At 32.9% G+C, this 112,572-nt stretch overlaps 16 protein-coding genes and 4 pseudogenes across 29 annotated transcripts in view; 6 read left to right on the forward strand and 14 right to left on the reverse strand.

The window, feature by feature from the left end:
• The window catches only part of UGLYAH (ureidoglycine aminohydrolase), a 4,376-nt gene extending 3,024 nt beyond the window's left edge, over positions 1-1,352 (reverse strand). The window contains exons 1-7 of the mRNA XM_022916747.2: positions 1,141-1,352; positions 914-1,045; positions 742-829; positions 570-646; positions 453-492; positions 254-320; positions 1-19 (exon numbers count right to left, since the gene is read on the reverse strand). The exon at positions 1-19 is cut by the window's left edge and continues 67 nt beyond it. Coding sequence (XP_022772482.1) covers positions 1-19; positions 254-320; positions 453-492; positions 570-646; positions 742-829; positions 914-1,045; positions 1,141-1,192 — 475 coding nt within the window. The 5' untranslated portion in view covers positions 1,193-1,352. The remainder of the gene's footprint in view (positions 20-253; positions 321-452; positions 493-569; positions 647-741; positions 830-913; positions 1,046-1,140) is intronic.
• A 7,395-nt stretch (positions 1,353-8,747) lies between these two features.
• On the reverse strand, positions 8,748-12,972 carry LOC111305132 (uncharacterized; annotated as a pseudogene). Its single transcript, XR_016344865.1, has 6 exons — positions 12,290-12,972; positions 11,178-11,881; positions 11,096-11,110; positions 9,860-10,736; positions 9,633-9,716; positions 8,748-9,539 (listed from the first exon to the last, which is right to left on the reverse strand). The product of XR_016344865.1 is annotated as an uncharacterized LOC111305132 (transcript).
• Positions 12,973-13,208: 236 nt separating this feature from the next.
• Positions 13,209-17,346, forward strand: LOC111305141 (ATP-dependent Clp protease proteolytic subunit-related protein 4, chloroplastic). Of its 2 annotated transcripts, none has more exons than XM_022902377.2 (8): positions 13,209-13,586; positions 13,851-14,054; positions 14,371-14,426; positions 14,865-14,991; positions 15,112-15,189; positions 15,430-15,543; positions 15,626-15,738; positions 16,952-17,346. In XM_022902377.2, the coding sequence occupies exons 1-7, from the start codon at positions 13,299-13,301 to the stop codon at positions 15,695-15,697; spliced, it is 939 nt and encodes a 312-aa protein (XP_022758112.1). In that variant the 5' UTR covers positions 13,209-13,298; the 3' UTR covers positions 15,698-15,738; positions 16,952-17,346. The 2 variants fall into 2 exon arrangements, with proteins under 2 accessions (XP_022758112.1, XP_022758121.1); XM_022902386.2 differs by having other exon boundaries at positions 16,957-17,346.
• Positions 17,347-19,085: 1,739 nt separating this feature from the next.
• Positions 19,086-21,124, forward strand: EXLB1 (expansin-like B1). Its single transcript, XM_022902397.2, has 4 exons — positions 19,086-19,521; positions 19,711-19,817; positions 20,263-20,574; positions 20,668-21,124. The coding sequence occupies exons 1-4, from the start codon at positions 19,386-19,388 to the stop codon at positions 20,863-20,865; spliced, it is 753 nt and encodes a 250-aa protein (XP_022758132.1). The 5' UTR covers positions 19,086-19,385; the 3' UTR covers positions 20,866-21,124.
• Positions 21,125-21,302: 178 nt separating this feature from the next.
• Positions 21,303-24,090, reverse strand: LOC111305160 (COP9 signalosome complex subunit 8-like). The gene is made up of 5 exons (XM_022902408.2): positions 23,810-24,090; positions 23,570-23,649; positions 23,215-23,396; positions 22,804-22,911; positions 21,303-21,591 (listed from the first exon to the last, which is right to left on the reverse strand). Exons 1-5 carry the CDS (start codon positions 23,891-23,893, stop codon positions 21,452-21,454), a joined length of 594 nt encoding a protein of 197 aa, XP_022758143.1. The 5' UTR covers positions 23,894-24,090; the 3' UTR covers positions 21,303-21,451.
• A 259-nt stretch (positions 24,091-24,349) lies between these two features.
• Positions 24,350-29,120, reverse strand: LOC111305110 (histone-lysine N-methyltransferase, H3 lysine-9 specific SUVH6-like). Of its 5 annotated transcripts, XM_022902357.2 has the most exons (5): positions 28,872-29,120; positions 27,825-28,075; positions 25,092-27,698; positions 24,688-24,776; positions 24,350-24,595 (listed from the first exon to the last, which is right to left on the reverse strand). In XM_022902357.2, exons 2-3 carry the CDS (start codon positions 28,041-28,043, stop codon positions 25,146-25,148), a joined length of 2,772 nt encoding a protein of 923 aa, XP_022758092.1. In that variant the 5' UTR covers positions 28,044-28,075; positions 28,872-29,120; the 3' UTR covers positions 24,350-24,595; positions 24,688-24,776; positions 25,092-25,145. The 5 variants fall into 5 exon arrangements, with proteins under 5 accessions (XP_022758092.1, XP_022758048.1, XP_022758057.1 ...); XM_022902313.2 differs by having other exon boundaries at positions 25,092-28,075; XM_022902322.2 differs by having other exon boundaries at positions 25,065-28,075.
• Positions 29,121-35,336: 6,216 nt separating this feature from the next.
• LOC111305164 (GATA transcription factor 26-like) lies at positions 35,337-41,108 on the reverse strand. Of its 2 annotated transcripts, XM_089765367.1 has the most exons (9): positions 40,547-41,029; positions 39,143-39,437; positions 38,652-39,014; positions 37,710-38,139; positions 37,249-37,321; positions 36,875-36,978; positions 36,435-36,621; positions 36,214-36,328; positions 35,407-35,952 (listed from the first exon to the last, which is right to left on the reverse strand). In XM_089765367.1, the coding sequence occupies exons 3-9, from the start codon at positions 38,860-38,862 to the stop codon at positions 35,648-35,650; spliced, it is 1,425 nt and encodes a 474-aa protein (XP_089621493.1). In that variant the 5' UTR covers positions 38,863-39,014; positions 39,143-39,437; positions 40,547-41,029; the 3' UTR covers positions 35,407-35,647. The 2 variants fall into 2 exon arrangements, with proteins under 2 accessions (XP_022758156.2, XP_089621493.1); XM_022902421.2 differs by lacking the exon at positions 39,143-39,437 and having other exon boundaries at positions 35,337-35,952; positions 40,547-41,108.
• A 6,305-nt stretch (positions 41,109-47,413) lies between these two features.
• On the reverse strand, positions 47,414-49,942 carry LOC111315174 (protein BUD31 homolog 2-like). The gene is made up of 4 exons (XM_022916757.2): positions 49,010-49,942; positions 48,588-48,689; positions 48,298-48,485; positions 47,414-47,842 (listed from the first exon to the last, which is right to left on the reverse strand). Exons 2-4 carry the CDS (start codon positions 48,679-48,681, stop codon positions 47,687-47,689), a joined length of 438 nt encoding a protein of 145 aa, XP_022772492.1. The 5' UTR covers positions 48,682-48,689; positions 49,010-49,942; the 3' UTR covers positions 47,414-47,686.
• A 142-nt stretch (positions 49,943-50,084) lies between these two features.
• Positions 50,085-52,210, reverse strand: LOC111305191 (bax inhibitor 1-like). The gene is made up of 6 exons (XM_022902484.2): positions 52,026-52,210; positions 51,426-51,569; positions 51,248-51,339; positions 50,705-50,891; positions 50,452-50,607; positions 50,085-50,350 (listed from the first exon to the last, which is right to left on the reverse strand). The coding sequence occupies exons 1-6, from the start codon at positions 52,134-52,136 to the stop codon at positions 50,297-50,299; spliced, it is 744 nt and encodes a 247-aa protein (XP_022758219.1). The 5' UTR covers positions 52,137-52,210; the 3' UTR covers positions 50,085-50,296.
• A 2,942-nt stretch (positions 52,211-55,152) lies between these two features.
• LOC111305202 (vesicle-associated protein 2-1-like) lies at positions 55,153-58,922 on the reverse strand. Of its 2 annotated transcripts, none has more exons than XM_089766172.1 (8): positions 58,445-58,922; positions 58,146-58,247; positions 57,367-57,437; positions 57,166-57,247; positions 56,836-56,951; positions 56,601-56,732; positions 55,804-55,872; positions 55,153-55,557 (listed from the first exon to the last, which is right to left on the reverse strand). In XM_089766172.1, exons 2-8 carry the CDS (start codon positions 58,204-58,206, stop codon positions 55,420-55,422), a joined length of 669 nt encoding a protein of 222 aa, XP_089622298.1. In that variant the 5' UTR covers positions 58,207-58,247; positions 58,445-58,922; the 3' UTR covers positions 55,153-55,419. The 2 variants fall into 2 exon arrangements, with proteins under 2 accessions (XP_089622298.1, XP_022758253.1); XM_022902518.2 differs by having other exon boundaries at positions 58,146-58,240; positions 58,445-58,921.
• A 275-nt stretch (positions 58,923-59,197) lies between these two features.
• Positions 59,198-61,266, reverse strand: LOC111305218 (large ribosomal subunit protein bL19cz-like; annotated as a pseudogene). Its single transcript, XR_016344945.1, has 4 exons — positions 60,922-61,266; positions 60,630-60,693; positions 60,378-60,510; positions 59,198-59,604 (listed from the first exon to the last, which is right to left on the reverse strand). The product of XR_016344945.1 is annotated as a large ribosomal subunit protein bL19cz-like (transcript).
• Positions 61,267-61,561: 295 nt separating this feature from the next.
• On the forward strand, positions 61,562-64,805 carry LOC111305198 (putative glycerol-3-phosphate transporter 4). Of its 2 annotated transcripts, none has more exons than XM_089765368.1 (3): positions 61,562-62,908; positions 63,586-64,131; positions 64,537-64,805. In XM_089765368.1, the coding sequence occupies exons 1-3, from the start codon at positions 61,876-61,878 to the stop codon at positions 64,566-64,568; spliced, it is 1,611 nt and encodes a 536-aa protein (XP_089621494.1). In that variant the 5' UTR covers positions 61,562-61,875; the 3' UTR covers positions 64,569-64,805. The 2 variants fall into 2 exon arrangements, with proteins under 2 accessions (XP_089621494.1, XP_022758232.1); XM_022902497.2 differs by having other exon boundaries at positions 61,713-62,908; positions 64,531-64,805.
• A 1,370-nt stretch (positions 64,806-66,175) lies between these two features.
• On the reverse strand, positions 66,176-71,385 carry LOC111302261 (vesicle-associated protein 2-1-like). Of its 2 annotated transcripts, XM_089765369.1 has the most exons (7): positions 69,671-71,385; positions 69,095-69,165; positions 68,901-68,982; positions 68,617-68,732; positions 68,399-68,530; positions 67,646-67,798; positions 66,210-66,942 (listed from the first exon to the last, which is right to left on the reverse strand). In XM_089765369.1, exons 1-7 carry the CDS (start codon positions 69,735-69,737, stop codon positions 66,859-66,861), a joined length of 705 nt encoding a protein of 234 aa, XP_089621495.1. In that variant the 5' UTR covers positions 69,738-71,385; the 3' UTR covers positions 66,210-66,858. The 2 variants fall into 2 exon arrangements, with proteins under 2 accessions (XP_022753928.2, XP_089621495.1); XM_022898193.2 differs by lacking the exon at positions 69,671-71,385 and having other exon boundaries at positions 66,176-66,942; positions 69,095-69,484.
• Positions 71,386-73,382: 1,997 nt separating this feature from the next.
• On the forward strand, positions 73,383-75,831 carry LOC111305224 (GTP-binding protein YPTM2-like). Its single transcript, XM_022902553.2, has 8 exons — positions 73,383-73,602; positions 74,146-74,218; positions 74,341-74,388; positions 74,475-74,522; positions 74,838-74,909; positions 75,002-75,157; positions 75,250-75,353; positions 75,508-75,831. Exons 1-8 carry the CDS (start codon positions 73,589-73,591, stop codon positions 75,602-75,604), a joined length of 612 nt encoding a protein of 203 aa, XP_022758288.1. The 5' UTR covers positions 73,383-73,588; the 3' UTR covers positions 75,605-75,831.
• A 1,344-nt stretch (positions 75,832-77,175) lies between these two features.
• On the reverse strand, positions 77,176-80,969 carry LOC111305228 (RGG repeats nuclear RNA binding protein A-like). The gene is made up of 7 exons (XM_022902565.2): positions 80,619-80,969; positions 79,708-80,005; positions 79,555-79,620; positions 79,288-79,420; positions 78,586-78,741; positions 78,446-78,499; positions 77,176-77,713 (listed from the first exon to the last, which is right to left on the reverse strand). The coding sequence occupies exons 1-7, from the start codon at positions 80,791-80,793 to the stop codon at positions 77,537-77,539; spliced, it is 1,059 nt and encodes a 352-aa protein (XP_022758300.1). The 5' UTR covers positions 80,794-80,969; the 3' UTR covers positions 77,176-77,536.
• Positions 80,970-82,218: 1,249 nt separating this feature from the next.
• On the reverse strand, positions 82,219-84,151 carry LOC111302268 (phospholipase A1-Ibeta2, chloroplastic pseudogene; annotated as a pseudogene).
• Positions 84,152-90,133: 5,982 nt separating this feature from the next.
• On the forward strand, positions 90,134-93,572 carry LOC111305246 (ubiquitin carboxyl-terminal hydrolase 3-like). Of its 2 annotated transcripts, XM_022902597.2 has the most exons (9): positions 90,134-90,331; positions 90,618-90,749; positions 90,878-90,916; positions 91,431-91,536; positions 91,928-91,986; positions 92,092-92,166; positions 92,405-92,453; positions 92,622-92,698; positions 93,247-93,572. In XM_022902597.2, exons 1-9 carry the CDS (start codon positions 90,257-90,259, stop codon positions 93,343-93,345), a joined length of 711 nt encoding a protein of 236 aa, XP_022758332.1. In that variant the 5' UTR covers positions 90,134-90,256; the 3' UTR covers positions 93,346-93,572. The 2 variants fall into 2 exon arrangements, with proteins under 2 accessions (XP_022758332.1, XP_022758341.1); XM_022902606.2 differs by lacking the exon at positions 90,878-90,916 and having other exon boundaries at positions 90,135-90,331.
• An 839-nt stretch (positions 93,573-94,411) lies between these two features.
• Positions 94,412-96,949, reverse strand: LOC111305235 (G-type lectin S-receptor-like serine/threonine-protein kinase LECRK3). The gene has a single exon (XM_022902575.2). The coding sequence runs from the start codon at positions 96,800-96,802 to the stop codon at positions 94,430-94,432; it is 2,373 nt and encodes a 790-aa protein (XP_022758310.1). The 5' UTR covers positions 96,803-96,949; the 3' UTR covers positions 94,412-94,429.
• A 1,378-nt stretch (positions 96,950-98,327) lies between these two features.
• LOC111305240 (ethylene-responsive transcription factor 2-like) lies at positions 98,328-99,494 on the reverse strand. The gene has a single exon (XM_022902587.2). The coding sequence runs from the start codon at positions 99,350-99,352 to the stop codon at positions 98,564-98,566; it is 789 nt and encodes a 262-aa protein (XP_022758322.1). The 5' UTR covers positions 99,353-99,494; the 3' UTR covers positions 98,328-98,563.
• A 9,018-nt stretch (positions 99,495-108,512) lies between these two features.
• Positions 108,513-112,015, forward strand: LOC111315195 (nudix hydrolase 8-like; annotated as a pseudogene). Its single transcript, XR_016344946.1, has 9 exons — positions 108,513-108,816; positions 109,288-109,564; positions 109,924-109,989; positions 110,178-110,315; positions 110,649-110,726; positions 110,851-110,901; positions 111,036-111,069; positions 111,200-111,308; positions 111,461-112,015. The product of XR_016344946.1 is annotated as a nudix hydrolase 8-like (transcript).
• Positions 112,016-112,572: the final 557 nt, after the last annotated feature.

Here is a 112,572-nt window from a genome sequence, read left to right on the forward strand (position 1 = left end):
GATAAGCATATGAATCCACCTGCATGACAAAAAGAATGATATGTGTTCCCTTCTTTTAAAAAAAAAAAAAATTGTTTGGTACTAAGGAAAACTAAAATGGACATGCTATTACCAAATGGATTTTTAATATTGTGAGAGAAAGCTAAGGCCACTATCATGTGGACAAAGTTTATGCCTCTACTGGTGCTGTTTTTATTAGTCCTATTACATATAGAACATGTTGGTTAGTAAATGTAAATGGAGCATCCTTTACCATCAATTTGTCGCTGATGCCAGATGAATTGGTGAGAGTGACAATGCCCTGAATCACAAATACAAACCTAAGAAAAAACATATAACAGGCATTAAAACTCAAAGCAAAACATTAATGGACATAGCGAAAGTTTATCTGAGTCATTTCAACTTCTGAAAAATTAACTAAAAAAACACATGGACAAATAAAAATTCCACACCTCTCCACATCATCAGGGGGAAGCCCTGACCTTGAGTTTTCTGCAAAGGATAAACAACAGAACATTCAATCATGCACTTTTGTTCCAATATAGTTGACTACACAAATAGGATCAGACCTTGCATTTTTGCTAGATACATCACAAAATGCGAACCCATAGCAGGTGAGATTAAATATGCTCCCAATGTATTTGTCCTGTCAAATAACTCAAACCAATATGCCAGATAACAAAATCAAACATTCTTACAAAACAAAAAAAAAAAAAAAGGAAACGTAATAATTTTAAGTACCAATCAGGCAAAGGACTGAAAACATGACTTTCTGGTGATATCAAGGCATGGTCCCTTTTGTAAACACTACGAGTGAAACCGGGCAAGTCTGCAAAAACTCAAATTTAACTTCAAAGTAAGCATTTTTCCCAGATCATATTATCAATAGAAACTAAAAACAAGATAAACCGACCTTGGAGATGAGAAGGAGAGAGAGTTGGGTTAGTAGCTTTCCAATACAAAGGTTTGGAGGAAGCATCAGTTTGGTCCAATATGGAAGGAGCAGAACAGAATCCTCCATCACCCAAAACTGGAATAAACAAACCTGGGAAAGCAAAGAACAAAGAAAACAAAAAGAACCCGTTAAAGATCTGGATGATTGAAGATAATTGTAGAGAAGAAAGGAAAGAAAGAGAGTACCTATTAGAGTGAAGGAAGAAAGGAGGAGTTCAGAGACACAGGGATTCTGCATATCTTGGGGATGATTTTGATATTGTTTAGAGTCTCGAAAGGGTGGAGACCAGAGACCGGAGACCGGAGACTGAACTGACGGTGCGGTGTAACTGAAATTTTTTGAACTGAAATTCGGAAACCGACATATATATACAAGCTGAACCGGTGGGTTTCCCACTACCACTAGGATTTTGCCTTTTTTTTTTCCTTTTTATTCCGAAAATTTTCTACCGTATTTTCTTTTGCCCGTTGAAAAGGAAAAATCCATTAGGTTTTGGGCCCCTTCACCAAATATATTTTGTTGATTTATGAAAAAATTGAAAATAGAAAAGCCCATTTGATTTTAGGCCTCTTTATCCATAAAAACCTATCCAAACCCATATATAGAACACGTCTATGAAAATCTAAATCTAACGCAAGATTTAAAAAAGTAAAACTACAGAGTTTTGTTAACGACTATTTTAAGGATATAGATGTAATTTTATTTTTTCAAAGGTTTTTAATTTTTTAGATTTTGAGAGTTTTTTTAAAAGAGTAAAATGAATAAAGAAAACTGAAAGTGGAGAAAGAAATTGTACTTTATTAAAAAAATATTTATGCAATTATTTATATAAATATTTAATTTTATATGAATTAAGAGTGTAAATGATATATTAATATTCATAAGCTACTCAAGTTTGACTTAAATAAAACTTGAATTTAGTTTTATTATTATCGAGTCAAACTCAAGTTTGAGTAGCTCAATTTATCGATTAAATCAAGTTTGAATATTTTTATACTCGACTCGAGTAGCTTATGAATTTAATCAAGCTTATATATTTTAATATATTTTTATTATTTTAATTAATAAAATATATTGAACTTAAACTCAAGTATAAATAATCGAGCTTTTATCGAATATAAGAATCGAGCTTATTTTTACATATTAATCAAGTTTAATTGAACAAACTTGAGTAACTTGATTTTTTATTTCAAATTAAGCTTGAGTTAAAAAAATAAAATTCGATCAAATTTTTTGATCGAATTCGAATCAAGTTTCGAGTTTCAAATTTCGAATCGAGCTCAAACTTAAACTTACTACTATATCACTTTGAATTTGATCAATTACACCCTAATCCGATTCAATTGATAAATATAAAAAATACACTTATATATTGAAAATTCGATTGTTTTATATATTTGTATTTTATTTTTATTTCTTTACATATTTTTTTATATTAATAATATTATTAAAAAAGTAAAAAAAAAAAAAAATCAACTTGAGCAGCTGAAATCAAGTTATTTTAATACATAAACTTTGACAAGTTTTACAACAAATGGCTTTGAAAAATATTCTTCAATCCCATATTTTTTGGGATCTAAATTCATATTCTAACATTATAAATCTAGCATTTTAAGAGGTCAATTTGGAAAGGAGATGAGAGCAACAAGAAGATTTTATCAAAAAAAAAAAAACTTCCACTGCCTCTAACCACCATACAATGACGCCCCATATCATTCGCCTCAAACCACCAGAGCAACAAGCAAAAACCACACCCAAAGAACCATTCAACATTGAAACTATTTCAAGTCCCAAGTTTCTCTAATCCACTTAAGATCCTTAAACTTGCTCAAAACCTCAACTTCTGGATAAGTAATCACCCCATTGGGCCCAACAATGATGTCAAAAATTGATGTTTGAGATGTAACAGAGTCACTGCAAATAAAAAAACTCACAAACGAGAAATTCACAAGAATTTGAATAATAACATAATATAATTATTAGATTAAAAGGGACAAAATTTAACCATCAAGACTAAAAACTAAGAGATACAAAAACACTACCCTAAAAATTTTAATCAATGATACAAATAATAAAAGTTCATCACTCTAAGAAATTCACCTAAGAAATACAAAACTTAAAGAACAATATGAAAAATTACTTAAAGATAAAAAAAACTCTATTCTGTCTTCTATCAAAGAATAATAGAAAATATATAGGTTAGGAACATTCTTCTAACATAGAAACTTTCAGATTACATTGATTGAATTACTAGAATTGTGCTTAAAATCAAGGGATTTGCATGTGAAGCCATTTACTCATGCATATTACATAATAATGAATTTGACCATAATCATATCCATATTCATTCTCTTTTTTTTTAGTTAATGTTAACACAATCTTTCTATTCTAATCAATCTTATTTTTACATTTATTTAGTAAATTTGGACCAAGAATAGGCTCATCTTATTTTTGGATAAGTCTTTTTTAGTCTCAGTCTAAGTCTAAGTTGTAAGATATCTTGACACTCCGATGTCAATATTCTCTGATTGAAAAAAACTTGTTTTCAAGTTTAAATTAGTTTTTTTGCCATAGTAAGGTAACAAATTAGTAACATTGAAAATGAAAGATATTTTATAAGATCAGAAAGCTCTATCTTATAGGCATTCTCCTCAATACATTAGTGAATTCTAAATGGACTATCTGTCTTAGGTTGTAATTTGTCAAACTTTCCTAAAAAAAATTTCTCTTTTCGTAAGTTAATCTACACCAAATCATGTTCTTTAAACTTCACATGTCTTCGATGCATGATTATTACCCTTTTATATTTCTTATTTTTTTACAAAATTTTATTTTGAACCTGTTCATAAAATATTTTGATACTCTTAGCTCTTTCTTCTATATCTTCATCAAAATGCTAATTAGTATAAAGTTGAATTAAAATCAAATGATAGATTACATTTTTATCAAGAACAATTTCAAAAGGGCTGCAACCAATGATTTAACTTGGTGAATGGTTAGAAGTAAACTTCACTTATAGTAAAACAAGTTTTCATTGTTTTAGTTTCTATCATGTATAACTCCTCAAGAAAATGTTTGCCTTGTTGGGTAGAATAGCTTATGGGATAAGGTTTATGCAGTATTGAATGTCTCTCATTAGTGGTAAACCAGCTGATAACTTCTCTTGAATAACATCTTAAAATTCTGTCAATAATAATTGTATCACTGTAAGGGACTCCTCACTATCTTTATTCTCCTCAATCAACACCAGTGTATACATAATATCGTTTATCTTAATTTTTTTTTATAATTGACATTGGTAAACAAGCTACTTCTTTCCCTTTTGGTTGGTTTTGACATCACCATGAACTTGGTAGGGGCTAGGATGATTTTGCATTTATCTTTCACAAATGTGTAAGTATTGCGATAACCATCATAAATAACCCTCATATCATAATGTTAAGGTCTTTCGAGCAGTAAATGACAAGCATCTATTAGAGCTACATCATACCACACATCGTCTTTGTACTACTTTCATATGAAAAAAAGAATCAAACACCTTTTGTTAACCTTGATTTTATTCTCTTTCTGTAACCAAGATAACTTATATGGTTAGGGGTGATTTATTGTCTTGAGGCCTAATTTTTGCATTATAAAGGTAGAAATAATATTTTCAAAACTTTCACTATCAATTATAACATCATATACCTTCATATGGGTAGTACACCGAATGTGAAACATGTTTTTACGTAGCCAATCTTTTTCCTTAGTAGGTGCGATACTAAAGTTACATTGTATGACTAAGGATGCTCCATAATCACCATAAGTTACATTTTCCTCATTTTCAACCAACTCTTTTTCATTTTTCTCCAAGTCTTCCTCTTTTAGAGCCATAATTTTCCTATTTGGGCATTCTGAGGTAATGTGTCTAAGCCTTTGACATTTAAAACACCTTATGGGTTGTGCACTAGACTAAGGTTTGCTTGTTAAGGTTTTATCTTTCTTTTGAGGCTGCTTTAGAATAGGCTTACAAGGAACAATAGTATTGGATGAGCCACTTTTATTGATATAGTCGTCTCGAGACCCAAATATCAAGTTATTACCACGAGCCTCTTTTTGTTATCTCTTTACCTTAATGGGTAAGTTTACATACATCATTGAAAGTCTAATAAGGTTGTATATGTACTATATTAGCTATCTCAATCTTTAATCCTCTAAAATATCGAGCATTAGTCTGCTCTTCTTGTTTCACCAATTCATATTTTAATATGAGGTGATCAAACTCAATCATATACTCTTTCACTGAGAGATCTCTTTACTTCAAGTTATGAAGCCTAATAAAGATATCTTGTCGAAAGTTATTTAAGAGATACTTTTTCTTCAACTCTTTTTTTATCTTTTCCTAAGTTGTAATTTTTTCTGCCTTTTTTTTTCTTTTTTTTTTAGATTTTTTCAGTAAAACAATGTATGCTTTCTGAGTTTGATGGCCACTAGCTTCACATTACTATATTCAGAGGCATCATGATATTCAAATATACGTTTTATCACATGTAGCTACCTTCAGGTTGCATCTTCCCTTCGAACTCAAGAATCTCTATCTTCGAATTGAATATGCTAGATTGAAATTGGTTTCTGTGTAGATAGTCTCTAACTTACCGTTGGCGAGATAAGGTGATATCATCATAATCACTTTTGTTTTTATAATATGGATTGATTTCTCTTTCATCTTATTCGTTCTTCATTATCTCTTCTTTTTCTTTTTGTATATGCAGCTGATATTGTAGTTGAAGGATCTGTTACTACATCTTCTCTATGAAGGCATCATTTGGGTCAACATTGGTCATTGCTACAACGTCAGTGTTAGCTTCAACTTCTTCTGATGGTGCTTGATAACGATGATCTACCATAACTCTAATACCAATTTGATGCCAGAAATTAATGTTTAAGATGTGGCAGAGTCATTACAAACAGAAAAACTCACAAAAAAAGATAATTTACAAGAATTTGAATAATAATAAAATATAATTATTTGATTAAAAGGGATAAAAGTTTACTACCAAGACTAAAAATTAAGGAATACAGAAACACCACCTTAAGAATTTTAATTAAGGATATAAAATAATAAACATTCACTACTCTAAAAAATTCACCTAAGAGATACAAAACTTGAAGAATAATTTGAAAGATTACTTAAAGATAAAAAAAAACTCTATTTTATTTTCTACCAAAGAATAAAAAATATATATATAAACTAGGAACATCCCTTTAAGCATTGAAACTTTCATATTACATTAACTGCATTGCTAGAATTATGCTTAAAATCAAAGAATTTGCATTTGAACCCATTTACTCATACAGATTACATAATAATGAATCTGACCATAATTCTATCCATATTTATGCTTTTCTTTTTTAGCTAGTATGAACATAATCTTTCTATTCTAGCCTATCTTATTTCTACATTTATTTAATGGATTTAGACTAAAAATAGGCCCATCTTATTTTTGGATAAGTTTTTCTTAATCTCAGCCCAAATTATAAGATATCTTGACACTCCGATGTCAAGCAGACCCCTCAACAACCTTTTCAATAATAAGGTATTTTTGCTTGGGTTTTAGGTCTTCAACAGCAGCAATTGAAGCTGAAACTCGAGCTTCATTTTCTAATAAAAACTTGGGTGTGGAAAGTGAAAGAAAAGGTATCTTGAGAAAGAGAAAATTAAATGATTTGTGGGTGAAACAAGGTTTGACAAAGAAGGATGTAGGAGGAGAAAACGATGACATGGATATGGACATTGATTTGTTTGTTCATTTTTGTTTTATCTTTTTGAAGGTTTCAGTTCATGGCTGAGTTTAGCTTGTTTGGAAATAGGGTGGGGTGTTTGAAGTTGTTAGTCAGCTATCTTACATTTTGACTTAAAAAATTAAATGAAGTTGCATAGCTTGGGTTCTTCTAAAAAAGATGACAACCCAACATTTTATTCCAAACACTTACTATATATATTCATAATTTTTTTTGTATGAAAAATACGAAATAAATAAGTTATTCAATTTCCCAAATCAAGATAAAATATGTCATATATGATAGTTTAAGATAAATAATTACAAATCATATATTCGAAATAATTTCAACAAATGATCATTAACAACATTCAAACTCAAAATTTTTTCATCAAAAAAAATTTTAATTAATTAAGCTAACTACTTATTGGATTATAGGTACCTTACTCTTTTTCTTTCTTAGGTAAAAATATGTACCTATTGCCCTTGCTATTTTAATTTTCACTAATACAATAAAGGAACAAAATCAAAACAAAAAATAAGTGGAAAAGGCTACTTTCTTGGTATGCTCTTTCAACCCTATCTTGGGCTCCTTCCTGGTAGTTAGTATATGTGCTTGCTTCTTATTTCCAGCCCAAAACTTTTTCTCTTTAGTCATATTTAGGGTTTGTAATTGTTGGGTTTTCTATTTTAATATATTTACTTATTAATATTTTGTAATACTTATGTTTATAATACTTCAATTGGATTTTTAATAGGTAAGATATACAAATGGTCATTTAATTTTTGTTTTTTTTTTTTAATTTTGGTCATAATTTTTTTTTCACTTAACCCTTTCTCTTTAACATAATGTTGGTGAAATACACCATATATGAAACCAATATCATATGGGATGATTTTAAATACATCCTTATTTTCTCACTTTTACACTCGTTTTTTTAAATTTTTTAGGTGAAATTATTTATTTATCTTTCTCAACTCAATTTTAAAGCTTTCTAATATGTATTTTCGATAAATTATATAACTATTTTTTCATATCCATATCCAATAAGTTAAAAAAATTATATTTAAGAAAAAATTAATTAAAATAAATCTTACATAAACTTTTAAATTTTTGGATATACAAATTTGTAAACTTTTAAAAATTTTTGGACATATAAATCCGAAAGCTTATAAGAACTTTCAAATTTACAAATCCGAAAACTTTTAAAAATTTTTGGATTTACAAATTCAAAAACTTAAAAGTGAAATGGGTGAGAAAAAAATTAAATAATTAAATAATTTTATTTAAAAATAATTTTAAAAAAGGTACAAAAAGAAAAGAATATGTTTAAAATCTTCCTATCATATATGATGCTCACATTATAAAAATACAATATTACTCATACGTGAGACACATATGATCATATTTAATACATAAAATTATAATAGGATAAGGAAAGATAATAGTATGAACAGGATTAGATAAAATAATATCATCTTATCTTATTTTTAATGTGTATAAAAATTAAGATAAAATAATTTATTAATTAGTCAAAATTATTCTTCCTTAAAGTTTATACAATTTAAATTATTAATATAAATTTTAAAGGTATAATAAGACATATAAATTTTATCCTATAAATTAAAAATAATCTTTTATTTTTTCAAAAGATAGAGTTATACTATTAGCGTAAGATATCTAATCTTTTCAATAATTTAATTTTTTTTATTTAAGTACATAACAAATATGTGATAAGATTATTAATATTTTATCTTTCAATTAATTTTATCCTATCTACGAAAAGTAACGATAATCTACTACAAAGTGTTGGATAATAATATGTACGAAAATTGGATGCTAATTTTCACCATCACAAATAATATTGGCAACGCCAACCATTGGCAAGATATAATTATATGAATTCCTGCCATAAATTCCTAATCAGCAAACAATCGAATTACTCAAGCACAAATTTACCATATGAATTGACATTTCAACAGGCAAAAGAACCGGAAAACGAGACTGTTATTTATAATTAAATGACATGATATCTGATGATCTGATGATGTTCAAACTTAATACTAATTCCCACGTTGTAGTAATGCATTGTAGGCTGGAAGAATCAGAAGAAAACAATAATTTTGAATGCCCCTCAAGCCAGATTCTCTTTAAAGTATCCAATATCATGCTAATGTAATATCTTGAGCACTTCGCTCATTACTTGTAATATACTAGCATCGTTCTTCTGAACTTCATCTGCCGAAGCTTCTTTAGGGCACTTGTTTGCGTTGTAGCAAAGTTGCTCAATCTTTTTCTTTCCTCTCGAATAAAGGATGAGAACGACATACAGAAACATGATGAACAAGAACAACAATAGCATATCAACCTTTGCAATAACCTTATTTGGTGATGTGACATCTATCGACACTGCAAAGAACCATATAAAGTAGGCTACCACCAATAAAAAGAAGAATAACAAGAACACATTCCCCCCGAGCAATCCGTCTGCGAGGAGTAGACTGATAATACCGATTACAGTACAAAAGAGTATGATGTAGCAAGTTGAGAAGGCGACGAATTTATCCGCATCCATGACACTCTTCCCTGCATCATTTGACGGTGATCCTCCACCTGTAGTGGTGTTTGTAATAGTGTAAGTTCCATTGATCACAGTAGTTCGATTGCCATTTTCCTGTCGAACACTTCCGGGGGGACTAAATATAGCCTTAAAGGTGGCTGCTACGACAACCCCAGCAATAACCAGCAACGCATTGCGCAGATCCTTTGTAATTTTCATTATCTGACGTGTGATGCATACAGCTACTTTTTCATCAAATATTGTCTTTGACCTTTAGTAGTTTGCAAGAGTTGTTTTACTACTTTCAGGCGATGAAGCTTTTGAAACTCTAGTGTTGCGTAGCAGTTGTCGCACTACTCTTCTGCTCATTTTGGTTTCGCGTTGTAGGATATCTAAAGCTATTAGCCCTTCCGAATTCTTGGCATTTATTTCAGCTAACAACTGGATTGCCCGCATAGATCATGGCCAAAACCATCAACTCATCTTAGTAGAAGTTGTTACAAACGATAAAAGCAAACCCACTCTTACCATAATTTGATCAGGGAGCTAAATTAACTTAATTATTCATCCATGGCTTTTAAGACAGTTGTATGTCTTCTCTTTATTAATTGACGTTTGAGGGTTTTACAATACGTTAAATTGCAAATGTTTATAAAAGCATAAAAACTTGCCTCAATTTGCAGATTGGATACTGCCGTGTCCAACACAGTGTTTCCTTGCTTATCCCTCCAATTCAGAATGTTTCTCTTCCAATTAAAGACATTCTCATGGCGGACTCTGTTAAACCATCCCACCAAAACTTCAAGAGCCTCTAACATGTTTTTAACAGCAATATGCAATACAGACTCGCTTTCAACAGTCATATCTTCAATAGACTTTGGACAAGCTGCGAGAAAAACAGCCAAGAGATCGATGTTTCCATTTTGAGCTGCATAATGCAAAGGGGTCATGCCTCCTCTTCCTTTGACACGAACAAGTTCGCGATCAGCACGTAAGAGTAAGAGCAAGAACACAGAATGCCCCTTCAACAAAGCAAGATGCAGAGGGCTAAGCCCATCTTTGTTTAGTTTCCACGCAAATGACGGCATCAAATTCATCACCTCAATTGCGAAACAGGTTTGCCCAGCTGAAGCTGCAATGTGCAACGTTGTATCTTCAAACATGATTTCGTCAATGCGCTTTAAGACAGCTGCATCTTTGCTGATTAACTCATACAAGGTGTTAATGGCTCCTGCTTGAGAGGTCTGGAGGACATCATCCATTGTATTGATACTTGTTCTTTTAATAGACACAGTTTCAGTATTGACATAATTGCAACCTCTAGTAGGCTTATAATTATGCCCTTGCATCTTAATAATCCAAGTCTCTTGGACACACTTTTCTTTTCCAATTTTGCTTTTGGCAGAACTAGCTACCTTCCTTTGTGCTTGGTTAATGTAAAAGTTCCAAGACAACCTTGTTCTTCACACACACACAAAAAAAAAAAATTTAACTTTATTCCTTGTTGCAATTGCCTTCAGGTATGGTTAATCATTTGCAGAAACCCCTTGGCATCTGGCTGCAGTAGCAGGAACTGTCCATGTGGATATTAATTATAGAGGAAAAAAACAAAATTTCCACAACATTAATTTTGTAATGATAATTTATGCAAAGGCAAAAATCAAAGAGGTGGGAAAGAAAGAAAGAAAAAAAAAAACTTGAAACCAAAATAACTCATATGTAAAAAATTCAAAAATTTGCAAGGGCATTTTGTTGATTAACTTTTAAAAAGTTAAATATAAAATCTCTCAAATTTTCCTAATTACGTTTTCTTGTCTTACAGCATTCGCATCAAACTGATGTAATTGGTTCTGAACTTGAATCATCATCTCCAATGGCTTCACTTCCTCGTAGCAGCAGTACTAGTCTGCAGTGTAGCAAAGTCGCCGCAGTTTTTGCTTTCCTTCCCGCTGAATCGTCAGGATAAAAACTACAGCCAAATGCATGGTGATAAAAAATAAGCAATGAACCTTTCGGACTATCACTTCATCTGGTGAGATGATTTGTACTGACATATTGTGGCAGGATAACAAGAAAAACAGCAGGGGCACCAAAGTTGCCCCAAAGAAGCCGTCTGGGAGGAGAAGACCAGTTAAACAGATTGCAGCATGAACGATTCCACTGTTATAAATTGAAAAATAAAGGAACGTGCTTGAATCCATGACAACCGTCCCTGCAAGCGGTGATGGTTCCCCTGTTACAGTAGTTGTGTTATTGTTGTTGTTGTCACCCTGCTGAACACTACAAGGGGGACTGAATATGGCCGGAAAGGTCGATGCTGGAAGCAGCCCAACAACCACTAGCAATGCATCACGAGCATCATCTGAGATCTTCATCTTGTGACGAGTTACAAAACCAGCAAATCTTTCATCAAATGATGTCTTTGATCTTAAGTAGTTTGTGAGAGTTATGCGAGATTGATCAGGTGATGAAGCCTTTAAATTGCCCCATTGCATTTTCTTAACTAACTTCGAAAATAATTTGACTTGATTTTGCAATCTGCTTGAAGTTGTCAGACGATTCCCCTTAGAATTCTTGGCATTTATTTTAGCTATCAACTTGATGAACTGCACCATGAGGATAATAGCGCCAATTCATCATACAGAGAATAATTTTTACGTTGGAAATATCAAATCTTTCAATTCTTCACAAGGGCAATAAAATAAATCATAAATTTCCGTAACTGAAGCCGTAGTCTGAAGATTGAGGAAGAGATTGTGGGTACTAATAATTGAATCACAAACCTATTAATGCCATCTCTTAAGATTAAATTCAAGGTTTTTTTGTATTGTTTTAATTCCCAAAAGGGGAAAGTCAAGTAAAAAATGTGAAAGTCAATTAAACCATCTTTAAAAGGTGGGTATAGATATGAAATCAGAAAAATTCATGTGAATCCAAATTGGACCAACCCATTTAACAAGTTTAAATATTAATAAACAAAGTAATATAACTTTTACTAGCATAGGAGAATTTACCTCAAGTTGATTATTGGATGCTGCAATGTCCAGTACCGTTTTGCCTTGCAAATCCTTCCTGTTTGGGATCTTCACTATCCATTTCAAGGCATCTTCATGACAAACTCTTTGAAACCATCCCACCAAAACTTCAAAGGCTTCCAACTTATTGTTTTTAAGAGCAATACGCAAAGCAGTTTTACCATTGACATTCACATCTTCAATAGACTTTGGGCAAACCACTAAAAAATTAGCCAAGAGATCGATGTTTTCGTACTTGATTGCAAAATGCAAAGGAGTCGAGCCTCCTCTTCCTTTGACACGAACCAGATCACAATCAGCCTCTAGAAATACGAGTACCAGCTGCAACTTGCCGTTTATCATAGCCAGGTGCATGGGGCTAAGGCCAGACTTGTTCAGCTTCCGGGCAAATGAGGGCATTAAGTTCATCATCTCCATGGCAAAACAAGTATGCCCAGCAGAAGCTGCAATATGCAGAGGCGTATCTACAAACATAATCTCATCGATGCGCCTTAAAACGTCGGCACTTCCCGGATTAATTCATACATGACATCTATATCACCCTTTTGAGAGGCATCAATCAAGCGATCATCCATTCTGAAAATCAAGATGAAATAGACTTTTCCCTGTTAGAATGAAGACTTTGATGCAAATTCTTCATATACAACTTTAAATATGCCTAGTTTCACTTTCATTAGTATATATTAAATGCTGTGACAGAGGAAACGTAGGGGAAGAAATGTTAGCGGTTGACATGCTTGAAAGACTTCTTTCAAAACGACTTTGAAAACGACATCGTTTTTTATGTGGAAAAAACGAACAAAAATGGAAACATCTCGGGGCTAACCCGAACAGTTCCCAAATTCCCAATCGGATTTTGATTCGGATATCATTTCTCTCTTATCCTCTAATTTTTTTTGTTACAATTCTCTCTCATCTCCTTTGTTACTATTTCTCACTCCCTCCCTCTCTCTCAAAACGCTGCTTCCTCAAAGCACCATAGCCATCAATGGAGGTCGCAACTGCAACCGCAACCGCAACCGCACCCGCATCGAGATTCGTGCTCCACGCGCACATGTTATCACCATCAACCTTTGCAAGAACGGTAAACCCTAACGGAACCCTAACAACTCCTCCGTCAGCTGCTCTCCGAACTTCTCTCTCCACCAACTTCCTCTCTCCCTTTCCCGCCATCGGCAGCGTTTCCGGAGATTTCTCGGGATTCAAGCTACGACCTGATTCTCTCAACCCAGCTTCTCTCTCCCGGTCCAAGCCCAAACGAGGTGTTGTCCCCATGGTACACTTTTAAATCATTGTAATTTAATCTAAATTTCTTTACTTTACTTGTCTAGGGTTTTCAAATGTTTATTAATAGCGATAATAGTTGCTAAGTAGGCAATTTTATTGTATAAGAATGTTAATATTAATGCTAACCTTAGCTCTTGATTTAAATTGGAGTATGATATCACAGTTGATTGCCCTCTAAGGTCAAGTTTAATTTAGACAAGGGTGCAATTGAATGAATTCATATTTCAGTGTTTGCCTCGAATTTTGTGTATAGGTTATTCCCTTTACAGAGGGAAGTGTATGGGAGCAACCTCCACCGGACTTAGCATCGTATTTGTACAAGAATCGGATAGTTTACTTGGGAATGTCTCTTGTTCCTTCTGTCACAGAGTTGCTATTGGCAGAGTTTCTCTACCTTCAGTATGAAGATGCAGAGAAGCCTATTTTCATGTACATAAACTCCACTGGAGTAACCAAGGTACGATTTTCTTATCAAATGTTGGAAATCATGTTCTAGAGGCATAAATGTAGCTTTTTCTATGATTTGTGGCATCATAATTTGCATTGGATGCTAAATGAATGATAAGAAATGTAAGCTTTATATATAAAGTAATTTGAACATGTCTTATTTTTGTTTCTCTAAGAATTAAAATGTATTGAATATGAACTTAGTAAGTAAATGTATTGCCTTTTACCTTTCTTTTGCATTATTAAGGTACCTAAAAGATGAAACAAAATGTTGCATTAGTTTGCTCCCTTTTTAACTCTATTAATAGGATTTTTCACTCTTTCAGAGTGGCCGGAAGTTGGGTTATGAGAATCAGGCTTTTGCAGTCTATGATACTATGAGGTCATTTCTCTTTTCGCTTTTTTAACTCTTGCTTTATTTCACAATTGACTTGTTTTATGAGCTGCACAAAATATGCGATTGTTAAGTGTTGGAATGATCTGAGTTCTCTTCCTGGATTCACGGTGGTAGTTTCAGCCCCTAGATTTCAAAATCCAGCAGTATCAGCCACTCTTAAATAGTGAATGCATCATTCTGTTGTTGATGATGCTGGGTCACTTGTACCTTCCACATTTCTATAGGCAGTATGTTCTTTTAGTCATGATGAGGCCTATTTACTTGCAGATTATCTTCTTCCTAGACACTACTTATATACCACCTGCCTTAAGCTTGGAAACATTTCTGAATGTATAACATTCTACAAACCCCTGTACGTCCTTATCCCTCCAGAACAGCTTCCTAGCTTTATTTTGTATTTCTGAATATCTTCTTTCACTGCAGTTATATCGAGCCTCCTGTTTTTACTCTCTGTGTTGGTAATGCTTGGGGAGAAGCTGCATTACTTTTAGCTGCTGGTGCAGCAGGAAATCGTTCTGCTCTTCCTTCATCTTCAATAATGATAAGGCAGGTTGGTTGTTGGACAGTGGATCTCCGATGATCTAAACTATCAATTTCTTCTAATATGTTACTAGAGTTTGGACACTTTAACCTGAATGTTTAATTTTTTTTTTCTTCTATCACTCTGCAGCCAATGGCTAGATTTCAAGGTCAAGCAACGGATGTTGAAATTGCAAGAAAGGAAATAAAATTATTGAAAACAGAGTTGGTAAGAAAATGATCTACTTAGTTAAGGATTCTGATTATACACGAAACTTAAATTTGAAAACACCATGTTCCTGCTTAAACAGCTTTATATTTGCTTGGACTTCTATGACTGAACTGTAGACTGTATATATTTGTTTATAAATTTACTCATTAAAGCTGACTTAACAAACTTTGTTGTTGGATTTTTGTCCAAATTTGGGCTAATACAACTGCATGTTTTTTTATATGAATTGTACTCAAGGTTAATCTCTATGCAAAACACACTGGACAATCAACTGAGCAGATTGAAGCGGATATCAGGCGCCCAAAATATTTTAGCCCCAGTGAAGCAGTTGAATATGGCATCATAGATAAGGTTCTTGTACTTGAAGGAGTTATTTGTTCTGTACCAATTTTCATGTATTGCTATAGTATGTTTTTACAATAATATTCTGCAGGTTTTATACAATGAAAGGAGTCCTGAAGACCGTGGTGTTGTTTCTGACCTAAAAAAGGGAAAACTTATCTGAACATAGGAGAACTTGTGCTTGTGGCTGTTAAAACTGCTCAGGTAAAACAGTTTGTTTTCTCTTGAATTGTACAATTGATTACATTGCATGTTATACCTTCTAGATATCGTTTCATACAATAGTTCTTCAGTAACAATAAATGCTTATTTTTTAGAAGGCAGTACGTCTAAAAGATAGCTGTATTTTATCCTGCATTCCTTTATATATCTCATAATTATTTGGCCTATAGGTTTTTTGCATTAGACTATTTTAATGGAACTTAGACTGTAGTAAATTGAGGACACTTCTTACCACAGGATCCGGTTAATGTGATGTCTATTTAAGCATTGATTATTTTTAGAAAGAATTGATAGTCGGATGCATTTTGACTCCCCCTGTGGCTTCTAGTGTTTTTAGATATGTCACCAAACAATATGATGTAGCTGGGTGTTCGTAATTATGTGTGAAATCTCTACCTCTGAAACAAAATGATTTATTATCCATTTTCTTCATATATAAAGGTTTTGATTGGTAATTGTGGAGGGCGAAAGAGGAATAACTTTATAGACGTGTTATGCCTTTATTGAACATTAGCTGTTCAATCTCTATCATGTGCCTCCCTTTCCACTTCTACACACCCACAATGGTTCTAGGTTCTGCCCGTAACTAGTACATTTCTCTACAAGTGTGTTCTGGAATAGAAAAGTATTTGCTTGATTGTTTTATGGTCTCACCACATTTGCTATCATTGTTCTTTATGTCCACCCTAAAATCTGCAACAAAGTGCATCAGCTATTGTTGCCTGTTTGACCATTTGTTCATATGCTTTACACCGTGCATTTGCTTTTTTATTCTTCTGTTAAGTTTGTTGGGGTTGTATTGAGAATGAATGAAGAGGAAATTTTGCGTTGTGGTGTGCTTCGTTGCACAAACATCACAAGTGTCATAAGGATATTCCAAGTGGAAGATGGTATTTCGTATATAGATCATGAATGTATCTTGGTCCCAATTCCATCAGTGTCCATTCCATTATTTGGCAAAGACTTATTAATGGTGAGTGATCTCATTATTTAAGCCAATAAAAGTGTCGGCACTTTCTCGAAACTCTTTTCTCTCTCTCAATCTTTGTTGCCTATCTTTCTGAAATGTGAAATTATCAGTTTAATTGAAACAAAGTAGATAATACATGTTTAGAGAGATCAGATTGTTTTTCAAAATTTATCTCTAACTTTTGAATATTTTTAAGCTTCTCTAATATGCTGTTTATTGCAACAGTATAGATTGAGTTGAAGGATGACTAGAGAAGCTGAGAACAGTCTGTACTTTTGTTTGGGGAGCAAAGCCATGGGAATGGGAATCATAGTCATGAATATGCTGTCTGAGTAGGTGTATCAGTCATTTGTAGCCCAATTTGGTCTGTGTATCTTAGGTTCAATAAAGTCTATTTTAGTTGTTTAAACAGCAATTAACTGCAATTACTTTTTTTGTCGTTTCTTCTCCCCCTTTCTCCAGGTGTGCTTCGTGTTCTTTTTTTTATCTTATACTCAAAGTTTATTTACATTGTAAGTCTTTGCTGAGATAACCTCGTTAGATAATTTAACGAAAAGAAACTACCATGTATATTAACATTTAAGAACTCGCGAATCTAAAATTCAATTCAGTTTGATTCATGCATCTTTCTTATATATATATATATATATATATATATATATATATTCAGTAGATTTGAAATTTAAATTTTAATGTTGATCATCTCTTTTAAAAAAAATATATTTAGGTAAAATGCAAAATTAGTCATCCAATTGTATTGATGTTTTTAAAATAATCATCTAACTATTATTTTTTTTTAATTTAGTCATTTGAGTAAAATTTTCTTTTCATTCAACCATTTGTACTAACGTGACAGTGTTACGTAAGTGATCATGTGTCATGTGATATTACCACCTCATTTGACATGTCATGTAATATATTAATAGCTAACATGAAAAATTATGTGATAGTGCTTGATAGATGATGTCTCTCGTTAGCACATCATTAAAGATAATTAGCCGAGTGATAAAAAGTATTTATTTAAATTTAAGTAATTAAATGAAAAATTAATAGTTAAGTAATATTTTAGAAATAAAACCATAGTTGAATGATTAATAGTGTATTTTACTCAAAGAACCCAAAGTCGGATTAACCAGTTTCTCGCGGTTTCCCAATCTTCATGTATGGTGTGGACAAATGGCGGTTTCATCAATTACGAGAAAATTTGTTAATAATTGCTCTTTTGTGAAGGATAGCATGGCAAGCTTGGACCCTGAACTTTTGGGGAGACACCTATATAAAGTGGTCTTGACGTAATTTGAAGCAAAAACGTAAATGAAACTAGAAAAAAAGCAAAGAAGAGAAATCAGATATTAAATGGTGAACTGATGACCAGATGTTAATCAATCACTAGAGTCATTAAACCATGATTTTGCAGCTACTGCTATTTGCTACGTTTCTTCCCCTCTTTTCTTTCCTCTGGTATTTACAAACCAATGTGCTGTACCATCGCCAAATGGAAGTCCCGGAAGAAGAGCCACCTACCCACTTCACAAAAAATATAGTACAACTTGTATTTATGGTCACTTATCCTATAGAAAATTCACACTTTGTGATCTTCTTTCCTACACATGCCTACATCAATTCAAACGTGCCAATACTTGAACCTTTTCAAGATCAATTTGTTATGCCAAACAGAAAATTAAAGAGTGCTCTCACCCCTAATTTTTGAAGTCTTTAACTTAAAATTTTCAACCAAGAGTGACAGTCTATGAGTTCAGCTTCGTGGTAGTGCGTTGCCACCCACCAGATAGTGGCTTTTGGTGGGTTATTGTAATTGTTAGTTTTTACAGTACTTGGCTCATGGTTTTTTTTGTCTGAGTCAACAAAACCTATCAGCTTCCTAAAGATAATTACATTTGGTTTCAATTTGATAAAATTACAGACTTGATGTTGGTGGGATTTTCCAATTGGCTTTTAGTTTTTGACTAAAAACAATCAACGTTTGAGAGTTATTGTTACATGAACTTATTGCAATGTAATCAGCCTAAGAGGAAGTTTCAAGTTTGTATCTCTATCCCAAAGTTATGAATAACTTTGAAGAACATGGGAAAATGAGAACCTTTATTACACAGAAATGGCAAAATGTTTTCAATAATTAATGAGGAAAGGAGAAGGATTTCCAAAGCATTGCAACTGCAGTCTTATTCTTTAACACTTGAAATCCAATACCATAAACAAATAATTTAGTTCCAAAAGTAGGGTAATAATTCACGCGTGAACTTTCAGAATGAACCTGCAGATATAAACACGAAGCTGCCTAGAAGCGGAAGGGAAAGTTGACAAAAGTTAGGCAGATCACATTTGTCAATAGAATACTTATCCAAATTCAAACAAGGGTCCAAAGCGGGTCAATAACGAGGTCTACACATATGAATACACATCATTCATCTTAATCCTGCCGCCTTAAACCCTTTTGGACTGCGCCTAGCTACCCCCAATTAGTGGAAGAAAAAAAGGTGTAGTAATTTGCTTAACACCAGCTTCGTGCCTTCTGCTATAAATATGGGATTCTAAGTTCTTAGCTTCCCATCTCAATAGCTCATTCAGCTTCTTCTTCTCTCTTTTACTATTAGTTCTTTTGATTTTTTTTCTCGGTTGCATTATTTGTAGCAGAAACATGGGGTTCTCCCTAACATTTCATTATTGCCTTTTTTCTGTCATGGTGCTTTTGCCTGCACTGTGTTACTCTCAGGACTATTTCGTAGGGTCCAGAGCAACTTACTATGGCAGTCCTGACTGCTTGGGGACTCCAAGTATGTACATTTCATAATACATGTATGTTTATGTATTACTAGTTGCATATAAATTGAAGTGTCAATCTTCTAAGTTTGACAAGTGGATATACTCTTCAAATTATTGACTTGATTTCAAACCCTTAAATTTACATATGCTTATGCAATGTTCATCATGTCATGTATGAGCTAACAATTATGAGAATCTAGGTGGAGCCTGTGGGTTTGGAGAATATGGAAGGACCGTCAATGATGCCAATGTGGCTGGGGTTTCCAGGCTCTACAAGAATGGAACTGGCTGTGGTGCTTGCTATCAGGTAAAACTTCAAGAGCCTTAAATTATTTCAGCTTCAAAAGCAACAGATAAAGTAAGCAAGATCCCGGAGCTTAGAGTTAGTTCATACAGCCACCCTTTAGATGTGGCATTCAGTGAGTCTAGAATTTAAATCTTAGCACTTGCAACCCCTTTCTCTATCTCAGCCCCCAGAACGTGGCCTTTTTTACCAAAAAAGTAAGCAAGTGGCCAAAGGGGTTCGGCGGAAACTTCCTCAAATCAAGCTAAATTTCCACTCAACTTTTAGAGTATATATCTTCACTTCTAAAAGCATTTCTATTGTTAGAACATGTGCCCAACAGCTACAAAGTAAATAAAATGTCACTATCATTAACTATTTTGGCACTAATAAATAAACAAGTGGCTTCTTATTTTATGTTCGATAATTGATGACACTACCTGATATTGTTTAACTAAGCAACCCTCAGGTTAGGTGCACAAACCCTCAACTCTGTACTGATAATGGGGTGAACATAGTGGTGACTGACTATGGCGAAGGAGACAACACCGATTTCATTCTCAGCCCCCGTGCGTACTCAAGGATGGCACGATCAGACACCGCAGCACAGCTGTTTGCCTATGGCGTAGTTGATGTCCAATACCAGAGAATCCCCTGTCGCTACGGTGGTAAAAAGCTCCAGTTTAAGGTTCATGAACATAGCAGATACCCAAGTTACTTGGCCATTGTAATCTTGTACCCAGCTGGCAAAAATGAAATCCTAGCCGTTGATATTTGGCAGGTAATAATAAAATCGCTAGAACCTGAATTCAGTAACTTCAAAACAGCAAAAGGAGTTAAAGAATAGTGTTTAATTTCTGCTGGTAATGTGCAGGAGGATTGTAAAGAATGGATAGGAATGAGGAGAGCGTACGGGGCTGTTTTCGACATGGCTAATCCGCCATTGGGAGATGTCAGTTTGAGGTTCCAAGTGCGTGGCGACGCCGGTTTGACATGGGTGCAGGCACCAAATATCATTCCTAGTGATTGGAAAGTTGGAGTTGCTTATGAATCAGATATTCAGCTTGAGTAAAGGGCATCCGAATTGCACTTATGAAAAAGAAAGAATTTTTAAAAGGAAAATCAGACTACTTGCTGATTAATTTCTCAATTATAGTTGCTTTGTTTTGTCATTAAGTACTTGTTTGTAAGACGGCGAAGCGCGGTCAGGCTTTGCCTCGTGATCAATTAAAAAAAAAATAATTTGGGTACATGTACTTTTGCTTGATGTTTGTGTATCAACCAATAAAGTTTGACCTTGAAAGATATTTTCAGTATCATTTCGAAACCCACTTTGTGCGTCAATTTATTATTTTTATGTAACTCATTCCACCACTTCCACACTCACCTTTTATCATTTGAGCTGAGCCCAGATGGACAGGAAATGCTCTTTGCTTTGTTTCGGGGGGAAAAAAATTTCCTCCATAATTTTCTCTCTTCTCATCTGCTGCTGATAGGAAGGATGATACATGCTTTAAAATTACACATAGATTAGATATTCAACTGAAACTGTTCCAAACATAAAAGCAAAGGTGAATGAAGTTTGAAGAAGCTCCCAAAATTTTGACAAATATTAGAAGCATTAACTTGCTTAAAGAAGCTCAAAAGTTACAAATCATTTAATGTTCAAGGTGGAAGACATATTCCGTCAGGCACTGCAATTTGCCAGGATCTAGTTTCTGCTCTCTCACAATAGCCTGCTTTGTCACAGTAAGCATTTGAGAATCAGAATCGACCGTCCAGCCTTGCCGGAGTACATCTGCATGTTGCAACCAAAAACAACTTGACATTAATACATATTATCAATACTGTTGTATCAACAACCCAAATAATAATCTGCATAGTAGCACATACTAAATTTAAGTAAAGAATTCTATTTAAGAAAACAGAACGTGGAACATTCAGCTGAAAACAGGGTTGACAGTAAGAGCCAGTTACCAAACATACCTCCTCAACCACTAAATAGAACGCAGCCCATGCAAGAACAAACCCCTAAAGCTAGCTCAACAAGCCATGAGTAGGTAACAAACAAACCCCAAAACAGTTATTATGAGCAAATATTACTCTTTACCTAAAGGAAGCTAAAACAACCCCTCAAAAGGAGTACATGGGAGGATTGAAGAAATCATTCAGAGTCAATGATCCTCTTTTGTCAGACTAAATCAATGATCCACTAAGAACATAAGCTATAACACTTTAATTTCTGACCTAGAACACAACAAAGAGGAAAAGCATATCATCTTGAGCATGGAAAGTGAAGCGTAATCAAACTCTTAGTATAACTGGACTTGCATGTTAATCCATATGATTACTGTTACCCTAGCGTAGGGTAAGCCTATAAACAGCAAAGGTTCATGGTTTTTCAAAGGGCATTTAGTTTTTTATGGCCATTGATCTTGTTTTATAAAAACAAGAATTAAAGACAATACATTAGTAGTAATAGGGGATTGAAAATGTAGCTTTCATTTGCCACCATTGTTTAGAGTCTCAAGTTTTACACATTTTGCATTTACAGGGAGCACAAATATTCTGATGTTGGGTAAGGCACAGGTTTCAACGTCTAGAGATGTTGACTTCTAATCAAACCATAGGCAGCAGATAATTTTGACATTGTTTTCACTAATTATTAATATAAACCAGTCATATCCCCAGCCAGCACTAAGGCAGTTGAACTTATGCAAAAAAGATATAATTATCTAATATCCTTTCAACTATCTTTTTTTCCTTTTTTTTTTTTTTTAATAATTTGGATTTAGTGCGGCTGCTAGGATTCAAGCCCAGGTTTCTCCGGCCACAACATGGAATTCTTCCTAGTAAACTAAAGCCACAAGTTATCCTTCCTAATATCATATGTTCATATTAATACTATAGACTCATAGCTACTAAAAGAAGCTTATGTAGAACATCTAACAATAAATAGTAAAATAATAGAAACTTCACAGCCTAAACATAATAAATGATGTGTACTTACAATTTGTGACATCTTCCTCACTCATTCCAAGAAATTGAGCTGCATCATGGATGCTTATTGTTGAATAAGCAGATAGCAGCAGTTCAAACATCCTCTTAGTGTTAAGCTCTACAAAACATACAGCAAATAATGACCTCAACTGCTAAATTGCCTAAATCTTTAATAGACAATTAGACATTCTATGATATCAAGAGTTACATAATTTTTACATGATTTCAATCCTATTTCATGCATCTAACTCAAAACAAGCAGTTCAAATAGGAAGCACACTTCATTGCTTCTGTACTGAACCATAACATTTGAATTAAATATTACTTTTTACAATTAGCTCTCTTAAACCAAATATATTTTTGCTTTCATCTTTTACATATTACTTAAACTACTGTGAAAGCTATGACAAAGAAAGCTTGCCTGAGAAAGCAGCAATAAGAACTTCAGTTTCTTGAATCCAATCAAAGCCGCGAATAGCTTCATAGACACCAGCATAGTCCCTCGTCCACAGCTTCTGACCGATTTTCCAGGCTGCAACCAACTCTGGTTGGCTCTCCTTGATTGCCGGAGGTATCGATTTCCAAAGAAACCTTGCACTATTACTGCAAAACCATCCCCATCCAAGTATCAAATCCTAGATTAAATCTATGCCTGTATTTTGGAAAACCGACATTAACTCCAAAATAACATGTTTGAATAAACTAGAATCACATAGATATAAATCCCAAATATAACTTTATAATTAAACAAGTAAATAAAGAATACATGGGCTTACATATCATCAACGTAGATGTGGCCGAGAAGATGAATTGTGAAAGGCCATTCGTCTTGAAAAGGAACGCCCTCCGCTGCTACCTGGTTTTTTTTTTTTTTTAATATAGATCAAAGTTTTTATTTAAACAGTCGAATTAGGGTTTTGATAGGGTTTAGGGAATTCTAAATGAGAAAAACTTGACCTAACTAAAATAAGATGAAACAATCACAAAAGGGGGGAAAAATGAAGAAGAGAAAGTACCTGAAGTATGAGATTGTCGCATATATCAGCGATCTTATCGAAGGATTTGGAGGCCAATGCTTCATTGAGAACACTAAAATCCATCTTCGCTTCTTGCCTGCTTTCCCTCTTCTGATTTTCTTGTTTGTACAATTTTTATTTTGGATTGTTTTCTTCGGGGTTTTGTTTTTCTTCTTTTTTTTCTCATTTTTCTTGAAAACCCTATTTAATGGGCCGAAAAGAAAGGCCTTCTACACTTTTAATTCAAACATAAAGATCAATTCGCAATTAAGGGCCCAATCATTGTCCAATCGAAGCATGGGATCGAGCGGTCTTGCTTAATGCTAAAGGCTTAGGATTGGGCCCACGCTTGGAATTTTCTATTCTTGGTTGTTTTCATTTGTTTTGATGATTAAAAAAATATACATAAAAAGAAGATTTAGCATCTACTGAGTTTTGCTTGATTTAACTTAAACGGTTATCAGCCCTCCAACAAAGGTAAAAGTCCAACTTTCAACTCTCCCCGAAAATATACCCAAAAAAGGAACACTTTAAGGGGTAGAGAAATTTCTTATATTTGACTATTTAGCGTATAAAAGCCTACATCATCGAGACTGCAATTAGCTTCCTCGCATGCATCCTAGATGCATTTTGCCAAAAGGTTGAATTCTAGGAATGCCTGTGAAGAATCATCAAACCATTTCCTGAAACTTGATCTAAGCAAGGAGGGCATGGGTCTAGTATCTCAACCACGAAATTTGAACAGCAACATGAAGCATATAGTGCGGCTTCCAGATATTGCAATGCCTGCAAAAATAAGCATTGACGGCCACATTATTAGCTTTTTGTCACAAACCTATACAGGTAGGTAGAAAATGTGCATTTAAATAGTCACAAACCAAATCCACATGGTCGCCCCAAATAAAGCAGGCAAAAATAGTCCATGCATATTAAAGTTTTGAATCCATTCGAGTCATGAGTGTAATTTCTGCAAACAACAAGAATTTGCCATGGATTAGAACATCTGTGAATTAGCATTAAATGAGAAAGAAAAGGAAATGATTGTGTTACGAATGATTATGGTGTAAATGTGTGTGCAAGAATGCTCTCACATGTGATCTGGGTGTTGATCAGTTTGTACACATGCACAGGGGAGCATCCATAAAAAGTATTACTAAAAAAGATCGTGAGCAACAAATCAAAACCAAAAACAACATTAAATTCAAGAACACATATATGCATATACATATTTAACTATGTCTATATAAATAAATACCTAATAAATTTTGACAAATACACGTACAATGAAAAAGGTCAGTGCATTTTCAGGAATCCAAACAGTTCTTAGTGGCATGCCTTAATACATCCTGCCAGTGCACTCTGAAGAACCACAGTAGCAAATTTTCTTCTTTATGCCACCATTCTCATCACGAACCTGATCTATCATATAATTGTAATGGTAAGTCAGCTCTTGCAAGGGAGGAATATTCTCAGCGGCAAAGAGCATTATGTGTGGGATTCTCTTGTCCTCATGATCATAAAGGACATTTTGTGCATACAAATTAGGTGAACAGCTATGGTTTATGAATCTCCCTATATTACCACACCGTGCTGCATCAATGGTGAAACCGCTGTCCTGCACAACTTCATGAAAACTTGAATGTGCATCAGGCATTAGGGTTGAAAGATCATCCCAGAGAGAACTGTCACTGCAGTTATTTCCAATATCAAACAAATACTCATCATTCCCTTTTCTTTCTTCAGCTTCCCTATCTTCAAGGAGCTCTCCAGCATACTCACAGATAAAACTTCCTGAAGGGATAGAATTTAGGGATCTAACACCCCAGCCCCTTGATTCTGTTTTAAAGATTTCAAGCTGAAATTTTAGGCCATGTTGGCTGACTCTATTATAGCAAGAAGCAGGACACTTGCAAGTAGGACCACATTCATAGACAAGGGGCTTTGCTTCAACAATGGCACCATTATGGTTATATGGGATCTCTCCTCCATTCTTCATCACACAGGAACATTTCCCAGACTCTGAGCATCCATTGATACAATCACAACCTTTGGAAGGAATAGGGCGGCACCAGTCAGGGTATATCATCTGAGGTACATACACAAATGGTGGAGGTTTTTCACTATCTATGGTGTTTATAGCACAAATGGGGATTATCTCCTTCCCTTGTGAGATATCATGTGCACAGAGCCCTTCCCGCACTTTAGATTTCTTTACAACTTTCCAAGCAAGCTCTGGTTGACCTGGAATTCTGACCAGCTTAAATTTGTAGACCAGCTTACCATGTGGTCCTGGTTCTTGCTTAAACTCCTCCACCAAATAGAGTCCATCATAAACATATGTCTTACCTCTACCTTCCGACAAATCAGAGGACCTTGTCTCACCACGAATCACCCTCACTGGATTCTTCACAAATCTGCTATTTGCCAAAGCAAGGTTTCCTCTTTCAAGCTTCTGGTCTTCAGGTTGCTTACCTTTCTGCATCACATTTCCTCCCTGACCCATGTAACTCAAGACATCTGAATTATCCAAGTCATCCTCATAACCTCCCGATGCTATAATACTAGTAGCAACGATCCTGTCACCTTGCTTTACATAATCTATACCACCTTGACTTGGGCGATGAAGGCCAACAATATTGAGCTCAATAAAATACTGAAACTCATCACCAACTTCAACACCCGGAACAGGTCCAATGATCTGTTTGCCAGTGTTGACGTATTTCCCTTTCTCTTTGAGAATCTTTGCAGCTTGGCAATCTACCCTCTTATGAGTCTTTCCTTCTCCCTTCAACTTTGATTCTTCTTCCTGTAAGAGCTTCCGACAGATCACTTGGAATAGACGTAATGTCTCTCTCACTTTGTTCCGACTAGTCATCGCATCATTGTCATGACCCATACTAATTGGATGAGGCGGAAGACTCACATCATAACCATATGATCTCCGAGCAAAATTATCATTTGTGTATTGCCCATCCTCCAGGAATGAGTCTTCCTTGTTTGAAATAACCACTTGGCCGAGACCTTCATGAACCCTTTTTGTGGGAGAAGAATTCTTCTTGGTATTCTTCTTTCTTTTTCTTCTAAATGAACCACCATCCAGGTCAGGATTGCAGGAGATTTTCCCTTGTTGCCAAGGACAAGTTGATGAAGCCATGAGGCCTAGCACAATCGACCTGTCTGATGAAACTTCTTGACACCCACGCTCCTCCTCCAGCAATTGATCCGCAAAGGCAGATAAATCAGAAAGCTTTTTCTCAAAACCCTTGTCCTCTGCATAGACAACAATATCACGTATTGGATTTTCCTCCATACCCCTAATATATCTATCCCTCATCTCAGCTACTTTCTTGAACTTGCTATCAAATTCATTTGGAAAAGTTTCACAAGAAGATTTGATGCTGTTTTCACTCATATCTTCCACATCCTCTTTCATATCATTCCTGGAAGAAGCTTCGTAGGCACCTTGCTTCCTCATTGTTTCAGAAGCTGGCTCTTCAGGTTTAGATCGAACTTCTACTGCAGTGAGTCTAGGAGCACTACCTTCTATTTTACCTTCTAGTGCATTTACATCCTGAACATCCTCTATCACTTGTTCCACATTAGTGCATATGAGATTTTCCAAGGGTTTATCTTCATTTACAAACTTCTCTAGATTGAAACCCTTGTTCTTTAAAGAGTTAAGCCATTTCATGCGCTCCTCCTCACTAAGAAGTGGAGCATTTCTTCCACAAAATGGAGGGAAGTCTCTCACAACAGTGACTCCTCTCCGAGGACGATAACTTCTTCCTAAAGTCTTCTCCAAACTGCTCTTATGAGGATGGTATTTCACAACACTTTGTGGAACCAGCTCCTCCTTGGAAGCAGCAACATTCTCCTTGGGCAAATTCTTCTGAAAACCAGAAATTCCATTTACCAAACACGGTGCAATTTCAAAGTCTCCTGAAAACCTCCTTTCACACTCAACCTTATCTACCCAATCAGACAATAATAATCGGTTTTGCGACTCAGAACCTACCTGACCTTGTGCTTGCTCACATGGTCTAGTGATTGGAGCAGCCAACCTTCCACACCCTGATGGAAAATCCCGAACAGCCGAAACTTTACGCTGTTTATACTTGGATGCGGGATCAAAGTTACCATTTTCATTTGGCACTCTTCCCAATCTTCCCTCAGAATGACTACCACTCGCCACCTTTGATGTCTCTTTATGCAGCATGTTATCGGAAACTCCCATTTCAACTCATATATTACAAATTGCACAAAAAGCTACGTAGAAAAACAACATTAACATCATTCAACTGCAACTAACTCAAAGATTAAACGACAATTAACCTCATTCTCTATTTCTAACCATGAATAAAGGTAAAAACAGAAAATAACGAAAAATAAACTCATGGCCAGGAGACTTTAGTTCTAAAATTAGCAAAAGGCTATATCAACAATCAAATCAAGCCACGAAAAAACCTAAAGTTATGCCCAGTATTGAAGAACATTTCAATCGAAAAAGAGGAAAAATCAAACTCCGTATTCAACCAAATAGTAAAAAGAAAAAGAAAACGCAAGGAATTAAAATAAGGATGCGATTCATAAATCTATTTTCTCATAACCTCTCAAACACCTAATGACAATAATCAAGCATTTTTCTATATGTAAATGTTTTCCTGCATTTTTCTTAGAAACCAAACAGGACTCAGAAACTCAACCTCGATATTCATCGAAACGGCAAAAGTGAATTAAAATAAGGATGCTATTCATAAATCTATTTTCTCATAACCTCTCAAACACTTAATGACAATAATCAAGTATTTTTTTTCTATATGTAAATGTTTTCCTGCACTTTCTTCGAAACCAAACAGGACTCAGAAACTCAACCTCGGTATTCATCGAAACGGCAAAAGTGAATTAAAATTAAGTGGAAAAAAGGGTAGGTTACCATCCAACAGAAATTCTACATAATATTAAGACTAAAAAATCGATAATAGATTCTTAGGTTAGGATTTGAAGCGATTAAAATCTCGAGAAAGTAAGCAAACAAGATTTATAGAGGAAATAAGAAGGTTACCCGAAATCTTCGAGAAAAAAAGAAAAACTACGAGAATGCGAAAGAGAGAAGAATGCGGAAAGAAATGGACGGTTACTGATGAAGAATGAATTGGCATTAGAATGAAATCAACGGTAAAGATCGAGTGAAGTTTCGATAGGAAGCTGAATCCTGAAATGGAGAATTTTTTTCGACCATAAAAAGAGAAATGGAGAAAATCAGAAATGTGTGCTCTTGCCTTTTTGGGTTTTGCCTCTTCAAAGGGTGGTTGCCAAAAAGAAGAAAGTTGCCGTTTCATATTCTTTAAGAGAAACGGCGTCGTGTTTGTCAAATGACCGACGGTCTTCCCGTGTTTTATACAATTTATTTTTTATGGCGTGAATATAAAAATACAAATATAAATAAAAACAATAACAACAATAATAATAAAAATTCTTTGTAAAAACCCTTATATACTTAATTAAATTTACTATGTGAGGCTTTATCATTTCACAATGGTCGATTGAATCCTTCTATTTCTATCTACAATCAATTAAATTTTTACTTTGGATGAAAATTACCACATAAATAACACCTTTAGTTTTAACGTAAAAATTATAACGTGGCACGCTAGATGGCATTTGTAAAATAGAAAACTTTTAAACAATAGAATTTTAGATGATAAATTTAATTCAAAATAAAAGTTTAAGACAAAAAGCGATATTTTTTAATTTAAAATTATAAGTTTTTGAAAAAATTTAAATTGAATTTACAAATCATTTATAAAAAAAATTATTAACAATAAAATTCAAATCTAAACGTTATTTTTAGATACATATAAATAAAATAATTTTTTTAAAAAAATACATGTACCTTTTATTTAAATAATTCAAATTAATAAAAAAATAATTTTAATAACTATTTTTTGAATAAATAATAAAAAATAATTCATTATAATATTGTTTTCAATTATAACTTTTTTTTATAAAATAACATATAATATACAAATATATTTTTATACTATTTAATTTATATAAACAAATTTTTTTAAATAAAATTGAACATATTTAATACAGTAAAATATATTAATTAATTATTAATTTACACTTAATTTTGTGTTTAATTTTATTTTTTAATTTATTCTGATAATAGTTTAGCTTATTTTATTGTCAAGACTTAAAAAATCATAAATATTTATAAACTATAATATTATATAAAATATTCATAAATAAAAATTATTTTTGTAAGAAGTATCAATTATATAATCAAATTTAAATATCATCATAAAAAAACAAATATAATAATTTTTTTATAAAAATAAAATTCTTTTAATTTTTTTTTTTAGCTTTTTTTTTATTCAGATATTAAAAAATAAAAATTACAAAGAAAATCAAAATTTTTTATTTTTTTTCTTTAAATTAAAAATTTATTCAAACAGAAGAAATATTTTTCTATTTTCATTACTTTATTATATTTTCCTTTCATTTCCTTTCCCTTTCCTTAACCTAAACATAATGAAAATATTGCGTCACCCATAGCTTTGTAATCCAAATAATCTTCCAATGCATTATTGGAGCCTGGGGTTCCAGTCTATCGTGATTTATTCATTTATTTTATTTGTTTATTTTTTTTCTCTTTTAACCCACGCTTTGTTAATCAGTTAACTTTTTTATTTAAAAATTACCGAGTAATTTTTGTTAATTTAACATAAAAATAAATTTTATTATTACACAATAAAATAATAGATAAATATTATTATTATATAATAAAAATAATAAATAAAATTTAATTAGTTATTAATAAAATTATTATTTGATATAAAAATAATTTATTTATTTTATAAATCTTAAATAATTTAAAAATAATATTACATGTAATTATTAGTCTAATGTCCTTAATAATTATTTTTTATTACAATTTATCTCATAATCACCATTACTTTTGTATCCAAACATATAATCCACCATTTATTTTAATATTTACACTACAATAATTAATTTCACTTCCACCACTATTTTTAACCTCATTAAAATCATTTTTACCATAAAATCCAATGAATCATTAATTAAATATAATGTTTTGTTTTCAAATCTAGTTTTTCATTAAAAAAAAACTAAATTTTTAATTGAGTTTTTTTTTTAATATTATGATTAGGGATAACTTATTAATAATTTTTAAGATAACTTACTAAAGATAAAATAATGATATTAAACTAAAAATACATTTAATATGTAGTTTATTGAGAAAATGCTTAATTATTGAAATAATTCAAATTTAATTAAAGTTATTAAAGTATAAATATATTTTTATCAAATGAGCATCCCCTTATGTCATTCAACTATCAATATCAACATAAAAAATGCAGGAAATCTCTTCAAAAAGTTAATTTTAGAAATATATTATGGCTCAGGTTGAAATAAAAATACTCATTGAACTTTAAGATAAGACACTTAATTATTTTATAATTTATTTTATTATTTTTTTACTAAAATCGTTATTTTTTTCGTTACTTTTTATTTTTAATTTTTTTTTCATTTAAATTTATACTATTTTTTTTCTAAAAATTTATACTCTATTTTTAAAATTATATTTTTTCTCTCTAAAATCAAAACAATTCACAAATAACAACTTCAAATCACCAAAATTTTCGTACCGCCGCTACTGTTAAGTCAATCTAATATATAAACATTCTCTATATCCTCACATCTCCGTCTCCTCTGTGTCTTAAAATGCTTAAACTCCAAATTTCCCTTTTGAGATTTGACAATTTGAATTGCTTTCTATTTAGATCATTTGCTTTGTAGAGTTTGTAGATGGTATTGCATAGACAACTAAAACTAATTTCATCACTAACATCGTTACCAGTGCTTTTTTTATTAACAATCAGCGAACCTAAAATCATAATTAATCAAACCTAAAAAAGACCCATTCGGTAATGTAAAATTAACAATAACCGAACAACAAACAATTATAGACACATATATTAACAGTAAAACACTTATAAAAAAATCAAAATAAAATAATTTTTTTATTATAATAATTTTTAATACTTTTTTCGATTATAAGGCTTTGGAAATAGAATAAAAATAGTATTTTAGGATTTTAAGTGGCAAATAGTGATAATTTGAAAGGTTTTAGGCTTCGGCCTATGTTTTGGAGTATTTAAATAAATATAAAAATAACGATAGCTTTTATCAAATATTGAATTTTTGTTAGATATTAGGCAAATAAGGAAATAGAGGAACAATGCCATAAGAAAAAAAGTTAAGGTCGACGATCGATGGTAGAGCAAATAGTGATTTTTTATCTGATTTTTAGGTTTTGTTCTTGAATTTAAAACTAGTAGAGAGAAGTTGAAGAATGCTAAGGGGATTTCGGTTTGATTAGAGAAAAATTAGTTTGATTTTAAAAAAAAAAACTTTTAAATAGAGAAAATATGCATTCAGACAGAAAAAAAAAAATTATAAAATAATTAAATATCACGTTTTAAACTTAAAAAATACTTCGGTTCGAATTTAACCATAAGATATATTTCTTAACCCATAAAAATATTATAGAGAGTGTATTAAAAAAAAAAGATAAAGAATTTAACAAGGTTATTGTTAAGTTATTTATATATAGTTGGGTTCTTGAAAGCAGGTGAGAGTTGCAAAATCGTAGATGGAACCAGACCATCCTCTTATTTTGTCTAGTCAGATTCTGACGACTCCAACTTGTCGGGCTGCTGAAATCCGCCCGATATCCCAGTCACTTCCACAGGTATCGCAATGGTGTGTCCTCCGGAATCAGTGCAAGACAAACTGCCAAATGACGAAAATACACTTCCCGAAGACCAGGAAATCTTATACACCCGTCCTGAGTCCAGGTCAACCTCCACCTCCACCTCCACCTCCACCTCCTTCGATACCTGCAACGATGAACGAAAGATCGGCGATGAGCTTCCGCGACGGAGAAATCGTGGCTGTTGATGCTGATAGTACGGACAGCAGGAGGGCCGTTGATGTGGGGAGGGATACGTACCTAGGGTTTTCGGAAGTGGAAGTGAAAATGGATAGGATGAAGAGGATTGAAGTTAATTGGAATCCAGACGGCACGTTTCGAAGGGAATCAGAAGAAATTAGGGTTTCGAATAGAGGATTTTCACCAAAAGGTAAATTATCAACTGAATCTCCCTCTAAAAGATTGCAAAGTTTGGATTTTGAATCTCGAAGTGCGGTTTTGGGAACTCCTAAAGAGAAATACCGACGAATTATTGAAATATTTGAGAATGTTAGTCCATCTCCCGGAGCTAGTTCAGAGTTAGAGCTTGAAAATCAGCAAAATCATGAATTTAGTTTTGAAGTTGATGAAGGAATTATTAGGAAAAGAGGGCTTGACTTTTTGACTGAGGTTATTGATTCTGAGAGGGAAGAAAGAAACATGGATAGTGAAAAACAACAATGATGAAGGTAGTAGTAGGGGAAAAAGTCTTGATGTTTTGACTAAGGATATCCAATGTGATACTGAAGTAAGAAACATAGAGAGTGAAACTGACAATGATGAAGGATTTCCTGGCAGAAATAAGAGCACTGTAGAGGATATTGATCAGGGTAGATACACAGGTGGGAATGGTTCAAATTTGCGTGGAATGGAGGAGAAAACGGAGAGTAAACGGGCATTGCCTTCATGGGTTAATGGGAGAGTGGGGGATGACGAGAGAGCTGATGAGGACTTGGAGGTTAATGAAGAAGAGTTGCTTTTATGGGCTAATGGGAGAGTGGGGATGATGAGACAGCTGACGAGGAACTAGATGTAAATGAAAGGGGGACAGTCCATTCTGGTCCAATTCAGATAGTTTGAATGAGGATTTTGGCAGAATTACACTTTTGGATGTGTTGATGGAGCTGAAAGTAGATTGTTAGAGGATAGGAGTCTAGAATGCCTTAATCTTTTGGAGGTTGCGGAACTCTGCCGAGTGAAAGGTAGTAGGAGGGATCTAAAGAGCTAACTGAAAGAGTAATTGGGTCTTTTTGGGGTGCATTAATGGTTAACTTTTTGAGTTCATGAAGTATTCTACTAGGAAATAAATGGAAGGAAAAGTAAAAAAATCCAAAAAGAGATTATAATGAAGGTGTTTTTTTTTTTTTTTTTAACATATGCAGGTAAATGGAATACATGATCTTGTTAAACTTTAAGCTAGATATTTTGTAGTTCTAAGTCCATGCTTTTATATGGAGAGTTTTGCTTGTATATAAATGCAAATTTTGGAATGTTAAAGCATGGAAATACTTGGTTATGCTTTCAGTGTATAAAAGCTTTTGGGTTTCTAACTTTGATTGCAAAATTTCTTTTATGATTGTTTTGCTTGTGTAGCTCGTGTGTATGTCTGTGCACGTGTTAATCTCCGTCTCTCCACGGGTGTGCTTGTGCACTCATGTCTTGATGCTTGGTTGGTTTATGGAAATGGACCATTCAAGCAATATTTAGAAATAATTGTTGTTTGAAGTCTAGCCTTAATTCGTGGATCAAAATTCAGGACCTGAGATGAAAAGTGATTTGTGATCATATTTGTCAAAACAAGGAAACAGGTGAAAGGTACTTCTTTTTCTACTTTTCTCCATCAATTGAGGGAAGTGTATTACTAAATTACTTGCATTTTCGTCAAAGGGCACTCATTGTTCATTTTCATTAGATCATAAGTCATACCAAAGGAATAGGCACCCACTTTAGTAGGTCATTCCGGATATGCAAAGCAAAATGTTGCCTGCCTTCGCCAACAAAATAGCCCTATGGTCAGCCACCACATGGCACATGCAGTAGTATAGTTTCTGGTGTGAACAGTATAGGTAATTTACCCTGTCTGGATTTTTTGCCTTCTATATTCTTCTTTTATTGATTTCACATCTACACTCATTTAGCCATTCAGTTTCATCATTCATGTCATGTATTTTCATTTGGTTCATGGGTGCCTTTCATCCCCTTGGCTAAGCCTATGAGCCACGGTTGCTGCTTTCTCCAAATTTAGCTTTCAGTTATTAGTGGGCAATTCACACAACTAGGAACACGATTTAGAAGTTGTAGGCATCCATAAACAACAACTTTCAAACACCCTTCATGTTTGAAAGCCAATGGGCATTTCTAACTTACCTAGTATCTTCCACTTTGTTCCTGTGGTCCACGAATGAACCTCCATTAGTTTGACAAGCTACCTAGCTCCAACGGTAGGGGTTGCCTTTTCCATCGATTTTCTAGAATGACCAGCTGGTCATGCACACTACTCTTCAAATGGAATAGCGTTGTGCAAAACTAGTCAGATTTTCCTCTTAAATTCTGGTTTCCATCACATATTCATATTCTAAAGCGACTGCTTCAAAGACACTCCTTTATACCTTCTCCCCCCTATTCTTATCATAGGGTGATTGCTTGAATGACATTCTTATCAAGTATCCAGTATCCTCCAAAAGGAACCAAAAAAGGCTAGACGGTGATTCCTTTGCATGCATGATGCATCCCATAAAGGGGATGAAGTACTTTAAATGGACCCATGGGTATATAAACTTATGTTTCTATGCAAGAATTACATTTCCATACAAAACTCTTCAAATAACCACCTCTTCTGCATATTTGGAGCTATATATTACAATCTGTTGTCAACCTATACAAAAAAACCCCACCCCCAAATTCATCACTTAGCATTCCAAGTTTGAACAGGTCAAGTGGAAAAAAGAGCAACCATCAAAACTCATTCAGATTCGGTGTTTGGCATGCAAATATGTTGACCCCACTCAGGGGATCTTGCAGAAGGAGACCTTTATAGTTCTAGTAACGACCAATCATTGCTAGGGATCGACAAGATGTGGGTGTGCTGAGCTAATACTAGTGCTGGCATGTTGCCTAAAACTTAAAGTCGAATGAAGCAGTTCTGCCTGTGGGAATGAGCCGTTGGGTGGCACATCCAGCAGCAAATCTTGGTCAGAACTTTCATCGACAAAATGGAGAGAATCCAGCATGAGAGAGCCACCATCAGGAGGCAAGGCGAATAGGCTTCTCGGACTAAAGCAAGAACCATCATTGTCTATGAGTTCTTTGTTTTCATAAGTAGCCTTCATGATCACCCTTTTGGGGCTCTTTAATGTTCTTGCTTCTGAAAAATGAAAAACATGTTTTTCTTGAGCAAAATGCCTTGCAACAGCTCACAAGATTAACTCTCAAAGGTGAAATTTATTCAGTTACAGAGAAATTTTCTTCATATGGTTTCATGTTATTAACCTTATTTCTTTTCCTTGCCATTAAACCTTAGTTGAGTTATTTTCACTTTAAAATTCAATGTCACCATCTAATTTTTAACATACTTTATAAAGATTTATTTCATACGGAGCAATAACAGCAGAGAAAATTTTCGAACCTGGAAAATTTTGACTTTGGCTGTCACGTGATCTCTTCATAATTACCAAATTATTCGATGCAATGGCAATTGGTCCTCTAGCAATCACAGACCCTCCAACACTACTTTTGCATTTCTGCAGCCAAAGAAATGCTAAAATACTGAAGCATCCAATGAGCAAATTAAGTTCATTGTCAACAAGTTTATATCAAGATATCCCTATTTAAGAAACCAATTCAAACCTTAAGCACGTGACGGCATTCCACCCAGTGAGATTTCGTCAAATTGAATAATGCAAGTCTTTTCAAAGTCTTACAGTCTTCAGCTTTCACCCCTGGGACAGAGATATTAAAGACCCCTTCCTCAAGCAGTTGTTGAAAGTAATATAAGTTCTCCTTGAATTGAGGGCTTGCAAACAAGCTTTTGAGGCTGCAGGTGCAAGGACAACTATGAGTGATTACACATCTTGTTTCAACTATTGGCTGTCTCTTTAGGTAAACGATAACAATTACTGGTTTTTTCACATTTTCTTTTCGTTAATTATCTAATTTCCACTATACGTGCATCAGAAACTATCGAAATAAAAACAGGATTATTATCAGTGAATGCATTCCATTATACACAAAACATGAACTAGAAAGATGTTATTTTCCCTCTCTTGATAAAAAAGTAAAAAAGATACCTATCAGGGAGTTTGACAATGTCAAGTGGAGGTAGATACTGCAGCAACTGCTGCTGCTCCTCATTTGTTAAATGTTTCACATACTCCTCAAAGTTGAGAATATCCTGCACCACACAAAAATATCACCACATAATGGAGAATGAACATATGTGCTGTGATGTGATTTGTTCATGGTAACTCAACATTTTGCTTAAGATGGAGGAATCATGTAAAAGATTTGTGAAACATCCAGAGTCATTAAATGCATACAAAATTACAGGTTCCTCCTAGTGCTCAATTGAGATTTTTTACAATATAGCAGCCATAGAATTGAGTTCTAATGACTTTTCCCAAAGAAAAACAAAATAAAGAAAAAAGAAACAAGGGAAACTTACATTCAAATCTATTTTACACAGTGGTGAATTATGACTTTCCAGCATTAGTGATTTTTCATGTTGAACCTTGTCCCTGACAAATGTCAAAAAGAATAAAGAAATATTAATCAACATGAAAGCATCATTCTCCAATTTCTCCTCCCATTCCACAGCAGCTATAAGTTTATCCTATGGCCCATGACTCATGAGTCAATGACACTAGATACCAAAGAGTCTTCCTGAAAAACTGCATGGTCGAAGACATTATACTTGGAGCTTTTGAGATAAATTCCATGCCTTGCATTTTTGTAGGAAATGTACCTTCTCTACTCCCACATATATATTTATCTTAACCTTTCTGAGTGGCCATGGTAAAATTTCACAATATCCAAGTTAAAAAACCACATGATACACACCACTGCTAGTTTCATAACAGGCAGATTCTGTTGCAACTTGTAAAATATTACAGTGAAAAGATTTACCTCTTAAGTTGCTCGTGCTGCATCCCTTGTCCAGCAGTCTTAGCTTTTTCAATTCCATGTCCTGAAATTTTGATGCCCTTGCTATCATTATAGGCAGGGAAGTTTGAAGAATGTGAATAAGACTCGTTCATTGAATATTGTTTGTTTTCAACTGAAAGGGAGCTGGCTTCTGATTCCTCTTCTCGAGCTATTGAGCTTGGATGTCTAATTAGAACACTTCCATGTCCAATCTCAACAGAAACCATGGGTGTTTCACTCTCAAGAAGCAAATCCTCCTCAGAAGATCCAGAGAAATATGAAGACTGTTGTTCATGTAAAATAGTATATAAATCTTTTGTAAGTTTCTCAACTGGAGATGGCTTGGGACGATTTACGAAGGTTCTTTTCTTAGAAGGTACCATTGAGTCCCACACATTAGATTGAGCAGGGCCTGGAGCAAAGATAAAAGAGAAGACAACTTAAATCAGTATTCAGACCATTCTTAAACTACGAACATTCAAGTAGAATGAAGCTACTGGCATCAGCCAAGATCAAGCTGGTAATGAAGATAAAATCTGAGGATGCAGAAGATGAATCACCAAAGGAGAATTTAATATAATAACAACAGGTATAATCTGAATCACGTTGTCAAACACATTGATTCCACTTACAACTACAGTTTAATTTAGTTATCTCAAAGATGCTTCAGTTGTTCATTGGGAAAAAGCATGTGCATCATGCAGTACTAAACCATAATGATTATATTTTTAGGAAGATATACAACCATTTTTTTATGCCAAGGATGGCACTCATGAATCTCCAATGAGTTTGCAAGATGGACTGCGACATTCCATTGAATTTAGTATATGTTCCACTAGGTCTCTTTCCTATTTTTTAAAAAACGCAATTTAGTCTCATACGGTCAAAACAGCAATGAGAAACACTGATGACATTGTGTCCAACCTGTCAAGTCACTAGCATCTGCACTGCCAAATTGGGCACAGCTTTCAGAATTAGATATGGCTGATCCAGAACTTGATCTATTACTTGTATCTTCATCCACAAACTTACAGAAACCCTGGTTGTAATCAGGGGAAACTACTGCTGTATCATGATTTGGCTTTCTCTTCAGCAGTTTTACTTCTTTGTTCTTATTTATAGATATGCTCTTCATTCTGGAAGCCCTATGATCCTCATAATCATCAGGTTCAAACCGTGCATGAAGTGGGATATAGTTGTCAAGTGTCCCTTTAGTCCTCCACCGCGACCCACAAGCATTGCACAATACCGGCTTCTCAAGAGGTCCATTGCGCCAAAGAGGAGTGCCTATCACAATGCTTTGTTGTTAGTAAGTATAGACTGATTTAGGAAAAAGATATTATAATTTGTAATTTATATATGCTTATGATAAGAGCCCTTAACCAAATTTTATAAATATTTTAAAGGGTCAAAACCTTCTTCAAAGTATTACTGGCCAAGTTCTAAGAGTAAAACACCATAAGATAAATCTTATTCAAAATATGGCCGATAGACATCTTTAGCCTATCAAGGGCAGACTTGAGTCAGAACCAAAGTCAAAAGGAACTTGCATTTGTCCTCAAAAGCTGACATTTAACAACACCATTTTTAAGTGCTTAATGTTGGAAGCAATTCCTAAAACAATTCTGGATTGATGCTCTTCCCTCCAGCGGGCAAACAAGGACAATCGGAGCTTCCTTTAACACTTGCACTTGACACAAATTTACACTCCTATCAATGACCAGCAAAATTAGAATACAGCTGAAATAAGTTGAATTGCATTAATGGGTGCAAACACACCAAGTTCTAAGACTATTAAACACTTCAAAATTTTGAAGAATGGTGCAATGAATTTGACATTCAGAAGTCATTCAGAGTGTTTAAATGCAAGTGATACTTATGAGGTTGAACCTTTTCAAAAGCTTAAGAGGCAAAACAATGAACTTCAAAATGGAATTGAACATTATCCAGAACAGAAAGAGAATAAAACAATGGTTTAAAATAAATAGGAGTGCAGTTCTTGAAAAGTGGTTTACATTGGAATGAGTCCAATAGAGATCGACAATTATCATCAACAATGACCAAAAAAATGTTTAGAGCAAACATGAGAGTACTTGCTCATTAGCATTGAATTTTAAACAAGAGCTTATTGAAAAAGAGAGAATGTGCAAGAAATTCATCAAGAACTCAATGGAAAGTGCATTGATAAAGGAGTCAAAACAATGATGTTGCAAGAAAATAGATTTCAATTGCATCGATGAGAACTGAGGTTTGACTTGATATTCAGGCTTATAAATATATATGGGGCAATGGGAAAGCAATACCAATTTAATGTTGAATCTGAAACTGCCAGAATTCAACAACATAGGCTCTGCAATTCCCCAGTATCCATTAGAATTCAATCTCACTTTGCCCTGTGAGATATACTGTAACTTTGAACAAGAGTCAAAGAAGATCAACCCCAAGGATAATAAGGCTGAGAAATGAGTGAGAATGAAAGAAACAACTGAATTCAATACACACTCAAGTTCAAAGCTTTACATGAATTCACAAAAGGACACCTGTTGTTCTAAATCCATATACAAACAGAATAACACAAAGAACAGTATATATTCTAAAATTTATTATAGTTGTCCATTTAATCTGCTCCTTTTCTGCATACAGCTATTCCCCCTTCAAATTCCAATAATAGAATTATTCATCCAAGCATATAAAATCATGCACCAAAAATACTGATTTATAGAAAAATGTTGAACATTTACATACATCCTAGAACTCAAAATTCTTTTTCTTTTTTAAACTTTATATCCAAAAAGTTAACTGGAGAAACAAGAACTCACTTGTAACTCCACAGTGATAGCAAGGCCCTTGCTTGCCCATGTCTTTCTCTTTTGTTCAAGGGAAGAAAAAGAAAATTAAAAAAGAAATAAAAAATTTTGACAGCAACAAATTAGAGAAAATAAGAAAACTTTACTATTTACAAAAACTTTGACTGAAAATTGAGAACTTTTTCTATAAATTTGATTGGCTTCTTCAACCTTTATATAACATATTCAATTGGGTATTCAAGGTTTTCTGCAACAACCCAAAAGCCAGCTTAACTTGCAGAACAAAACAAAAGCTAAAAATGAACCCAGAAGAGTTTTATATCTTTTTTTTATCAGTCTAAGAAACATAAATCAAAATAGCAACAAAAACATGCCATAAAATCTAGAAGAAATGAAAAATCTAAGAGATGGGTATTTGAGCTGGGAATCCGTACAACCCAATGGAAAGAAAATAAAAGGAAAAGACTATTTGAGAGGAATCTAATAAACGGCTGTGAAAAGAGGAAGGTGAAATGTGAGGAAAGAGAAAGAGAAAGAGAAAGATAGAGTGTTGTGTTTTGTGTTTGTGCGTTTTACATGGCCTCTTCACTTTATTTATTATGTATATTCTCAAGTAAAAATGTTCAGCTTTCTTTTGCATTTATTTATTTATATTTACAGTTTTTAATTGATAAAAAAATTTCCACTAGTTAAAAGATTAAAAAATAGTATACTAATAGCTAAAAATGAAAAATATTCAAACAAGGATAAAGGAATATTATTGCATATTTGCTTTTGACTATAGACTTTTCAGGTTTGTTGATTTCTATAAAAAAAAAAAACATAAAAATAAAATTTTGCAAATAAATTATGGTTTAAAAATTTTTTATTTTGAAATTTGAATAAAAATTTTAATATCTATAATTTTTTTATTTATTTTCTAATTACAATTTATTTTGTTAAAAAATACAAAAAAAAAAAGAGAAAAAAATTTGCATGACTTTTTTTTTCTTTTTTTTTACGTGTATATTTTGATAATTTAAGTATGTTATTTATTTATTTATTTCTATTCTTGTGTATGTGAATGTGATGACATGTTAATGAATTTTTTAGTGGGATTTTTTCTTTAATAAAAAAATGAACCTAATTTCCACCGTCCCGCGTGATGATCACTGTCAGAATTCATTGTACACCGTTCGATTAAATTAAAATCATTGTTAACTGGGTCCCACTTAATGAATTTTTTTTAATTAGCTTTGTGTTTTAGTTAGATGATTAGATCTAAAGGGGATTGATTAACGGAGGCAGTGACTCTTTGTTAAAAGCAAAAGTTCAAATACAAAGTCTGGAAAAAAAAAAAAGGTTAATATGCACTTTGGTCCCTGAACTAATTTACTTTGTATGATATGATATTTGAAGATAAAAAATTTACGATTTAATAATTAAATTTATATTCCGTCAAATATTTTGCACTAAATCCTAATTCCGTTAATGATAAAAGATGATATGTTCTTTCGCCTAATAAATTAGTGCCAAGTGTCATGTGATCTAAATAAGTAGGTATAATTTTATATATTTTATATTGTAGTAGAGGCATTATCATTTTATGTTGGGTTTTGAGTCTCATTTGTAATTTTAATATTTTGATATTGGATTATAAAAGTAAGAGATTGTAATATTATATTTTATTTTTGTATTATTATTACGTTATAAGAAAATGACATGGTTAAAGCAATTTTTATTTATGCACCTAGGTGATAATTTTATCGAAAATCTTATGTTCTAACACATTGGTGGGTATGTCAATGAATGGACCGTCGATCTTGATTTTTTATCTTATACAATGTTGATCAAACTGATATTTATTATTTATCTATGAATTTGTCATTACAATATGTATTCTTTGATTATGAATTAACAATGCACCCATTCAATTGATTTCATCACGTAAAATTTCATTCATTCAATGGAGAAACAAACATAACCCATTCATTCATTGGTTTGAATGAATTACATCTATAGAAAATAATAATAATAATAATAATAAACCAAAAAAATTAACTACGAAACCACTAATCCAACCTTATACACAAATTTTACACATTGACAACATTTCCTTACACATTTTCATTTTTTCTTTCTAAATTTTTAGGTTATTCATAAGCCTATAAACTTCATCATTGTTGACAGTTGTCTTTGCTAAGATGACATGTGGGCTCAATATGACGTAACTTGCTTATTAGACTTGTAATCAAGACACGTCATTTTTTTTTATTAACAGATTTAAGATTCAATGAAAAGTATTTGATGAAATATAAATTTAGGTATTAAATCGTAAATTTTTTTCTTTAAGTACTATATTATAAAAAGTCGTATAATTTAAAAATCAAAATACATATTAACCCAAAAAAGAAATTAAAAATTTTCTTCTAAAAAATTTTTGGTTTTTACTTTTTTTTTTAACAAAATTTTGTTTTCAAAAAATAAAATAAAAATAAAAGATTATTATAGGTATATATAATACAAGTAATGCGATTTGTGGGCCCAAATGCTTGATATATGATGAAATGCCACGTGTAAAAAGTAGCACTACGGTACATGATTGCAGCCACGTGCTGACACACAGGAAGCCTATCAATCCTTAATTTAATCGAGTTTTTATTAACAGAAGCCACCTTTAAGAGGGCAGAGGAACCTGATCTAAACTACGGTGTAATCAATGAACTAATTTCAATTTTTTTTTCCTAAATGGAAAAGCTATGTTAAATTTCCAGATTTATCCCTTATTGGATTTTTTTTTTACTGAAATTCCCATATCATCCCTTCACCAACTTCTCCGTTGTTTTCATTGCTAAAATATTTAGGTTGGTACGTCAAAAAAGTGTTAAAATGTGATGGTGTTTACAGTGTTGTCATTAGCACTACAAACAAAAGTGAGGTTAATTCAATCCGAGTTTAGTTCAGTTGTTTTATGATTAATTTATGTATTTAATTTGTATAAAAATAATAATAATTAAGATAATAATTAGGCACAGATCAGGCATAATTAAAATCATATTATGCATTTTCTACCATAAATTATTTGTTATTATCATGTTGGAGTTGAGTTTTTGTTAAAAATGAGCAAAAATTGGTTTGTACTGATTAGATTAATAAAAATAAAGTAAATTTAATTAATTTGGTTCGGTTTATTTAATTTTAATTATAATCATTTTATTGGATCGATTAAATTGATTAATTTGATCAATTTTTTATTTTTAAAATTGATAATTGAATCGATCGAATTAATTAATTTTTTAATAAGTAAAAGTAAAAAAATTGATATCAGTATTTTTATTTTTTTCTTGTAAAATATTGTTGAAATAATTAAATTTTTTAATAATTTGATTTGAATGATACTTGAGTTTGAATTTTATTAAATTTAATTTATAATTAAATAATTATTTATAATAAATTAAAAAAATGATGAAAATTTTAATTATTTAACCAAACCAATAAATTTTGATTAATTCGATTATGATCGATTATTTAAAATTTTTTTATCTGTTTAGTTATTTATTAAATAAAAATCAATTAATTTGATTATTAATTTTTTTAAACGAAACCTACTGAATCAACACATTGCTTACCCCTAGTTTTTGTAATTAAAATAATCTTTCATCAATTAAATCTTAGTTTAATTTTTATATTATACGAACAACCATTTTGAATTGAATTGATCACTCAAAATACATGCAATTATTAGAGAAGTCATTGGTAAAAAAAAAAATAAAACACTATTTGCATAATATATGTAAGACCGAAAACGAGACATGGTAAGAGGCCAGTTGGTGGGATCTCTAATGTGCTGTTTTGAGCTAAATTATTTAAGAAAGAAGTCTATACATTAGGTGGTTTGATGTCTCTAGCAATATACTATATAGTTTTGGCCTTACATCCCCTCAATTTCCTCTTCTTGCTTTTATGTTTTTTTCAATAAGATCTCAGTTTCTGCATAATAAGATCTTGAATTTTGTGTAATGGAACATGGGGATTGTCTCCTATTTTTTGTACTATTATTATTTTAATGAGATTAAGATATTCATTGATGGGGGGAGGAATTCTGTAAGATGGTAAGTGATGATTCAGTTGAGTTTAGTGGCTGTGAGCTCAATGTTGAAAAAGTAATTAACAATTTCCAACCATCGGCAATCAGTGTTGAAAGAAACCACCCAGTCCCAATGTTGAGCATTGTGAGTGGTGAGCATTGGGCCAGCATAAGGCAATGGCACCCCACCTCTCAGGTTAATTAGAAGGAGCCACCACCCCCATTTGACAGGTTCCTTTGTTGTTGCAACATGGTTCATGCCATCAAACAATGCTCACCAAAAGCTTTCATTAGAAAATTCTGTTTTAGAGTCATGGAATGAAAGAGAGATAAAAGTTAAGAAATTCTATAGTATTGTATTAAGGATATGTTTGGATTGACGGTACGATGCAGTTGAAGGTTCATTTGGTGACGGTCTATCCAAACCAAACTTTTTTTTTCCTATCTTTTTACTTAAAAAACCATTGAAATGTGTAATAGAAAGAGCCATTGATACGTAAATTATGAATCCAAATGGAAAAGATAAGTGAAAAACAACCAACCATAGATGTGGGCTCTGATCAGGATTTGCAATTGATAAGACAAATGAAAATGGATCCAAAGAACAAGTTAGGACTCAAATTTTATTTATATTTTTCATGAAGATATCCATCTGCTCATCTTTAAGATCATGCATTGATCAAGTGATTAGGCATGTTTGTGGGGTTTACCCAATTGTGATCAAACATTTTTTGTAAAGAACGAAAAGGAAATCATTTTCCCACAAAATTTTTTTCTTCATATTGCTACAAAACAAAGGCATTAAAGGTCAGATTGCCGAAGTAAAATTGAGAAAGGGAATCCATCTTCCATGGAAAGATGAGTAGATTCCTTTTGGATATGACATTTTCTTGCTTTTGAAGCATAACAATACTAATAATAATCCCATGGCAAGGACAGCCTGGTCCATCCTGGAATGCCCACATGAAGAATGGGCCTGTCTTTTCAACCTACGCTAGGCTGCTGCCATGAATTTTACATTTGAGGAGTCCATTTCTATTGCTATGTAGAAAATTAAATGGTTTCAAAAGTGATGGTATATTTTTGAAGCAAACGATGCCATTTATCAGAACTTTCGTTCTCAAACTACATTCTTAGGGCGAGATTTGTCATGCTATTGATTGGGACATGGAGACCAATTCATGCACTTTGGCGGTGGTGGCTTTGGATAATTGCCAAATCGTAGGAGTCAAAGGTACTAATCCATTCCAATCTACAAAAACAAGATCTAACCGAAAATTCGAAGAAGTTATGCAAAAGTTTTTTTGAATCTATTCATTTAATATCCAATTATATAGTATCTAAATTCAAAAATTTTATATTTTATGACACCAGTGTCAATGTGTTTTTCCGATTCAATTAGTATCATAATTCCTGATGCAATTTTTTACGAAAATTAAAATTGAGAAAAAAAATTTTCAATCATTAACTCAAACTCATTGTCGAAGTCCACCCAGCGGGACAATGGGTCTCATTTTAAGACCATCAATCAACTTCATATCCTCTCACTCTTGCCCAACATTTTCTTTGTTTCAAATGAAGGCTTTCAATACGTTAGTTGGAATATGATGGCTTAAAGTTACAAACAAACGCACAAGATAACTCAAGAAAAAGAAAAGAAAATGATTTGATGTTGGACGGCGGGAGAATATATGGTTCGTACGTATGTGAAGAGAGGCTTTTTAAATATTAAAAGGATGAGGTAAAAGAGAGAATGATTCAAACTTTTAGTAATAGCTATTGGATTATATGTTATAACTCGTTTAAATTTAAACGATCGATGAAAAAAGATTTTCATTTCATCATATCATTTTATCAATGATTTTTATATTAATCATGTATGTGATAATCGCATTGAACATTTGAAAATCATTTGAACTTGATTTAAACACAAAAATTTTGATCAAGTTTAAAATTAGAAACTAGATGTATATAGATTAAAATTTTGCCATTTTGTTTTAGGGTCTTCATTTCTCTGCCTGATGGAGTACTTAGGGGTTGCTAAGTCAATTGATTATTGAGATGGAATATAGAGGAAATTGTATCGGAATATGCCCCTATCCCATCATTTTAATTTGTTTTCTTTTATAACTTTTTTTTCCCAACATTCTAATTCTTTTCCTTGTTGAGATATCCTATGATATTTGAACTCAACCCAAACACAAAAATCATGATTAAGTGTAAAACGAGAATATATTTATAACTTTTGCCATTTTGTTTTAGGTACATCATTTCTCTGCCTAATTTTACGGTTTCCAAACATCCTTCTTAAAGGTTTATGGAAATCTTACAAAACTTCCTAAGCCTTTCTGAACATCTGATTTAAAAAACTTTTAGGAATTTTTGAATATTTATTTTAAAATTTTTTTATAGATTTTCGAAAATAAATTTCCAAAATAGAGTGTGAAAGATAAAAAATAATTGATTAATAAGTATTTAAGTAATTTTATTAAAGATTAAATTTTTTAGTTGTATTAAGAAAAAGTTCGAGAGTAAATGCTGTTATACCTCCTATTAACCTAAGAAGGAAAGAAATTTCAATTTAGTAGCTATGAAAATAGGAGTCAACTAGCAAAATGATTTGCCGAAGTCAGAGAGTGGGTTGTACAGCCATGAACAAACAATACCTGGTTTCTTGTCTCCTATGTGAGGGGCACTAACGCAGAAAGCATCCCACGAAGGACTTGTCTTTTTTCATTGCAAGCGACATGCATGTATGTGCTAGCCACATGTCCCCGTTGCATAGACATACGGGTACCTGTTACACACTCAAGTTCCAAACATAACCGCAGGTCACCAAACTGCTACAATAAGTCTCAAATCACTTCAGATTGTTCTTTCAGAAAAGTTGCCGAGCACATTATTTTGCCTCATAACGGCAGAAAGTACAAGTCAAATTCACTATGTCATCTATAGTTAGTTGCCACGGCCAATATATCTCAATCCAGGACACGGCATTAGTCATAGCAAAGATTCAGGTACAGAACTACAATAGCACAAGGAAAATTCACAGGAATCGATGAGCAGTGCAGCAGCTACACTGCAGTCTAATCTCCGCTTGCACAGCCTTTACATCCACAATGGACACATTCAATAACTTTTTCTTCCCTCAAGTGTTTGGGCACACGGCAGACACAGGCTGTAGCAAAGTTGTGATCCCGCGGCTGCATGCACCTCAAGCAACACAAACGTTCGTAACCCGGCTGCAATAAACAAAACAAGAAACCATACAGATGTACTAGTACAAGATTAAATCAAAGATTCAGAAAGATTGACAGCAAGAGAGAGAAGGAAAAAAGAGAATATGTAAGTGTGAGTAAAATATGAATGTATACACGTGTATGTCTATCCATACACACACAATCACACTATATATGACCTTTGAAATCTCGAACAAAACAACCAACCCTTAGTACAAAATAATTGAGTAAATAATCAAATATTATGAGCCTCTATGACTTCACCAATTTGCCAAATTATCTGTGACCTCATCAGTTCCAGAAAGACAAAAAGATACTACATTTTCTGACATTTGTCTATAAATCCAAGACTTCCTTCTGATTACTCAACAAACAAATATGTTAATCATATAAGTCAAAAATCAGATTGGAGGACAGTGATGCTAGGGAAACAGGATGCAGAAGGAGCAGAGGCAAACCTTCTTCCATTTTGCAATAAGATTACGGTCAGCATAGCCTTGGTCCAAGCAGAACTCATACAATTCCTTAGAAATTTCCTTCCGCCGGTGGTAAAGGTAAAAAATATAGCGGCTTTTCTGATGCACAATTTTGAAAATAGGCCACAATGTCTCACATTTTCTCTTACCTTCATGAGGATCATTCTCAGCTGTCCAAAGAGTTGATAATTAGTTCCCCACATTAAGACGATAATAGAAGATTCAATAATCAAGTACAATCAAGTACAGTATACTTGATGCAGAAAAACCACCTTCTCTCATCTTTGCTTGAAGTTCACGAAGCGTTGACTCAATCAATTCCCATCCTTCAGGATATTTTACACGGTTTGTCTTCACCTTTGGCATTGTTTGACCTGTCATCAATTCCCATTACAAATTGCTACCAAAGACTTTTCATAGTAATTTCACATCATGCCACAAAACCCAAACTCAATTTTGTCATAAGAGGTGTTTTCCATATTCCTTTTTTTTTCTGGGTTACCAAGAAAGAATTCGATTGAATGAAGACGAAAGATACAGATGAGAGCAAACACTAAATCCACAAAGAACCAGCACATCAGATTTGTCAATAAAAAGTGTTTTCCTATCAATTTACTTTAAGTTCAAACAGAAATCTTTTTTTTTTTTTTTACATTAAACAAAGGCAAAAGAGGAGAGAAAGAACTCACTGCACCTGTCAAGGTCGGCACTTGGAATGAGAGAAAAGAGTAATTAGGCGAATAGTCGACCAATCTGCGATAAAAGTCAATCTGGGTTGGTTGCGTTGGGATTTCAAACAGACTTATGTTGGTTTACGCGGCGGGCAGTTGATGCCAGTTTCAAACTTTTGATTTTGTGGTGTTAGGATCTACAACTTGCGAGCGTCAAGTAAAAATGCTTTTCGTCCGAAGTTGCTCCAGCCTCCACGCGCATAGAACAATGCTTTTCTTCCAAATTCTCTCAATTTATACTAATTTAGCTAGTGGGTTTTTTTTTTTTTTTCTTTTTCTTCTTTTTTTGAGCAAATATATTAATTTTTGATTAACTAAAACTAAACATTTAAAATAAAAATAGATAAAACTAAAAAAATATTAACGGTAACTGGTAAGGACAAAAAACCGTAGATGGAATTTTTTTATATTGGGCTTATGTCACTTAGTCATTTTTGGGCTACGAGAACATCAGATTTGTTCACTTTTGCATTGGGTTGGGGACATGTATCAGTATTTGTTCTTCTCTCTCAAATTATTTTGGGTCTAAACTTAGAAAAACATAATATATTGCTCGGATTACAAATTTTTTTTAATGTTATGCATATTGCATGTATAGATTAATAATTTTGTTAGTTTACTTTAGACAGTTAATAGTCCCAAAAAGTTAAAAAAAGAAAGTAGAAATCTGTTTCAGGTAACTTGTAAGTTCCAGCAGAAAAAAGTATCATCGCATGCTATGCTCCAGCCAAAATAGACTCTGCAACGAGGAGGTGTCAGCAGAAATTGTCGCCATAGAAAAAAAACCGTTTTGAGTCACTATAGATGCTCTGCGCAACGAGGCCTGTAAAGAAATTGGGGTGAAAATGAACCACATGGAACTGAAAATTGGTCTATGCCTCTGGATGCAAAACCCATCATTCACCTAAGAGGAAAGAAGTGTTTCGTGGGTATAGAATTTCAATAACTCCTCAATCATTCACCCACTTAGCCTCGTATCATTTCCAGAGGATAAAATTTGGAAACAGGGATGGCTCTCATTAAGTCACTGGAACTCAATTGGATAATAGGCTTAAACCAGATTAACTTGAAACAAATGTTGTCAAGTAAAAGATTATTCAAATAAAATAAACAGCAGGACCTATCTTATCCGTATATATTCGTGATGCTTTAGTACACATAGTAAGAAAACAACTTGTATTCACGACTGACTTCATCTTTTCAAGATAGGCTAGATGAGTAAGAAAACTTCCCAGGTACTGCTTCAAGATTTAGTCACTCCTCTTCTTCCTCTTCTTCTCACCCTTCTGAGCTGAATTTTTCAACTGAAACACAAGTACAGTTATATTAGAATGACAGTTAATACCAAGTCAGTTATTATAAAAATTAGAATGAAGCTTTTATCAGGTATACAAGGTTCACTTACCATGATTACCAGAATGCGAATAAATACAGCAACAAAATCAGTGAAAAGGGTAAGGGCATGCTTCACATAGTCCAGGTCACCCAAGTGTGCCTTTTCAATTATGTCTTGTGTGTCCACTACCATGTAGCCCACAAACACCAAAAGCCCAAGGTAGATCTATGAGAACAATCAAAGACAATGAGGCATATCAATCACAGCTAATAGCAGCTTTTCAAGTACTACGAGAACAGAGATCGTTTTAACATTCACTCACCTCAGTCATAAAAAGGGCTGTGGAAACGCCAAAGATAGAGGAAGCAAAATGCAACCAGAGAAGCATGGACACACCAGATGAAAGAAAACCACCAAGGTAAAGGTATTCTCTGCGCCTTGCTAACATAGCAGCTCCTGAAAAACATACAAAGGCCAACGCTGTTCCCACAAATGCAGCTACCAAAACACTGGTATAATAGAGAAAAACACCATAAGTACAAGTCATTCATTTTCTTTTTCTTTTTTTTTTTTTTTATTGATCAAGTGGAAAGGAAGAACACACTTAGTCACCCACCCAAATCAGATTTGCAGATCCAGATAATGATAAAAGTAAAATAGCAATTAAGCAAAATCATCCACCACAGACCCGTAACCTTTAAAACAGTTGAGGGATTTGAATACCAATCTTTGCATTTCAGTTAGGTAAATATGATATTCTCCACAGGTAACACAAAATGAATATAATTCTTAACTTGATTCAAAATCTAAGTATTTATTATTAATAATAAAAAAGTTAATCATTTAATAGTTATAGGAGAAATACCTTGGGTCAATATGAATGGCCAAGCCAATTAGAGGACCAACTGAAGCCCCTTCAAACACTGCAGATGTCAACAGAAGAGAAACCCTTGTTTGCTGCGTAATATACAATACCAAAACAAAAGATGAGTTCTAAACAAGGGAAAAGAAGTATCATTAATTACGAGAAATCAAATCATTACCTCTTGATAAGGAGGAGTGGAGAGGAGCCAAATCATGGTTCCAAAGCATGCAAATGTTGTGAGGCAACCCCCAATGTTCCACAATATATGAAGATAAGCCCCAAAAGCAGAGGCAATCAGTGCACAACATAGAGTCAAATAAACCTGCAAATTAAAAACACTATTTTCAGATAATCAAGAAAACATAACTCGGAAATAATGAATAATTAAATAAATTAATGTCTTAAAGTCAAAGATAGAATCATAATAAGCATTAAAATCACATAAAGATGAGAATTGTAGTCTTTTCAGTCTCAGAACCCCAAGAAAGATTCAAGCCAAGAGATCATCCAAAAAATTCAATACGCAAAACCCTAGGTAACAAATTAGGAGCATATTTAATAGAGATCAAATAAACCTGCAAATTAAAAACGTAGTAATCGTTAGAATCACATAAAGATGACAACTGTATTCTTTTTTATTCTCAGAACAAAAGAAAGATTCAATCCAAGAGATCAACCCAAAAATACTGTACAAAACCCTAGGTAACAGATTAGGGGCAAATTCAAAAGAAATTCACACTTGTTACCTTCACAAACTCCTAATTTTAGAGAAGGTTACCTTTTTGAGATGAGTTTGAACGATCGGAGAGATCTGGTGGAAATTCTTCAGATTATCGTAACTCCATCGGCCTCTCGATTGAGAATCAAAGAACGAAGAGAACGCGTCCATTGTTTGTTGAGAAAGAAAATAACAGAAATCGCAAGAAAATTTCGCAGAGAAGATGACAGAAACGGGTTCGAACTGGACATGCGTACAATGTGGATAGCCTTATTTATAGGCCCCGATTCGGATAATTTCTTTGGAAATTTCTATATGGTTAAGTTGCCCTTCATTTTCATATTATTATCCCTTTAATAATCTACGAATTTCTCCCTACCCGTAAGGTAAATTTTTTTTTTTTATTAAATTAAGCATTTTTTAGAATTTAAATTTATTATAAATTAGTTTGCTATTTGTACGATACATAAATTATTTTTATTTTATTTAAATTTAAATAAAAATATAATTAATATTATTGAATTATTTTTATGTTCAGAACATATGTAAAATATAAATAATCCATCAATTTATGACTATTTTTTTTTTTAACTCTGCTGAAAGTTATAGGAAATCATTTGGTCTTATCATAAAATTTATATATTATTTTTTAAAAACCTAGGTGAAATCTTTTATAGTTCTAAGATTTTTTTTAAGTTAAGATATTGATGAACTTAAAATCAATATTATTGATAAGACTATTTTTAAAGTATTTTTTTAATTTTATTTTTTATAAAAAATAATTTTTTGATTTAAAATTATATTACATGTTTTACAATGAAGATATGACTTGAGAAATTATGCACTATTTGATTGTACAATTGGTATATAAATTTTTGTTTAAAGCACATAACTCTATTATATCGATTAATCAAAACAATATTTTTATTTTATATAAATAGAGAATATTGAATAAATAATCAATTAGAAAATAAAATATATTACCTGATTGAATAAAGAATCCGTAAAAAAATAAAATATTTGCAGACAATATCGATAAAAATATAAGAATATATGTGTTTTTGTAGTTTTGTATACATTGATGCATTATATTTATATTGATTTTTCATTTAAATCTTGACAAACTTTAATCCATAAATATATTTAAATAATAATTTTATCTATAAATAATATTTAAACAAATAGCAATATTTAAATTTTGGTGCTTTATACTTTTATTTTTCAAATACATATATCTAATCAGATAATTACTTGATAATTGTAGACTCTAAAAATTTCATAAAAGTAACTAACATGACTGACTAGATTTTAAAAATAATTAAAAATTTTTTTTTTGTTATTTAGTTGTACATTGTGATTTCATTTGCATAAATAAATGCAACAAATTTATTGAGTTTATTTTCTTATTTGTTTTTAAATCATAATAAAAAATTATGTTAACTTAAGTGGGTTCTAATTAAATTTATTATAAATTAAAAAATAAAAAAAAAAGAAATATTATAGTTGATTTGAAAAACAAATCCTACTTGATGGAATGAATAATATATTTAGTAAAATACTACCTATTATAAGAAAAAACATGTTAGTTTCTATAGTCAGAATAGACTAATAAAAAGAGATATTAAATTAATAATAAAAAAAATACGTTTAGCTCATATATTTTACGGAACATTGGCAAAACTATGTAACTAATAATTACCAACAATAAGGGCTTTTCTGAAGTTATTATGGTATTTATATTTTTTTTCATATTTTTTTGTGAAATATATTTAAAAGCTAGAGATAATGTAAGAATTATTTATTAAAAATATTAAAGATATTAAATAATATTTGTAAAAGTTATGATAAATTTAAATACTTATATTAACTACAGATAAATTAAAAAAATAAATTGCTTTAAAATTGATTTAAAAAAATATTATAGCTGATTTAAAAAAAAATACATAATGGAGTGAAAAGTATGTTTAATGAAATTGTACCTATCATAAAAAAATAATTTAGTTCATATAGTAAGAATAAACTAATAAAAAAATAAATTAATAATAATAAAAAATACATTTAGCTCAGTGATACATTGAGAAAATTATACAACTAAAAACTTCCAACAATGAAGATTTTTCTTAAGTATTGATATATATATATATTTTACATTTTATTTATGAAATATATTTAAAAGTTGAAGATTTATTTATAAAAAAATTAAAGATATTCAATAATATTTTAAAAAATTATAATAAATTTAAATACTCATATTACTTATAGATAGATTAAAAAAAATAAATTAATTTTAAATTAAGATGAAGTGATGTATAGAAAAAAAATTTTCATTATAATTTAAATTGATTTTTGATTAAAATTTTAAATTTTAGATAATTTAATAAATTTTTAAATATATTTTTTATAAATAATTTAAAATTAATAAATATCTTATCTATTATCATAATAAAAAATTTTAAAAATTATTTTATATCAATAATTATTATTTGATAATTATATATATATATATATATATATATATATATATATACGATTTAGAACTAATTACAAGTAGAAAATTTCTCATCTTAAAAAGATAGAATAAAAATAAAGGTAATTATAATAATTTTATTAATTGTACCATTATTCTAGACGCGAGGGGCAAGTCAAAAATGAAGAAAAAGCAAACGGTTTGGAAAATTCGCGGTTTCTTAGCTTGACTAATGCTTTTGGCTCGATCTGATTCTGTTGCTTCTTTGTATTTATGGCACAACTTTCGCCGCCGTCACTCTCAAGCTCTGATTTTTTTTTTTATTATTTTAATGGCCAGAAATTATTGTTCATCATTGGTAATTTTTTCTCCGAATCGATTTAAACACGTTTATATATATCCATTTTAATTATTTATAAAATATTATTTTTTCATAATTTTTCAATGTAAAAAAAAAAAAAAAAAAACATAGTTTAATTTAGGTTGAATAATGAGTACAATTACACAATTAAAGCACATACAAGATTTTGAAGAATGTAAGTGAACATATATTTTAATCCTTCATCCCTTCCTTGTAAAAGCTTTGCTCTCTTATGAACCAAAAAAAAAAAAAGAAAAAACATGCACGAAGAAATTTGATGCATTTGCAGCATAAAAACTGAGGAATCTCTCTCTATCCAAATCTTCATATTCAGCTAAAATACTAGATAAGTCCCTGAATTATTTCAAATTTTCAAAAAAGCCCCCATCTTTTATATATCTTAATAAACCTTCATGTTAATGAAAAAATGTCATGTGAGAATACGTGACAATACAATCAGAAAATCTTATGAATTGAACGAAAATACATTCAGAAAAACAAGCTGATCAAAGACATAATATGGCGAAGATCAAATATACAGGAAGGAAAGGAAGTGGGCTGACTCTCCATCCAACAGGACATCCGGCAAAGTTGCTTGTTTCCACACTTGTAAAGGACATGTCTATTCACTCTGTCGAAGGTGAAGACAAGGATAGATTCAACAGAAAGCCAACCATTATTCCTATCAGTCCCACAAAGGATGCGAATGTGAAGGAGAAGCCCCCGGAGTCACTCCGACGCTGTCTTCGCCTCTTCAGAAAATCCTGTTTGATGAAAACAAAAGCTTGTTTACATATGGCTCATGGATTGTAAGGCTGTACCTCAGAACATAAACATGTGTATGCATACACAAAAAAATTATTATATAATTGGGGAGTAAATCAGCCCTTCTTTATTTTTGTTGTATGTGTATATATGTGAGTGCGCATGCATGTTATTGAGTTTATTACTGGAGCAGTTGTCAACTTGTGATGAAAACTAGGATCGAGCGATCTGAAATAAGAACATACCAGTTCCTGTTGCAGCTGCAGTGTTTGCCGGACTGCTGCATCTCTTTCATCCTTCAGTTGCTGCACGGCCTGATTCATGGATACAGAAAGAAAAATGAATGGCATAGAAATCAGATTCTGGGTTTGCATTTTCAAGTTAGTTCCACCAGAAAATATAATTAAATAGAAGGCAAATTGGCAGGCATATAAAAATGAAATACAGCAAATACAAGTTGAAATGATGAATTGCAATAGCTAACTGAACTTTTTTAGAAAACAAAACAAAAACAAGGTCCTTAATCCGATAATAAGCCCGTCGTAGACAACACAGCTTACAAGGAAAGGAACTGAAATCATGTTCTCATATAAATCATTCAAGAAGATTGGAATCATTGGCTCACAGAAATCAGACAAGATCAATGGAAATGAGTATGTGCAAAGCACACATTGACGTGCCTACTTCACTCAAACTGCAAAATCGATTTGCAAATTCCAGATAATCAATCAAAAGGTTAATGCATGCACATTTTTCCCTTTGGTCACAAGGCAGACGAGTGATATTGTTATACAAGAAAACAAGAATAACGTTATACGGCATCAGAAAACTAGAAATAATTATATTATACAAACAAAACCAGCAATATTTTGGCCTTGAACTTAATTGATATAACAAAAGCATTAAAAACAAAGAGATTAGGAGAGCTTTCAGTTGCCTACATCGGTACTGATTTCAACACCTATTCCAATTGTATGACCAAAGGTATCAAGTGAACCTTTACTCAAAACCAGCAAAAAAGCAGGTCACCAACTAAACTCACAGAGTTTGAATCAGGGCTTTGTTCTGTGGAGCTCTTTAATCCTTCATCTTCTGAATTTCCTTGAGCGGAAGGAGATATATAGAAAACTTTAAGCTTGCACTCCTCTATCTCCTTAGCACTTTCCTTATTGAACTAGATGCAAAGACAAAGATCACATTCCAAAAATCAAATTTGTTTTTAATATGATAAAGGAAGTCAAATATGAAAAGATTATTCTCCATGGTAGCATTCTTACGGTATCTGCTGGTAGATCATCCACGTCAGTATTTGGAGGCACAATAGTACTCTGTAGCAGAAACTTGTCTTTGCATTGCATAACTGGAGGATATTCCCGTTGGGCTTGGAGAGTGACTGGTATTCAAGCAGGTCAATTATATCAGTATCATAAATATGAGAATCTCAATGAACTAACAGAGCAATGTAATGGAGGAAAGCAGGATAGGCAAACCGACTTTGCGATCAGAAAAAGCAAGCTAGATCAGTTCTTAGACCCAAATGTGATCATGAATTTCCTACCGTACGAGAAATGAAATTCTTTTTGAAAAGATCAGATTAAAAGTAATACCTCTGATGACACATGAGTCCCAAGGCTGTATAACACCGGTGTTTGGTCGCACAAAGTACTTCTTAGGTGAAGTTGTTTTAACCTAACATGATAACAAGTTGGGAACATCAAAATTAAACAATCATAGAATATCCCAGAATGGATGAAGAACACACAAAACAAGATATTCATAAATATTTGCAACACCAAAAGAAACAGTACCTTAAACGCAACATGGTGTTCTGTGTTGTTGACCATCTTGAGATCACAAAAACTTTGCTTTTCAAGCTCAACTGAAAACATGAATCTCATAACCAAAAGTCAACTAAAAACTTGTTTAACAAAATTTTCAAGAATATACATATACTGAAGAAAATGAGCATAGAGACGTCTAAGAAGGATCTTAAGATTACAAAGAAAGCAGCTGCCAAAAGCAGAAATTAAGGCAGCTAAACATTGACAACATGTTACAAAGACTAAGAAACTAAAAAGGAAAATTCCTAAACTGCTTTCCTTCTCCCTGCATCTTCTAAAGAACAATATGTAAACCTTCACAAATTAAATTCCCATTGCACATTATTTATGCAAATTCTGGCTGGAAGATGGTGAATTGGTCTGTGATAGCATCCGAAAAACACCAGCAATGACTGCCAGTTCCAGATCAAGGGACACAAATGAAGAATTCAAAACAGAAGAAGCAAAAAATAAAATAAAACAAATCAACATACAAATCAATATATTCTCCTCAAATCTAATTCCATAAACTGGTCATATATAATCATCTCCAATGCATCCCTCCCAATCACCACCTGAAATTCAACACCACCAATTCTTTGCACCCATATTTTTCCTCTTTCCATTCATGACATAACCATAGAATTGAATCATGAATTTTCACATACATCCAGTGGGACTCTACATATACAGTTTCATGCATGCATACATACATCAGAATTCACGTGCATGCATGCAAGTATAAAACTACAAAAGGTAGAACTTACAAATGAACTTGAGGTCATTGGGATGAACAGAGATCAACTGATTAGCCTCACCAGCAGTCATGACTGGGCCCCCACTTCCACTGCCACCACGAGATCTTTACTCTCTTAAAAAAAAAAAAATTCAATAAAAAACAACCCACAACAATCTTTCACAAACCTAAAAAAAATCAAAGAAATAAAAGAGTAATAAATCAATAGTCTTCAAAACCCAATTCTCCAACAGAGTTTCTACTTTTGTTTTTTCAAGAGAGAAATTTAGTTAATATTAATCACCGAACTAACATGAATCAGGAACTAACATGTGGTGCAAACCGCAACTCGCTCGGTCTAAATCCGAGGTTTCTTTTTTCTTTTTTTTTTTTCTTTGCTGTGGGACAATGAGTCACCGAAATAGTCGCCACCAAAGTCGGAGTTTCTGGTCCGAATAAAATTTTATCTTATTTCACTCGAAAGAGCAAAAAAAGATATATGGTAGGAAGGTGGTTTTGAGCTTCTAGTAAACGTCCGTTACTGGGAATGGCGAAGGCAGAGGCGGTTCTATCACACAGAGAGAGAGGAAGATCGGATGTTGACACTTGTCAATTTAACAGATGCGAAGCCCGATTCTAAAGTAACAACCTGGAGTGGGACCCATTGACGTGGCACTCAAGGAATTGTTTCTCTTTCTGCTGTGCCATTTTCTTTGTGAATTTTCTTTTTGTTTATATTTTCAAATGAAAAATAAAAGAAAATAATGGTATTTTAAATTTCATTTTCGTGAATTTTGAGAGGCTTTTGGGTTACATGAACTGAATTTGAGGATCAAAGGGTAGGACCTCTCAATAATTGAAAGTGTCCATTCATTTTAAATTCGTTAAACATCACTTTTAAAATAATTAAATAATTCATAATATTTTTAATTATACTAAAATTATTAGGTCATTACCATGGATGAAATCATGCTGGGTTGGTAAGAGATTCGCATGAATTGATGAAAGCAAAAGTAGAAGTGAAATGGGATAACAGCTATTTGCTTTTGCTTAGAACAAAAATCCAATTTTTTCAAGACATAATTATGATAATATAAAATGGGACATGGGGTGCATGATTACAACATCCTACATATTATACATTAAAAAAAAAACATATCAGAGGTTTAAATTTTGAATTAATAATAAAAAAAGTCCTGCATTTGAGTTAGGCTCCAATAGTGTTTTGCTATCAGTTTCATACATCCAAGTTTAATACTAACAAGAAAAAATTGTATTCTGCCATTACTTCTGCTAGAAATAGTTAATATCAAAGCTTAAAAGCAGCATTTTTCCACTTTGTTGAAGAAATTTGCCTTGTATCTTGGATTTTCAGTGTGTTTCACTTGAAAGTTCACAGCCTGGGAAGATTTTCTCGTAGATAATGTGGCCTCGCCCTCCTGACCATTCTGTGTTTGACTACTTTAATTTCCTTGATGTTCGGTGAGTAACTGAAATAACAATGGAGGAAACATAGATCAGTAAACCTATTCAACAGACTTCAGAAAAGATTCTGTAGTGCATCAGTATGATCGTCATCATCATCAAAATCCAGGAGACTTGTTTTATTTTAATTCCATGCAGCATCAAGCTAGGGTAATAAGCTATCCAAGATTCTTGTTCCAATTTATTACAGATTCGAATATCATGTCGTAGATTTTAACACATGGAAAGTTTGAGCAAAACATAAATTCAAGAAATTCAACTTCTGTTGTTTTCCAATGATGAGAAACTTCGCCTAAGACCATAAAACCACAGAAATCGCAAGAAGTCTAATGATTACGAATAACTGCATGATTTCATGGATTATGGGCTTAAAACAGTTTGCAAAAATTCTTTGACAAGAATTTGATGACTTGCTTGATGAAAACAAGAAGGTAAAATCATCATAGTAATATGTATAGCAAATTAGCAACAAATGTTAGTTTCACATATACTATAGAAGGTAAATCATCTTAGTATCACAAAGAAATCTAGGAAGGATTACAATGAATCAAACCAAACAATAACATAAGTCACTGTAATAGATATTAGTAAGCATGAATGGCATTAAGATTTCAATTTTGCAAATCATTCCATGTTCTTAGTTATCTGGCTTCCCCATTATCTTTCTCATAATCAAGATGATACATTGGTTACTTAATTAGGTAGAATAATTCAACCACCACTAATGAAGGAAATGGTCATCAAAACAATTAGGCATGGTAATAGAAGAAACACTTACGCAGGGAATACAAACTCATCTCCAATGCCAGCAATAGTTCTTCGAATTCTAATGGTTGTGTGGATACCAGCGTTCAGTTTTGACATGACTAACCTTTGCACACAGACAGCCGACGTCAACTTTCAGGAACTTCCTGTGAGTCAACCGCATGAAGGAAATGTAAGAAAAACAACTAAATTGCATGAAACAAAGATCCAGTAGGAAGAATGGGAAGAGAAATGTGAATTATCAATTTAATCTCAACAATATCACCAGTGCTAAAATCTGGAACTGGTCTCTCCTTCTCTGATGCTTCAATTGCTCTTTTATTCAATATCTAGTCACAGAACAGCAATTGTTTCATCAAATTAAATAGAAAACAAATCAGTCACACATTTTCAACAAAGATTATCAAATCAGCTGAGCAAAGTTAAGCTCTTTTATCAAACAACTCAACCCAACTACTCAAAATTGGGTGAAAGGTTCTATCTTTAGTAAGCAATTCAACATCCTCAACTCCCAAACCAACTCAAAAAAAAAAAAAAAAAAGGTTTAACCAAATTACCCCCATAATATCGCCAAGCTTAAGCCCGGGTTTTCTTGGCTCCGTGGATTTCTCTTCAACCTCGTCTTCTCCTGCTTCAACTTCCTCTTCAGCTTCTGCTTTCGTTTCGGCTTCTTCAACTTCATTTTCATTTGCTTTAGCTTCACCTTCAGGATTAGATTCTGCTCTCACAACAAATTCCCTTCTAGCAAAACAACTTAAACTCGACACAACAGGGATTTTCAAACGAAACCCAGAAACTGAAACCTTGGAAGTCGTTAATGAAGAAGGACCACGAGACAGAAATGCAGAGGACCCGAGATTATTTACTGGATTAAATTACTGTACTTGGTTTCTTTGGATCATATGTCGTGCATATAAAAAATCAAATTAAATGTAAATACTTTCTTGTAAATAAATTAAAAAAAAATGCAAGCAGAAAAGAAGAAGATGGGACAATGCGCCTTTATCTGTTTTAGAGAACGGTTGGGGTGACACCTGAGATGTAAAAGGTTGGGTCGGCTTGGTTATTTAGTTTTTACACCCGCTTTGATCGCCTACGTGGCGCTTAGATACATGTGTTTCCAGTTGAGGTCCAGAAAAGCAGCACGTGTCTGCGGTTTTAATACAAGCTCTTGTCTCGTCCCGGCAACCTCGCTTTGCCCTCACTGTCCTCTCTATCTTTCCCTAAAAAAACCAAAAGTTTTCTCCTTCTCTCCTGCAATAAGTTTTGTTTGTATGAATCGAGGTTAACAGTTGCATTAGATTATTAAAGGGTTTGTTTTTGTGAGGTGAAGTTATTGTTTTTTATATGTCCATCAAGTTAATTCACATTGTGTTTATGTAATAGGCTTTTCGCTTTTTACTGATGTTTGAACATGGGTTCTTTACGATTATGATGATTATGAAAGATTGGTGAGAAAAAGCTGGCTTTTTTGTCGGTTTTCAGTGGTTAAATTTGTGTGTTTGTGAAAGATGTCTAGGACTTCAAAAACAATGAGGAAAACCCCACCTGCAATTTTGCTTATCAGAAGTATTAGAGGTAAAGATTGGAGCCTAAAATCATATAGATACATGGTTTTATTGATTACCTTCATAGCATATGCTAGTTATCATGCCTCTAGGAAACCTAGTAGCATAGTTAAGAGCGTTTTGTATCCTGACCCCATGAAAACTTCTGAGGTAAACCCTTGGCCTGTTGGAAATGTCTTCATCAAGGAAGAATTTGGGAGTTTTGATAGAAATAGGGCGAAAAACAAGGGATGGTATCCTTTTAATGGAACTGATGGTACATCAAAATTGGGTGAAATTGATGTTGCTTTTCTGGCTTGCTACTCTTTGGGAATGTATGTTGCTGGGCATTTAGGTGATACTTTGGACCTTAGGTTGTTCTTGGCAGCTGGGATGATTGGGAGTGGCATTTTTGTGGGCCTGTTTGGGATGGGATACTTTTGGAACGTTCATGTCTTTTGGTTTTACCTTGTGATGCAAATGGCTGCTGGGTTATTTCAAGCTACCGGTTGGCCATCAGTTGTGGCTGTGATTGGAAATTGGTTTGGAAAAAGGAAAAGGGGTTTGATAATGGGTGTTTGGAATGCGCATACTTCAGTTGGGAATATTAGTGGATCTCTTCTTGCTGCTGCTGTTTTGGACTATGGTTGGGGATGGTCTTTTATTGTCCCTGGAGCATTAATTGCTTCATCAGGGATACTAGTTTATTTGTTCCTGCCTGCTTATCCAGAGGATATTGGTTTTGGTGGTGCAAATGCTTCACCTGCGAAGCTAGATTTGGTGCCTCATGATGAGGAGGCTCAGATTCAAAGGGGAACTGCAGTGGCTGTAGAAAAAAATTCTGGTCTCAAACAAGGGTCAGGAAGCAGGAAAGGTGTTGGACTTTTTGAAGCTTTTTTGATACCAGGGGTGATTCCATTTGCATTATGCCTCTTCTTTTCAAAGCTCGTGGCCTACACATTTTTATACTGGTTACCATTTTATTTGAGTCAGACAGGTATTTTTCTTGTTTTCAAGCTTTGTGCATTGCTTGATTGACAAGATGGGAGTTAAAGCAACCCAGAGCCTGATTGGCATCTATTTTCTCAAATATCTTCTGATCTTAGTAGATGAATTTGCTGTGTTGTAGACATTGAGTGACAAAAATTAGAAGAGACTGCAACTTTAGAAATGATTTATTATATACTAGATTTAGAAGTGAATGAAAATCAATCTAGAACCAGATGTTAATTTGGTCCAAAGCGCTGTATTGGGATTTGAAAGTCCATAATGAACTCGAATAGGTTTTCCTTATTTGAGACCTCAGCACAAAGGATTGATTTGGTATCAAAGTTTGTCTAGTTGACTTTAAATTAATTCTGGTCAATATACATATTTAAAATTGATAAATAGGGGAAGTATCTAGGTTCTCTGTTATTCTGCCCTTTGATGTAGCATCAAGGATCTAAGTTTATCTTTTGACTTTTGTGGGACAAACACAGTCTATGGGGACAGTTTACTTGGTATTCATCCTTAAGTATAACTCCTGCGATTCTGAAATAGGTTTGCTGTTCTTTCTTTTCTTACATATTTTATAATTGTTTGTTTTCATTTTGGTTTCTTTTTTCAAAAAAGAAATAAATAGTAAAAGATACAAAATGCAGAAATTGTTTGATTGATTCCATTGTTTTGCAGAAATTGGTGGAGAGTATGTATCTGTGAAGTCTGCTGGAAATCTCTCTACCTTGTTTGATGTAGGAGGTATTTTTGGGGGGATCCTTACTGGCTACATATCTGATAAACTTAATGCCCGGGCTACTACAGCAGCTAGCTTCATGTTTGCTGCGATACCTTCCATGCTCTTATACCGCACATATGGAAATATTTCACGTACCATCAACATTTTACTTATGATGATTGCTGGCTTGTTTATAAATGGGCCATACGCTCTTATCACAACTGCAGTTTCTGCAGACCTTGGTACGCACAGTTCTCTCAGAGGGGATTCTCGGGCATTGGCAACAGTGACTGCCATAATTGATGGCACTGGATCAGTTGGCGCTGCTCTTGGCCCTCTACTCACTGGGTTTATCTCAACAAAGGGATGGGATGCAGTTTTCATAATGCTAATGGTTGGTGCTGTTATTGCAGCACTTCTTTTATCACGTTTGGTCATAGTTGAAATTACTGAGAAAACTCACAAACCAATTCCATCATCCAATGGACAGCAAACCCTTGAAGGTAATGTGGTAGCAATTTTATTGCACTGACCATGTATGCAAGATGCATACTGAGTGATACAATTTTTAAATTTTTCTAAAATTAAATCTAGCCACCTGCTCCTTTGTAGTATTTGAGGGTGAAATGCTATCCACTAAATTGGAACTGTCATAGTAATTGAAGCCATAGGAATTAAGTAAAGTTTATTTTGTGATTTCCAAGACTACCAGGTAGATGGTAAAGAAACTCAAGCACTTTCCAACAGGTAATTCTTGTGTGTTATACATGGAATTTCTGTTTCCGAAGATAATATGTGGGAAGAATTTTCTTTAATTGGTTTAAAGTCTGTTGCATGTCTGAGAAGTCTTTTCCAACATGGTATCATTTTGGACTTGTCTGATCTCTACCTTTTCCTTGCAGCTACAGGATCCCAACCCCTTCTAAGCAATCAAAGGTGATAATCAGGTATTGTGTCTAGGAGCTATAAAAATTAAGGGGGTTTGGACCACATACTAGAGATAGAAGTGCTAAAAATAATATTCTGAGTTGACAGACATGAAGCGTATGTATTTGCTAAATTTTGATGGCAATGATTGCAACTTATCATCAGCTAGTCTGGTTTTGTAATATATTCACACTGATAGCAATATGTAACATTAGTTTGATTTATCAGTCTCTCATTTCAGTTTATTCTCCTTGGAATAATGTCCTTTCTTTCTCCCTCTTTTTAATTGATTGAATAAAAGTAAATGACTGTTACCATGGGTGTATCTCAGTCTTCTCATTCTCATCTAAACATTTTGACAATTCAAAACTATCCATCTTGGTAGCATTAATTTTGCTATCACCCACCAGTTAATTTCTTGTAGTAAATATTTGTATTGGTTAACAATATGTGAATTTTTATTTGGTTTATTAGCCTCTCATGTCAGTTGATTCTCCAAGGAACTAGGTTCTTCCACTCTCCCCTTCTCCAAGATTGTAGAGCAGCGTGATAATTGTTAAGAATCAATTCATTATTTCATGGAATAAACAATTTTGGCCTTAGTTTAGAATAAACAGGGAATTAACAATGTCTGTTAAATTCACCTTATCTTGTTAAAATAACAAGGAAAGAGAAAATATCCTCTTCATCCTGTCCTTTGCATGCCTGGCCTCACCAGGAGTGGTTGACAACATAAGAACATACATTCCTTTGGGACACGGGTTAATCCTTGTGTCCAGTAGCAAGAAATGTCCGACCACGTCCAGCCCTCCTTCCATGACTCCAACAAGCCCAACCACTCCAAGCCCATTAATAACCCCAATGGCTCCTAGCCCTTCATCAACTCCAGTGGCCCCAAGTCCATCAATGAGCTCACCACCTTCACCATCTATAGCTTCTCCCCCTGGACCTGCGGTAGCAGGCGGACCAGGATCCTCTGTGGAGGCGCCAGCTACGCCTCCCGTTATGTCTTCACCAAGTTTTGCCGCTTCTACACGCGAATACAGCATACTCTTGTTAGCATTGCTTGGAGGAGAGGCAGTACTCTTTGTTTAAGACAGTCTAGATATTTTTAGTCTTTTTTTTTTTACTTTATGTAGATTAACCTATTTATTTGTATATTCTTTTTTCCTGTTCCATTTTCTCTATCTTCTGGTTGATTCTTGGAGCTGCATTTGTGATCTGTGAGTGGTCTGTTTTTGGAGATTTACGTTGAATGTTACAGCTCTTTCGTAACAATCTGACTTTAGCCGAATAAAGAGAGACTTTATGATTCTTGCTCCTTGAGGACTAAGGAGAGAGTCTATATAACAATCCATCTTAATTTCTGCTAAACAAAATGGAGAAAGAGAGGTTTAAAAAAGTGAAAAAGGCTAATTAATTTTATGGCTATTTTTCACTGGAATTCAATCAAGTTACTTATTTTTATCATTTAAGAACATTAGACAAGTAGATTTTTACTATATATGCCGTTGCTCTGATAATAACATACACAAAAATGAGACAGTTTAGACTTGGAGGATGAGATTTGGACTTGGCTCATGCACACACACACAAAAGTACATAAATGTACTTTCCTGTATATGCATTTAAAGCCCATTTATCTTCACTCTTTGCAAAAAGTTAGATGAGTATGGGTTGGTTGAGGGGTAGATAGAAAAGACAAATAGGTGCCATTGGTGGTGGTGAGTGGGTGATGCCGATGACTATTGGGAGGAAGAAAAGGTTAGGTTCTAGCAGTTAAGTTAGACTTGTATGGAGTAGAAGATGGAGTAATTAAGTTTTGGTAAGGGGAATAGAATTGCCTTTGGGATCTTGGATTGTGGGAGAAATTGGTTAAGAGTACTACAGGAGAATGGGCTTGTTTTTCAATGGTGCAAAAGTCTAATGGGAGAGAGTCTTAATGGATGTCTGATAGTTTGTGGTTCCATGGTGGCCCTAAAACTCAAAGACAAATCGAAATTGAGTATGAAAGTGACGTGCACATGGGGTTCGTGCCCTGTTACCCCACCATATCTCCAACCATAGGAATTTTCGAAAAGATAATACGAGATTAATGATAAAAGCATTGGGTACCTGTTAAAGGAGTTAACAGTAATAGGTAAGAAGCAGCATGCACTAAAAACATCTTCTTTTCTTCATGAAGAGTGAAGAAATGACAACTTGACCTAGTCTTGACCTAGTCTAGTTATTATAGCTACGTACTCAGACTCGGTCAGGCTTCTTTCACTGACCCTACTTATTTTCCAGAACCATCATCCCTCTCAGTCTACGTTTTCACTTAATAAGAATGTGAAGAAACAGCCGCATCCATTCCTCCGATATCTTCTTCGCCTCTTCAGACAATCCTGTTTGAGGAAAACAAGACTGTTTTCATATATATGGTCATGGCCGATGTGAGTTGCAAGACAACATTGTACCTCAGGAAAAGCATAACAAGTATACATACATACATACAAACAAACATATATACATATATACATATATATATATATATATAATCATGGGGTAAATCTGCCCTACTTTCTGTGGATAACAGCAATCTGTTTGCTCAGTTTGGACAATTTATGTGGATAATAATAGTTTACTGGTTCAGATTGGGAAATTACTTATCCAGTTCTATTTCTTATTGATCTCAGGATATAAACGTCAGAATAGATAAGAAAAACCAGTCAATGTCATTATTAATTATGAATTTATGATAACTATGACATATAAATTTTAATGAACAAACATAATCCATTCTATTTATAATCACAGCACTAAAATATTTTTGGGTTTGAAGTTCAATCATCTAGCACTTCAAGATAGATAATCTCTGATGAATAACCTAATATGGTACCTTGACATTGCTTTTTTATTAACTGCCAATCTAAAATTTTGCCAAAGGGTGAAATTCTAAATCGGCAAAGCCGGGTTTTTTTTTCTCCTCCTTTATTTTTTTTACGGTATATGTGTATGTGTATGCATGTCTGTCTTTGAGTTTATTGGAGCAGTTGTCAACTTGTGATGAAAACGAAGATCAAGATATGATCTGAAGCGAAAGCATACCAGTTCCTGTTGCAGCTGCAGTGTTTTCCGAACTGCTGCATCTCTTTCATCCTTCAGAGGTTGCACAGCCTGATTCATGAATACCAGTTCTTGTTGGAGCCACATTGTTTGCTGAACTGCTGCATCTCTTTCATCCTTCAGGGAGTGCACAGCCTGATTCATGAATACAGAAAGGAAATGTAAAAAAAAAAAGACATAGAAATCGGATTCCAGGTTAGCATTTTCAAGTTAGCTTCACCAGAAAATGTATATAGAAGGCAAATTGGCTAGCTTATACCAATGAAGTACTGCAAAGATAACATGATGATTTGCATTAGCTAACCTTTTTTTTTTAAAAAAAAAAACAAAGGTCCTTAATCCCATAATAAGCAGTTCATAGGCAAGACAAGGCTACAAGGAACTGAAATCATGTGCCCATATAAATCAGAAAAGAACATTTGAATCATTTGCTCACATAAATCAGACAAGATCAATGGCATAAATCAATGAGAATGTGCAGCTTGTGAAAGAAATGCATCTGACATAGTTTTGAATTTTGACATGCCTACTTCATTCAAACTGCAAATTGCAAATTCCAGATAGTTGATCAAAAGGTTTAATGCATGCATATTTTTCCCTTTTGTCACAAGGCAGATGAGTGATATTGTTATACAAGAAACCTAGAGTAACATCATACAGCATCAGAAAATAAGGTATCAATTGAACCTTTACTCAAAACCAGCAAAGAAAAGGTAGATCACCAACTAAACTCACAGAGTTTGAATCAGGGCTTTGTTCTGTGGAGCTCTTTAATCCTTCATCTTCTGAATTCCCTATAGTGGAAGGAGAGATAAAGAAAACATTAAGCTTGCACTCCTCTATCTCCTTAGCCCTTTCCTTGTGGAACTGGATGAAAAGACAAAAGATCATATTCCAAAAATCAAATTTGTTTAGTCAAATGAAGACATTATTCTCCATGTCAGTATTCTTACAGTATTTGCTGGTAGGTTATCCATGTTAGTACTTGAAGACACTATAGTACTCTGTATCATAAATTTGTCTTTGCATTTCATATCTGGAGGATATTCCCGTTGGGCTTGGAGAGTGACTGATATTCAAGCAGGTAAATGAAATCAGTATCATACATATGGGAATCTCAGTGAACTAGCAGAGAAAAGTAATGGAGGAAAGTGCCACCCTTAAGAGGTGCCATCATTAATTTCTTCTTTTACGAGAAATGAAAAGATGTTTGGAAAGATCAGATTAAAAGTAATACCTCTGATGACACAGGAATTCCATGGCCGCACAACACCAATGATTGGTCGCACAAAGTACCTCTTAGGGGCAGTTGTTTTAACCTATCATGATAGCAAGTTGGGAACATGAAAATCAAACAATCATTGGAAAATCCCAGATTGAGAATACGCATAACAAATTTATATCCATTTGCAACAGTAACAGAAACATCACCTTAAACGCCACATGGTGCTCCGTGTTGTTCACCACTTCAAGATCACAAAAAATTTCCTTTTCGAGCTCAACTGAAAACATGAATAGCAAGGCCCTAAAGTCAACCAAACTTAATACTTGTTTAACAAAAATTGTCAATTTCTTGTTTAGAAAAAAAGAAAGCCCATTATTTACACAAGTTCTGGTTGGAAGGGATGATGAATTGCTCTGTGCTAGCATCCTAAAAACACCAGCAATGACTGCCAATTCCAGATCAAGGGACCACAATGAAGTCAAGAATTCTAAAAGAATGCAATAAATAAACATCCCAATCACTATAGTCTTCACAAATCTAATTCCATTAACTTGTCAGAAAATAATCATCTCAATGCATCCCTCCTAATCACCTATTTAAATTCAACACAACACCAATCCTTTGCATAATATTTTGCCCTTTCCAAGTTCATGACATAACCATAGAATTGAATCACATTAACTTTCACCTACATCCAGTTGGACTCTACATATATATTAGATTAGCTTCATGCATGTTCACATGCATGGATGCAAGTTAAACATACAAAATGTGAAACTTACAAGTAAACTTGAGGTCATTGGGATGAATAGAGATCAATGGATTATCGTCACCAGCAGCCATGGCCATTGCATTCACCTCTATAGATCAATCTTTACTCCCTTAAAAAAAGATTTAAATCAAAACCAATATTTGACAAAGTTTAGTCGGGTGGGATTCACTTATTGGCAGAACTGACTTTTTATCTTCATGTGAAGATATGTTTTTTTTTTCCTTTTTTATAGGAAAAATAAAACGACTTCAACAAAAAATAAAAAATAAAAATTCAATTTAAAAAAAAAAGTAAAAGAAAAGAATTTATAAGCCAAAGAGGAGAACTAAATTTTGACTTGCATCTTTGGTATCCAATCTTTTCTTCATCAATCTTCATATCAATCCTTCGCTTTAGTCTTTCTTCTTTGGTTTAAAGCAAAAAAAAAAAAAAAATGAAAACAAACTTTCATCAAAGTAAATCTTCCTCCAAAAAAGAGAATCGTTTTTCAAAGTCAAGAACAACTGCAGATAACCCAATTTCAAAACCCAACACAGTGGAAATTTGATTCACATAACCCAATAAACTCAGTTTCGTTAATGATCAGTTACTATGGAAATTATAACAAGGACTTGAACATCAAGGGAAAAAAAAGATTAAATTCCTTTGCATCTTAGTTTGGTAGCTCTTTCATCTGTTTGGCATAATCATGTGTGTTGTTTTATAATCAGCCCGATGAGTTAGCTTTGTGGTATTTGATTGACTTTGGTTTCCTCTTTCGAAGGTTAACAGCACTTCTTCACTATTATGTTGGAACGCCTAGCCAGAACTCAAAATCCTGTTGGAAAGGTTATCAAATAAGAGCTTTGGTATAGCACTTTGAATGGTCTTTAGCTTACTTCTCATGCTTCGTCGGTCTGTTTTTCCTTTGTTTCCTTCGGCAATTGAAGCCATTCTGAATATGGAGGTTCAATTTTACTTGGGTACCGTTGGTATCTTTCAGGTCTTCCATGAGCATCTGATGAAGCTTCTGGTTCTCCTAAAGTAGAGGTGTATTGTCCAGAAACAACTCCTCCCACAACCAAGTGAATTCAGGGAAGAAGAGCACACAGCATATTCTAGAAACCAAAAATATGCAGCACACTACATTATTACTTCAAAGGAAAGAAGACCATTACATGCATCAAGCAGGTTCTTCACCTTAAATGTGTTGCACCTCTACTCATTCACCATATTTGCGACAGGAGCACTGTATCACAACAAGGTTCAAGATATGCAATCTATTCCAATTTCAAAGAAAATGCTCTGAAGTCTTATTACCATGAATGGTGTAAAGGTTGAACTGGACAAGGAGTAGGTTTCTCGGATGAAATCTTGTTGGGAAATAATCAAAGTTCATATCTTAATGGTAAACAAATGCATGAACAGCATGATTGAATAAAAAGATGTTTCTCAAAATTGCACTCATGTCATGTTACCCTTCAATCCAAGATAACTTAAAGCATTCAACCCAAATGTAAAAACCATTTTATGTATCGTAAAAGATGACAATCATAATCATCCAAAAGAAAATAGCTCTCTTCTGCCTTGTGAGCCCATTAAATTATCATCTAGTATATATGTAATATAAATCATCTACATTCTACAAAATTTAAAGTGGTTTTTCAGAAGCAAATGAATATCTCCTTATTTATTCGGACAAGTGACTGAGTGAGTTACACCCATTCTTCGATAATCTCACAGGTTATGTACACCAGTTGTTTTGTGGGGAATTGAAGTCCTCCAGCTCCAATTTTGAAGCAAGAAATTCCTCGCACCAAAGAGGCGAAGACTCTTGATTTTGCAAGCAATCTTCAAACCTTTGATTCTGCAATTAATTTGATAATCTTATTTTTTAAAATAATATATCAAACATAACATTAAAGTCTAAATTTTGATTTTTCCTACTTTAAATTTTCCTTAATTCTGACTTTTAAGTATCCACCTAATGTATGCAACCGAAAATTAGTAAGGAAAAAAACTCTAACGCTATGTTTGGAAAGATGAATTTGGATTTTATTTGTTATAAAAATTGTGAAAATGAAAATCATATTTAGATATGTGCTTTATCACACAATTTATACTATATTTGAAATCCAAATCCTTTCTCTTAAATGAAAATTTCAAAACACAACCTAAAAGAACTTACTAACCAATAAAACGATTTCAAGCACAAAGTTGAACCACTCTTATTCTTTGCTTGATCAATAAAACATATAAATATGACTAATTATCAATCACTGCCTTTCAATATTCTAACATGCTCTATGAACTATTTGTGGGTCCCTTCATTGCTCAACCAAAATGAATGCAAGTTATCCATTTCACTGAATAAAAACAATCAAACAGGCTTTAATTTACCAACTTAATACCCCCACATACAAGTTGTTAAAAAGCCAAATAAAAAATGGTCAAATACCCAGATTTTAGACGATCATAAATCGTACAATGAACTAACTTTCAGAACCAATCAAACAATATAAATATATATATATATATGAAAAAAATAAGGGATGATATTGGAAACCTGGGCTGGAAAAGAACCAAAGAATGATAGCACAAAGAACGAAAGAATGATAGCACAAAGAACGAGAAGGAGAGGGATGATGTGGATCGAGTTCTCGGCAGATCTAAGACGGGACCTTTCTTTCTTTGCGGCGTGTGAGAGGGGATTGCATGTGGGCAGTTGTTGCAGGTTCAGGGGAACAGTCTGTGAGCTTTGTTGATTCGAACTCTGTGATTGGGATGGTGATGATGAGTTGATGAAGAGTTCGTTTGAGACTCTAGAACTGCTTGATGATCGATGCATCTTTGGATTCTTTTGTGTTATGATTCAGAGAAAGAGATAGAGATTCCAAAGAAATGAGATCTTCGGTGTTCCTTCCCCACGAAATGGGACGGTTTTTGCTGGAAATGCCAGTGTCGCCAAATGACAAAACTAATTAATAATTATCAGGAAAAATACTACTATACAAATTTAGGAGTTAGAAAAAAAATCGAAAAAATTAATCTAAAATTATAATATTTAATTTGATTTGGATAAGTGTTTTTTTATTTAATTTTAATTAAATATATATTAAATTTAGATTAAATTTAAATAAAAAATAAAAAAATTGAATTGAATTGAATAATATATTTTTATTAATTTTTTTTATATATTTTAATTTTTTATAAAATAAAATTAATAATTTTATATTAAAATTTATTTAAATATATTAAAATTTTATATTAAAATAATATTTAAAAATAAAAAAAAATTACAAATAAAAAGAAACGAATCATAAAATTTAATTCAGTTCAAATTATATAAAAATTTAATTTAAATTTAAATCAAAATTTAAAATTTTATTATATTACATAATATTTTAAAAAATTAAATTAAATCTGATTGGATGCAAACCGTGATCTCCTTTATATTAAACTATGTCATCTTACGACATTTACAAAATTTATAATTTGATGCAAAATTTTTCATTATATAATCATTCCTCGTGAAGGGAATACTTGCCAATAATTTGCATTGGTTGAAATATTTTCCAAGAAAATGATTGGTTAAAAAATAAAAAAAAAAAGCAGAAAATGCCCTACTTTGTAATTTTACAGTACACAACTGTACAGCACGTGGCATTCTGTAGTTTCCCATTGCTACGTCACCCCTCCAATTTCCCCCAAAAATAAATAACAAATAAAATTACATCAATTTTGGCTCTTTATTTATAACAAACACAGCAACTCGTACCCTCTGCTTCTTCGATTTCTCCTTCCATCTCACGGTAACAAAAGAAAACTCTCCTTTCTCTCCGGCGACGATATCAACCACCGGAATTTCTCTCCGCAAGCTCCAATTTTTCGTTTACTCCGTCATCTGCTCCAATTTCCGTGATTCAGCTTATTCTAACTCGTCGTCATCATGAATCCCGAATAGTAAGCTCCGATTTTTTTTTAAATCTAAAAAAAAAAACCTTTAATTTTTTAGTTTCTTTTAGTTGAATTTATGTTCAATCAATCGTTTTTAATTTATTCACGATGGATCTGCTTATATTATTTATTTTCCCTAAAATTTCTTTGTTTCTTTCGTTATATTAATTTTTTTATTGGCTTTGTGAATCAGATCCGATTGGTTTTTTTTTTTTTGTCAGATCTGTTTATTGATTTTATAGCATTATAAGTTAGATAAGAAATGATAATTATGTTTAAAATTTGTAATTTTTAGGTTAGTGATTTATTAAATTAACGGTTTATGAAGAAATTTAAGAAATTTCCAAGAAAATTAATGGTTAAGGGTTGAAATAATCAATTGAGTATTGATTTTTTGTTGATATTTCTAAAGTCAATATCTTCAAAACATAAGTTGAAATCGTGAAATCGTGATTGGTTTATGAGCTTACATTGGATGTTTGGTTATATGTTGAAAATTTGATTTTTTTTATATATATTCTGAATTTTGTTTGTATGTGTTAATGGCAGTGATTACCTGTTTAAGCTTTTGCTTATTGGAGATTCTGGTGTTGGAAAATCATGTCTACTTTTGAGGTTTGCTGTGAGTTCTTGGTCACTCTTTGATTTTCATGATTTTGGATCTTAGCTTCGTGATTTGTTCTCCTTTTAGTTAACATAGGATAATGCTTCGAAACTCATTTTTGTTTAATTTTTGGGAACTAGGATGATTCATATCTGGAGAGTTACATCAGTACCATTGGTGTTGACTTTGTAAGTATTGTCTCGGTACTTTTATAGCATTGGTTTGTTTATTTAGGGACTGGTAAATTAATTTTGAATCGTATTCTTTTATGCAGAAAATCCGCACCGTGGAACAGGAAGGAAAAACCATCAAACTCCAAATTGTAAGTCTTTGAATTGGCTTGTTATTATTTCTTTTGTTGATTGAGGTTCCAATGTCCAAAGTTACCTTTTGGAATGCATACTGCTATTCTGGTACACCCATAGTTTGGTCCTGCTTGAATGGGTTGTTTTCATTCTCACATTTCTAGTCAATTCTAATTTATGAATTTATTTATCTAGAAGTTAAATCCTTTTTTCTCTCCATTCTTTGAATTTTTTAATATGATTTATACAGTTAAAAAAAAAAAAGCATGACTGTATCTTTTGTTTTGATCATTGTTGATTGCTGATTGCCTTTCCATTCTTGTCTCTGCCAGTGGGACACCGCTGGCCAAGAACGATTTAGGACAATCACTAGCAGCTACTACCGTGGGGCTCACGGTATCATAGTAAGTGCCATATTTTGCATTTTTTCTGTGTTGTTCCTCCCTTAATTTCTATATACAGGAAATTAAACTCATGCTGCTTACATTCTTGGCAGGTTGTATATGATGTGACAGACCAAGAGAGTTTCAACAATGTTAAGCAATGGCTTAATGAAATTGACCGCTATGCCAGTGAAAATGTAAACAAGCTTTTAGTTGGGAACAAGTGTGACCTAACAGCTAACAAAGTTGTGTCCTACGAGACAGCTAAGGTAAACTGATTACACGTGTTGCAAATTTATGTAGCTTTAGGTATTGAAAAATTTAGGAATTTCATCGCTCGTGACTTATTTTCTTTATACAGGCTTTTGCTGATGAAATTGGGATTCCTTTCATGGAAACAAGTGCTAAGAGTGCTACTAATGTTGAAGAGGCTTTCATGGCTATGGCTGCTTCAATCAAGAATAGGTACCGTACTCTACCTAATGTTTTTCCTCATTTTATGGTGAAGTGACACATTCAAACGCAAACACATATACATGGTAGATGGATTTATTTCTTCTCTACTGGCCCTCATTTATGTGAGTTTATTGTTTCTTTATCTGTTTATGGTTGTTTGCAGGATGGCAAGCCAACCAGCCATGAACAATGCAAGACCTCCAACGGTGCAGATTCGAGGACAGCCTGTGAACCAGAAGTCTGGTTGCTGCTCTTCTTAAAAATGAAAATAGTTTTAGTGGGCCCATGATGTCCTTTTGTGTTATTTGTTGCATGTAAAACTAGTTCTATCTAACGCTTTTGATATGAATATGGTTCAACATGATTTGCTATTCTCGTCTTTTGCTCGATCTGTTAAATTTCTATTCTTTTAATTGTATTTGATTTTAAGAATACATTTGTACAAAATAGGAATACTGGTGAAAATCAGAGTTTTTATTATTAGTTACATATTGCCCTTATCTGCCAACTCCGATTCCACACATTCAACATGCCCATAAATCATTGCACTCAACGTTAGCACTACTCGTCTCCGGCATTGCAAAAAACAACTACCTTGCATCCCCATTGCGCCCTTTTGAGTGAAACCAGAAATCATTGTATTACAAGAAGCGGTATCCTTAAAGGGCATTGAATTAAAGAATGACCAAGCTGTTTCTATATCCGAATATAGCAAGTGATAATCTTATAGGACGAAATGATTTCATTGTAATAATATTGATCCGAAGGAGGAGCTTTGTCAAGAGAAGGGGCGGTGAGTATTTGCTTGTTTAAGTTATTGGTGGGAACCAACCAAGTGGGTTATTTGCTGTAAATGGGAAGGGAAATTGGAGGATTGGCATTTTGGTTTTGGATTGTGGAAGTGGAGAAAGGGGTGATAGGGTGTTTGATTGGAAGAAAAATTTTGAGTAACGGCAAGGGCATCTGGATTCTTTTGCTTCTCAGACAATGATACATTTGACATGCTTGCAATGAAAAAGAAGTCCAACGTTATTTTCAATCGTTGGGCATTGACTTTTGAGTTCTAAAAATCTTCTTTTTTAGATTATGCTTTAAATATATCAGCCATAAAAGGTTATGGCTGCTTAATATCTTTTCTTCCGAACAGATTGTTAGATTTAGTATCGTAAAGCTGCAGTAATCAGCGATACTTACAGGCTTGAAGAATGAAAATCCCAGATTGACGTCGTTCCTGTAAACGACAGACTATCACTCACAACTATTTTAAATTTAATTTGAATAAAATTCATATTCAATTCAAATAAAATTCAAATTCAACTCAATTATTATCAAATCAAACTCAAATAACTCAATTATTTATAAAATTGTACTCAACACATTTTTATATCCAATTCAAGTAACTCACAAATTTAATTATATTTTTATACTTTAATTAATAAAATACTTCAAATTCAAATATAAATAATTTAATTTTTATCAAATATAAAAATCAAATTTATATTTATATATTAATCGAATTTAATTAAATAAACTCAAATAATTCTTTTTTTTTTTTCAATTTATATCAAACTTAAAAATTAAAATTTTATCAAATTCAAATTAAATTTCAAATATCAAATTTTAAATCGATCTCAAACTTATTATTGTATTCACTTAAACTTATTATTGTATTCACTTAAACTAGATCAATTTTATCTCTATTCATTTTACCTCTATTCATCACCTCAAGGAGGCCTGGCAAAACACCACCCTATTCACCACCACAGGGCGGCCTAGTAAAAAACCACCCTGAAGCCTCCAATTTTCATTAAGCATCAAACAGTCAAATAAATAGAGATTAAAAAGATAAAATAACTTGAATGCCATGTCTCAGACAGGCCATCTTTAACCCTACACCGAACCAAAACTGATGACACTACTCTCAGTCGGAATAACAATTACCCATGTCTGTGTTCTAATTTTAACCCAAAAAAGAAAAGAAAAATGAGGTAAGCATGCATGTCAGGCAAAGACCATAAGTCTGAAGACCCATGGGCAAATTATCTAAAATTTACACTCAAAAACAGTAAACGGTTTCTGATAAAGGAAATTCATGATTCCTCTCGGAAACGTTTTTGACTCCTGACTATTGAATAGATCACAATGAATTCCAAGCAGGGGAAAACCATCGTGTAGATTTGCTGTGGTGGATCTCACTTGCCACCCAAAGAGGGGAAGTGCCCAGGATCTTCAATTGAGGGGGCTGACACATTGCTAGCTACGTTGCCTCCATATCCACCCCTGGGACCACGGCCACGGCCTCGACCACGCCCAGGCCCATAGTACCTCTCCCCTTCAGTTGGCTTCAGGAACTCATTGATGCTGACAGACTACCAAAACAGCATTCAATCATTCATCCAGAATTTTAATAAGGGAAGCAAACAATGTGACAGCTACAACATCAGGCACCAGTAACAGTGATAAAGATACTACCCATATTCATCAAGTAATGAAAAAGATGGTAAATTCACATAATTATGCAATTAAATGGCAACAAGAAAAATTTACAAAGAGGTGATGAATATGTGACGACAAACAAAAGCTTTATGTTTGGAACTTAAAAACTTTCTGCTTATAGAGACAAGGCATTTTTTGGAGTTGCCAACCCTTAAAATAACAAACTTACTGCAGTTAATTTGTATGGAAGAGAAAATTAGCTTGAAGACAACATCACTCAAATGATTTAGCAGATTCATTTGCATCGTTGCTAGTCAGCCATTAGGCTGTCAGAAGAAGGGGGGACTAGACATGGTAAGAGAACAATACTCCATATGCAAAGGAACCCGAGATTTTATTTAGAAAGGGAAGAAGCATATTCCAATAATTAGGCAACAAACTCCAGGGATGCATTCATAATTTGTTAAACAAAACAAATCACTAAATGAATAAAAAAGCAAGGAAATCTTGGTTCCAACGCAAAGCATATGCATACAGAACAACCAAACAAGGAAGTTAGAAAATGTGAGATTGCATCCAAGAAAAAGATAAATGCCAAATGCAAGACCACATCCATCCAAAAGAAGCAGTTAATCAACAATAACATGTGAGAAAAATATGCAAACCTTTTTGACTTTTTCCTCTTTATCAGCATCTTTGCGCTTGTCCTTTTCAGAACCCTGACAATCAAAAGCTAAGTCAATATACCAGCAAATTAAATAGATGAAACCACATTTAACAAAAGAAGAAAGTAAAGAAATCTTACCAGTTTGATAAAGATGTCATCATTGCTCTTCTTATTTGAAAGTTGTTGCATGGACTCAAACTCTTTGACATCAACTTTCCTTTCTTCAGTCTTGAGGGCAAGCAAAGCTTTCCTCTTCTCCTCAAGAATCCTCTCATATTCTTCCAAAGTCATCTCCTAATATAGATGGAAGAAGAAGTACACATAAAAAATTAGAACATTAACATCAAGCAAGACTTATTGCCAGCCAAAATCCAACCTAAGTTGATTATTTGATCATCCTAAAGTTGATTCCATCAATCAAAGAGGAAGCATGGCCAATTCCACCATTCTTAATTATTGAAGATGAAATTTACCCAATATTTCAGAAACAACATAAATTCATCTAACAATTATAACCTAGTTAAAGAGTTTTTAATTAGTATAAATAGGAGCCAGAACAGCCTGGGTTATAATTTCAGTCAACTACTGATGCTATGCACTTTAAAACTATTAAAACTATTAATGAATGTAAAGTTACTCAACACGTTACCCAATATAGAAAAGAAGAAATTTTAATAGACTACCATTAAAGTCCAAGGAAGTTATCAAAACACATTCTGTTTACTCCCTTATCACTAATTAAAGAAGGCGTAACAAAATTAGGAAATCACTAAAAATAATTTTGTTATCTGCTACCCACAACTCTAGGAAACAAAGAACCTAAATGTATCAAAGAATTACCTTATTTTCAGGCTCCTTCTCCTCAGCTCCATTTGCAGCATTCTCCTTGTTGGCATCCACAGCATCTTCTTCTCCAGGCTGCTTCTCAGTGCCCACATTCTTTTCATTCTCAGGGACATTTTCTTCAGTCTCCCTTATTTTGGCCAAATAGCAGATATATAAACAGATGAGCTTGCATCACACAAAAAAATATATATGTATAAAACATATCACATAAGGAAATGTGTTGAGCATGCTGCTCAAGAGATTGGCGAAATAGATACTCACGGAGCAACTTCATCAGTAGGACTACCCCAATTACCACGTCCAGCACCATCACGCTTGAACTCATTCCTGGTTATGGATAAAGATAGATAAATGATGTGATATATGGTTAAAGATAACAGAAAATGGAAATTTCAAATAAAGTAAAATACTAACCCACGTCCAGTCCCACTACGGCGATCATACTGCCTGCGAAGGCGTTCCCCTTCTCCAGATTCTCCATCATTAAAACCACCATGGCGACCACGACGGAAAGAACCTCGAGGCCCACCATAGCCATGCCTTTCAGCCTGCTTCCCTCCTTCTCCCTCTTCAGAGGGTCTGTACCCTCTTGAAAATCCATTGGAGCTATCACTAACATTGGAATCACGATTGTAACCGCTGCCACCACGTCCACGACCGCGTCCAATACCATGGCCTCCTCCACGTCCAGGCTCATTCTTTGCCTCTCTCACTACATTACAAGGCAACCATGAAAAAAAAATGCAATATAACTGATTAAGCACACCACAATTCAGTAATTAAAAGTGATTGTCAATAAACCAACAAAAAATATAAACAAAATCTAAGGCAAAGTTCAGCCAGCGTAATACAGTGACCATATCATCCATATTAACCATATAAGTGAAGTTCAAAATAAAGTTTAAACTTCATAAGAGGCATGGATGAAATTGATAAAAAATAAAGTTACACTAATTTCTTACGAGTAATACCATGAAATAAAAAAAATACACAAAACCGACTTATTCATATAAAAACACGAAACAAATTGTTATAATGAGAGACAAAAATTATTAAATTTCACAAATTTCTTTTCTTTTACTTCATTTCCAACAACATAATAAGATTCATAAATTTCACAAATTTCTTTTATTTTACTTCATTTCTAATCCAATAAACAACCAAACATCAAACCAACAACCAATCCCAACAAAGATACTCCACCAAACTACCGAAACAATACATGAAATCAAAAACCAACAAATCTTATTTCTTTTTGGACGTTATCTTCAAAATAAAACAGAAAATCAAAACCGATTAAAAAAACAAGAAGAAACAAAAGTTACCAGCTAGAGCAGGAGGCGGTGGCTTGGTGGGAAGCTTAGCCGGCTGAGCCTGAGCTGGGGCCGAAGCAGGAGCTTTCTTAGGCTTTTCAAGCTTCTGCTTCTCAGCAGCAGCAATAAGCAAACTTGGGTCTTCAGTATCATCATCCAAGAGATCGAAAGGGTTCTTGGTTGCCATTTCTTAACACAAAGAATAAATGATATTCAAAACTTTGGCTTGTCTGTTTTAACTTAAAAAACAGAAACCAAGAGACGCCTAGAGTATGGTTAAAGCCATGGAAGTGAATACAAGTGAAAAAGTAAAAGATCTATGTTTGGTGTTTGAGACGTCAGAAAACCCTAGAACATACGGCAGAGAGATAAGAGTAAGCCTAAAGGTTATCTTAAAAACCCTATTGGTTTTGTTAATATGCGGGCTAGTTCATTTTAAAACTTGCGCATTTTGTTTGTTTTCTTCTTCTTTATTTTTTTATCAACTTTAAGGTTTATGGGCATTTACTTTGATTTGGATTAATCGAACATTAAATTACCTGAAAAAAAAAAAAAAAAAAAAAAACCCAAAATGAAGATCCATAAAATGAAGGATTTGGGCAAACCGAAATGATTTTGTCTGCAACATTAATCCATCAAAACAAGCATTTGGGTTTCAAGCCTATTCCAATTGGGCTAAATGGCAAATCCCCAATCTTACAGTTTCCGATACTCAAAGCATAAAATAATAAAATATTAAAATTTATGTATTTATATTATATTTTATAAAAAATTACGTAATTATATCAATATTAAAATATAAAATATATTTTTTATTTTATTAAATCATATATAATAATTAGTAAAATTTTAAATTAAATTATTTTTATATCTTATTTTTAATTTATATTTATGTCGTATTATCATATCATATTTAATATTATTAGATTTAGATCAAAGGAAATAATATTCAAAACCAATTGACATGTATACGCCTAGTTTTGTAATTATATTTGTGATGCTATTCAACCAAGGGAAATGGGGTCTCCCTCGATAGATAAGTAATCATGAATAAAATAACCATTACTAATTGTTTTCCATGACGGCAAAACCTCAGACTCACGTGCCTAAGCACAAATTAAAATAAAAAAGGGAAATAATAAAACTGTACTTTATATGCAAAAACTTGCAAAGTAGCAGCTAGCTTATGTTCTACTTAAAGAGGTTAAGCAGTGACTTCATATTTTGACAATTTAACAAATCATCTTAGGTTACTTGTTTCATTCTCATTTGTGATCAACCTTGATTTAATCGTATTAATAAGTAAAATTTAAATTTAATTCAGTTGATTCATATTTACAAATTAATATCTAATAACTTTGAGATTTAATTTTTAAAATTTATAATTTTCTTTTATTCTCAAACTATGATCTCCTTTAAAAATAATAAATTATTTAATTTCTTTATCATTTGAAAGATGTTGTTAGCTTTTTAAAATTAAGAATGTAAATTTTTCTTTAATCAAAAAGAATATCCTGGATAGGACAAATTTTTTATCTTTGGAAACTTTGAACTTTGATTACTTAAAGAAATGAAAATTACCAAAGAAACATAACATATGAAATTACGGCCACCAAGCTTTTCCTTGGAAAAAAGGTTGAAACTATAAGGGAAATAAAAAATTATTGGGTTTTCATTTTTTTCCTTTCTTTTATATTAGAAGTGAGGGTTTTTCTGTTCCTTTTATTTTCTTTTATTTTTCTTTCCTTTCCTTTTTATTATCTGAATCTAAATATAAGCTTAACTTTTTTGTTATATTTACTAATATACGATTACCTTATCTAGATGGACTAGACAAACTAGACATAGGGATGCTAATCCTATCCCTTTCAAGGTTCAAGCTCAAGGCCTTGTAAGTATACAATTGTTTCACATTTGATCCTTGATCGTGAAGCAACTTCACCAAGCTTCTCTTGGCATTTGACCTAAACGGGCAATTCGATGACAAGAATCCATCTACCAAGTGCAGGTAAGCCTCCAAATCATGACAGCATGCCACATTAGCATTCGGCTTCAGATAGGGCGACAGTTTAGTATCGACTCGTAGTTCTGTTCCGACATGAGAGTATGCCCATGGATTATTGTTCTCAAGCATATTGAACACTCTTGCAAAACTTTCATTACCTTGTTTTTCTTGTTGGTCTTGTTGTTGTTGTTGTTGTTGTTCCGATCCTTCGCCAATGACCACACCTGGAACCCTAGTGATCAAATCTTGATTGTTAACAATACGTAACACTTTAACATTTTTTTCATTAAGTCGCTCGACGAAGCCTTTGTTACCAACTCGGGGACCTCCGAAAGAAAATACTGCGATCGGAGGCACTTGAGGAGCACATGAACTTATTTCATCGGCAACTAAAAGAGATAGTGCTGCACCAAGGCTATGCCCTGTGATTGTAATGCTAAGGCTCTCACCTTTGTACATCTCAATCAACCTTTGCACTTCTTCAACCACTGATTCGGCTAAGCTTGGTACGTGAGCGCCAGGTGTTTTGTGCAAGCTCAAGAATCCACATTCAACCTTTTGGGTTGGGTCATCTGATTCAGGGATTTGAACCAGCTGGGCTCTAAAATTTTCAGACCATTCCAGGCACGTAGCAGTTCCGCGTAAAGCAATAACAATATCTCTCCTTCCCATGCGTTGAATCTCCCTCTTGTCATCACAAACCGCTACGAACCCGATCCAACTAGACCGTTGGGTCATCCACCCAAGATTGGGCGCCACGTCGTCTACCCATTTCGGCAACCCGACAGACGAGGTGGCGTAAAGGCTCTTGGTTACCTTGTAAGACCTATCAGGCAACGCCACGTGCCTTGGTAAGGGAGCCTCGTCTGTTGACATGGTAGGTTTGGAATGAAAACCATGGTAAGCAGCTTGAACAAATTCTCCATATCTAACCACTTCTCGCCTTAGATTTTCATCAAGCGGGTCAAGCAAACCTGACCAGTCATTGCAACCGTGGTATTCTCTCCAACGAGATCCAAGGTTGTTCCTCGGAGAATATTCCATGGTTTTCGATAAAAGCCTCTGGAGCCTATTTAAATGACGTGGAGACATCTCTTCAGCGGCTCTCATTTCAGGCCAAATCCTGGCAATGTTAAGCCCTTCGAGTAAACCCTTACCTTTAGTTTCGGTTGGTCCAATAGTGGGTGCTTTGATAACTTGTTCTGGGTCGGCTTGGTTGGTTTTCTGGAGGAGTTTTTCGAGGTTGGAGAGGTGTTGCCGGGTCAACTCAGTCGATGATGTTAATGAAACAGGCTTTTGAGAAGATGAATGGGGTTTTGTTAAAGGGTTTAGAGGTGATTTCTGGCACTTGAAGCTTGCCCGTCTGGCTGGGAAGACCTGCAAGTTTTGAGCGGGAAGAGTGAAGCTGATGCCGATCTGCATGGAGAGAAACAGGAAAACAGAGAGGGAGAGCAAAGAAAAAGTCAATGAAGAGAAAAGAGAGAGCTCAAACAGCAAAGTAAGACCAAGTGGTATCGAACAGGATCAATCAAAGCATTTATAGACCGACATTTCCACTAAATACCCACACTTTTTTCATAATTACATAAAGAACCATGCTGTCTAACAATGGCAACATTGAAAAATGAGATGTTTTTGGACTAACGGGGGTTACAGAGTAGCGATGGTGAAAGATTTGACCATTTCTGCTTAACTATTGAGCTCAACAGGGTTCAAGAAAAGTCTACCATCAATGAGAACGGAGGTTAACTTTGTATTGGAGTTAATGACTGAAAGGACCCTTGGGTTTGGCCTTTTCTAATGGTGAACCATGAATTGATGAATTTTCAATTTTCCATTTGGCCCTCTTCTCTCTTTTGGTTGGCTTGGTTGACAAAATTTTTACTTTTGTTTTTGGGTTGACTTTCATGGCAAATCATGTACTACTGTGCAGGTGTTATAAGTCAAGGAATCCATGAACTGCAACAATATCAATATTTGAATCAAAATCTCTCAAAATCAAACCTTTTCGATGATAAAAACGGTTTATGAATTCCCTATTTTCTTTTTCTTTTTTTCAGACAATTTGGAATAACTATTGCCTTTAGAATTCCTAACATTTGGATTGTGATCATTCCATTCTTGCATGAGTGCTTGATATTTTTGAAAATTGAAATATTCTTTGGTCTTTTGTCTTTAGTTTTGAAATTGTCTATGATAATTTCAAACCCTACGAAAATCATCTCTCATAAATTCTCCTTTCTATTTTTAATTTTCAAAACATTAAAGAAGTCAGGCTATTTGCTGAAAATGATTTAACCTGAGCTAAGGCTAAAGCAAGTTCCTGTCTACCCAGGATGATGCAGTAAAAGAATGAATTTTGGAATGAGTTTTCTTGTTGAAACTTGAAATAACCAAGAAAGACCCAAAAGGTAATGCAAAGAACAAAAAGTCATCAATTTTGAACTGTGTTTGGTGCTCTGATAAGTTTTTCAAAGTTTATTTTTCATGTTGGTGCTGAAAATTATCACCCTAATCCAGTGTTGGGAGGGTCACTATAAAAGTTAAGGCATAGCTTGTTGCTGGTGCGAGATGATGTAGGCAACTCAATCTGCAATACACTTAAACAGTTATAAACCCATTGTTGCTCCACAATCATCTTGTCAAATATTAGAAATTAATGATCAATCTAATATTATAACTACTGATCAAACAATTGGGCACTGCATATCCAGAATTATCTAAATGCTCGAGCAAGACGAAATTACGTGTACTCAAAACTTGTTTCTTACATTTACTAAAGAATAAAATTCATAAATTTTTTAATTAAAAACTTAATTAATTCATATAATTATTTTTTTCTTTTTTTTGCTTTTAAATTACGACTTTTTATATATCAATATAATTCATAAAAATTTAGTTTTAATAATAGGACCGTTTCAATATTTGATAACTTTAAATGAAAAAAAAATTTTTTTCTTGGATGAATATATATCACATTGCTTTTTTTTTATGAATCGGAATCACGATAATATTTAAAGTCGATATTCCGAAGAAAGGATCATATATAAAACACTAGTGCGATCATCTCTTTTATACCCAATCTATGAATAAGTTAGATTTTTTTATATCAATATCAAAGAATGATTATATTAACTTGTGTTTCTCTTTTATTTTTTTAATTAAAGTTATCAAAATTAAAAATTTAATCCTTTACCAATGAAACCCATGGTAAAAATAACTGTTAGTGACTGATAAAGTTAGGGGTTGAGACCTTTTCAATGATTTATTCCTTAATTTTGCTCATCGTGTCAAACAGTTACTAATAAATTTTAACGATATGAACACATCATAAAAGAAAGACTCTGTTCTTTTATACACTTAAAGATGAATCAAATGAACACACACAAACGAAAATGTAGACTTAAGCAGACGAAAATGGGGCGAAAAACCCTATCATTTTCAACAGCGAGACCACCGACCAGCGTGGTGAAGAAGGCGAGAGATATCACGCGGCATCATTTAAAAAATAAAATTTTTTAAACAATTAAGCACAAACGCGAAGCAAAATTTAACTAAAAAAATTTGGAAAATGACTGCATTTGGATTAAGATATAGCTAAAACGAGCAAATATTATATGCATACATGACATGACCCACGCATAAGAACCAGCAGGCGGGCTTTGTATGAACTAAACTTGATTTGTTTGATATAAAAAATACACGAATTAGTAGTTATGAGAATAAGTTAGTCAATGTTTTACATGTTTTAAAGTAAAAAAATTTTAAAAAAAAAATGCTTTGGTATGCATGACGCTCTCATTAGGTATTTTGTATTAAATTAAGCTATTTATACCGATAGCTATAGCATTTTTTTTTTTTTTATAAGGTGGAAGCAGTCTGCATTAATGAATATAAAATCATATTAGATTTTGAAAGTGAGAGCCGAGCTTTAGAAACATGAGCTGAACGCGTTGAATTTTTTTTGAGAATATTTGTACACGTCCAAATCATTTGTTAATACTTTTAAAGTTTCAACGATCTCAAATATTTAAAAAATTATATTAATTAAATTACTCGACTTAAAAAATAAGATTTTTTTTTGGTAATATTTCAAGAATGTCCTCAGATTTTGCTTTTTTTTTTCTTGATACGATGACCCTTTTTTTTTTTTTTTGACTGAATACATTTATGATTTTATTTTTGAAATATTCTTTATAAAAATCCAATTCTTTGTTGACAAAGAAACTTCTTATTTTTACCAATTAAACTGATTTTTGTCAATGAAATATAAAGGTTTTGGTCAACTATAATGGAAGATATAATTCCAACGGTTCGTATGCAGACAGTGGGGCATGAGTAGAAAAGTCAACAAAAAGAAAAAAAAAAATTTCTATTGCTACTATCAAAGGAAACAAAGGGAGATTAAAATATTTTTTCCCAACAGATTATAGGCAGGTCGCCGCGGTATTTTGATGAATTACGAACTAATCCCAGAGAAGAGTAAGACCGTATATAATGTGTACACATGACTTTTACTTTGTCTTTTTAAAAAAAAAAATTTTTCTTGCTTTTAGATAGTTTCTTTGGTCCTTCGTAGTATAAAAAAAAAGTCACAGAAAATTAGGGTGGAAAAGAATTTTGTGTGTCATTTCTGATTTTATATATGATCTGTGTCGAATATGTTCAAGAGTCAATATCGAGATTAAGACTTTATTTGGCAAAAGAAATGAAAAAAAAAATAGAATGAAAATTTTGTTAATTTAATTATTATAATTTATAATCACTACATTAATTTATAGTTTAATTATTAAATTAATAAAAAATTTTAAATCACTACAAAAGAGGTCGTGTTTAAATATATGAAAAAAATTATAAATGTTTAAATTTAATTAATGTTATATAATTATATGAATTAATTTAGTTAAATTTCGAATTCAATTTTTTTAATATTGCTTAGAATTTAAATTTTTAAAAAAGTAATTTGACTGTTAATTTAAGTGTGAAATTTAAAATCAATATGCTAATTTACAATTAATAGTAACAATAATTAACCCAATGGGGCCTTATCTTTTTCCGTAAATCCAAGATCTATTGACGTTGCAGTTTACATCAACTTATTTGTATGAGATTAGAAAAAAATTAGGGATGCTAAACGAAGTGGATGTTTATTATTTTTAAATATTTATATTCAAATTCATTTAAAATTTATCATATTTAAATTTGTTTAAATATTTGTTTAAATTTAATATCATTATTCATATTCGAATCTATTAAAATATTCGTTTATTTAAAATTGTTGTCAAAATATAAAATAAATAATAATTTAATTTCAGATTTAAATACACTCTTAATTAATAACAAATAAAATATTATTTTTTAGGTTCAAAACCTTTCAAAATTATAAAATTTTATATATTTTACACATGTAAACAAATAATAAATTTAAGATGAATATTTATTAATATTCATTAAAATTAAATATTGAATATTCATAGGATATTATCTATATTCTATCTGAATCCATTTAAAATAATAAAATATTTTTATATGAATGTATTAATTATTCGTTGTAATTATCCAAATTTGACCTAAATAAATTAGATAATAACGAATATCTTTTTATTTAATTTCCATGATCATCCATGGAGAAAATCCTATGGGAAGACGAAGGATTGCCATAATCTTTGATAGATAAAATTATGAAAGCAAGCTCGGATGAAGATATTTTACTTATTTATACATAATAAATTAACATACAATATTTATGTATTTTTCTACTAAATTTTGGAAAAACCCTTAAATAAAAGGAAAATTAATTTATCGGTGCTAGAAAATGGGCTTATCAAGAGCCTATTAGATTATAATGGGCCTATCAAGAGCCGAAGCCTTTATGTTTTCATTGTTATAAGTAGAGGGAAATATTTACGTTTATTTATATTATTTTTATATTATATTATCATATTATATTTAAAATTATCATATTTAATTTTAAAAAGAAATTTTCTCAAGGAGAAAAGTATATTACCCTTCTTTTGTCCTTCCATATTTTATTTCTTGTCATCAATAGAAAAGCCAAGGGGAAGCAAATTTGGTAAAAATTGAATAGATCACAAAATTAAAACCTTTGTCTAGAAAGATATTAGAAAAATTATAAATATTGATATTTAAATTTTAAATTTATTGGATGTCACATATATTAATTAAATTAAATTTTAAATTTATTTTTTTAAATAACCGCAATTTTTATTTTAAAAAAAGTAATTTGATTGTTGATCTAAGTGTGAAATTTAAAACCACAATGTTAATTGACAATTAATAATAACAATATTTTATATAAATGTACTAACAATATTATTTTTATTATTTGAAAAGGGCCAAATAACTGATAAAAATTACGTCAAACAATTGCTCATATAACTGGATGAGTGAATGGCTTTGTATATAATTAGCGACTTTCAAAAATAAAAAGATAAAATAATATTTTTTATATTAATTCTAAATAAATTTTGTGTTCTGAATGCGAGCGTCATATATCAATTTTGAACCCAATGGGCCAGAAGTATTCTTAAGCCAATGGAGGCCTTATCTTTTTCCCTAAATCCTCCATTCACATCGCATTTTAAATCACCTTATTTGTGTAAGATTAGGCAAAATTTAGGGATGTTAACAGAGTGAATATTTATTATTTTTTAAATATTTATATTTAAATTTATTTAATATTTATAATATTTAAATTCGTTTAAATAATTGGTTTAATTTTAGTACAATTATTTAAATCTAAATTTGTTTATTTAAAATTTAATTAAAATATAAAATAAATAAAAATATAATTTAAAATTCAAGTTTACTTTTAATTAATAACAAAAAAAAAGTTTCCTATTAAGGTTTGAAACCTTTCAAAATTATAAAATTTTATATAATTTACATATGTAAATAGGTAATAAATTTAAATTCGAATATTCGTTATTTTTTGTTAAAACTTAAATGAATTTAAATATTGAATATTCAAATAATACTATTCATATTCTATCCAAATCTATTACAAATAATAAATTTTTTATTAGAATCCGTTTTATTTTCAAATTTAACTATCAAAATCTGACATAAACGAATAAAATAATGACAATTATTTATTTATTTATTACTATTATCATCCTTGGACAAAATCCTATGGAAAGAGGAAGGATTGCCATAATCTTTGATAGATAAAATTATGCAAACAAGGTCAGATGAAGATATTTTACTTATTTATACATAATAAATTAGCATACAATAATTATATATTTTTTTCACTAACTCAATTTTGGAAAAACCCCTGAAAAAAATGGAAGAGCAACTTAACGGTGCCAAAAAATGGGCTGATCAAGAGCCTATTAGATTGTAATGGGCCCATCAAGAGACCAAGCCTATATGCTTACATTGTCACAAGTAAAGGGGAATATTTGAGTGACGGGTTAGTATTGACTGCCGTGTTTCAGTTTCACAGTGCGGTTAAAAACAAATTCCTTATTTTCATTGTCATTTTTATCAGATTTAAAACCCATCCAAAACCTATATATAAAGCCAGAGAAGAGAAGAGCCAAAGCTCACAGATCTGAAATCCTATCTATCAAAAGAATTAAAATCCAATTCCTAGAAAAGGAAAAGAAAAAGCAAAAGCAAAATGGCAACTCCAGACGAAAGTCCTTCTGCGAAGCGGTGGCTTCCTCTCGAAGCTAACCCCGATGTTATGAACCAGGTGCTTTTCATTTTTCTTTTCTTTTCTTTTCTTTTTCTCTTTTTATTTATTTCTTATAATGTTTGGTTCCCGATAAAAGATCGGAAAATAACAGAAAGGAAACATACAAAAAACCTTTTTCATGGGTTTTTTTTTTTTTTTTTTAAGTTTCGGCAATTGAATAGAGAGTTAGGGTTTTTTTTTTGTAAGAAAATTAAGTTTTGAAACAAATTGACTGTTATGAGTCTGTGGTAATAGTAATATTTTGTTTTAATTCCTTGAAAATGGAAAAATTCGTATTCCGCAGTTTCTTTGGGGTCTGGGTCTTCCGGAGGATGAGGCAGAGTGCTGCGATGTTTATGGCTTGGAGGATGAGCTCTTAGCAATGGTCCCTCAGCCTGTTTTTGCTGTCCTTTTCCTTTTTCCAATAACATCTCAGGTGTGTTCAACTGAAACCTTTATTGCTTTCTATTATTCGTAGTCGCCTAGTTGGGCTGTATCTTGAAGATTAACTTAACTGATACACATAATAAAAGTTGTCTGTTTTTATGTTTTGAATGTTTTCAGACCGAAGAAGAGAGATTGCAGCAGGATAATGAGAAAAGAGTAAGGGCAATGGCTTTTTTTAATATAATATCCTACTATAGCTCTGTGTTTTGCATCAGACTGTTGTCAAGATTGATCAGATATGTTTAGACCATAGAACAATTGTAAATTATGATTGTGCAAACTTGTATAGTTCTGCGTTACGATTGCTAGATGATCGTGATCTCTTCTTGGTGTAAAAGATCTCTTTGGTGCTATAGATATGCTCTTTGTCAACCACACATTTGTATATTTTGTGTTGGTAGAATTCATAATTGTGAATTACTGGGTGGATGAGACTAATTACTCTATTGGGTGATGGAGCTTATCAAATAACCAAGTACAAGGAGTAGAATTGAACAGGGAAAGGAAAAGCACTCTTAAGAGAATGCAAAATTGAAGTTAAAAAATTTCCATTCCCACTTTTTGTTTTTCCTAAAACTAAAAGAATAGATTCAGTAGTTTCGAATGGTAACAATGATTAGAACTTTGTATGGTCCAATTAAAAATTTTCTCCCCTATATTTTGGCTGTAGGATGCTGGCAGTAAAGTTTATTTCATGAAACAAACTGTGGGAAATGCTTGTGGAACAATTGGACTTCTTCACAGTGTTGGAAATATCACTTCAGAAATCAAGCTTCGTAAGTTGGGTTTAATATTCATCATTTATCAATGAATAATGCTTATTCTAATATTCATGTTAAAGATGTTCACACACCATACTTAGTAATGTTTGATAATTTTTGCATTTATCTGTTTAACTGTCATATGTCAGCTTGCATCTGTCATGAGTTGGAATAATAGTTGTTGGGAGAATGGTAATTAAGACATATGCTGTACCCATGAGTGGGCATTTTTATTTATTCCTTTTTCTATCTCAAAATGAGGAACTGAATTTCATTGTGATCTTCTATAGCAAAGTATACCATATTAGGATCATGCTTCCTTAGAGCACTGAACCAAAAGGTATTAGTAGTTCTTAGCCTATTATGTAAAACACATCCATAACTATTTTTTCCTTGTCTTTTTCAGAAGAGGGATCATTTTTAGATAGGTTTTTCAAATCTACTGCAAGCATGGATCCAATGGAGGTTCTTCTTCTTTCTCTCACTCTCTTCATGCACGTGTGTATGTTTTTTCCTGCATGTTTTGGTGATTCCTCATTGCTGACTTCAAATTGTTGTATCCTTCTATAGCGTGCAGCATTTCTTGAGAATGACAGAGAAATGGAAGATGCTCATTCTGTGGCGGCTACAGCTGGTGAAACAGAGGTAAATCTATTATAAGTAATTTCTTTTCTTGATTCTATTAATGTAAAATTATAAGATCTTGAAGTTATGATAGGATACGGATCCGCACAATATAGCATATCAAGGTTGTTTTTTGTGAGCAATATGGTATAGCAAGGCTGAGCTACTTTATTGATGAGTCTTCGCAAGACAGAGTGCAAAGATTTTTTTTTTGTCTAATATATTTCTATTTTTCTGTTATACCGAATTTTCTTGACAGGCTTCTGACAATGTAGACACTCATTTTATTTGCTTCACATGTGTTGATGGTACATATTCTCTCTCTCTTTCTCTCTCTCTCATTTCGGAATATAAGGAAGCAAAAATGAAAGGAAAAGACAATGCCTGTTGCTTTGGTCGGAGATGCTTTTGAAATATCTTAAATGTAGTTGTTTTTGGTGATTTAATCTTAATCATTTTTCTTCTCATTAATGTAGGGGAACTTTATGAGCTTGATGGAAGAAAGTCAGGACCGATATCACATGGTGCTTCCTCACCAAGTAGCTTATTGCAGGTTTGTGTTGGCAATTAAAACTAAATCTATTTTCTTCTTATGATTTTCCTTTTCACATATATTTGGATGTTAAAAAGACATTTTACTAGAAATATTTTACCTTTAAGAAATAGAAGTGGTTTGGTGTTTGCAGAGGGGATTTTTTTTTTTAATTTTTATTTATAAGTCTGTTGGGCCTTGAGCAAGTTGAAAGTGGATGAAGCTAGCTCATCTATATCTCTTTCAGCTCGGGGTTTGTGGAGTTTCAAGTAGTAGAATAAGTTTTGGTTTGAAGCGTCAGCTTCTGCTTTCAAAATCCATCTCAAACTCCCTCAGTGGAGTTTGCCTCTGTCTGCTTTTTTGTTTGCTTGTGCTAAGCTGAACCGCTCAAAACATTTTGGTATCGGAAGAGTGTTTCACCCTTGTGATTGGACTTTTCTGACTGTGAATCTAGTGTGAATGATCAGGTTTCAGCATTCTTCTGGCTATTTTCCATAATTTTCAGTGACAAACATTTGCACTATGTGCTACTATTAGACTAACTGCTAAAATTTTTTATCTTACAACAGGATGCAGCGAAAGTCATAAAGGGCATGATCCAGAAAAATCCTGAGTCACTCAACTTCAATGTTATTGCAGTTGCGAAGAAAGTTTCAGGTGGATTTTAAGATGGCAGTTGTTGGCATCAATTTCCTTCAAACTTGTTAGATTCTAAATATTCAGTCACCTTGACATATTCAGCATATCTCTTTACTCCTTTCATCCTCTGCATGTGGGCAACTTAGTTCGAACAGATATATCTGTTGCCACGTAGCAAACAGGCCTATTTGATGATTTATTGTAGAACCCTGCTCGTTAAGAAACTTATTGTATGTGGCTGCATGATTCAGTTTTATCAGTGTTAGTACTTGATGATTAAAAAATCTTCATTCCAAGCTTAAAAAAAAATCAATCCACTGTCTCTACGTCCCTTGATGAATTTCAAGGGATGGAGTCAACTTCAGTGGTAGTGTTTCACACTATAGTAGTACGGTCTAAGTGGTGGATGAGCTTGGGATTTAACTCGGGTGTTGTGCCTTACCATGATATTGGTAACACCACCCACCAAGAGAAAGGATGGTTGGGGTTGTCATGGGATATTATTTGTTGTTTACTAACTCAGTCATTCGGGTGGAATAGTTTTTCTCAATAAACAGATTACTCAAGTGAACTTTCCAAAGGAATGATCTAGTACTAATATTCCGAGTATATCTCCTGTGTAATTGCCTAATACAGATCCAATTTACAATCTGGGTATGTTTGGCTATAGCATTTCTTCAAGGTTATTTTCAGAACAAGACGTGAACTTCTTATAACAAGTTCAAGGCCTTGGACCAAATTTCAACCTTTTCCCGAATAGTCCTGAAAGCGATGAAAAATATGACAATCAGGAACGACTTTCAAATTCACACCTTAGTCCTTTGCAGATAACGGTCAACTATCTTGATGTTTCCCAATTTCAATTTTGAGCAGCTATGTAATTTAAATATCAAGTATAAGGTAGTCAAATATATTACTTTTTTTTTTCCAGTTAACTGCGTAATCCAGTTTTATGCATGCCTTTTCTTTTGGTACGTTACAACAGCTATTTGATGGGTTCTGCCTAAGTTTCATTCCTATTCATAGATTTATCAACCCAAATAATGATAAAATAGAAAGCAAATAATAAACAATGCATTCAGTCAATGAAACGAATTGAGAAAAGTTTAATTCTCATCCATTTTGATGAAGAAAGGTATACGGTGGAAAAGGGACCTCAACAAAGCCCTCTAGCATTAGCATTACCATTTTCATCGTAGGCCTGTTTGCAGGATCATCTTGGATGCACCAGAGGGCTATCATTACCCATTTCCGCAGTTTGTCCTTGTCCGCCATGGCTGCCTCATCGTCGCTTGCCAGAAAATCTAGTCTTCCTTCGACATAGCAAACATAAGCCCAATCCGTTAGAATTGCTCTTTCTTCTTCTGATGAATCCATCACCACGCTTTTTCTGCAGCAAATGATCTCTAATAACATCACACCAAAACTGTAAACATCCACTTTAGCCGTAATTGATACGTTCTTGAACCATTCCGGAGCCACATATCCTTTTGTTCCTCTGATCATAGTAAGAGTTCTAGACCGATTGGAGAGTAACAATTTTGCCAGTCCAAAGTCGGAAATCTTTGCAGTGAAATGCTCGTCTAGAAGTATGTTATAAGGCTTAATGTCACAGTGGATTATAGGTACATCACACTCTTCATGTAAGTAGACAAGTCCTCTTGCAATGTTCAAGGCAATCTGGATTCTCTGATTCCAATCAGGTCTGGTAAGTGCAAAGAGATAATTTGCTAAAGTGCCATTGCTCAGGAACTCATAAACTAAAAGCCTGTGAGTCCCTTCCTCACAGAAGCCAAGCAATCCAACAAGATTCTTGTGATGGGTTCTACCAATTGCACTCACTTCAGTTTTAAATTCCATTTCCCTTTCTTGAGCCAACCTGTCCAATTTTTTGACTGCGACAAGTTTTCTTGAACTAGATTTCAGGATACCTTTATAGACAATTCCAAACGAACCCCTGCCAAGTTCTTCCTTGAACTGATCCGTTGCTTCTTCAAGTTCCTTATAAGTAAAGAGACTCAAATTTGGCTCAAAAACACTTGAACTTTGGGCACTACTCCCTCCTCCTTTTCTTCTGTGCCTCTTGGAGACCATTAGAGATATCACTAGCAAAACGACATTGAAAAATGCAGAGCTTCCAAGAAGTGCTCGTAAAAGAATTGATTCATCTTTGTTTCTGTCATAGTTTGCTGTGCAATAACCTGGATTAGCTTCTTTCCTTACTTTGAAAAGTACCCTCGAGAAACCAGAGCTTCTGAGTCTTCCATTCGAGAGTGGCAGTTTCTTTTTCCAACATCTCATGCCATCGAAGATCGCAACAGCACAAGAGCAGTCATGCAAGCAAGAATTTTCACACTCTGTCTGATTATAAGGTGCCAATCTTTCATAGTCTCCAAGTGGCCAATCGACGTCACGAACTTCCCTTATTTCATATAACTCTTGAGGATCTCTCAAACCATGATCTACATCACACCCTTGTGGGAAAGTTGGTTTACATCCACTAAATCTGTTATCTGGATCCACAAAGACATAGCCTGGGGGGCAATCACATCTGGGCCTCCAATTTTGAATTGAGCAGTAGCTGTTGAAGCCGCAAGCACCGCTTCCAAGCTCATTGAATATTTCAAGACAAATGTTTTCAGGGATTGATCCCACAGGCTGCCAGCTCTGGTTTGAGCTAGCATTCTTCGGATGAGCATACTGTGTGAAAACTCCATCAAAATCAAGTGTTGCCCGGTAGTAGTAATCGTCCATGTGATTTATAGCACTCCATGAAGGAATTTGAACGACTTCTTCATTCGTCTTCACGATGTAAATATTTGCTGATTCATTGAAAACAAGCTGATATCCAGATTCATGAGGATTTATATTATAAGTATGGCTGCTATAATAATATTTATAGCGGGATAAAGTTGGCCAGGCCACAGGATTCAGCTGAAGACTTCCATTCACAAAATGGAGCTCAAACCTTCCCCTGGAGAAGTTGGTTGTTGTTAGGCGAGAAGACAGAACGCTACCCAAATCCAATTTTTGTGTAGGCAAAATGGTGTCTGTGGGATTCTTAAAACTCTCCCAAACATAACCAGAATTGCTGGCTGCAAGCACGAGGTTACCTGAGTCAAGCATGGCAGCATAAGACACTGTTGAAGCTGGTTTCGCTTCCCATATTGTTTGCCCTTCATGGTCGTTCAAGACTAGCCCACTAGCCGAAAGTACCACCCTTGATCCTTTTTGCACTGGGTTATTTCCATTTGCATACCAAACAATGGTTTTATCAGGAATTTTCTCGAACCATATGGCAAGCAAGAAAAGGTTTGAATTGTTGAGTTGCCGGAATCCAAAAGCAAATTCCTCTGAAGGTGAAAGCCAAGGAGAGTTAGCATGGGTTGTGGACAATGAGGAGCCCAAAGTTACATTAGCCACAGAAAAAACAGGTAAAAGCGAAAGAGAAAATGAGAAAAAATGGAGCTCGGAGAAAAAACCCATTCTCTTTTTTCCCAATTCAATTAGTGAATCTTTTTCAGTGAGAACATTAACATATGTAGCTGCTGTTTCCAGTCAATGGCATCTGCAATTACGGCAATAGACAGTGACCTTGGCATGTGTCAAAGAGTTCAGAAGTTAAAACATTTGAACATGTCTTCTGTCAAAAGATCAATGCTCACAAGTAACATTCAGAATATATCTACGTGATGTGGAAAGTGGCAACTATTCCTTGTCAACGCATTTGAAGAGAAGAAAATGATAGATGGAATACGTGTCATTGGGATGAAATATGAATGTCCTACTCATTAAAGAATTTTGGTTCAGCGACAAACTTTTCGACGGGAGAAGAAAGAAATGCGTCACGCAACTAAAATCCATGGCCAGTTGGCCACAATGACAGATGACAAAAGTCAAGGTTGGTAAAGCATTGCAATTATGCTTGGTGATTAAAGCAATATTATAAATGAATTCACAACTACCATTGACTACATTCTAGCATGACTTTGTAATTGATCAAGTAAAAAATTGCAGCTTGCTGTACAAATCATTGTATCAGTAATAATATTAGGGGCTCGTCTTTTGGAGGAAAAGAAAATATTGTCAAGATAGATATATGTGATCCTCAAAATCTTCGAAATGGAAAAGGAATAACTAAAGATCTTTCCTCCTCCAAGGGGAACAAAACTCATGTCAGTTTTCCCATGGCCATGCTCTACTGCATATATATTGAGAAAACAGGAGTCATGAGTTGGTACCATGTTGTTCTGCTTTATACAAACAAATAGGAGGCCAACTCTTCAGTCTTCACTACCTCGTCCTCATGATTAGAAGGCCAACTAGCCCATGGCCCGACCAATGCTACAGTTCTCAACAACAGAACCAGACAAGAACAGACTAAGGAAAGCCTAGAAACAAAAACCAGCAACCCAACTTAAAGGAAAGCCCAAAATCCAGGCCTAGGACTTGGTAGCCTGCATTCTTTTGTAGCAATGTTACCTTTCCCATTATCAAAGGCCCATTAAAAATACCCATTCTCTGTATCTGTTCCCATTATCTCAGGCCCATTTCATTGGCTTTGCAGCATAAATTTTTCCGGAGTATAATAATCAAGTCGAGTTTTGCTTGTGAGGATCCTCCGTTCTTAAGCTATTTTTGAAACCGGACATTTAATAATTTATGTATTTATATAAATTTTAATTTATATTAAATATATAAAAGTAAAAAATTATTATATTATAATTTATGTTAATATGTTAAACGTAAAATATATTTTTTATTTTTATTAAATTTACATATAATTTTTATAAAATTTTAAATTATATTATTTTTATATCATATTATTATATTTATTTTAAAATTGACAAATCCACTCTTGGGCTCTTTTAGATCTTGAAAAAGGGTTTTGATCTTTATTTAATTTGTAATGCTTTTTTAGAAAGTTTATTTTCAGAATGCACTTTAGACTTCATCGTTGCATTTCTCATGTCGGACAAATTTATTATAAGGATGAAAATCTAAGTCCCCATTTAATAAAATAAAAAGAGAAAATTTGATGGTAATATTCACATTTTCCTTTACAATGTGCCTATTCCAAGCAAAATATGACACCTTTTTTTAGGGGAAAAAAAAAACAAAATAAAATTCCCATTCAACAAAACTTTAATGAAATAGTAACACATTCTTTGTATTCACAAAGCCAACACAATCTCTCAAACTGAGAGCTATGTGTCTATCCCACATTAATATACTGCCACGTCAACATTAACTGACTAATAGCTGTTCGCCATCCGTACTAGATCTAACTTCATACTTAACTTCCGCTTGAGCCAGGACCGGAGCCGAGGCGGTTACCTTTCTCCTCCTTTTCGGCGATCCATTCTCTGAGTTAGAGGACGAAGATGAAGATCGCTCCGGTGACGCTCTCTTTGAGGTTATTCTTACTGGATCAGGCTCCCCGGAATTCACCCTCAATGGAAAATTCAACAAAGCCCTCGAGCCACGCATCCTAAAAGCTGCTCTATCATAAGCTAAAGCCGCATCCTCGGCTGTCTCAAAAGTACCTAACCAAACCCGAGCCCCATTTTTAGCCGGGTCCCTAATCTCAGCCGCGAACTTCCCCCACGGCCTTCGCCTAACACCTCGATAATGCTTCCCTCTGGCCGGAACCACCACGGGAACCACCGTCGCCGGCACCGAGTTCACTTTTTGCATCGGTGTCCCTTTTAAAATTTCTTGCGGTTCCGGTTTAATCGGCGGGAAATTCGTGGAAGAGTTATCGGATGGTGCCCAGCCGACGGTCAGAGCATCTCGGAGGAACCCGAAAACGAGCATGTCTTCAGGATCGTTTTCTTTGAGTGGGAGGTCACCCCAGGTTTCAGTCAAACAAGGGTACAAGCAGCTAAAGCTTGAGCTTCCGCAAAACATGGGGGGAGCGGCGGTACAGTCAGTGGAAGTAGTGAGTCGCAGGTCTGATGACTCGCCGAGTAAGTGTCGCCGAATTGAGTCCAGCATAGCTAAATCGGAATCATTTGTATTTTGGTACATCTCCATGACGAAAATTATTAATTTTTTATGCAATGAAATCTAAAAATTTCAGGCTATCAAGAAGAATAGATTAGAGAGGCAATGTTTGAGTTCAGAAGCCTGAAACTTTGCGTGCTAAACAGAAACTGGGCTTTATATAGGGAAACTAGATACATGCACTTCAGTAGCCCCATTTTTCTTTTTAATCCATAATAATACTTAGGGAATGGGTTGCTTTGAAAGTTCATTCAAGACACGTGGTTAATATTTTGAATATGTGGAGAATTGTTTTATGTAATTATTTTTAGGAGTTTGGATTGAGTGTGTGCGAATATTCATACTCAATTTATGAAATTTTATTTATTTTAATTTAAAAGTATCATAATTTTATTTTACGAAATATATTTTATAAATTTAAGTTTAAATTTTATTTATATATTATAATAGATTTTTAAAATTTTTTGATATAAAATTAAAGTATCCTAAACTCTTCCGTTAAAATTTTTCGTCTTCATAAAATTCAATACAAAATATATAGATCTATTAAACACATCAAACATTGGGCAAGCTTAATATATAATACATACAGATTAAAAGATCATATCAAATGTTAAAATTCTAGAGATAATTCTTATTGTATAGTATTTAATTTTTGTAAAATTTAAAATGTGACTCTTATAATATAACACTTAATTTTCATCCGACTAATAATGATTTTGATGTCATTTGTGGAGATCTACACTCAATTTATGAGGTTTTGTCTACTTTAATAAAAAAATCTCACAAATTTATTTTACAAAAAATACTTTACAAATTTAAATTTAAATTTTTACTTATATATTATAACATATCTTTAGAATTTTTTGATTTGAAATGGGATGTCACAGTTCATAATTTATGTAATTATAGTATTTTTTGGAGTAAATACATATAAAATATAAAAGTCATTATGTTATTATTTGTGTTAAAATGTTAAATATAAAATATATATTTTTATTTTTATCAAATATTTATAGTATTTATTAAAATTTTAAACTATATTATTTTTAGATTTTTTATTATTTTTACATCACATTATAGAGTCATATTTAAAATTATTAAATTTAATTCGATTTTAAATCTAATATTTATAATTTTTTATGTCATGCATTTCACTTATAATTATTTTTATTATAATTTTATAATTGTTTAATTATAATAAAAAAATTATATAAAGTTCATAATATATAAATATAAATTTCTTATAAAATTTGGCTAAATTTAACGTAATTTTAAGTTATAATTAATTAATATAATTATAAATGATCTCTTAATTTTTACTAAAAAATCTTTTTAAAATGACGTCATCCGGATGAGAGCAGCTAAATGTTACGAGTCTAATTACAGCCCTTTTTGCCTACCCACTTGTTGTAATTGTCGGTCTGACGTAAGTTGATTGAAATATCAATTTCTTTTTCATCCTTTCATTTTCTTTCCCTTTCTTTTAATTTGCTCAAATTTGTTTTTTCTGTCTCTAATCGGATACATTGCTCCTGGACCATGTACTATATAAAAAATGATGTAAATGATTATTATTATCGTTTGGATAAGTCTTGCCTAAAAATATTATGGCATAGGCCCACTCCTTTTTTTCAAAATTTGATTATTTAGGTACTATATCGAGTAAAATATTAAATTTTTTATTAAAATTATGTATCATAATTTATATTAATATAAAAATATAAAAAATATATTTTTTTTATTTTATTAAATTTACATATAATAATTATTAAAATTTTAAATTATATAAATTATATATTTTTTATATCATATTTATATTATATTATCTTATTATATTATAAATTATCAAATATTACCTTTCTTTTCCTTTTTTTTTTCTTTTTTTATGTTCCTTTTAGGAAGGTAGGTTTATACACTTGAACTAACCTTATCCCTTAATCTCTATTAACATTAATTAATTAATTAAATTAACTATCACTTAGGAAGATTTCTATGCCTTTTATTACCTTTGAAATAACTACTTTGATTGTACTTTGTAATTTTGAAATTTTCTTTTGTTTTGCTTTTTTATTGGGATACTTTAGAATCTCGTTAAATTGGACATTGGCTGTTGATGTTTATATGTATATAAAAGTTGATGATTATTGATTATTAATTGCATATTTGCAACATTAATTAAATATATATATTTTTGTTACAAATAAAGACAAAACTCTACATTAAGGAGGGATGAAAAAAGATTAGAGTCGAATCTTAATTTTGTATTTTTTTAAGATTTTTTTAATCGTTAAATTAAGAAGCTGAAAATTATATATATATATATATTTAATTTATAGTATCTAATTGGCAATATTTATAATATTTTTATTGCATTATTGATCTAAATCTGTCAAGAATCTCAAAAACATGGACAACTCTAGTGTTCTTAATTATCTCTCCTGTATTTATGTTTGGTTAAGATTATTGTAATACAATATATAACTTATAAAATTTAATTTTTTTTTAATTTTTCACAGAAGTGATTAAATATGAAGCACACCAATTTTTTTAATATAAAACATTTAATAGATGAAAGAATTACATATATTAAAATTTAAATTTTATATTTATTAAATATTATTTTTTAAAATTATTATATGAATCAATTAAATTAAATTTTAAATTTAATTATTAACTACTAAAATTGTAATTCTCTCATTATTCTATTCCCACATTTTCACTATAAATTTTATCTTTCAATTTCACACTTGGAAGGACACGAATAATGTTATAGATCCATTTGCCACGCTACCATATCCATTTTTGGTCTAAGGAGGGGAATCAAATCCTTGCTCCCTTTAAACAACGGCCAGCCGTATCATCAAACAAAAAAAGTGGAGCCTTTGAAATTGACCAACATTGGTCATATACAGACTTTGTCAGAAGAAAAGGCCGCTTTCATTCGGCAAAAAAAAAAAAGAAAAAAGAAGAAACCCTTATAGCTGTGTACGTGGTCACAACCTGCCAACCATCAGCACGTGTGCGTTTCGACCGCAATGTTTGTCTTGAAGTTTTGTCTCAAAACGACAAAAGCACCCACTTCTTCGTCGAACAAATAAACACTATAAAACCTCGAAGAAAACACGACAAAGAAAGGAGTTTTTCTACGCGGACGTAAGGCTGCATGGACAGAGCCCTTAATCTTGAATTACCATTGCTAGTGTTGATTATATTATATATATTAAGAGATGCAACTGCATGCTCTTAATCTTGAAATTAATAAACAGTCAATTTTGAAGATTGACTTGTTAACAAATACAAAATCACCTTTTCTACCATTAATAATTGAAAAGTAAAAAGCACTTAATGCTCTCAATTTTTGCGGCTGGATTTGGGGGCCGCAGGTTCAATTTTCAAATCCTTATTTTCTGCAAAACGTACATCTTGACATTATATATATATATATATATATATTTAAAAATAAAAGACATCGTTAACTCAAATTTTGTTGGTTTAAATTAATACGAAATCTTATATATACTACATTCATACATTCAAACTCTTCAATATAAAAAAATCTGTTCAATGTGAGAACGTGGCTTCGTTTACTTCAAATGCCCGAACGCCATTTCGATGGATCCATAGTTGACGGATCGCGAAGCAAAAGAACACATTCATTTTTTTTTTCAAAAACAAGATGCGTTATTAATTTAAAATCGATTAATTTAAGTTAACACCGAATGTTATATAAAACTAAAGTCACACGTACAAACTTTCCGATATTGAAGGCCTTTAGAAAATATATTTAAGTAGTAGTAGTTGTAGTGTTTTTTAACAAAGAAATCAAAACCACGTGTTTTGGAGGCAAAGCCAGCCTTAACAATTGCAACTTTCAAACATCCGTATGGCATCTGTCCTCTCTAGCTCATATTCTAAAAAAAATTTTCTAACCTTGATGATAAGTGATGACAAAGATGACGATCCTGAATACTTATTTCTTATCATTATCAACATGATGATGTATTTGCATGAGCATGCTCTCAATTTTTTTATGGTTTAATAGAATTAAAAAAAAAAAAAGAAAAGGGTGAAGTGACCAATACGTAAATCTTCAAAAAATATATTTAAAATGCTGCAACAAATCGATGCTTGATGATATCCAATCTTTAAATTGTGGTTCTTTTGTTCATGGTAATCATTTAAATTTGATTCTTAAAACTCATACTATTTCAACGAGGCATGCTCATTTTTTCTCATTCTTTTCATAATTTTTATGTGAACTATGGGTTGAGCTGGGTTTTTCATTATATTTCGAAAGATCAGATCTTTTATTCAAGAAAAGAAACCCCACAATAAATATTGATGTCCTGTCACCAGATTTTGCAGCATGATAAGGATGCATAAAATCTATGGCCTTGTCTTAAATTTCCATGCCTGAAGATAGGAAATAGATCAGTAACAAATGCCAGAGATTTCATAATCGTAAAAAGGGAATTTGCATATATCATGATTTGAGAATTTACGTGCCAACTTCAGACTTCGGAGGATGTGGAATAAGTAAGTAGGAAGCTGACCTTATGCCTTGCTACTGGGGAGCAATTTCCCTCAATTTTCCTTTGAATCAACACCATCGGCAACTCTGCTTCTAAAATTTGAAGCTTGTCTTTCATGATTTTATCTGGCAGATGTGTTACTTGAAATTATGTTATTATACTCTGGAAAAGGAACCTTAAAGAAAATAGCTCCTACAGTCGCAAGGCCCAAGGTCAGCCTTCGCAGTTTCTTCGCAGTTTCCTCTTCGACCAAGAATCAATTTCATTTATCTTCTTCTTCATCATTTTTTTTTATTTTAATTAGGATTTGTATTAGTTACCCAAATTAAATCTGTTTCTCTTCCCTATTGATAAATATGGTTTAATTATCCACAGTTTTCATGTCACATTTCTCTTGCAAGCAGCCAAAAGTCGATTAAAAGCCTAAAATCTAAATCATAAGCTCAGAAATTTTCCTACAAGCCAGCCAATCGCCTTGTGGAAAACTGGCAATTAGCTTATAACAGCCAGTAAAAGCCAATTAAATTAACCCAACCCTGCTAAACAATGTCTTAAAGACTCGTTGCTGCTTCTTGTTTTTGTCTGTGAAATCTGAAATCTCATCATCTCATCTCAATTACAGACAATTACAAACAGAAAATAATTTTTCCGTTGACAAATTGCACACAAATACATTTGAATGTAAAATATGTCTCGTTTTCTTATTGGTTATGTGAGAATTTGAATCCAAACTTGTAGAACGTCACTTTTTAAGGATAATGGTATGAACTAACTAAAGGGAATAGTGAGTTCCTATTAACCTGTATTTTGAGAAATACTTAATATGCAATAGTATTAATAAGACAAAGATTAAGGTAAAAAATATTTATATGGCGTGACAAACATTATGTCTGGTCTTTGTGCATGTTACTAATAAAGAGGAGAGTACAATTCTGTCTTGTCGGGAACCAAACTCTTAACTTGTAGCAAATTTGAGCTAAAACAATAGCAAAAATTATATGCCAAAGCAAAGATATACATCCAATCATTATTGTGTCAAAGTCATCATACTCATATCTTCGGAAACAACTAGTTTACTTTGCTTGACAAATGCTGGCTGCGGAGTTGCAGAAGCCTTGCTTTTGTCGCCACCTTTTGGCCATTATTTATCACTTTTCTAGTCGATCGGCATAGTATCTTGTTTCTTTGGTGTCCAGTTCTATATTTACCAAAACCCGTTTCTTGTTTTTTCATTACTTCCTCTTCCAATTCTCTGGCTTCCATCTTTCAGTGGTTTCATGTAAAAGAAATCAAGAACTTGCTTTGGTTCTTGTTAGATGCTAGTTATTTCAAAATGTGATTTTTGTTTAAAACCTATTTTGGTTTTGATGATGAATATATCTTTAAGGTTGGTCTGTAACAATCATATAGTTATCATCTATAATATATTTTTGCAATAATTGTTGGGTATATACTATATAGCATACTCTTAACTTGACATAACTTGGTTTTCTAAGATATGCTTTTCTTAAACACATAAAAAAAACCAGATTAGTGGATTTCTATATGTTATATCTCTCTGTTTTTCTCCCAATGATTATGTGTGATGCTGCTATGTACCCCAAACTTGTGTCTTTCTTTGAAATGATATGTTGGGTGAAATATCTGTTTCATGATTTTATAACATGAAATTAGTCTACTGTTGTGGACTTGTGGCTTCCATGTGAAATTTGTGAATTCATCGAAAATGCCCGAAAGATATGAAAATCTAAAATCTTCACCATTTGAAACCTAAGAACAAGCAATCAAAATGGAGGATTTTGTTCTTTTAAGACATAATGAATGACTCAAGGACTTCTAATGGTTGGAGTGACCATTAGTGTAATGATAAGTTTCAGCTCGACTGGAAGGTTGGCGCAGCTCGGCTCCAGACACAAAAAAGGGGTGAACCGGTGCGGCTCGAGATATAGCTCGGCTCAGCTCTATGGCTCAACAGGGAATAAGTGAAAGCAGGTTAAAGCGAGTTACGCTATGGGTCGGGTTGACCCAAACAAAAACGCGCGAATCTTTTGGATTTAGTAACGCTAAAACGATCGTTTTAGCAGGATATATAAAACTAAAAACTCAGCCTTTTCAGCATATGCGTCTTCTTTATTCTCTCTCTTCCCTTTTTTTTCTCCTCTTTCTCTCCAAACAGAACCCAGATTTCGGTTGAATGTTTTACGAAATCTGAAAAACACACAAAAAACTAGGTTTTTCGTTAGAATATTCCCTAGAAAACTTGAATGTCACCGAAAAACTGCTCGAAATTTGAAAATTTCTAATAATTTCCTAAAAAAAAAATGTAAAAACTTAAAAAAATTTTCTAAAAATTCTAGAACATTGCTTCTATTTCTTAGAATCTCCTTTTTTATGTTTTTGATTTCTTTTGTTTACTCTCTGTGTTTTTCTCAACTCTGTGTTTCAACATCTATTTATAGAGATTGATTAGAAATTTTTTTGATTAATCTTAATTCCATATAGGATTGGGATTCAATTTTTGAATCTAATCCCAACTCTGTCAGGCCCCAAATTCAAGGTCAAATCCACTTTCATAATTTTTTTTGATTATTTTTATTTAATCTAATCATTATCTCCTAATTAATCAAGAAAAGAAAAGATAAAAATCCAAGAAAGAAATAATAATAATAAAATAAATAATGATAATAATAATAATGAATAATAAACGAAAAAAAATAATACTAATAATAATTACTATTATAAAATAAAAATGTGGGCTCATTTTACCCATTTGGACTAGATCCAATTGATTCGAGCTTGAATCAAATTGAATATCTACAATAACGAATGAATAAATATAAATTTTTATTCAAATAGTTACAATCATCTGTATAATTATTATTTATGTAACTAACGTCAATTGATCTAAATAGCAAGGAACTCCGTTTCTCTTAAGCAAGATCTTGATTTCAAGTTTTGGGAATAGAGAAAATAAATTTGAGAGAGCTTGTCCCTTTTATGAGGTCTGATCTGACTCAATTTCGAATTAATTGAGACTCAAAATGATTACTAAACATCAAGGGATCCCGAACCCCAAAAATTTATTATTTATATGAATAATATATTCAAATAATTATAATAATTTATTATATAATAATTTTTTAAAACATAATTTTTAAAATATAAATAAAATTAAAATTAAAATTAAAATTTATTTATCAATAATTAACTCATCTAATGAGATGCATAATATTTTAAACAACCGTCGGTATGGAATCTTGGGTATGACAAAAGAGCAAGTACTTAAGCCTTTCCTCAAAAAATTCGTTGTTTCCATTGAATTATAGTGTCTGATTTGTTTCCTCCAATAAGTTCCACTTGGTTGGCATATACAATCTTTCGTGTTTCCTGTTATGAGCTTTGGCTATTTAAATCCCAGACGGCCAACACTCAAAAGGACTTTGGTAAGGAGGTTTGTGAGGCTGCATGGGCCGCTGAACAGTAAACACTCCATGGTCTAAAGTCTTCGGAGTCAAAGACCTTCTCTGAAAAGCACACCGTTAAGGACGTCAGTGTCATGGCAGAAGAAGCCAGAAGGCGTGCAAAGATTGCAAGGTGTGTTACTCTTTGTTGAAAGAATTGCACGATTTATACTCAACGGAACCCTGTTTGAACATGCAGAGGCGTGCAGATTTAGAGAACTTCATACCCTGAAAGGCAGAGTCGAGTCCTTTGCCAAGTTGAGAGGTTTGGACATTGAAGTCAACCCACTCAAGAAAGCGAAAAAAATTGAAGAAATATGTTACTGATACTGGTCAGTGGGCGAAGAAATGTTCAAGTGGACTGGGCCAATCTCCAGCTTGATGGGATCGAAACAGGTTAAACCTAAAATAATGTCGTTATCCAAAAGTTACACGTGGACTTCACCAAATTGCCTTATCCAAAAATCATAGAGTTCGATTCCCCACAACTTCAATTATTCCATAAATAATTAAATAAATTAATAATTTCTCCAGGAAATCAGATGATGCTAATTAATTTTTGTTCACCTTAGATATCTGAATTTTTTATAAGAGATTGTGGGTGTGTTATGCTCATTGGATGGTCAGAATCTTTTCATCATAATCGATGGCTTAAAGAGAGTTAGTATGATATTAGAATGTTCCCTATTAGTATGCTAATATAAACCGCGGAAGACAAGAATCCAGCATTTTTCTCCAAATCCTCGCCCAGAGATCTGAAACTCACGTGCGGTAATGCTATCCACGCAATTTTAAGTCATCAAAGGAAAAAAAATGGAAAAAGAAAGATATTATTGTGCTTTGCCACGAGCGAGAAGGGATTTTTTCAAGATTTAGTTACTTCCCACGTTTTCTTGCATTTAGCTGTGAATGAATTGGAGATCTTTTTTAAAATTGGTTATTTCTTTGCTTGTCATCCATCATTGAACACCCATTTCGTACCACATATTAAGCAACATATCACTCTAATTATTTTAGAGTCTTTTGCTTGATGTGGATAAAGATATTATAGGCTTAGTCATGGCTTACATGGCTTGTATCCACCATTAAAACTTGTTCAAGGATTCTAATAATCATGCTTCATGGATTTGTTTTGTCCCCTCGCTCCATTTTCAAATTGATGTTTTAGTCTCTGATGTAATCTCTTAGGTCAATCCGTTCCCTCGGCCAGCGATTTCTTATAGCTCTTTCTTGTTTTCAGGAGCCAAGATTACTCTGATAGTTACAATTTTTTTTATTTTGTATCTTTGAGGGTATTTATATCTATATTAAGCAGTTGATATCGTTAAAAGTGGTTAGGAGTTTTAGATACTATCGATTAAATGGAGTGCAGCTTTCTTAGTTCGAAGTCTTTGCCAATGTCTGAGATAGCACGCATGCATAGGACATATTCAAGCTTGTTTTCGAGTTTCAGGCCATTGGCTGATGCTAAATCCACCCCACAGTTCTGTCCTTGCAGAGCTAACTCAAATGTTTTAATTAGCTGGCAGTTTGTCATCAGTCAAGTCAAATATCGTTTGCTTCCTTGTTAGATTCCTGGGTTTTCTTTTCTTTTCCATCCTGTTTTCTGTAATAAAACAGGATTGTTTTGGTTTTGGTCATAAACATAAAGTTCAGAGATAGTTGTCCTGCTTTTATGGTCAAATTTGATACTTTTGATTTTTTTTAGGATAATTGAAATTTTTATTCAAAATCATAGAGACTAACCATTAAAATATCGAAACCGAAAATTTGATTTTTTTTTTTGGATAATTTGATACTTTGATTTTGTTTAAAGTGAAGTGGGTTTTTTCATAGTTAAGTGAAGAGAAAAAACCCAGGTTTTAGGAAAACCATTAGCTTATCTCACTCTTTGATATAAGATGCCATTGATTGGAAAGTTTTGATTTTAATGGTTTCTTTGCTCATTTTCCCCATCATTTCCGTTTTCAGGTATATCTCCAATAGCTTCTTATTCAAGTACTCCCGATAACACCTATGCGCCAAAGAAAGCTCTAAGTTCAATTGACCAAGAAAAACTTGGAGCAGGAAATTTGCTACATCAGATTAATGGAACAAATTCAAGTTTGTTCTCGAGAAATATGAGAACACTCGATGCCTTTGATGATGAGTATGGTGGAGTCATTGTTGATTCAGAAAGATTACCAGCAAATCCAAATGTCTTTGCTTCCATGCTTTGTTTCTCAATTTCTCACTGGTAGGCAAAAGTAATTAATCCCTGTCGATGTTCATTTTTAACTATTTTCTTTCAACTATTCTGTCTAGCAAATTACAAATTCCTCTTAAGTGGTTTTTCCCTTTAACCATAGTGCCCTGTATGGTCACATGGCAACTATTTGGTAGCATAACATAAGAGCAAATTTCTTGTGTATATTTAGGAATTTGCATAATAACAAGTGTCATGAACTATACTAGAATATGTTGATCTAGCTGTGAATTTTTTCCTGATGAGTATAACTTTTCGTTCTGGTGGAATCATGGGCACAACAAATTGTTTTTCTGTTTAACATGATGAAAACTAACAGTAACTTGAGGATATTGCTGATCTTATGCCTTCAAACTGCAGGAAAAGAAGGGAATTTGGCTTAAGTTGCCAGTGGAAAAATCAGATCTTGTTCCAGTTGCTGTCAAGGTAGCTTCCAGACATTAAAACCTGCACATACACTTCACTGGCTTCACTAAATTACTCCTTCGTGCTCTCGCAAAATTGAAATTAGAAGAGAACTTAAATTTCAGTGTGCCAATTGAAAATTCTTCTCCCATATTCTGCATTCAGAACACTCTTCTATAATCTCTGAGATTAGGGGGTTTCCGATGCAGGAAGGATTTGAATATCACCACGCAGAGAGAGGGTATATAATGTTAACTTACTGGATACCTGAAGGACCCAGCATGCTTCCTGCTAATGCTTCACATAAAGTAGGGGTTGGAGGATTTGTCATCAATGACAAAAATGAGGTATGAAATCAGTTGAGCTTGAGTTGGATAGTTTAGGGAGAGAACTATTATTGAGTTATCTGTCTTAAAAAAGTAGCAGAAAGATTTATTCCATCTTTCCTATTTTATTCAACATAATTTCCATCAGTGTCAATATCCTAGACTGCTATTGTGCTGATGTGCTTAATGGCTTTTAACATCCATTATTTTCCTCAATAAAGGACAGGCAGAGCAAATACGAAACCAATTTAGTTGAATTTTTTGTATTACTTCAATAATATGGACCATACATTGTCTTGAGTTACTTGTATAAAGTTGAATTTTAATGCAAGCATTTGCAAGGGTCAATTGCAGGTTCTTGTAGTACAAGAGAAATACTGTGCTCCATCATTTGTTGGGCTTTGGAAAATGCCAACCGGTTTCATTCTTGAGGTATAATATTTTGGTTTGAATTTGACCTAAATATTAAGAGAAAATACAAACAGTATGATTTTTTTTTTTTTGGATATAAACGGCTGGATCTTTCATTTAATAAACTTTTGTTTGGTATGGTAAATCAGAGGAGATTTTTACAGGAGCTGTAAGAGAAGTCAAGGAAGAAACTGGGGTAAGAATTTCTGCTCGGTATATTGCCTCCTAGGTTCTATTTCTATTATCAGTAACTTAATCTCAGTTCAGAGAGTTTAAATTGTCTAATTAGGCTAATGTATTAATGCTAGCTGCACTTGATCCACATTGCAGATTGAGACTGAGTTGTGGAAGTAGTAGCATTCAGGTAACACATTACTACTGAGTTTATGGATGTCACCACATCAGTGAAAAAGATTTTTAGATAGTAACTCTCTAATCCATGTGATAAGTTTTTGTTTTCTGATTACTGATGTTTGCCTGTAACCCCATTCCAGGCATATGCACAATGCGGCTTTTGAAAAGTCAGATTTGTTTTTCATCTGCATGCTAAAACCTCTATCAACTCAGATTACGGTTGATGATCATGAAATTCAAGCAGCCAAAGTAAGCACCTGGCTAGAAAAGAGTTAGAAAGCAGTGAGATCACAAAGTTACTGCAATGAAACAGATTGGTTTCTGTTTAATATAATTATTATTAAGATTATTTGTTTGCGTATTAAAGATTAATTTTTCAATTGGTTATCAATATCATGCAGTGGATGCCTTTAGTTGAGTTTGTGGAGCAACCACTGATTCAAGAAGATTGCATGTTCAAGAAAGTCATCGATATCTGCATTGCCCGCCTGGGGAAGCATTATTGTGGATTATCTGTGCATCAAATGGCGTCTAGATTTGATGGCAAAGCATCTTCTCTCTACTACCATGTTGTTGACTCACAAGATATCAACTGTGTAGGCAACTGAAAGAATAATTCAAGGCCACCGCTCATTTCTGCACTTCTCATCGCCTTGCGGATTAATGTATGTCTTTGCATTCAACAAGAGGGTGAGAGTCCATGGTGCTTGAGCTTGATTCCATTGAAAACTACTATCATTTTTGCGAAGAAGGCAGCTGATTTATAACCTGTAATTCCGCATATCTTCTAATGCAAATATGCCCTTGAATGTAAAAATATGGTTACTTTTAGATGCGCGATTATCGCTCTTTTCTTCTTTCTCATTGCTTGGATAGTCATGTTTCTTTTCCTTGATGGTCCAAACTTTTTGTTGCCAAATACATGATTATACAAAATTAGAAGATTCAGAATTGAAGTTGCTTTTCCCCCTTCTTTTTCCTGTGATTTCTAGGTCAAATAACCAGAAACTCATGGAGGTAATCTATTGGTATCAAGTTAGAAATGAAAACTGTATCTTAATAATACTGAGATCCTGTATCAAGTGAACTGATTAGTCTAAATCCATCTGTCACAAATCTATTAAACGATTAAACAAGTTTGTTGAGAAGAGATGCTCAGGAAATGGGTTGTCAAAATATTCAATTAGCTCCTACTCTGAATCCCGATATAAAACATGTTAATTCACGATGATTCAATTCTTTTTTTTTTCTTTTCAAAGAAATACAAAATGATGATCGGGTATTGTAGATACTCTATTTAATCAGAATCAATTTATATTTTAATATTAAGCTTTAAATTTTTTTAATTATTTTTTGTAGTATATTTAATTTAGAGTTATTATTATTATATAAAAAAAGAGAGAAAATTTATTTTACTGAAATTTAAAAAAGGTTTAATTTTAATCGGGTTGTTGAATTGAAAGTGTTTTAATTGAAAAAAAATTGTGAAAAGGAAATTGGTTTGAAAAGTGAA

This window comes from Durio zibethinus, chromosome 9, assembly GCF_047325235.1.
Source record: "Durio zibethinus cultivar Kanyao isolate XHJ-2024 chromosome 9, ASM4732523v1, whole genome shotgun sequence".
Classification (NCBI taxonomy): domain Eukaryota; kingdom Viridiplantae; phylum Streptophyta; class Magnoliopsida; order Malvales; family Malvaceae; genus Durio; species Durio zibethinus.

Coding starts and splice junctions, on each gene's coding strand:
- LOC111305141 (XM_022902377.2), top strand. CDS start 13,299: ATGGAGGTCGCAACTGCAACCGCAACCGCAACCGCACCCGCATCGAGA. Junction 15,190..15,429: donor AATTATTGAAAACAGAGTTG/GTAAGAAAATGA, acceptor ATTGTACTCAAG/GTTAATCTCTATGCAAAACA. Junction 15,544..15,625: donor AATATGGCATCATAGATAAG/GTTCTTGTACTT, acceptor AATATTCTGCAG/GTTTTATACAATGAAAGGAG.
- EXLB1 (XM_022902397.2), top strand. CDS start 19,386: ATGGGGTTCTCCCTAACATTTCATTATTGCCTTTTTTCTGTCATGGTG. Junction 19,522..19,710: donor TGACTGCTTGGGGACTCCAA/GTATGTACATTT, acceptor ATGAGAATCTAG/GTGGAGCCTGTGGGTTTGGA. Junction 20,575..20,667: donor TAGCCGTTGATATTTGGCAG/GTAATAATAAAA, acceptor GGTAATGTGCAG/GAGGATTGTAAAGAATGGAT.
- LOC111305160 (XM_022902408.2), bottom strand. CDS start 23,893: ATGGATTTTAGTGTTCTCAATGAAGCATTGGCCTCCAAATCCTTCGAT. Junction 23,650..23,809: donor GCGACAATCTCATACTTCAG/GTACTTTCTCTT, acceptor AAAAAAAACCAG/GTAGCAGCGGAGGGCGTTCC. Junction 23,397..23,569: donor CACATCTACGTTGATGATAT/GTAAGCCCATGT, acceptor ATGGTTTTGCAG/TAATAGTGCAAGGTTTCTTT.
- LOC111305110 (XM_022902313.2), bottom strand. CDS start 28,043: ATGGGAGTTTCCGATAACATGCTGCATAAAGAGACATCAAAGGTGGCG.
- LOC111305164 (XM_022902421.2), bottom strand. CDS start 40,586: ATGGGCAAGCAAGGGCCTTGCTATCACTGTGGAGTTACAA. Junction 39,015..40,546: donor CTATCACTGTGGAGTTACAA/GTGAGTTCTTGT, acceptor GCATTGTGATAG/GCACTCCTCTTTGGCGCAAT. Junction 36,979..37,248: donor TGTGTAAAATAGATTTGAAT/GTAAGTTTCCCT, acceptor TGTGTGGTGCAG/GATATTCTCAACTTTGAGGA.
- LOC111315174 (XM_022916757.2), bottom strand. CDS start 48,681: ATGCCAAAGGTGAAGACAAACCGTGTAAAATATCCTGAAGGATGGGAA. Junction 48,486..48,587: donor TCAAGCAAAGATGAGAGAAG/GTGGTTTTTCTG, acceptor CTCTTTGGACAG/CTGAGAATGATCCTCATGAA. Junction 47,843..48,297: donor TTATTGCAAAATGGAAGAAG/GTTTGCCTCTGC, acceptor TGTTTATTGCAG/CCGGGTTACGAACGTTTGTG.
- LOC111305191 (XM_022902484.2), bottom strand. CDS start 52,136: ATGGACGCGTTCTCTTCGTTCTTTGATTCTCAATCGAGAGGCCGATGG. Junction 51,570..52,025: donor TTCAAACTCATCTCAAAAAG/GTAACCTTCTCT, acceptor TTTAATTTGCAG/GTTTATTTGACTCTATGTTG. Junction 50,608..50,704: donor CAGCCCTTTTTATGACTGAG/GTGAGTGAATGT, acceptor TTGTTCTCATAG/ATCTACCTTGGGCTTTTGGT.
- LOC111305202 (XM_089766172.1), bottom strand. CDS start 58,206: ATGACTGCTGGTGAGGCTAATCAGTTGATCTCTGTTCATCCCAATGAC. Junction 57,248..57,366: donor AACACCATGTTGCGTTTAAG/GTACTGTTTCTT, acceptor TTATCATGTTAG/GTTAAAACAACTTCACCTAA. Junction 56,733..56,835: donor ATGATCTACCAGCAGATACC/GTAAGAATGCTA, acceptor CTTTGCATCTAG/TTCAATAAGGAAAGTGCTAA.
- LOC111305198 (XM_022902497.2), top strand. CDS start 61,876: ATGTCTAGGACTTCAAAAACAATGAGGAAAACCCCACCTGCAATTTTG. Junction 62,909..63,585: donor ATTTTATTTGAGTCAGACAG/GTATTTTTCTTG, acceptor ATTGTTTTGCAG/AAATTGGTGGAGAGTATGTA. Junction 64,132..64,530: donor TGGACAGCAAACCCTTGAAG/GTAATGTGGTAG, acceptor TTTTCCTTGCAG/CTACAGGATCCCAACCCCTT.
- LOC111302261 (XM_022898193.2), bottom strand. CDS start 69,400: ATGTTTATTTATTGCATTCTTTTAGAATTCTTGACTTCATTGTGGTCC. Junction 68,531..68,616: donor ATAACCTACCAGCAAATACT/GTAAGAATACTG, acceptor CTTTTCATCCAG/TTCCACAAGGAAAGGGCTAA. Junction 66,943..67,645: donor TGCAGCTGCAACAGGAACTG/GTATGCTTTCGC, acceptor TTCCTCAAACAG/GATTGTCTGAAGAGGCGAAG.
- LOC111305224 (XM_022902553.2), top strand. Junction 74,389..74,474: donor GTACCATTGGTGTTGACTTT/GTAAGTATTGTC, acceptor TCTTTTATGCAG/AAAATCCGCACCGTGGAACA. Junction 74,523..74,837: donor AAACCATCAAACTCCAAATT/GTAAGTCTTTGA, acceptor TGTCTCTGCCAG/TGGGACACCGCTGGCCAAGA.
- LOC111305228 (XM_022902565.2), bottom strand. CDS start 80,793: ATGGCAACCAAGAACCCTTTCGATCTCTTGGATGATGATACTGAAGAC. Junction 80,006..80,618: donor ACCGCCTCCTGCTCTAGCTG/GTAACTTTTGTT, acceptor CTTGTAATGTAG/TGAGAGAGGCAAAGAATGAG. Junction 79,421..79,554: donor CCTACTGATGAAGTTGCTCC/GTGAGTATCTAT, acceptor GGCCAAAATAAG/GGAGACTGAAGAAAATGTCC.
- LOC111305246 (XM_022902597.2), top strand. CDS start 90,257: ATGGCAACTCCAGACGAAAGTCCTTCTGCGAAGCGGTGGCTTCCTCTC. Junction 90,332..90,617: donor ACCCCGATGTTATGAACCAG/GTGCTTTTCATT, acceptor CGTATTCCGCAG/TTTCTTTGGGGTCTGGGTCT. Junction 92,167..92,404: donor CTACAGCTGGTGAAACAGAG/GTAAATCTATTA, acceptor TTTTCTTGACAG/GCTTCTGACAATGTAGACAC.
- LOC111305235 (XM_022902575.2), bottom strand. CDS start 96,802: ATGGGTTTTTTCTCCGAGCTCCATTTTTTCTCATTTTCTCTTTCGCTT.
- LOC111305240 (XM_022902587.2), bottom strand. CDS start 99,352: ATGGAGATGTACCAAAATACAAATGATTCCGATTTAGCTATGCTGGAC.